This window comes from Rousettus aegyptiacus, unplaced genomic scaffold (assembly GCF_014176215.1).
Source record: "Rousettus aegyptiacus isolate mRouAeg1 unplaced genomic scaffold, mRouAeg1.p scaffold_m13_p_17, whole genome shotgun sequence".
NCBI classification, from domain to species: domain Eukaryota; kingdom Metazoa; phylum Chordata; class Mammalia; order Chiroptera; family Pteropodidae; genus Rousettus; species Rousettus aegyptiacus.
The window spans coordinates 8409504-8523424 of NW_023416292.1; the positions used below are offsets into that span (position 1 = coordinate 8409504).

The following is a 113921-nucleotide window of genomic DNA, read 5'->3' on the forward strand; positions in this document are numbered from 1 at the left end:
GTTGTCTATTTTTAAAATTGGGTTGTCTGGCTTTTTTATTATCGAGTTCTGAGAGTTTAAAAAAAAATAGAATTGAAACATGAGTATTTTATTAAAGATATGCACTGCAGTTTGTGACTTGTCTTTTAATTATCTTAGCAACGTCTTATGAAGAGCACACGATTTCGATTTTAAGCCTAACTTATCAATTTTTCATTTTATGGAGCATGCTTTGGTGTCATGTCTGACATTAGCTTGCGAAGGTGTTTTCTCTTATAATAAGTAAGACATTTTATAGATTTGGTTTTACATTTAGATTTATGATCCATTGTGAGTTAATTTTTATATATGCTAAAAGGTATGAATCCAAGTTTTTTTGCATATGTGTATCCAATTTGCTCCAGCACCATTTGTTGAAAAGATTAGTTTTGGCTCCACTGAATTACCTTTGCACCTTTGTAGACAATCAGTTATTCATTGGATTCATTTTCTAGGACTACCTAGCAAAGGACCACAAACTCGGTGGCTTAAAGCAACAGAAATTTATTCTCTCACAGTTCCGGAGGCCCAAAGTCTGAACTGACTGGATGTTTAGTTGCCTCCTCCTGCCCCCTGTTCTTGGAACTCCCTTTCGTTCATTTGCCCCTATTCGGAATTGGTTTCGTGGACGCGGGTGGGGCCGGGGCACGGACCAACAGGACGGCAGATAAAGAAGGGCAGCGACTCGGCACGGCACAGCTTCAGGGCGCATGGCGCTCCCTGGGCCGAGCAACGCGCCGGCCCTAAGAAGGGGCTTTCTCGTTTCTGGATCTCCGTTGCACCCTCACTCCGCTTGGGATGCTCTTCTGTACACCCTTTTGTCAAAACTCGACTCAAGTCCCAGTCCAGCGTGACCTCCATGAAACAGTCCCAGGCTCCTCGGGGCGAAAGTGTCTTCTTTGTCTGTACTCCCATGGTCTTATCGGAGCTGCCTTTGGACATGCTTAGCTAGCTGTGCCCAGGCCTGACTAGAGGGCGCGTTTCACGCGGACAGGACCATATCTTACTCATCTCTGTATCCCTGACTCTTGACATGGGGCCTGGCCTGGCAGAAGCTCAGCAGTTGTTTGAGGAGTAAGTGAACAAATGAACTGAGGTCCAGCAGAAGCTCCAAAGATCAGACATCCTCAGCCCTTCTGGGAAAGTCTTGGGTGGAGAATACGAGAGTTCTGTAAGGACTCGTGGTAGGCTGAGCAGGCAGAAGGGGAGTTTGGGACGTTAGTGTGCTTACATCAGCTGGGCAAAACCAGGGAAATGGTGAGACTCAGTTCAATGTCCAGCCTGTTGTGTTGGTATCATCATGTTGCTGGACATCGAAATCTGGTGGATGAGCGCCCAGTGTTTGTGAAAGAGGCCTCCCGGCGTGCACACCTGCACACACCCACGTGCACAGGGACCACTTAGGCAAACACAGGAATTATCGCACGTGGAGATATACACATGCGCACTTGGATGGCGGGGCACGTAGAGATGCATGTGAGGCATACACGATGCACTCGCATACCGGCTCAGCGACCTTTGGAGCCCAAAATACACGGCGAGCATGATAGCGAGTGTTAAAGGGCAGGGAGGTCGGAGTCCTGAACAAACCCGAGGCTCTCTCTTGATCGCCAAAGCCAAAGGCAGCTTGGAGAGGCTGGACACTGAACCCCTCGACCCCTTCCTCTTCCAGAAAGTAGTCTGGGACTGAGGGCAATAGATGAGCAGGATCCCTACGGCACGGGGCCCTGTGAGGACCCACAGTGACTGGATGCCCCATAGCCTGAACCAGCGAGCGCCCAGCTAGCTCGGACCCTTCTTGGCACAGCTCTGCACCCGAAGCCAGGGAGGCCTCGGGAAGGGGGTGACTTCATGCCAATCTCCCGCTCTGGGCCTCGCCCCTACAGTGGTCTGGCTGGTTCCAGCCTCCCGAGCAGGGTTTTTACCTCACCTGTATCTGGTTCCAGTTGCTATCCGTTATAGTCACATATATGCGTATATGTGTCCCCTGCCAGGAGCACCCCAAAGGCAGGCATCGTGCCTTCTACAATAAGACCAAGCCCCTCTGTGGGGGAGACGTGCCTCTCCTGGACTTCTCCAGAGGGAACAGGTGTTGCTTTCACCTCTACACGTGCACTGAGGGCCCCAAACGCGTAGTTTCTGAGTTGCGTTTCTGTCTGTGGGCCGTTTCTCTCCCTGCTCCAGCTCTTTTGGGAAGGCCTTTAACTGGGCGAGACCCTGGACTTCAGGTTTCAATCACTGGCAGGTTCAGAGGCTGGGAGGTGACCGCCCGCGCAATCCCAGCTGCGGCACCCCAGGGCCCAGCCTCTCGGGTTTCTTGGCACGTCTGAATCCCCAGGGAGTTGTTGAGAACCTGAGGTTTCCTCAATAATTTACATCCATGCTCCTCCCTTGACAGGATCACATGGCCCCAGACAAAGTGGCGAACACTATCCTGGTGCAACCCGATCTCCTGGGCCGGGGACAACTCGGCGGCGATTACCCTGTACTCTGGCCAGCACTCGGGAGATATGCACCCAGCCGGAGGCCAGCGACCTGATAGGACCATGTAAGTTCAGCTGTGGCCTTTCCACGTGCTGGCAGGTGAAGGGTAATTGAGGAAAAAAGAATGCTCTGGGAACTAGATTCGGAAAAGATGGGGGCTCTGTTTTGCCCAACCTCTTTAACCTGCGGGGCTGCTGAATGAGGTTATGCTGGCATGGTGCCCCGGTCCCCGCCCGCCTCTGTCATTGTCTAAGCTGGAGAGCCCGCCCATCACCCTTGAGCCTTGACCTTCCACCTGTGCTCCAGGCCCATCGCCTCCCCTTGTCCCGTGCCTCAGTTCCCCGACTCTTTCTTCTCTCTCTCCCGTACTCCATTCCCTCAACATACACAAATATTTGGGTCTTTGGAATCTGAAACCCCACCTTTGCCCATCCAGTCACCACCCTACTTCTCTCCTTACCCCATGAAGAAGCTACTGGACAGAGACTGAGGCGTTAAGCCCTTCCTCACCACCCACTGCCCACAGGCCACGTACCTCCTCTACCTGTGCTGCTGAAACAGAACCTCCCCCCCCCAGTGATTTATACACCCACAAAACGCCCTGGGCACCTGAACGTTCCACAGGCAAACTCTAAACCTGTTACCCATTCATCAAAAGATTTTTTAATACCTTCTCTGTGTCAGGCATTGAGTTACAAAGCGAATACAATGAAGATGGAGGAGCCATTGATTTGACCTGATTGCGAAGAGATATAATTGAAATAAGTGAGGACGTGAGGGAAACCTAAGGTGGGCTCTCCGCCTGCTGCCGGCCGAGCCCACCGCGGTCCTCCCAGGGCTGTGCCCTGCCGGCCCCTCCCCCCGGAACGCTCTGCTCCGGGCCCATTAGGCCGGCTGCTTTTCTTATCGTGCAGATCTCAGCTCAAGTGTCACCTCCTAGAGAGGCCTCCCTTGACCATGTTCTCATCACATGCTTGATCCCATGTCCCCTGCTTGATCTTCGTGGCACTCATCACAAATAAAATTACAGTCCTATTTCACTCATTGAGGTTGTTATTGTAAGGTTCCGCCGCTCAACAGAGTCTGACTCATGATTGACAGGTGTCCTTTATTGAAAGGCAAGTGGTCCCACGCGAAGTTCACTGGTCCAGAGGAGAGGGGCCAGAGAAGTTGCACCCGGCCGGGGTCGGGGCAGGGTTTTAAGGGTCCGTCCAGGAAGGGGAAGATTCAAAGAAGGCAAAAGCACAGCGTGGGGCTCTTTCGTTGGGGCAGCGGTTTGGCCCCATGAGTGTAGTCCTGGCACCCGCGGATTGGTCCATGGGCTTCGGGTGGCCAGCAGGCGGGAGCTAGGGGCGGGGACCTGACGTCCTTGGGGCCTTTTCCAGGAGCACTGGCTTTACAGTTATGTTCCAGAAAGGTGCGTGGACAATGAATTAGCAAATACTGAGCCGCTGGGGAAACTCGGGTGTAGGTGCCTAACAGCCTCTGGCCTCAGCATTTTCACCACCGCATCAATACCTAACCTGGTTTTATGTGTGTTTCTGTTTAAAGACACTCTATTTAATACATTTTGTTGATTCACTAATATTGAACTCAGACAACACTCATGCCTGAATGGGGTTTATCTAACGCGGGCTTTTCCCTGGAGGGCACTTCACAGCCTTCTTGCACTTCCTGGACAGACAGCGCTTCAGAAAAGAAAAAAGAAAAAAAAAAAAGTGCACCAAATCTGCCACAGAAAGGAGGCTGGTTCACAGTATCAGAGCTGAGACTAGCAGGTTCCGCCTCATCTGGGAACGTGCACACTGGGCCACTCAAAATTGTCACAACTCTGCACTTGTCCCCACGTGGCTCTGAAAGTGCTGCATGTATTGATCTCGAGGTTTCAAAGCAGTTCCAGCGAGGAGGTGAGTGCACAAATATCCACCTGCGAAGATCGGCTGTATTTCACTTAGCTGTGTGCCATTTCTCCCAACTAGAATATAAGGTCCAGGACACCTCGTCATTTCATTGACCGATGTATCTCCAGCACTTGGCACAGTGCCTCGTACATGGAAGTGCTCCGTGCATACTTGTTTGCACTGAGAGAAAACAGAAGGAAGAAAGGAAGGGAGGGAGATTGGACGAAAGAATAAAGTCCAGGTTCCCCTCCGCCTGACTACTGGTGGTGCTTGTGCAGGGACCTCTTATGCCAGAGACTCCAGAGCCACATGGCTCCTTGTCCCTTTCCATCCCTCCCAGAGGCTCCTTGGCTCCTTCCTCTGTTCAGAACTCACTTCCTCCGAAAGCTTCTCGGGCAGCGCCTGTCCTGCTCCGACACCCCGACACCCGTCTCTCCAGCCCCATCCGAACGGCTTGTCCCTCCACTGCCGGATCCGCTGCGCCTGCCCACGCAGGAAGTCAGGTGGCCTTGGGCTGTGGGGAGGGCTGCCGGTCCTCCCTTCACACATTCTCACCATTCCCTCCTTCCATCTAGGAGCTCTCCTGGGGCTGGTGGAGAACATGCCACCTTTTACATCGGTCCGCCTCCCACTCGGGGTCTGTCTGGTTCCCGGAGCATTGTTCTGCCCTGGGCTCCGGTCCCCAGCCTAATGGCTGACCAATAATTGATAGTCAGATTCCATTTTATTCTCCTCTGAGAGCCTCTGGGAGCTGAGAGCCGGGAGCTGTCTGACCTTTCATTTTAGCCATCTGGGGCATTTGCAACTTCTCCTGTTTAGGTTCAATTTTGGTCTCTCCCAGGTGGAGAGGGAAGTGAACTGGGCCGAGAGTCAGAAAGCCTGTCCTATAATATCAGACCTGCCAGCGACTCGGGTGTGTGGCCTGGGGGTCATTTACCCTCCCTGGCCTGGGTTTCCTCATTTATTTTAAAAAGAGGATAAGATCACTTATCTTCTTGTCTTTCTTGATAAGTGTATATAAAGTGCTGTGCGAACCCTTCAAAGCACGTATTATCAGCGTTATTTAATCCCTCATTCTCCTGTCGGTGGAATATGAGATTACAAGTGGCTTAACCCACGAGAACGTTCCTTGTCTCGGACATCAAGAAGCCTAGAGAGAATTCCACGGTTCGGCAACGTGACCACGTCCAGGCTCCAGGCTAGCTTCTCTGAAATGCTCCTCGCTCTCTCCTCACCAGAAGGCCGCAGCCGCTCCAAGCCTCAGCCTCTCTTAATAGTCAAAACAGGAAGGCGTGGGCAGTTGGGGAAGCTGGTTAGAAACAGGAACCAGCAATTACCCAGCTAAAGTACTTACTTAATGTCAGGTAGGAGGAGAGGCACTGGAGGAGTTGTGGGTGAGAGTGAGGGAAGAGGTGTCTTCATCTTTCTCTTTTTTTTAATCAAAAAAGAGGAAAATCTTTCCAGAAACCCCCGGTTGACTATCCCTCAGATTCTAATTGGCCAGGACTGGGTCACACCAAGAAGCTGACCACTGGCGTAGGATGAGATTCTAAATCAATCGTGGCTCATCCATGGGTCATGGGAAGGGAGAGGCCCCTCTGACACATGAGAAAAATCGGGGTTCTGCTGGCACGGCAGGCGGGGGGGAGGCCAACGTCACCCGTCGCCTGCCACGGTCTCCCAGGCCTCCTCCTCCCTCCTGCAGCCCCCGTCCTGCCCGACGCGGCCTCGTTCCAGCTCCGCACTCAGGTCCTGCCTCGCTCCTTCCTTCTGGCTCCTGCTATAACTCCCAAGACTTCTTGTCATTTTCTCCTTCCTTTCCTGGCATTCAAATTCTACTCTTTCCCTCTCTTTTTTTCTTTCTGACCCATAACGCCTTCATACAACACCCGTTGTCGTGATGGTCATGGCTGCCTGTACCCCTGCTTGTAGAAAGATGAGTCTTTCTCTTCGTGCACTGAATTTCTCAGAAGATCCAGAAAACTTTTCAGGGCCTTGTCTGTGACTCCAAGTCCACACTTGGCCTGATGGGTGCATTGTGCTGCGGGAATCAAGGCAGACGGCCTTTTTCAGTAATAATCCCTACTTTCACATAGAGCTTGAGCATCTAGCTCACCCCGCGTAGACCATGTAATCCAGCCTGACCCTTATGAGCACCCAGCAGTCAGACTAGGCAGGCGTAATAACCCCTTTTGTCAGATGAATCACACTAGGCCCTAGGAAATCAAGGAGCTTGCCCAAGGCCACAGAGCGCCTAGCAGCGGGATCTGGGGGGAGGACTCTTGGCTCTAGCCCCGAATCAAGTGCCTCTTCCACTGGACCACAACCAGAGACAACGCACAACCGGCCCGTTTGAACATCCAGTTTAAATCCAGACAAGCAGGAGTTTGCCAAGCTAAGTTCCAAACAACCAAGTCCACCGAGGGTGCCAAGAAGACGGTGTAGGAGCTGGGTCTCATGCAATGCCAGGCGTGGGGCAGCAAACAACGGGGATTATGTCCCATTACCATATAACTCCACTGGTTGAACGTTCCCCTCACAGACGCTGTTCCGTTTGCTCTCGCACAGACCCTGCGAGCTGGTCGTGGCCGGGCCGATTACGATCTGCAGACATGGACGCCGAGGAAATGTGACATCGCTGGTTAGAAAGACGCTGAGTCGGGACCTCTCCCTAAGATTCCTGTTTCCCAAGCCTGGGTTCCTCTCCCTCCCAGATTAATAGCCGTCAGAAACGCGCCCCTCTGCTCGCAGGGGCAGGGGTCTGGGCTGACCAACTTGTCAACCCGTTTCTCAGAACAATGAGGGAGGCGATTGGGGCATAGAAAGTGGTTTCGAGGAAATGTGGCTGAGGAAATGTGGCCAAGGGAAGAGAGCCTCGGGGCGGGAAGGACTTGGCAAGAGGCTCGGGGCCGCTGGCTGAGCCAACAACCCTGGCTGCGCCCAGGCCAGGCCATCAGCGGGCCGGAGCCCTGAGGGCCGGCGTGCAGGAGGGGGCCGGGGCGCAGGGTGGCCTGGGTTACCAGTGTTCTCCTGCCGGCAGCCAAGCTTTGTTCTGAATCCTTCTCGGGCTTCCTGGCTCCTTCTCTAGGAATCCTGTAGGGATGAATCTCTCCCCCGAGGCCCTTCACAGGGCCCCAGCTAATCTCCGTGTTGCCATCTGGGGTGTGTCGACAGGCTGTGGTAAGGGAGGCAGCACTTAGGCTCTTCCTCCTCTCCTTTGTCCCCTGCCCAGTCCACACAGTGAACACACTCGGTAAACAGCTGACCGCGGACCCTGGCGCCCTGGTCACTCCCGTGTTCCTGTGCTGGTCCCCTGGTGTGGCTGGGCAGCAGGTGGGGTAAGAGCATAGCTCGAAGAATGGACAAGTGCAGTCAGGGAGGAAAGGGAAAAGGAGGACAGAGGAAGCTAGAGAACAACGCGCCCTGCCCTCACGTTCCCTCTCTAAGGAGACGTCCCAGGGAAGCCTGGTGGCCCCTGGACCAGACTCTTAGGGTCCCTCACCACATTCCCTCGGCCCACCGTTTTCAGCTGCCGTCGCGGTGGACACCTCAGGTTCCCTGGGGACTCACACTCGAGTCTTTCTGCTTTTGGCCTTGGTGCTTCTCCAGGGACAGGGGAGCCTTTCCCATCCACTGCAGGTGCAGCCCAGAAGTTTGGGGACGTTAATGGCCTCAGGGGCAGCTCCTAACCATCGGGGGACAGGAGGTGGTGGGCGAGGGCACCGCCTCCTGCAGAGCTGAGTTCCCGCTGTCTACAGTCGAAGCCACAATAATGCCCCCTAGTCCTGGCTTTCTCTTATCCCCTTGCCTTTCATTTCCTTTTTCCTTTCCGCTCTCTCTTCTCTCTGAGTCATTCCAGCGATCACCTCCCAAATAAACCACCTGCACCCAAAGCTTTACTTTGCCTCAGGCTTTGCTTTAGAGGAAACCCAAACTAAGACACACCCCTCACCTGGACGAGCACATGGGCACCTCTGCCTGTCTGGGCAGCTGTAGCTCCTGGTCACATTGCCCACCTCCTAGGTGGGTTTGGTGTGGTTTCCCTGAAGGAAAAGAGGCTACAGCCTGGTGACACCTTTACATTCCTAGCAGTTCCCGTCTAAGCAATTGTACAGAATCCCCTGGAGAAAGAGTAAATCACAGCGGCTAAGAGGACAGACTCTGAGGCCAGACCGCCTGCATCGTTGGCTGACCTTGGGAAAGTCACTTAAACGCTGCGTCATTTCATGCATCTGTACAATAGTGATGATAACGGTATCTCATGGGGTTGCTGTGAAGGTTAGACGGGCTGGTGTGCGAAGGGCTGAGAGCATTGCCTGGCACACGGGAAATGCTACTGGTGTTTGCTCCTCTTCTCTCCTCCTCCGTGAGAGCTCTTTGTGCGACGCCTTGGGAGGAGGGACAGAGTGAGGACACCGAGGACCGCCAGGGTCCCTCCCATTCCTTATTTCCTCCTTGGTGGTCCTGGTGGCAGGGCTGACTTCGTAAGCATGTGACCTGCACTTGTGTTAACGCCATCCTCGTCTTGAAGGTCTTACAGATTTTTAACCAGGGAGGAGCTTTGCATTTTTACTTTGCACTGGGTCCCGCGACCTATGCAGCTGGTCCTGCCTGGTGGCTTGATGCTCAGGGAGAGGCCACTACAAGGGAAGAGAGCAAAACGAGCTCTGTCCTCTGGCCAGGCTGAGCTCATTGTTTCTTCCCTCCTCCGGGCACAGCAGAAAATGCAGGCACAGTGAGAGCCTTTATCAAGGTCCCTGTGACTGACAATGGCTCGAGGATGGCTACAGGCCTGATGGGCCAGCTGGTCCAACCCCCACCCAGAGATCGGTTCTCCTACCCAGCACCCCTGGCACAGGCTCACCCAGCCTCTCTGTGAATTCTTCTAATGACAAGAAAAAGCCCATTTCACTGTCGATTCCAATTGTAACCACCCCTCACTCGCGTGAAGTGTTTTAAGGTTCTCCAAACCCTTTCGCATGGATTATCTCGCTGAGTCCTCAGCAACCCCCCATGCAGCGAGCATTTTCTAAGGAGTAGAAATCGAGGGAAGTGCACCTGTCGGGTGGGCAGCCCTTGCTGCCCACTCAGCCTTTCCCCTCCCTCTTTCAGCAGCTGAAATCTCACTTCATCTAGGAAGTCTTTCAGCCTATCCAAAGAGAAGAAATAACTCCTAATTCTTTGCACTAAATTATTTCCCTCCTGGGCTGTAGGTAAAGTAATGCATTTTTCCAGATGTGCTTCACTTTGCATAATAGTCGTGAAAATGGCATGAGCTAAGCCACCTTTTAATGAACTGACTCTCGCGTTAACTACATTAGACTGCCATTAAAGATGATGGAATAAAGCAGGATCACAGAACCCTCCTCCCTTGTTGCCCAAGGAAAGAACACAGAAATGTAAAATCAAAACAAAAATGTACCAACCTCATATAGTCATTTGGAGGGCAGCCACCTGAGGGGACGGGTAGGGCAAGGAACTGCCGGTGGAGGCCCCCAAGACCTGGGACCTGAGCGGTCAGGAAGAGTTATCCTTGGCTTGCTGTCCTCGTGGCAGGATGCAGGGTTGAGAGGAAGAGCTGCGGCCTATGGGAAGAGCAGCCAGGTGCTCACCATGCAGACTTGGTGGTAAGCATGCACCGGCATCACGGAGATGCCTGGGGTTGAGCATGTGGCTGGAGCTCCATGCCAGGTGTCCCGGCTCCATCCAAAGTTCTTCTGCACTTTGCCATGATACTTCAATAACTATAAACAGTATTTGGTCCTAATCTGCCCACTTTGTTCTGGTACCTAAATTTCTAAGAATTGAGTACGCTGCACTTACAACTAGAAGATAAAACGTCAGTTCTCAATATATAAACCTCAAGAGTTTTCTGCAACTAGAAAGGAAAAAGTTTTTTAAACTCTTGTGGCTTCCTGAATCTTTAGGCTTTTATATTTAGGATCATATAAATTATACATAGAGAACTATGGGCTGATGGATGGCTTCCAACTATGAGCAGCTATATTTCCCTCTTTTGATAATTAGTTCAAGGTCTTCACCACAAGTGACATCATGTCTCAGGAGCAAAAATAGATCCCTATTAAGACTATGCAATGTCTTCCGTCTAGCAGGTCCTATTTCCTCCTTATGTTCTCCTCTCCTCGCCTTCCTAATTGGCTCTCCAACCTCAAAGCTTTTTCTTGCTGCTGTCTGGAGCCTTCGATAATTAGATACAGTCTGACCAGGTGAGGTTAGGAGCTCGGCTATGCTGATCGCATTTCAGTTTACCTTAGAAACCCAAAGGACCAGGGCTCTGGAAGATGGGATAGTGCGCGTTATAGCCTCCGTGATAGACCATTCTTAGGAACTGAATGGGTCGTTTGGACCTTAGGCACAGCGAGGTGTGGGAATAATTTACATCCTCTGTTGAACCCAATCAGGGGATACAACAGCCTCCTTTGCCGAGCATTTAGTACGATGCGCTTCACATACACAACCTCATTTAATACTGAAAAGAACTCTGAACATTTCCCATTTAACACCTGATCAGGGTGAGGTTGAGAGAACAAAAAACTTGGAACTCAAGTTCATGGGCTGAGTCCTGGGTTCTGCTGTTCTTCTGCTGGCTTCCACTTGGGCAAGTCCTGGAACCCAGCAGCTGCCGTGGCATTGGGTACTAGAGGCAGTTGTGGCCCTGAGCTTGTTACCTGCTGCAGTTCATACTTGGAATTCAGAAATGAAAGGGACTATTATAAGATTGAAATCACTATCCCCTTCAGTGTGAAACAAAAGCATTCTCTTTATCTTCTACTGTACAGGGTGAAAATAAAAAAAACAAAATACTTTTCCTTTTCATAGCCAAAAAGATAAAAAAAATATAGATTTCAGATTAGGCTAATAGTTCTCTGGAACAGCTGAGGGGAACACTTAAAAAAATAATCTCCTAGAGTTGGGAACATTATGTTTACTTTAAAATCAAGGAAAAGGAAATTACAGAAGCTTTTGGATCCATCACCCCTTTAAGAGGTATACTTAATCCTCTCGATTTAACTCTTATTTACTAAAAGTAGAAACCCAGACAGAAGCAAATGTTTTTAGGGAAAACATTTGAATGGAAATCTAGTCTCCACAGTTCTATTAAGTAGCCATTTCATGCTGCCAGCAATGGACCAAAATTGGACCCAAATGACATCTACCATCTCAAAACAAGGTGATTTTTAAGGTTCCCACTAGCTCTGAAATTCCAAGGGCCAATGAGTCATGCATCGATCAGTGCAAAAAAATAACATAGATATGCACAAACAAAACTTCCATTCTTTTAGATAAGTGTTCTTTTGATTAATCTGATTTATATGGACGAGTGATGGATCAACAGATCCTATCCTCTTAGAAGTATTTGGAAACTCAGAAAGTTTCCGACTACTGAAATTATGGGCGAACCTGTCAAAGTGCAAGGACTCTTCTAGACCTGTCCACTGTTCTTTAATTATTCAAATAGCTGAGGAATTTTTTACTGTGATAGCTGACCTTCACGGATGGCTCCCGATGAGCCTCGCCTCCCAGTATTCACGCCCCGTAGTAGACCCTCCCACACTGAACCTGGACTGTGATTCACTTTAACTAAAGGAACACTGTGCCAGTCCTGGGTCTAAGCCAAAGAAGTTTTGGTTGCTTCTACTTCTGTGCTTTTGGGGAGCCCTGAGCTGCCATTGCTCTCCGTCCCACACTGAATATACCAGAGATCAACATATCTAATGCAGGCCTGGATGCCTCGTTCCCAAAGCCATCCTTTGTTCTTATTGAAGATAAGACCCTTTTCGGGGAGTTTTTTCCATCAAAAATGAAACAAAGGAATGAAGATGAAGCAATTGATTTTTCTAGGGGCCATATCCCAGCCCCCCCCAACTTCTTAGTGACAACACTGAGACAGCTGCTATAGTCACAAGGATGGCCCAGGGTCTCCCTTGCCTGAGATACGTGAATAGTGAGAACTTCACCATCTCTAGGGTGAGTCACACAGCTCAGAGGTAGACGGGATGGAAGCCACAAGGGGAAACTCGAGAAGGAGCTGCGATATGGTCATGCTTTCTAGCGAAAACGTTATTCCGATTCCCTCCTTTGTAAAATGGGTTTCTTCATACCTAATTCAGAGTATCTTCTGATTATGCAAGAAGGCGTCTCATTTCCAGTGGCTAGCCAACCCTCCTCCCACGTTCCATTCGTTACCTGGATTATTGATGGTGTTTATGTTTTCCAAAGTTAAAATAAAGGTTATCCAAGTCCTGAGAGGTAAAAATTTATTGATTTATATCATATCAGCATGTTATGATATGGTCACACCTGCTCATACAGCTGACTTTTTCTTATGTCCAAAAGAGGAATTTTTTTTTCCCTTTAAAAATACATTTTTAAGCAGGAAGAAACACTTTTGAAACAAACATTTCCATATTAAGTGGAAATTAAGAACAATGGCTTTTTTGTTGTTGTTTCCCCCCAACTCATGAGAAATAGGGCTGGTCAGCAACAGATCTCTGAATGCTTCCAATGTGCTTTCAGGCCTCTGCCTCAGTTTGTTCTTTGTCTTCTACAGAAACCAGTTCTAGGAGGGGAAAATGACAGCCTCATCAAAGACGGTGGCCTCAACCCAGACAGAAAACAGAAGAGGTAGACTGAACTGTAACTATTTAACTTATCTGGTAGATGGTATAAGATATTTTGATACATTAAAAAATTTTCAGTGGATCAAACATATTCTACAAATATCAAAACATATTTTAGATGCTCCAAATGAAACCTTAGATATGCCTATATCGCAATTTACTTTGAAAAACGAAAGCATAGAGCCAACTTTAGAAATATGCATGCTTTCCGTGCACTTCAGGACAAACTGGTCTTCATCAAATTCTTCAAATCAAAAAGCACGCTCTGTAGGACTGGTGTGAATGCTTTCCCACCCTTTAAATCCCCTGCCAGGGTCAGAGGTAGGAATTTCCTGAGAGCACTGAGAAGATTAACTGTGAAACATTTATTCAACACTAACAGTTCAAACAAAAACAAAAACAAAAACAGAATAGGGTAGTGGTGTGCTGGAGACAGCTCCTACCAGCTCAAGAGAGTCAACTGTTTAAGTTTTAGAATTTTGCCTGTAGTTGTTCAACACTGTTATTGAAATTATATAAGCTTACAATTGGTACTGAGGCTAAAAGTGGTTCACTTTAATGAGTATAAATTTGTACAAGGTCAAGAAACAGTTTAATAGTAGATCATATATCAGACCGAATGACCAAAAATCTGAGAAATTTGTGGATTAAAATGTAATTCCATTTTTCAAATCATAGTTGAATTGCAGTCATAGGTTGACTACAAGAGTTCAACAAAATTCAAAACATCCTGAGAGAATCAACTGGCTATATGGAATTTACAATAAAGTATATTTTATTATTATTTGTTGTTATACATCTTTGCTATCAGCAAAATTTATAACAAACTTATGTACACCTATATACATGATTGGTTTTTTTTCCAGGAGAGAGATCAAACATTTACCAGTATATTCTAGTTGGGGAGAATAAGGGAGGGGGACGGGGAAATAGTTTAAAACAAAAAAACAATGTTTTTTCATTTGGGTTTTCGGTTTGCCTCCAGCTGCCATGGTGTGTTCTAAGTACACATCTACAGATGTTAATATCAAAATATCTCCAGTAAAACACAAACACCCCATTCCCACTACTAAGAATTAAAAGCACTTTACTTGAAAAAAATCAACTTTATTTTTTCTAGGTTAAAAAAAATAGAACCAGCTATTAATTTTTTGTTGAGAAAATGCTTCTTTTGGTGTTCACATCTCAATTCTGAAAAGATGATCTGGTTACCAAAATAATCCCAATGCTTTTTCATAAACCAGATCCACGTGTGACCAGCCCTTTACAAAAGTTACAGTTGCCACAGTCTTTACATTCATTCTTATCATACATTACAACGTGCAGATACATAAAGAAAGAGAAACAGGTCACCAAGCTGAAGTAAACATTATGGCATCAGGAAAACTAAAATCCATCTCTATAAAATAAATACAATTTTGTGATAACGGTAAAGAAAATAAAAGCACTTAACAATGGCAGTTCGATGTGTCACTGTTTCATTACCCAATCATAAGTCACTGTAAAATGCATAGACTCCTTACAGGTAAAGAATTTGTGCATCACAGCCATGTGTTCAACAGTTTTACACAATAAAAATAAAGCCATTCGAAATATGTGTTTGCACATACTTTGCAATGAGAATACACCTAAATTTTTTTTTTTGCTCTTTAAACTGTTTTAAAAAAAATATTAAAAGTCCTCAAATGGAAATTCTGCAGAAAAGCCCATATTTTATCTTTTGTACGGACACAGTCACCCTCCCCCAACGGTTCAACACCCTCAGCTAATTCCCAGGGTCTAGTTCCTAATTGTTGAGGATCAATGCAAAATGATTACAATAAAGCACCAACGAGTGACCGCTCCAGAGAACACCCAGCCCCTTGGTGATCTAGAAATGTCCAAGTTAGGTGGTTTTGGTCCCAAACACATTAGTCTCCACTCTCTCATAAAACGAACCAGTATACCTGCTGCCCAGTGCTGCTTCTGACTTTGCCTGTCATATGACCAGAAGCAAGGTTCACAGAACTACGTGGCAACACACAGGACCAAGCATTTTCGCCCATCCCGTGTGGACCACAGCTGGCACGCCTGAAACGGTAACGCTGGAGTGAAGCACTGCGTAATGAAGAAACTCGCTGACTCTTCCTACAGAGCAGTGCAAATAAAATTTCCTCAAATAAAAAAGAATTCGACAAGACCATCCATGATTAAAGACTATGTTCTCTGGATATGACTGGGTCCCACTAGTTCAGACGAGTCTTTAGGGAAGCGATTGTCAAAAAACATTACTAAGACAAATCCACAAGGAGTAATATGAGCAAAGAATGAAGACGCATTCTTAACATCGATCCAAATGATACTAACACTAGAATGGTGTTGAGGTTTACGTTTGGTGATTTACCATTTCATTTTCATAAAAACGCTTCAGAAAAATTGTAATATTGCTAACTCTTGATTATTTAGGGATTCCTTTTCTAGTCTACAGATTATTTAGGCTTTTGTTTCCTCTTTCTGAAGCTGTCTTTCCAAATCTTTCCTACTACTCATTAACACAGTGATGAATATATGGGCAAGAGAAACTAATACACAACTCAAATTGTTTTTGTTAATTAGTAAGTATCCCTAAAAGAAAAAAAAAAAACTGATGAGAATAACCATTCAGACTCTAAATACACTTAGACTTTTGGCTTATTATGACTTACTAGTGGAACAGTTATCCAGTAATCTCTAGTCCCTTTACTGTGGAAAATTAAGGGTTGGTTGTAATACTCAAATATGATAGATAACATGACAGATGTGAACTCACAGCTATCTTTTTTTTTAAATCTACTATTTAGATTTTCAGCTAGTTTGTTTGCCCACCCAAACACAATTTCCATTCTGTAATTTGTCTTTACCTTCTACTGGCATATAGGATTCTCCACAATATCTGTATATTTCAACACCAATAATAGTTTCTGAAGCTAAGGGTGGACTGCTGGGGTGGTCACTTCACTGCAGCTGCTACAGGCCAAGCAGATGCTCCATCACTGTGACTCGTGCTGAGACTCTATAAGCTACTGGTATGAAACTGGCACAGTGTTATTTTCTTTCCCCTTGACAAAATGTGTATTTGTTAAACCTCCTTTCATCTTCCTTTGCAAAGAAAGTACAAATCAGGATATTTTATTCAGTCTGTACAGTGAATATTGCTGCTTCCCTGACCGCCGTATAAGAACACTGATTCTCCCTTCACGTTCCCTAGTGCAAGCGGGAGAACTCCCGTTACTAATGAGGAAAGCACTAGCAATGCTCGCAAACAAGCATATTTTTTCTAACTAAAGAGAGAGAGAACAGGTTGATAAAGAATCAAAGAGGGACAGGGCAGATCAAACACATCTATTTACAACGCAGAGATCTATTTTCAGAAATTAACTTACACATCTATTGTTATTTGTCACTCTAGAGACTGTTGAAATGACTATGCTTGAAAAGTAAAGCATCTTACAGAACAGTTTGCTTGACGTGTACAGTATATTAAACAATATCACGTTCCTTTGGAGCACAGCGATGGCAATGGTGGCCCTAGACCACATCTACGTATGCATGTATGCATTCCTCTTTTTTCGACAGGAGAATGGGCCACTCCACCTGTGGCCTGGTTTAGCAATGAGGAAAAGGTCTAATAGCCAGGACTGTGCCTGCCATACTCGACAGTGAGCAACTTATCCCCCAGATGACTGACTAATCTCCCAAATAAACAATTTCAGTTCCTCTTGTAATCTAGTAGAATTTTCTGGGCCTCAAACGGAAGCATCCTTTAAGCTTCTATTGGCTTCCTATCATACCCATACCTCTAAATTGAGATTGGCTTCACCTACTCACTGTCACTGTAAAACACATTACGAAATGCTTAGCTTTCAAAAAAAACAGCATCTTATAACCACCATCACCAACATCAACACATTAACACTGTCTTCTGCGTTTTACCAGCAGTAGTATAATCAATGAGGTATTTCAGTTAACACATCACTCTTTCTCACACATTGCACTGAATTAACCTAGAGATGAAGCTGCTGTGGGCTTTTATTTGGTGTTGCTTTACCTTTCCCACATAAATGGGAGACAATTCATATCTTCTCAGTTTTTTTTTTTTTTTTTTGGTTTATTTAAAAACAGAAAACATCAGCTTTTACTTTTATTTTCCGGCCTACTTCTCAAAATTGTCATTTGTATGATTAACAACAACAGAGGAATCTACAATGCTCATGTCACAGAAAACTACCAAGGACTTACTAGGATCTTAATAGTCTTACAATCCCAAACCAAAAGACCATTCTCTGTCTCAACACCGGGAGTGCAGGTGATGGATGAGGCGGTGCCAGCACTTTTTGAGAAGAGTTTGGTTCTACTATGAGGTAAATTGCATGAACATAGTGATGAATACAAAAAAAAAAAAAAAAAAGTTTTCTAGACATAAACTTGACTTTATCCTCTTCAAAAGCAACTGGAAGAAACAGGAAAGCCCTGTGTGCTGGTCTCACGCCGGTCACACCACTCTGGCATGTGTTGTTCCTTAGAGTGACAGGTTCTGGGGCGCCACGTGAGAACTTGTCACCATTTTAAGCCAGTGTTTGGCTCTAGCTCTTATTTTTCTAATACACTAGCCCATTTTGCCTGCTATTGATCATTCACATGTTTTGCATTTTGTTTCAACCATCTCCAAATGCATTTGGCACTAATATGCCAAAATTAAAGAAAGCAAAGCTTCTGAGCTCGACAGAAGCCTCACTGCGGTGGTGTCCAGGTAAGGGCGGCACAGAGAAGCATGAGCACACAGCTAAACACGCAGACAAGACGGCCTCTCAAGAATCCCACTCACTGATTATGCTCACGTTTGTTTTCAGGCTACATTACAAATCTTTTGCTATATATGCATCTGATAAAAGTGCATTTTGTAAAAGACAATTATCAATCTACAATATGCCTTCCATACAAAAGGAGAAATCAAGTGACCCCCTCCCACAAGGGAAAGCACCAGCGCATGTAAACACAGTGTCGGCCTGAGCTAGCCAGCCTCCGTACGGAGCACGTTCTAGTACAGGACGTGTCCACCGGACACCTTCCCCTCCAGGGCACGCCTGACGCTGAACCTCACTGAGTTGCTGAGGACTAGAGTGTCACTTGCAAACAACAGAAAAACAGTTCTTCAGAAGGTAACAAACCAACGCCCTCGAGGTTCCTAGCGACACAGCTGAGTGGTGGAGGCGAGGGCTCTCTACAGCACTGCCCAGATGGAGACGACTAGCTAAGAGCACGAATACAACTTTCTGAGCTTGAACTAGGTAATCAAGTATATCTGGTGGCAAAAGAATTTCTCTCGGTCTTCTAGGAGGATTTTATGATTTCGTCTTCTCCAAATGTGATGTTTGCTAAAATGTGTGGTAGAGTGTATCTCTTTAAAACATGGAAAGTCCTTAAAACATAGTAGCAGGTCATTATATTACTCATCCTCATTTTAGCAGTTTTAAAATATCCCAAAGGGGGATAAACAATTAATCCATCCATGGAATTTCCTTTGCTTATTTTTATATTCTGATTTGCACATGTTGAATAATGCACACCCATGGAAGTCTGAACTCCTATGGTGACCTTGACAAGTCCAAGTCAATTCCTAAAACAGGCAATGGTAAAAATACTGAATGACGTTGTACCACATGTAACCTGACAAAAATGCAAAAGACTGTATGAGAAAGATCCACATATTGCTGAGGGTCATCTCCCTGGAAACGGCTTCGTTGCGGCCCTCAGGAGGTGGAAAAGCCCCTGAAAGAGAAGAGAGAAATATTACTTTGTTTAACTGAGGTAATAGGTGTCTTGGAGCAAAAGTTGAATATCAATTTAACTAGAGTTTTATTTATTTGTTTCTTTAAGAATCTTCTGTGACTTCCCATTGTTCCTGAAGAAAGATCTTATCAGAAATACCAGTTTCAACCTGCGGAGCCCTGCCCTGCCCCTAAGCTTTGGCTTCATTCCCTCTGCCTGGAGCTGCTGCTCCTCCATCTCATCTCCGCGATTGGCAGGTCTCTGAAGTCTTCCAAAAATCTGACTTCCTGCCTCAGTCAGTTACTCCCATTTCCATGTTTATTTCCTTCTTGGCAATTTCTACAATCTGTAATGATCCTGATCTCTCTCTCCTTTTTTCTACAGACTGTCTGGCTCCTGCTGGACTATAAACTGCATGAGAGCAGGCACTCGGGCTGCCTTGTTTTTCACAATATCCTTAGAGATTCCCACAGTGGCCAGGATACAAGATGTGTGAAACCGATATTAAATACTTTCCAAAATAGCATAACTTATACTAATTCTTCTATTTACAATTTAAATGTCTTTACAACGAAAAGTGGTTGTAAATCACTGATCATTTCAAAAGGCAAGATGGTTTATGAAATATATCTTAATAAAAAGGAGAAACACAAAGTAAACAGATTTGTGGAAAGGAGAACTCCACCCCTGCAGGCACTATTAGGGAAGGTCAGCTTGAAAACACTCCTCAGCATTTCAAACAGGCTTTGTCCCTGCTGATAATCTCTATCCTAAGCTGATTCATGAGGGGATTTGCTTCTCACAAGCAATTTACAGAGAACACTTTCAAGTTTCAGGGTCCATTCTGCAAATAGCTTTCTTAAAAAGAAGCTTCCATTATTGCTGCTACAATTAGGCCAAATATCGGTAAAGCAAGAGACTGAGTCTGAAAGAGAGATCTTGTTAGTCTCTGAATCGCCTCATGCCTTCTTACATATCCAACCTGTCTTGTCTTTAAGGAAAACTCGAGAGTAAGATCAAGGGCTGAACACACGGAGAGGGACACCTTGTTCAATCAGTCTTACTAGGAAGTCCAAAGACATACACAGCGTCTGGCTCTTGTCATATCAATATGTGCTACTCCATGGCCCCAGAGTCAGAAAGTTAAGATCAAGAAGGAATCTCGCTGAGGGCAAAGTGAAACAATCCTAAATTCAAAAACAAAAGCACTACAGGCAATTAACAGTATCTGCCTTTGCTCAGCATCAGGGCTTTGACAGGCTGATTTAACAGGAACTTTATGTTGTACCAAAAAATATCTAATGGAAAGAAAGCAGCACCTGCTGTTAATCTAAAATCCCATGGCTAACCTCAGACCTGGGACAACTTTCCCCTCACCTTGTCCCCTTACGGGAACCTCTATAAAACAGACCTACGGATAACTGCTCTTTGTGAAAGCACTCTGGTAGTCAGTGCCTCGAGTTCTACAGATGCTAACTTCCTTCCTTTCTTCCTCCCTCTTTCCTCCACCCCTGCTCTGTCTTTTTTACTGCCCAGTAGTTTTCATAGAATGTAGAGAATATTAAGTACAGAAAAGGGGCCATAGGGTAAATAGACTTTTTTCTCTGAAGGAAAAAAGTATAAGGTTGTATTCGTGAAAATTAAAAAGTGAACTACATGCAAAGAAAAGAATACGCATATTAAAAGGAAGTTAGAAATGATCTCAAATGACTGCTGGATGATGGTATTATTTAGACCATCAAATACAATGCCAAAATGAATGTTATTTTTCATTTTTTGAATGCTGTTTCATAAAACAGCCCATATAATTGTATATGCATGATCGTAGTCTTCCACAGACTGTGTACTCCCTTGAGTTAGATCCATTTGTACAACGTTTTACTCATCATTTGATCTTTGCACACTGGGTGATGAAGAGCGAGCCTAAATAAATTTAATATAAATTTGTCTTTATGAAAATTCTAAGCTGGACTCTTAAATATAGAAATAACTCTCTGGGGTATCTGAAGAATGAAAAAATGGTTATCTCCCCTCAAGCACACTTCGGAAACAATCAGTAACCTTGGGAAAGTATGTAAGAGGATACTGTGTACCTGTTTCATAAAAATGTGACAAGAGGTCCTCTTTTTCAATAAAACGTTGATAAAGCCAGTCAGAAAGGTCATCAGTCTCCAGGGGTACATCTTTAATTGGAAAGATCCTATTAAGAGAAGAAAAAAATGGCAAAAACTACTTTAATTCATAAGATGAAATCATTCAGAACCACAATTTAGCTTGGGTGATCGAAAAGCTAAAAAAAGTTATGGAATCTTCTTTTGCTTTTGTTTCTTCATCTTTAGCTTTTTAAAAAATTGTTGTTGATTATATAACCACATTCATTTATTCATTTATTCAAACATTTATTAGCCTGTTGTACATTAGGTCCAGTGTTAGATGCTGAAAACATACTGAGATTATCCTATACGTAGAAATAAGTATTGAGAAATAACTGTCTTCCCACAGTGTTTACGACAGATGAAGTTTTAAAAGGCAGCTACTTTTGGACATAATACAGTAGTCAAAAGCTAGGCCAAATAATGCATCTGAACAATGTTCTTTTGCTGGAAAAGTCTGTGAAATAGACAGAATCCCCCCAAATCAGTGCCCTTTGGCTAACGATAGCAGAGATATTGGTTTCATGAGCAAAGCAAACTCTTAGTGATTGGGAGTGGTTGTTGGAACATGATTCTGAAGATTCTGCAACCCTGTCCCGACTCAATAGTAAGTAGGCTGGGATGATTAGTGATAAACACCCACTGGAGGTGAGAACAGAAAAGGCCAGCATCAGTACTAGATATCTGTTGACCTCGAAAATGTTTTTTTTTATTTGTTTTCCAATTCTGCGGGTTAAAATTTTTTTCCTTTCCCAAAGGTATAAAGGAAGTACACAGTTTGAAGGTCTACAAAAGGTTTGTTTGTATGAAAAAGAGCAGTCCCTGTCCCTGTGCCCTTTGTATCTCCCCGGAGAATCGACTTTTAGCTCAGTTAGCTAATTATCTTGATATTTATCACCATGTTTCTTTGTTAGTTTTAGGGCTTATCTACTCACTTCTCACTATGGAAGATGAAGATTAAGCTCCTTCCTCTTCCTATTCCCACTACTCATGCACATCCTTCCCATCTTCCCAACGCAGCATATGGTAATTTTAATTAACACGATATTAGTCATTTACATTATAATCATGTAAATATATTGAAAACTAAGACATGTAGTATAAATCACGGCAACTTTGTCTTTCCTGCCAATTTTTGTTCTTCCTGGATTGACCATTGTTTTCTATGTACACATAACTGATTCCACCACGAGCTCTTGGCCAAGTGTCAAACAATTCTCTAGATGAAGTTTGTAAACTTTTTCTTAAAGGGCCAGATAGAAAATATTTAGACTTTGCAGGCTATGTGGTCTGTGGAGCAACTATTCAACTCCGCCTTGTGATACAAAAGCAGCCCCACACAATATATAAACAAAAGGGTATAGTTGTGTTTAAGTAAAATTTTATTTAAAAAGCTGGCAGCGGGCCAGATTGACCTGTGGTTTAGATCTTCTCCCAAGGCATTCGCAGGAATCAGACATTCTTTCAAGTTCATCTTCCTGAAGAAATTTTACCCAGATTCTGGACTTGCTGCCCGTCGTTTTCATCTTGCGAAGGCCCTTCGCCTTCATCCTGGTGACTGTCTGCACTCCTAAATGGTTCAATTGGCTTACATCTCATGTCTTCTTCTTTCCATATTTACTCCCCTTTTTGATGGAGCACATCCTCCAGCACTTCTTTGAGAAAGGGTACTTGAAATCTTGCATTTCTGCCAGTGCTTTCTTTCTGTTCTCACACCTGGTCGATAATTTAACTAGATACAGGATTCGGGGTTGGAATTCATTTTCCTCCATCTCTGTCTTTTTGTCCTCCTTTCTGAGAGATTTCTTATTGAATTTCTAAACTTTTTACTGAGCTTTTATTTCTTTTAACATAGTTTAATTTCTAAGAGCTCTCTGAATACTCCTTTTAATAGAGTGCTATAATTGTTTTATTGCAATATCTTATCTTTATGAGAATCATATCTATATGAAAATTATAGTGGAAAATTTAAAACATGCCCAAAAGTAGAGAAAAGCATTAAGTGAACCCCCATGTACTAATATTAGGATTTTTGGAAGCTGTATTTTGCCTGTATGGTCTCCGTTCTTCCGAGTTAGCTTCCTATATTTGTTTCAGTCTCCACCCTCCACAGCAGAGGCCTATCAGACGACCAGTTATCTGGTAATTCTTTGTTGCTCACTCACATTCACAGATGTGGGACTAGATAGTTGACTGAAAGCTCTCAGCATGCAAGTGGAGTTTGTGAGCTTCGCTGAGGATTACCTGGCTGGCTCATTTAAGTTGTTCTTTCTACCTGAACTCACCATTTCCCCAGAGAAAGATCTTCTAATGTTCTGCTTAGAGAGTAAAGGCCTGATTGCTAGCTTCCTGGTAACAGAGTGAGAGGCCAGGGCAGGGAGTCTCAGCACGCAGGGCACTCACATCACTTAACCACGTAACTTTCACTATGGGACCCCTGCCTCGACTGTGCCAGGCATTCCTGAGTCCACAGAGCCTTGTTTCCCTCTCCAGAGTAAGCCTCCAGGATAATCCCTGAGCCGTGGGCCGTAGGGTAGGAGTCCTGCAGATCGGAGTTCTCCTTAAACAGGTTTCAACCTGTCTTGCCAAGTTTAGCAACCCATTCGACCTCGTTCCTACAGGTACCAATGCTACTGGTTTTTTAGCCTTTTGGAAGTTCTATGGTGTAAATGAGATTGGCTCTGGGCTTTTCCCACAGCAGGCTTAGGGTTCTGTTACATTATTTGCTGCTCTCTGTTTTCAACTTCCCAAGTTTTGTTGTTTTGGGGCTGTGTTTTAACAGAAATCCTACTCTAGCATCTGCCCAGAATAGTTCGGACATTCTCTTGCCTTAGGAGACAGACAGGAGGGCAAACCAAATGCTCCCTCAAAAGCAATCTACTTCTATTACTGATTGTTTGGTCACCGCGGGATTAAAATATTAAAACAACTAATCCCCTAATATGGCAAAGTATCAAATGCACTGAATACCAGTCCTCTTAGAATCAAATAAAAGGAATTCTTCTGGGATGTAAATAAATAAACAACATAAATAAATCTTTTCAATACCAACAGCTATCCAAATGAAAAACTAGCTAGCTCCTAATTTTCAAGAAATAAAAATTCTCATTATCTGTAATCCAGAATGTGCTCTTAAATCCAGAGTATTCTACCAAACTCCATAGAATCAACTTTCAGAGCACCAGATAAATTGCACTTTCACAAAAAAATATATATATATAAAAAATGCTTAGCAGTTGACACCTCTATAAATTTGAGTTAAAACATTTGAATTTTCATGCCACCCTGTGAGCTAACAAACAACATGGCTAAACCCTCAATTCAATTCTGCTAACTACATGTAAGGAGATAATAATAAGCACAGAAGGTTTTGAGATAAACAGTTCCTGCTTTCAAAAACCTAATAATCTAACAGATGAATACCAAAAGTAAACAAATAATCCAAAACCAGAATATTGTAAATGTAGTATAAGGAGTTTAAATAATTTCTGCGTAAGTTTTAATGAAGGGGGGTATGTGTCTACTCATGGCACAGGATACACGAAAAAGGCATCACTTACATTGGCCTAAAAGAGTTAAGTAGAATTCAAAATTTAAAAAAAGTCTACAGCCACGTCACCCTGAACAAGCCTGATCCCATCTGATCTTAGAGCTAAGCAGGGTCGGGCCTGGTTAGTACTCGGATGGGAGACCACCTAGGAAGACCAGGTGCTGTATACCTAAAAAATAAGGGATTGTAAACTGACAAGGTCCCTGCAATCTGTGAGGTCAACCAAGGGTTGCCTCACCTAAAAAAATTTATTTTATTTTTTTAAATTAAGCAATAATATGCATACAGTTTGAAAAATAAGAGCTCTACTTTTTCTCTCCTCAAATCCCGGTTACCTCGAGAACTTCCTTCTGCTATTCACTTCCATATCGCTTATAAACATGCTAATACCACTATTCTGAATCATCCAGTTTAAAATGTATTCACCGACTTCCTCCTCAGGAAGACAAGCATGTGGCTCTTTGACACCTTGTCCTCTCTCCCTTTGGCCCTCCTCCTCCTCCTCCCTACGAGGTTAATAACTCCTCCTCAATGACAACCCTGTCTTAATTATGCTTACTACTCTATATTCGATTTGTTTTCTTATATGTCTGTTTCCTCTATCAGACTGTGCTGTACTCATCTTTGGATGCCCAAAGTGTAAATCAGTGCCTGCTTCTTTGTGGGAACTCAAGTTTGCCAAACTGAATTAAATTGAAAGTAATTTGACAGCGTAAAACTTTATGAGGTGCCATCTGTAGACAGCCATCAGTATCAGGGGCATAGTTAACTGACTTCACCAGGGTTAGTGTGACAAGAACATCTCAGAAATGCTGAAACTACTTGCCACCGAAAATAGATTTATGGCCAAGAACAGATACTGTCAAATTTAGCGTATCAGAATTTCTACCAGCATTCAATTCCCAGAATGGCTTTGAGCCACTGTCCTGAGTTAAGCTGATCAAGCCTCATCCTCACCATACTAAAATATATTATTCGTAGCTTCCGCCTGGATCCACTAGAGAAGTTTTAAAAAATTCCCAGTCAACTGAAAATAGATTTGGGCAACTCAGATATGAACTTAGTGGCTTTAATACAGGTATAAACCAAGGCTCCAAGGTAGCAAATCTAGGGTCATGTAAGAGAGAATTCTGAGTGGCTTTCAAATTTATGTGGAAAGAGACAACAAATACTCAGCACCCAGGTCACTGCTTCCCTTCGCAGTCAGGAATAACTGAGCCTGGTACCCTTTCCCCTTGAGCCCTGCTCCTTGTAATAGCCGGAGCTATAGCAAACCAGTTTGCCACTTGGTGGTATAAACAATGAGATGGCACCGATTAGATCTCAATTTTTTTTTTTATTATATTTTTATTGGTGTTATATCATTTGAGACACAGTAAGAATCTTAAATGCTTGTTGAATTAACTGACGTGAACTATCTGGTAAGGAAACATGACCCTGGTATATTTGCTTAACACACTGTTTTCCATGACTCTAATGATTTTCTTTAATTAAGACTTTATTTTTTTAGAGCAGTTTTAGGTTCACGGCACAGTAAGGGGAATGCACAAAGACTTTCCCATAACTCTCTAATGACTTAAAACTTTTTATTTTGAAGTAATTTCAGAGAAAAATCATAAAAACAGTACAAATAGTTCACATATATGCTTCACCTAGATTCCCCAAATATATTTCTCATATTTACTTTACCTTATTCTCTCTCATATATACATACTTTTCTGATTATATACGTATAATTTTTTTTCAAATTTTGAGAGTAAGTTACAGATATTGTGTCCCCTAAATACTTGTCTATATTTTTTAAATGCAAGGACAGTCTCTTATATCAGGGGTCCGCATCTCTGGGGCGGCACAGGAGGTGAGCAGTGAGCCAGTGAGCAAAGCTTCACCTGTATTCGCAGCCACTCCCCTGCGCTAGCATCGCCGCCTCAGCTGCATCTCAGATCATCAGGCATTAGAGTCTCATAGGAGCACCGCTCCCTGGTACCAAAAAGTTGGAGACCGCTGTCTTGTATAACCATAGTACAACAAGCAAAATTAGGAAATTAACACTGATATAATACTATTATCTGATTTAATCTACCTATTTTGTTCAAATTTTGTCAACTGTCCCACTGTTTATGTGAGAGAGAGGAGAGGAGAGGAGAGGAGAGGAGAGGAGAGGAGAGGAGAGGAGAAGAGAAGAGAAAAGAGGAGAAAAGAGGAAAAAAGGAAGGTACCATGTTTTAGGAAGAGGCAATAACAGTAAAATAAACAAGATAGGCTGAAGTAGAGAATAAAGGGAATAATTAATAAGCAAATATGCTCCACATAAGAGGTAATGAGGCCTTAGCTAGGCTATGGCATTCAGATCAAAAAAGGGAATAAACATAATATTGCAAAGGTGACTCTCATAGGAACTGACAGCTAAATTTGAGAGATCAGCTAAAATTAAAATGTGGAAGAATCAAAGGAACTCCAAAATTTTCATTCTGGGTGAGGGCAAATAATGTTAACATAAATCACAACTGAGAAGCCAGGAGAAACTAGTTTGTATAGTGGAAAATGCGTTCGGTTTAGAAATAATAGGTTTGTAGAAGCAACAGGGTATCCAGGTGGAGGAAGGGAAGGTAAATGAGGGGTTGGAACTTGGGAGAAAGAGTGAGAGCGAGAGGTCCATTTACAGAGGAGCCATTTCTATATGCTCCTCTACACTAAACTCAACCTCAAAGAAAGGGAGGCTGAGTTCTAGGTCAAGTTTCTCACTTGACCTAAAAGTGAAAAAAGGCAACTAAAAACAAGATCCTGGAGAAGGTCTATATTTATATAATCTGTCAACCTCTCAGAGATTGTGTGTGTTTGTGCGTGTGCGGGTCCGTGTGTGTGTGTGTGTATCCCTACACATACATATATGGATATATGTATATATGACCTGACATGGAATGAAAGGTTAGACAAAAAAATCTAACTAGCCCTTCCATTTCGCAGATTCAATTCAATGCTTAATGGTGAGCACCAGTGAGAGTCATGTTTAACCATTATTCAATTAAAATTCAAACTCTAAGAATTTTTTTAATTGGGAGACATAATATTTCCAACAAAGCTAAATTAAATTAGAAAACAAAAAGCATCTTTAAAATACCAATGGAAGTCACTGTGTTTGAGCCTGAAGAGACCTAAAAGTGAAAAAAGACATGGCGAACCCCAGAGGGCCAAGGAGGTAGGGAGAGAGCTCTTCATTTCTAAGTTCTCCAAATCGTAATAGGTCCAGATTCGTATATTGAAAATAACTTAGTAAATTAGATTTATGTTGTGGTCTTGGTTCCTTACTATATTAATAGTAAAAAATTTCTTTCATGTTTAACTTTTGATAAATATTAGAGACGAAGTTAAGCATATCTTCTAACTAGATGGAGATTGTATCTTATTTGAAATGATGATTCACCTTTTTCAAATCTTGGATTTCGTTACAGAAATACAGAATTCAATCCACAATATAGTTGACCTCCATTAACACCACTTATTTAATGCTTCCAGCATCCTGAATGGTGTCAAACTACAATCTCCTATTTTCTTAAAGGAAAGGGGGTGGGGGGTGGGGAGAGAAACACTGGTGTGGAAAAGAAAAAAGAGCTTGTGGGTGGTGAACATTGATAAACACAGCCATAGAGCTTCAGTTTGTTGCTTTTATTGTCCAATTAAACAGAATTTGGTGGTGTTGTCTATGTTATCTACATTTACTACATGAAATAACCATAAATCTGTAAAAATAAATAAATGATAAATAAATAAGTAAATAAATAAATAAATAAATAAATAAATAAATGAAAACAGCCAAGCAGAACTAAAAACTTGAAGATAAAATTTAATGCGTAACTTTCTATTTTCCAACTGGAAGCTCTAATGACTCTAGTGACTGAAATGTCCAGCCTTTTCCAGAAATAAGCCAGTACACAGAGGCAAACCAATGGAAAACAAGAGATGATAAGAAAAGTAGACAGAAATAAGAAGTGCATTATTAGACAGCAGAAGCTTGGGGGAATGAGCAATTTTTATAAGTAATCATAGGGAAAAGCCCTAGCATAAGAAAAACTGCAGATAGGACACTGTTTCCTTCTGCTAGGGATAATTTAAAAAGCCACTTTTAGTTCAAGAAGCAACCTTATGACCTCACTTCCAAATGAGTAATTTTGGGGCTGGGGCTGGGGGTCGTAAACCTCTAAACACGAATATTAAGTGTGTACTATAAGTGTGTGTCACTCGGGTATGAATCACTTTAGTTACAGTTACTAGGAAAAGGTGACCTGAAACTTGGTCCCCATTATGTTGAATAACTGCTTTTCACTGTATTAATTGTTTTCTACTTTATTCTAATTTTATACTAAAAATATATATATAGTATAGGAATTTAAGCCTCTTAAAGCTCACTTTTAAATTATGGATAAAACAAGATGGACCTAGAGGGTATTATGCTAAGTGAAATAAGTCAGAGAAAAACACCATACGTATAATTTAACCTATGTGTGTAACCTAAAATAAAACAAATGAATAAAAAGATAAATCAGAAACAGACTCAGTGATATCAAGAACAAACTGGAGGAAAGAGGAGATGGATGAAAAAGGCAAAGAGGAATAAGAGGTACGAACTTCCAGTTATAAAATAAATAAATCATGGGTATGTAAAGTACAGCATAGGGAAAATAGTCAATAATGTCGTAACTTTGTATGGTGACAGATGGTTACTAGACCTATTGTAGTAATCACATCATAAGGTATGCTAAAGTTAAATCACTATTGTATACCTGAAACAAATATACTATTTTATGTCAACTATACATTAATAGAAAATAAATTTTAAAAATTATGGATAAAACACTAGAATATGAAAATCTCTGAGACTACTTATATAATTTGAATATTTCAACATCCTTGATTTAAAGGGGCGAAGTCTATTTAGGGTCTATTAAATGATATACATTTTAAATGTAAACCTATTAAACTTTTGTTGTCTGAGGTGCTGCATACAAAATATCTAATAAAATTATAATGAATGCTTTTTTATACTGATTTTAAGATGCCTCCTGATTTCAGAGATGTTAATATGTAAAAATATATGTCTTAATTGATGAAATATAGTATATTATTCCTCACTTGTGTGTTTTTCAGAACTTAATTCTAGTGTCTAAGAAATGATACTATTTTCTCTCTATGGGATGGGCGACGAATATCACCTTTATACCTACCAACTATAAGAAATATAATTAGAAAATCCTCCTGAGTCCACTGGCATCACTGCAGATTTCTAAGAGAAGACTTTCGGAGGAGGAAACAGCCAAAATAAAGACCCTGAGGTAAGAACATACATGGCATGTTCAAAGACAGCAAGGCGGCCAGTAGAGCCAGGACTGCCTAAGGGGAAGTAGTAGGAGATGAGGTCACAGAGAAAGAGCAGGTCAAACAGGTCCTTAGACACCATCATAAGGCTCCTGGCTTTTTAGATGGGTAAAGCCACTATGGGTTTCTATACGTAAGATTGATATGATCTGACTTAGATTTTTAGAAGACCACTCTGGATACTATGTTGGAAATAAACACTAAGAGGGACAAAGGTAAAAATGAGGTGCCAGTTAGGAAGTTATGTAGTGATCTAGGAGCTGGATAGGGGTGACGGTGGCCAGGACGAAGCAAAAGGCAGTGGTCAGAACCAGGACATATATTTGAATACAGAGCCAAAGAACTTCCTGACCAAGTAGATGTGAGACGTGAGAGAAAGAGAGGCACCAAGGATGACTCCAAGGATTCTGATCTGAGTACCTGGAAGGATGGGAGTTGCTATTGGTAACTATGGAGAAGGCTATGAGGAGTGTACGTTTTTAGGAAAATCCACAGTTTAGTTTTAGAGATGACTATTACACATCCTAGTGAAGATGTTAAGCAGTCGGACACAAAATTTTGTTTAGTACATTCCTTTGAAGGTTGTACATTTTATTTAGCCATTCCTCTATTGATATTTAAGTTGCCTCTAATTTTTTACTCTTACAAAAAATGCTGCATTAATATCCCTGTCTTTCTATAGGATATGTAATCCCAAACAGAACTGTTATGTCATAGGGGACTTAAGATAGTGCCAAATTGTTCTTCAAATTGGGTACACCGATCTGTATCATTTTCTCTACAACCTCACCAATACTTGATATTTATGAACAAAAAATGGTATTGTCCTATTTTGCATTCACTCATCTTTTCATATATTTTGATTTCTATGATAAGAAGTCTTTTTACAGCCTTTGTCTACTTTCTGTTTCTTTTTTTTAGGCGAGGCAACCATTGGTTGACCTCACAGATTGCAAGAACTTGTCAGCTTACAATCCCTTATTTTTTAATTTTTTAATTTTATATTTTATATTTTTTATGTCTACAGCACCTGGTCTTCCTGGGTGGTCTCCCATCCAAGTACTAACCATGCCCGACCCTGCTTAGCTTCCAAGATCAGACAGGATTGGGCTTGTTCAGGGTAGCATGGCCATAGACTCTATTGGGTTTTAAAAATTATTATTGATCTGTAGAAACTCTTTATACATATACTCAGTATTAATTCTTGTTATGTGTATTTAAAACATTTTAACTTTGTTTATGATATCTCCAGTTTTTAATTTTGATGCAGTCAAATTTGTATTTTTCCTTCATAATTTATGACTTATGACTTTTGTCTTATAAGGAAAGCCTACCCTACTGGAGTTTCTGGTATTTTCTTCCAATATTTTAGAGTCTCATTATTGATGCTGAGATAAAAATCCATATGGAACTTATTTTGGGATATGACAGGGGGTAAAATTTCAATTTTATTTTACCTCATATGTAAAATCAGTGGTCCCGAACCGTTTCATTTACTGAATTGGTCATCCTTTCCCTACTGATATATGATGCCTACTCAATCATATAATTCCCAAGAAAATCTGAATTTTCTAATCTTTCTATGGATCAGGCCCTACTCATACTATACTGTTTAATTACACTAAGACTTGACATCTGGTAGGAAGGATTCCTATTTCATTCATCTTCAAAACTATCTTACCTATTAATTTATTATTACTCTCTCAAATGAATTTTAGAACCACTTTTTCAAGTTTCCAGGAAAACCATCCTGGATTCTGACTCTAAATCCTTTTGGAGATAATGTAATTGGAATTATGTTAAGTTTATAGATTGATATGGGAGAATTTACATCTTTATAATTTTGAGTCTTCTCCTCTATGAACACAGTATCTCTTTCCACTTATTCAAGGTCTTTTATGTTTTTCAATGCAGTTTTACACTTTTGTTCATAAAAGTCATACACTTTTTTTTGTTAAGTTTTACTGGTAGGTATTTTACAGTAATCTAGCTTCTGAGAATAGTATTTTTTCTAAATTACATTTTCTATTTATTGCTAGGATAAAGGGATACCATTGATTTTTCTGTAATGGTTTTATGTCAAGATTGCTGAACTCCATAAACAGATGGCAAACCCAGTTTATTGGGGTTTCTATGTAGACTATTGTGATGGTTAAATTTATGTTTTTTTTCAACTTGACTGGGGTAAGGGCTTCCCAGATAGTTAGTATTATGTTATTTCTGGGTGTGTCTTTGAAGGTGCCTCTGGAGGATTAGCATTCAAATCAGCAGACTGGGTAAAGAAGATCACCTTCATCAACGCAGGTGGCCATCATCCAATCAATTGAGGGCCTGAACAGAATAAAAAGGTGGAAGAAGGGCGAGCCCACTCTCTCGGCTAAAGCTAAGACATCCATTTTCTCCTGCCCCAGGACAATGGCGCTCCTGGCTCTTGGGCTTTCAGATTCAGATAGAGACTTAAATCATCACCCCTCTCCCCTTCCCCACCATTTTCAGACTTTGGGATTCAGATTAAATTATACTACTGGGTTTCTTGGTTATTCAGCAGATCACGAGACTTCTCCATTTTTCCTTATTTTTCTAATAACATTAAAGAAATTTAATCCTAACCCCTCATATCTAAAACGCCCCATTTTATGTGCTCGACAGCCACGTGTGACTAGTGGCTGCTATAACTGGACAGTACATGTTTAGACAGCATGAACTTTAGCATTCATACATTCAGCATTGTTCTAGGAACATAACTGTGAACAAGACACATGAGGTGAGGTATCTGCTCTAATGGAGGTTCCATTCTAGACAGGAAAGACGGACATCAGTGAGTAAATCACTAAGGTTTCCAACAGTGATTGAATTTTTAGATAAAAATGCTACCTTCATCCTAATCTTATGTTTTATAGCAGTGTATTTTAATATCAGGTTGTAGGATGATCATATTTATTTCATAAATATGACTCCTGAGGCTTAAATAGTGATCTACCATTTCAAACCGATCAGATTTACAAAAATCGAAGGTGACGACTTTGACATAGATGTAGGAAGAGGTGACCTCTTATATACTACTAATGAGACTGTAATCTGATGCAACCACTTTGAGAACTAGTTGACCATATCCAGTGAGGTGAAAACGCGCACACCCTATGATCTACCAGTTCACTGCAGGGCACACACATACTCTACTTTCTCATACGCTTAGCGAAACAGGTCTAAGAATGTTCATTCCAATACTGTTTATTATAGGAACAAAAAGACTGAGAAAACAATAAGAGAATGATTAGATAATATGTGACAATCACATAATAGGAAAAGAATGTTTAAATAGTGTTAATTGTTCAAACGAATAAAAGGACACCATAAATGTAAAAATAAAAAATCTAGAAAATAGAGTGGAAAAATACATATTGCAAAATGATACGCTATATATGGTTATACACATTTTTTAAAACACAAAACAATATTATGTATCATAAATGTATCTGTGTAATAAAAGTATAAGGACAGAAAAATTAAACACCAAATTAATGACGGCGACGGCTTCGAGGGTGGGAGGGAAGTGGAATGCACCTGGGCAGGGGAATAATGGGAATTTCGCTAGGAATGCTTTCTTTCTTTTATTAAAAAAAGTTCTGAGGCAAATATGTCAAGATGTTAACATCTGTCTATTCTTACTAGTGAGCAGATTTTCTTTAAAAATATTAAATATTCCTTTTCTGAATTAATTTTCCCATCAAAATGGAAAATTAGTACTTCCCTAAAGTCTCTAATTGAATGCCTTCTCCAAGGCAGTCAAAGGTCCAGTCAAATCAGACGTGAAAGCAGTACCTCTGCTTTGGGTAATTATGGTTAGATCTTTTTTCAAGAGTTTTGAAATGAAAATATAAGTTCCTTCTGCATATGACGATCAGCTTCTCTAACTCATTGTCCTAATTTGGAGCAAAGCAGACATTTATATTAAGCACAGGGTTTACTTTTGCTTTTATGCCTATAAACATTGTACCTCTGTGATTAAAATCTAATCATGTTTGATTTTCCTATTAACTCCTTAACAGCGCACACGGTGCCCATTACTTATTTATAGGAATAAGCTGCCTTCCAGGGTGACAAGAATTTAAAGGGAACAGGGCGAGGAAAAAGCTGTTTCCATTCAAATGTTTTCAGAGTTAAACCTTTAGTTTCTCTTTTAAAACAACTTTACTTTTGAAAATGAGCAATAATGTAGTTGTATGCAAACTAATCAAAAATATTTCCCTAGTTAAACAATATATAAAACTGAAAAGTAAGAAATAAGAAAAGACATCTTTTCTCTTAAAGTAATAAGTGGTTTACATCCACTCTATGTGGTGTTAATGTACTAATATTGGACTTAGCAAAAATCCATGTATGCTTTATCTTAGTAACAGTACTTTATATTTGTAAAGTTCTACAATACTTTATCAGTGTAATGTTTGGTGCTCAAACAATACATTCGCTGAAGCCTGGCAATCAAGGTCCTAGGATGGGCTGCCTGAGGAACTCTGTATACATGTGGCCTGGGGACTTAATCATGGTAACCACAGATTTTCTAAGGAATAAGCTCCAAACACTTGACTAAAACTTTGACTTGTTTTGAAAGATAAACACTACTTATTTATAAAATAAGATCTAGTAATAACTATGTCACAAAATTTTACTTTTCTCACATGTGGTATTTTAGGAAAGTATTTCACAGCATATAATAACATGGGTTCATCTCTTCCAGAAATCTTAAAAATCAACATAAGCCTAAAAAAGTAAGAAGTTAATTGACAATGTAGAAACGGCTCTTAGAAAAAACAAAAACGAACATTTAAAATAAACTATTGCATTCTTATGTTTTCCTAAGAGTGCAGAAATTTAAAATCCAGAACATTCTGGTAATCCAGATAATACTTTCTCTGTTTAAATAAAGAACAAATGTTGAAAGTACTTAATGTCACTGATACAGTGTGACTGGAGTCACTCTGTAGGGAAAACCCCTATCTTTCTCAGAGACCGCCATACATCTGTCACAGTATGTCCCAGCGAAGTACAGAAGAGGGAGCAGACTTTACTTGTAGCCTTGACAATAATTTCCAAGAACAGAATAGAAACATATTAAGGAAATAAAAAATGGCCCAACCACTGATTAATGTTAAATAAATTATGCCAGCGTTATTGTTTCCCGAGCGAATGGTAATGGCTAGGAAGTCGCAGAGTGGTAGAGTGCCCCTGTCCCCGAGGGGCACATTCTGTGGCTCTCAGCAGGCACCAAGATGTGTCACACAAAAAAGGACAGTTATTGACCTCCAGGAAAGTTATCTAAAATATGATCGATAGAAACTTATTACAAACTTAATATTTATGAATTGTTAAACTTCTCCTTAACCTGTTTGTATTTCAATTTGGAGTTTCTCTTAGGATTAGGTTTCATTAAATTACTACCACCTCCAAATTTGCTCTGAATTGATCTAAAATAGCTGCCTTTTAATTGGTACTAGTATTCCGGGATTCGTATTAACTCTTTTCATGTCCTTCTAACTGTATTATTTTTTTTTTAAATAGAGAAATTATGTGTCACACCCAAAGTGGGATCTGATAAATGCTGAGCAGAATGGGATAATTCCCTTCTGACTTTCACATATATGCTACTCTAGATTATACTGAAAAAACCAGCGAGAACATTAGCTTACCCCACTGCGCATAATCACTAAGTCATCACTCAAACTAATTTTTTTAAGAATGAGGGCTGCTTCATTATTTTTTTAAGTCAGCTGGGGTTAAAAAGAAAACAAATACTTTCTACACATGGAAAGCAAAATTAGCTGGCACCACAGGGGTTAATTGCAATGTTCTGGATAAATTATAGTCAATTGCAGGAAAAAAATACATTCATGAATGGTTTTTAAAGTCTGCCTGTAGGTGAAGATAGGTAAGGCAACATTAAGCAAAATTACTATTTTTCAGTGAACTTTATAGTTTCTAGATCACCTTTTCCTACTCCTCTGGGCACCTGTTCCCCACTCTAGGGAGTGAAGGCTAGTCAACTTTTCTTGCCAACCTCCCCACATTAACAGAGATAGAGATCTGATGCCAGTTATTTATATTATTTATATGTGTGTATATGATTTCTCATGTTGCACTTTAAACTCTTATTTTAATTGAAAACACACCACCCTTGTTTAAAAGTTTTAAAATATAACCAAACAACTGGAGTGGCTGAACAAAAACAAATCTTTCTGAGAACAGAAAAAAAAAAAAATTAAAAAGGTAAAGAATATCATTTTGTTTAAATTTATTTTAATTTCAATGAAATTATTCCTGCCAGGAAAAAATTCCAAGATACGCAATAAACAGATTATTTTGAAATTGAGAAAGCCGGGAAGTGAAAAAAAAAAAAAAAAAAAAGCCCAAATAAAAACCAATCTTTTTTTCTGTATCCCTAGGGGTGTCCTGGTGGCCTAGAACAATATGTGAGGGGAACTAGTCAACCTGCGGTTGACACAGACTTATTCCTGGGAGCTAAGGACATGGCCCAAATCCCTTCTCACAGGCTTCCTACAAACCTCAAAACTGTCTGATACTAAGACACCTCCATTCTCTTTTGGCTCTTTCATTTGCTCTCCCTTTCTCATCTGTGCACAGATCCTTCCTTTTTCCTAACACTGGTTAGACAATAAATGATCTCTATTAAATTACTAGGAAGAAAAGTATATTTCCTCAAATGTCCCAAGATTCATAGTGTGCATGTGAACGTGTGTGTAAATAAATAATCAAGTATAATTTTTACATTGTATTAATTAATTTTTAGGGTATGATTCTAAACTATAATTTAACCTCTGCTAATCTAACACATTAAAATTTTCTTTAGTATTTCTATGTCTGATAATAAAGTTTTTATAAAGAAATATATTTCTAAGAAGCCTCTATTTTATAATAGAAGTATTTTTTGGCATTGAACTAACCATTTCTCATCTTCTATCTACTATTTAGTTCTGATCTCTAAAACAGGGGTCCTTAATTTGTTTTTTAAATACTTAATCTGTTTTGAGACTAGAGTGAAAGCTATGAATCTCCTCTATAGGAAACTGCAAGCGTACACAAATTTTTGTACAGTAATTGAGTTAAAATTTTTTTCTCATTTCCATCTATGAGACCAGGGTTAAAAATCTCTGTTTCAAGTGAATTTAAGAGCCTTGCATTTGCTCTTGTTAAAATAATTTTGCTAAAAATGACCATTCCTTCATTTTCTAAGATCCCTTATTATTCCATTCATTTTTGGAGTATCTATAAACTAAAATTTCTTCTATTTACTGGTTAAAAAAGAAAAGCAAGGTCAAATATAACAGACCACCTATACAATTTAATGTTTTCTTCCTTATTTCAGTCCTTTTTGGGTATGCTATGCTAAGGTGATCTACATATATCTAATTCAAGCACAATCAAATGTGTCCAAAACATATATCCGACAGCCGCATATTCCTGACTTGGGCATTAGAATTCAGCTTCATTTTTAGATTAAAATTTAAAACCTTAATGAAACCTATATGTTTTACACCTATGAAAATAAAACTATTCCTGGAGAAATTCTTCCAGGGCCTTACACATTGCTTTGTACATATTAAGTGCTTACTAATTTAAGTAAAATGGACAACATTTATGAAATGGAATCAGAGTAGTCATTGAGAACTACATTCTTACCTTCTATATGATCTTCATAATTTAGCGATATAAGTCACGCAGCAGAATCAACTGTAATTTTACAGTCATCCCTCACATGTCAAAAACCCAAAATGTAATATCTGATTTATAAATTTAAAATTTAAGTTTCAAATTATTCCAACTCTGTGATTATATTTTTAAAACTCTGATGATTTACTTGTATGAAACCCACTATCTGTTTACTAACAAAAAGTATGTAATTTGAGTAGTTTCCCTCTTGAATTGAGGGTTTTGTGGCAGTTGTGATCTTCTTTGGGGCTAACTGCTCACTTTATAATTCAGTTGCTATGGGCTGAGATCTTTAACAAGGAAATAAAGTAAAGACAGATGGTTTAAAAGTGATCAAATCTATCCATGCCTCATCGGCACCATACTAGGGATATAATATCTATACATATTTACATAAAACTTTTTTAAAAATCTACATTAAAAAATCTCAAAATTCTAGCCCAGAATACTCAATAAATGTTTTTGTTGTTGTTTATGAAAATGACAAGCATATTAAAATATTAAAAATTTAAAAGTGTAAGTAATGGCTAATTTAGCAGTTTAATAATCAATTAGAAAATCTTACATGACTTAATACTTTAAAAACAAATTCTGTTTCTATTAATAAAAGTCTACTTAATCCGAATGAATATATATTTATCCTTGATGTTTGTCCTTTAAGTTAATTACTTGAGTAGAATTACTTCTACTCAAGAGTCTCAGGCAATCAGGCAACCATAGTGTTCCTAGAGTGTCATTTTAAGACTTTTATCACTCAGTCAAAATACTAGTTTGAATGACATTTTCATGTTTAAAATGCAGTATATGAATGATTTTTAGTTAATTATATGGGTTAAAAATTTAAAATTGAAACATTCACACTGTCCTGAGATGGTACTTTATGTTGGCAATATGCTTAGTATTAACAGAATTCTTACCTGTAATGTACATGTGTGATTGTTGGTTTCCTGTATGCAAGGATCCAGGTCTGAATATCTATGGGTTCAGCTCTGGGATATGCTATGGTTGTATCTATTATCCACTGGAGGCCTTTTGATTTGCTGTCTGAGAACAACAACAACAAAATGACTTAAAATTGGATGAATTTTTATATTATTTACAGCAAATAACATAGTACAGATTACTTGAGGAGTATAAAGCATACTGATATCCCTTCTGCTTTAAGAAAACAGGATGAACTTTGGTGTTACTGTTCTATATGATGCACTCAAGATTAAGCATTTCCTATTATGTTATAAAACAGATAAGTCTTAAACAAATTAACAAGTAACAGCACTATTATTTATTGGACTTGCATCATTCGAGTATTCAATACAATTATGCAGCATTGAGATCTAATTTATATTTTATCACTCATAAAAACTGCCCTATGAAAAGATCAGAAGCTAAAGTATCACATCACAAAAGTGTAAAAAGATACCTCAAAACCAACAAAAACATTCAGTAAATATAACACAATACAATATGAACACCAAGGTTTGTGATACCTGGGGGGCACTAATAAATACTGAAATAAAGCAATAAAATTGAGCATTATATTGATGCACATGATCATCACTTGCTGCTCATTTAAAACCAACCAGGAAAAGTCCTCCTATTTTAGCAAGAGTTACATACAAATAAGGCAATAAACTTGTCTGTCCTCGTAGGTACGACAGGTACTGTCGTTGTGAGAGGGGATGGGGACGTGCTGTCAACTTTGTACTTTGCACGCTGTTTGTACTGCCAGCATGGAGTACAGAGTTGAGCAAGAATTGAGAGGGGAATCACAGAGAATGGTGATAGCTAGACTAACATGTAATGAATGGTCTATCCTTCGTCTGATGTATTTAAGAGATTCCTAAAAAATAAAATATTTTCAAACATAAGTCCAAAACAAATATGCATTAAGAATCGATGATATTTTACTTTTGTCTGTCAAATAATTACAAACTGGTCTCATATTCTTTAAAAGTTTTAGACACATCTTGAAAGGAAACTAATACCCATAAAAGAAATAAGTAAAAAAAATAATTTGTTTTTAAATATTGTACTGCTAAAGGAACAGAGTTTATGAAATAAAACACACTTTGACAAGACAGAAGGATGGAGAGAGATATGATAAAGCCAGTAGAGTAAAATGTTAATTATAGAATCTAGCTGGTTAGTTCATAGATATTAACTGTAAAATTCTTTCAACTTTTATGTATGTTTAAAAATTTTATAATAAAATCATGAAAAAAAAAATCACCAGAGTTCAGTTTAATATCTATTACATCATTTAATAAACAAAGAAAAAAATTAACCTTTTTAAAGTTAATCAGATACAATTTAATTTTGATATGTGTATGGATCACATAGTAAAACAGACGCAAAGGCATGCTTTGAGTTTATGTGGAATAATACACTAAATAATGAATTTGAATGGTAATGAAAATAAAATATAAAATACCAAAACATAGAGAAAAAAATGGTAAAATGCAAGTAAAACTAGTTTTCAGGTATACACTTTCTAAAATTTCTTATGATTTCCCCTAACAGCTAGAATAAAAATTTTAACTAAGGTCAGATAAATAATAAACTACTTTGCTTTGGTTATAAACAGAAATTGTCTCGTTCCCAAGGAAAAAACCATTTTCTTCACCATTGTGTAATCAGTATGACAATTGCCCCTACCTTTGAGAGATCTATGACCTCAAGGGGACTGACTAGGTAAAACGATTTAAAAACAGCAGTTTTAATCAGTGCAACAAATCCTTTTGGAAGGCCTTTCCCTTCAAGCTTTGGCTTGGCTGACATTGCCACAGTATCTCTCTTGCAGGGAAGCTATTCTGAACTTTCCTTTTCTATTAAAAGACTCTTTCAATTTGTCTTTTTAATAGACGATGAAAGATAAGAGAGCTGACTGCCAAGCAGCTGCTTACAAACACAAATGAAAGGAAAACTCTGTAATCTCACAGACATTATTCCTATGTCTGGCCCGAATTGCCGTTTAAAATTACATATTCCTGGAGCTTATCACTTCTATTTTTATTTTATCTAAAGAATATTTAAAAAATAGCAAACTGCCACTAAGGAAACAGTGAGTTTTTCTTCTTTTTTCCCCTAGTGAGTTTCTTTCAGCTTTTCTCACCAAGCTCTCATCCTGTCTTAGATAAACTTGTTCATAACAGTCTTTATGCTGTTGGTCCAAATGTCACCTATAACTCTTCACAATTCGCCAGGCTATCTCAAAGATATGTAGTTGCATCTGAGTGTGTGTGACTTTTTCCTGGCCGTAAAAGGAATACATACTCATTATTTTAAAAAATTGAGGAAAGTATTAAGAAATGAGAAAAAAAATCATCCATGATGTTACAACTCAGAGAAGCAATCACTGCTAACATTTTGGTATCTTTCCTTTCTATTGCTTTATTGTTTATATATTTGAGCTCGGATTGTTTTCATCAGAGGCATATGTTCCTCTCACTCTATTACAGGGCATATGCATTTTTTCCAAGACAACAGAGCTCTACATAAACATAATTTGTAATGGCTGCATTATATTCTGTTGGATGGATATTTGATAATTGATGATTACTTAGCCATTCTCTCTTCCAGCTATTTCCAATTTTTTGCTATTAAAAATAATGCTGTGATAAACTTCTTTGCTAGTATTTCAGATTATTTTTTTGATAGCATTATTCTTAATATTTATTAAGGCTCTTAATAAATATTGCCAAACTGCATTAAATTCATTCTCTGTATTACAAAAAAAAACTTGGTAAATTTGATAAATGACAAAATATATATTATTACTCCTTAATTTGCATATCAATTAGTTTTACAAATCAGTCACTTCTCTTCCTATATCTTTTAATCTAGTTATTCTACTTCTAAGAATCTATACCACAGAAATATTTCCACAACTGTGTAAAGATATTTATTTATAGGACTATTTTCTGCCACAGTGGGAATGGCCAGGAGTAAGGATAGGCAAGGCAAGGGAAAGACATCATTTACTTTATGAATTTCTGTATAATTGGAATAAATTTTTGTAAGCATGGATTACTTTTATAAACGAAAACATTTACAAATTATGTTTTCATCTCCCTGAGTATTATTTCTATTATAAAGATAGAAAAGAACAGCGTCATCTTCTAAACTCCAGAAAGTTCTTTAATTCTTACAAAGGAGACAATGCTAAAAAACCACCATACCTAATTCTTTAGCATCTCCTCCTGCTGGACTTCCATTTTCCTGCTGTGCTACAAGTGCACTCAAAATAATTTTCGTTGCCCCAATCCTTGGCAGAGTGACATGCTTAAGAAATGGCAAGTTATTTTTCTCGGCAAATGCCTGACTTGTTTCTCGCCTCTTCCTGAGGAAACCCCCTTCTGGGAACAGAACAATCCATTTTCGATCTCTGCTCCTGTAATTATTTTCTAGGTGCTTCTTGAGAAGAAGAAGCTGTTGGTCACGATGAGATTTTCCCTAGAAGGCAGACACACATATAATACGTATAGGTACATTTAAAATTAAAATGCCATAAAATTAAATAAAAACAACAGCTTCTAAAGTAAAACTCAATCACAGACTGGAAGAATGATTTCCCCCACTTACTGCTCATCTTTACCAGAGTGGTAAAAAGTCATTAGCACTTATATAAATAAACCCTTCTTCCTAAGGAAAAAAAAAAATTGCTCCAATTGCCCCTGAAAGTTCATTCATTCATCAATTTAGTGACTCTATGCTGAGTGCCTACTACTTGCCAAGCACTGCCCTACACACTGGAGACAGAAGTAAGAGACCCTCACGGAGCTTACTGGAATGGGGAAAATAGTAAATAAGGAGTATAAATTCAACTGGTGATAAATGTTAGGGAGCAATGTTTAAGAGGATAGAGAGGGACAAGAGTCAGAGAAAGCAGCTCCAAGGAGGTGAAATTTGAGCAAAGAGCTGATAATGTGAGCAAACAAGCCATGTGAAGACAGGAGACAAAGTACTCCAGGTTGACAAGAGCAAAAAGGACCAAGGTCCGGGGCTGGGAACAAGCGTGGCATGTTCAGAGAACTGCACCACGGCCCACAGGGCTGAAGTATGAGGAGTGAGGATGACAGCACAGCAGAGCAAACTGCAGGGGAGGCGGAGAACGGATACGGGCCTCATCCGTGGTAGGCGGTTTGGGGTAGAAAGTCGTCGGATAGCTTTAAATAAGGAGTGTCATAATCTTGCTTATGTTTTTTTAAAAAAATCTCCTGACGAAAAGGCTACAGGAGACAAATCAGAAGAATATCGTAGTCTCCAGACACAGGAGTCTGATGAGATTCAACTATGGTTTACTGATGAGGGGTGAGTATATTCAGGAAAAAAACCCTGAAAGTCAAGGATCTGATGCACAGGATCTTAGTAGTGAGGGAAACAGAAGATGACTTGGAGACTGAAAAGAGGAATCCAGAAGAATTTGTAGGAAGGCCCAAAACCCACAACTAAATATTACAAAGCTTCTTCCGGTAGGATCAATTTGCCAATAATTTTCCAGCCAACACAATTATAGAAGCTCCCCAGAATAATTTGTATGCTTTCAGACTTTAAATTATACCAAATGCAAAACAAGTAACATGTTTTCTTAGCTAGTTTACTGAATTATGATTAAGCTTTATGTATTTAAGTTGCATAGTTCTACATGTAAAGTATTTTTAATATTCTTGGAAATATCTTGTCAAAGTTGTCTAGTAGCAAAGTTCCAAAAAATTTTCTTTACCATTCATACTTTTTTCTCTTCCCTCCCTCCATTTTATAGATTTTTATTATTGTCTATTGGGGTAAAATGTTGCTCTTTAGAAATAAATTTGCAAATCTCTTTGATATTCTGAAATAAAGTCTAAGAATGTAAAACTTTACACTGCAATAAAAAGGAAAATGTTTTAGAAGGCATTATTTTCTACTTTTATCTCCTCAAAGTACACCAAAAATTTAGTGTAATTTAGCCTTCTTCTTGATAATTGAGTATCATTTAGGGTCAACTGCTAATATGATGACAGTCTAAATTCAGTAATTTCCTTAGACTCCCATGATGCAAAGGGCTCAGCTACTTTTTCTCCTGAATTCTTCCTAGATTGCTAAACTTCTGCTGTCTCCCCCTCCAGCCATATTCTGAGATTTTGTAAGCTAGCCTCTTTGTTGTTCTGATCGCTTTATTTTATCTCCGCCTTGGGGCCAATCCCCACTGCCATTTATTCCTGAGGTTCCAGTGCCTATTCAATGTGTCTATTCAATTTCTCTGCTCAGTAGAACCAAGGGTGTTTACAGAAGAAACTACATAATTGCACAGCATGTGAAAAACAAAAATATGTTCCGTGCATAAAACTGTCTGGAGTAAAGTGTATATATTTGGTGACACCTATTTTCATAGAGCTTAGAATTTTTCTACAAACTTCCAGCTTATATCTGAATTTGCAGTTCTTAGGAAAAGCTTAATTAGATTCACTAGTTATTCATTAAGTACTTGTGCAAAGTACTGTTATATTGCATAACTAAATTAGCAGTAGAGAGATTATTAAATAAATAAGATTAATTAAATAAATCCTGGTTGAAGTTGCTAAACATGTAAATACCAGCTAAGTGTGGTCTTACCATACATAAAACAACCTGCATATCAAAATTCGGTTATTTGTTTTTCAGAGAATAATGTGTGTGATAATAATACCATATCAGAGAAATGCTATAAAACAGTCCTGACTTGATAAGTGGGTATGACTCTTTTTCCTACATCAAACTATTCTTAATGCTTGGGACCCATTCCCAATCCCCCTCCTAGTAAACCCATAATCATTCTTTAGATTTATGCCAAATATTATCTTCTTTTCTAAAATTTTTTCTGGATTCACAGGAATCTGATGTCCTACTTTTTCTACTATGAATTCTCAAAATATTTCCTCTTATTTATTTACTTAATAATCTCCTGACTGGTAATCTTATTTATTTAATAATCTCTCTACTGCTAATTTAGTTATGTAATATAACAGTGACTTGTAAATAAAAATAATAGTGATAATATAAATGATAGTGGTAATCATGACATAAATAATGACGAAGGTAGCGGGCACTGTTCTGAGTGCTTAACATATATTACTTAATTTAATCCCCACAACAACCCTATCAGTGGAGCACCTATTATTCTCATTTGAAAAATGAGGAAACTTGGAGAGTTGCAATAATTTGCCCAATTCACATATCTAAGAACACTGTAATGTTTAGATGGGAAGAAGAAGGTCAGGAGTAGAATATTTACATTATTAACATTTTAATGCTTATGCATATTCGAGTTTGGATTTAAATAAATGACTTAGAGAACAAAGAGTAGAGGAAGAGCTCCCTGAGATACCAGAACTGGCTCTACCTATTATAACTGGTTCTGTAATGCCGCATTTTACAATAAAGAATCAGTTTAATCAGGCTATCACTGTGAAAAAAAAATGCCTGTTACTTACCTGTCTTATAAAGAAGTCTCCATGAATTAGAGAAACAATTCCAAAGTTTGTGTACTTAAAAATATGATCCATCAACCACATCATTTGAGCAACCACCTAAAATATTTAAAAACAAGAAATAATTAAATGTTGAATAGAAGAAACTATACATAGCCAACCCACTAAGTTTTGAGAGTACCTGAATGTACCATGGAGTATGCAATAAATCAAGTAAACATTCCTACTTGTAAATATAAATTAATATTGCCCTAACTTATTAAGCAAGAGGTAAATTCCAGCTTTATGTTTCTCAATTACTTATATATAAAAGATAAATTCTTCAAGATTTCAAATTGTTTGGCAAAATCAGATCATGAAAAATGTTTAGTATTACTAATCTGAAAATTAAAAAAATATAGAAAATTACTCTAGACAGAAAAATGAACCTAAGACACATTAACTGAAACCTAGTCATAAAAGCAAATAAACCAAACTTTTTTCGTCCCCATGGTTGGTGGATTTCAGATTAACTAATATTCTGGTTAATACAGTTATCACCTATGGCAAACTGGAGTTACAGTAATAATGTTAGGCATATTTATATCAACCATTTTAATCATTCTTTGAGATTCAAAAACCAATTCAAGACACTAGGCCCTCAGAAAAATCACTATAAATGTAATTATCATTTCAGCAAGAATAAAAATGTTAATTGGGGATTCTCTTGCTACAAAGCCAAATAAACAAGTTTTTACAAAATTTTAACATCATGAATTGAGGTAACAGGCAGTAGATATTATTAGTAATACAAATATATCTAAATAGTAAAATAGTCTTTTAACAAATTCAATACTTAATGTAAGAAATAACTGAATTTATTCCACATTCCAGCAAGATTATATCTCTGCTTTTCAGATAAACAAGAAAAACAAATTCCTAAGCAATTAAACATATTTTCCTGGACTCCCACCTCATTTTCTAACCCCTGACCTACTGAATCAAAATCTCTAGGGCCTTAAACACAACCAAGCTTATTCTTGCCTTGCTGTTTTGGCCAAGATTGTTTCAATGAGAAATAAATCCCTTGTTTCAATACTCTGCCTTACTAAATTCTACTTCTCCTTCAAGGCTGAGTATATGTTCTCTTCCCTCCACAAAGTTTTCTACATTCATCAAGTACATACTGAACTCACCCACCACCAAATACTTCTCACTTTGCAATTAAGTACTGCTTGCTATACCCTCCCTCCACTTACCACTGGACTGTTAGCTCCAGGTCTCCCCATCTCTATTTCATCCAGAACCATTATATACAGGCAAAGTGTCTTACATGGTGGTGTTCTATACTTAATAGTCCCTGACCATGAACACAAAACAATAAACATCTATTAATTAGTTTCTTTACTAATATTAGGCCAAATATCAGCTCCATTAATTATATATACTTTCTATTTATTTATTTTTCTATGAATAGAACCTCTAAGGTGATATAATGCTAAAGATAACTTATTTTAAACCCACCCAGTTTACAGATATATTTTAGTTATCAATATAAGCGATGTAAATTAACAGTTCAAATGCAATCTTAGGGACACTGAATAAATTGAGCCGAATATCTTTCTTTTCAGTATGCTTTGTAATGAAATCCAAAATAATACTTACCTTAATTTCCTTTGGCTAAAGATCCCCCAACTCCTCGAATTCACTGGCCAATTTTACTCTTCAGTCTTAAACAGTACTGCTTTTCGTGTCTGTATTTCTCAAGCTGGCAATCCACTACTTCACCTCCAGATAGCCCCCAATTTAAACCACATTAATTTTGCTTTCATCCCAGTAATTTCTTTTAAAAAAAATAGCCTTTTGGAGATACAATTCCTATTATCGCAGTTATTTTTTTTAGGTCTCTAAATTCCTCTCCTGGAGTGACTTAGAATTATGTACATTTTTCTTTTTGAAAGTTTTCTAAATTTTCAGGAAAAGTATACATATTAAACTCTCCGTTCTAAACTATAGTAAGATACTTGAATCGATTGTGTATTAACCTTTCCTTTCTACTGTCTACCTTGGCCTTCGGGATGGCTTACCAGTCCTTTGTTCTGGAGGCACATCATCAGCGTGCACACGTCTCCCGTTGCCTGATGATTCACCAACATTACGGCTTCATCCTTTGAGACTGCTTCAATATCGTCTCCCCATTCCATCACTGTAAGGATAAACAAGCTGTCATTTTAAAGATGTTTACAGAAAAACTGGCATACATTAATGATACATCACCCAGCTAAAACTTCTGAAAGTTTAGAACTAACTCTATTTCCTATAAAAATCAGGACACTGATATAACATTAGGTAGGACCCAAAAATAACCATTAAAATATAAAATAGTCATACCTTTGATCTAGAAGTTTACTTCTTAAAATTTATGCTACAGAAATATTTGTCTAAGTAAGCAGATAATGCATAAAGGATGTTTAATGCAACTTAAATGTTCACCAACAGAGGAATGGAAATGAAAATCAAGATATAATGGAAGAGACACCCTTCAAAGAATGGAAGATATCTGCACGCTAACCCCAAAAGGAATTGTTATCAAGCAAACAAAGCAAATGTATAGTATGATTCCAAATCTTTTTGAAGAAGAAATTAAATTTTATGTTATTTAACATGTTGAAAAAAGTCTGGGGTAATTAATTCCAAAGTTTTAATACCGCTCACCATTGGGAAGTGATTCCCAGAGCCCTTCAGATTCCATTTTACAATAAAATATGTGAATATTACAAAAATATATGAAGTATTTTCATTTTAAAATAATAAAAATAAAAATGTTACATTTATTTAAAATCTCCAGATGAAAAGCCATTGCACCAAAATCGTACACTCTACAGAAAATAGTGGTTACTCCATGCAGTTATGCTTCATTTCATAGTGAATTTACCTCACAGGAAAAAAAAAAATTGAGCATCAGTTTTAAACACCAGGGTTCTACAAAGAATTTTCTAGGATTCTTCAAATGTCTGACATGAATCACCGGAGGCCGACTAGCCATTAATATTTACTTATCTCACTCACTGTCAGACGGTAAGACGTCGAACTGCCTGGATATCATGGTTCTGGATGAAATACAGATGGGAAGACCTGGAGCCCACCTGCTTTCAGCTCCCTCAGCCTCCCTTCCTCCTCGATCACTTTTCACTGCCACCTGGAGCCCACCTGCTTCACCTCCCCCAGCCTCCCTTCTTCCTCAATCACCTTTCACTGTCACCCCAATATACTGGAGTGCCTCATTATACAGCGGAGAATCCCTAAGGAATAAGAGGTAGAACAGAGGTAGGACCCTGGGCGAGCCACCAGTGGCACCAACTCTCCTGTCACAGCCCTTCCCAAGTTCCCACTTAGTGCAGCTGACAAGTTAACTACTGCTATATCATACATCGCTAGAAGAGTATAAATTGGTACAATAGTTTTAGAAGTTAATTTGGCAATAATATGTATCAAAATTAAGAACTGTGAAAATCTTTTTACCCAGTAATTCCACTTCTAGGAATTCATCTTACAGATATACTTACTTATGTGCAAAACGACACATATGCAAGGCTATTTATTGCAGCATTGTTGATAAGAGCAAAGATAAAAACAGCTAAAAAAGGGAGACTAGCTCAAATTCATAGAAATAGAATGGCAGTTGCCAGAAGGGGGAAATGGAAGTTGTTCAGTTTTATAGAGTCATGGTTTTGCAAGATGAAAAAGTTCTGGAGATTGTGAATACTGTTAATATACTTAACAGTACTGACCTATACACATAAAAATGTGTATAACTGTATGATGCTAAATTTAATGTAATGTGTATTTTATCAAAATTAAAAGTAGAGAGACTAAATCATACATATGTAATGGAATGTTATATAATCAGCATTTGTATACAAATATTGAATGATATACTGTAAATAATAAAGTATGGAATAGTATGTGAAGAATGCTACCAGTTGGATTTTGAAAAATGATGAGGAAAATATATTTACTAAAACTTAAAACTCCCCATATCATGCTTCTATTGACAACACTCTCTCTCTCTCTCTCTCTCTCATTAATTCATTCTTCACTAAATAAACCAGCATCAGGCTCTGTTAGGTGTTGTGGATATAAAATAAATAATAACAAAAGTATTATTCTAATAGCAGTTAAAATGTCCAAGAAAAGCCTATCTTGGTTCTATAAATATTGAGCTATTAAAAGGTCATGTGGAAAGTCTCCTGGTTCTACATCTATATAAATAGATGTTTCGTAACCAACTATTCCTGTAATGCAATCTCTGCTACATGAATGGGAAATAGTAAATACCTAGGCTTATACAGTGGGAAGTGTACATGTGAATATAGCTGCAGATAAAAATAAGTTTTTTAAATAGACTGTATCTACCTGTTTGTTTTAGTAAGTGTGTTGGTTTAAATCTCAAAATATAAATTGCAGTTAGAGCACCTAGTACTGGATTGAATAGTGCCCCACCCCCGCACCCCGGAATTTACATTCATTCAAAAATCTGTGAATGTGATCTTATTTGGAAAGTGTCTTTGCAAATGTAATCAAGTTAAGGTGAGGTCAAATTGGATGAGGCTGGGCCCTAAATCTAAATGCAACATGACTGGCGTCCCTAGAAGAGGGACATTTGGACAGAGAATGCCATGTGACATTGGAGGCAGAGGCTGGAGTGGTGTGTCTACAAGCTGAGGGTTGCAGACCACGACCAGAAGCGAGCAAGAGGCAAGGAAGGGTCGAGCCTTCCCTAGAGCCTTCGGAGAAGGCACAGCCCTGTCAACAGCTCGATTTGAGACTTCTCATCTCCAGAACTAGGAGATAATAAACTTCTGTTCTTTAAAGCCACCCAGTTTGTGGTACTTTGTTGTGGCAGCTCTCTAAAACTAATATGCCTCGCCCACCCCCTCAACTTTGCTCATTCTTTCTCTTTTCCATTCTATTCCCTCACAAATTAGTTTTTTTTCTTATCAAATATAGGAAAAGACCAACTGTACTGTACTTTAAACATCTAGAACACTTTAACAGACATCTAACATTACATATTGTAAGTGGTTCTCAATGTTCATTTCCATAATAATACTTTCAGGGTACGATCGTTAAGAGTTAATCCAATACATATTTTCTCTCTCAGCTATAACTTAGCCAAATCTTATTTTCAAACTAAATGTCAATTTAGTAAGACTTACATGGCATACTGAATCAAACAAGTAATGGTGGCTGTATCAAGTTTTTAATTGAGAAATTATCCTGATGTAGTAATAAAGTTATGTTGAATTTTGTAATAATCTTGATTTTATTCAACAATAAATTTAATTTCCAGTATCTGTGGTCTTGTTCTTTTCTCATACTTTTGTCATACTATCATATACTTCAAATACCACTGTTAGACAGTTATGTGACTAACAAAATCAAGATTAAAAAATGCTTGCAAGGAAAAATCATTTATTTTATGTATGAAGCAGCTTTGTTCCTCAGATCACAGCTATCCCAGAACCAGCAAGTATAATAATAGAGACAATATCTTAAGCAAGGAGTAGAATTATCTGCATGTTAAAGAACAGAAGCTATGGGTGCCTGCCAGTTCTTACACTGAACTCGATTAGAAGAATAAAAATATGTTAACAAACTGTCCTGTGAAAAGCATTCTCAAAAAAATAATTGGGTCAGGTCCACTCTTTCCAGAGGGAATGAAAGACAACTTAATAAAACTGCAGGAAAAGTTCTGTAGTTGTATCTGAATTCTTTAAATTCTTGTTAAAAAACAAAGCCAAAGCTTAATACCTACTTCTCTTCCCTCTTCCTCTCTCTTTAACATGTTAGAAACGTCCCCCCAAAAGTTACAGACTAGAATTGATCAGGACAGTTTACATCTCAAAAAGAAAAAAAAACAATAATTCATCACAACTTCCTTAAAAGCAGTCTTGCTAAAGCCATATATAAACCCAGAAAACAGAATTAATGTGGAGAAAAAAGGTTGCTTAATACATGATCATAATAAATTGCCTTTCAAGGTTCAAAAAAAATTATGCCTGCAAGTGATGCCACAAACTATTTTACTATCCTGTGCCTTGGTTTTCTCATTTATGAAACATTAATAATACCATTAATGCTACTCCAAACATATTGTGAAAATGAATAAGATATAATTGATAGAACCACAGAGATCCCGGGTAATTGGACTGCATGAGAGTTAAAATCACTTTCGAAATCACTATTAACTAAAAGAGTCATAACACGCCTACTGTGTCATGTAAGGTCAGGTATTCTAATATGAACAGAATTCCAAAGATTAAAGAGCCAAAACACACACATACACGAAAGAATCTCATGCAGTTTAAGAACCTCGGCTTTCGGCAGCCCACATTGGGGGAAGACTGCACTGAATTCGTCAAAGTTAGAGGTGAGCAGAGCAAATGGGACAAGATAAAAAGAATAAGAACATTAATTAAGGGTGGCCATGAGAAAGTAGCTTAAGGTACTAATTAATGGAGGGGAAACTGGCAAGGAAAGGAACCAAGTAAGGCGGTAATTAACTAAAAGCAAATGAAGGGCGGACTATTTTAATAGGGGCACCGATGCTACCCCATCTCCGCCCTTCCCCATTCTAGTCAAACTCCCAGACGTAGCGCCCAGACATTTTGAAAACTCCCCCTGGGTCAATCTGATGTATACTCGTAAATAAGAACCACTGGAATTGAAGCACTGATGAGTTTTGTTTTCTTTTTTAAAGCAAATATATTGAACACTCTGGAAATTGTGGTCAGTGCTCTGTTGGCACTTAAAATTTAAGAGGTTCGACTTGAGAAGGCAAGTCTCAAGAAGTAGCTTTGGAAAGGATTGCTTAACTAAAAGAATAACAGCATGTATTATTAAATAGATATATAATTAAATACTAATAAACTTAATAGACAACATTTATAGAATGCTTTACTATATGCCAGGCGTTTGTAAATAGTAACAGAAAATAATTTACATTATTTTATTATTTAATCTCCACAAAATCCCAAATGTACAGATACTATTGTTCCCAATCTAGAATTGATAAAAATGAGACATAAAATGAGACATAAGCAGAATTTTCAAAGTTATGTGGTTAGAAAGTGGGGGAACTGGGATTCAGAACCACGGATCAAGCTGTCACCGTTGGCACACTGCAGGTCAGAGAACCCTGGAGGCAGGAACTTGGACAAGCTGCTCACACGGCCCCTGAAGTTGTCAATGACCACGCCACAGGAAGTGGGGTGGGTGAGCCAAGTCCCAAAGTCCTCAACAAGGGCTGGGGGGCAGCAGCGATGAGGAGGGGTACAGAAGCGCACAGCCAAAGAACCGAGTGTTTTTTTCATGGGAGTTAAGTCTAAAGAAGCAATGAGTAAGAAAAAAATCAATACTGTCTTTGGGCCCTGGGTACAGGCATCTGAAACTTAATATGCTCAATACAGAAGCAGCTCTTTACCCTCCTCTTCTCCATCTCAACAAAAGACACTGTCACTCACGCAGTTGACTCAAGACAAAACCTAAGACCACCTCTGATGATTGCTCCCTTCCCTTAGATTCCCACATTCAATCCATCTCTGATGCCTGTGGATTCTACCCCCAAAACACATCCTGCATCTCCTACGCCTCTCCTTTTTGACTACCACTCTGGTCCGAGGAGCCAACAACTCTTTCTTGGACTTCTGCCGTGACCTCCTAACTAGTTTTCTTGCTCCCACTCCAGCCACCTGCTTAAAAGGAAGCTTCAGAATAGAGTTTCCAATTTCAGACTCCAATAAAATCAAAACCACCACCGACTGGAAAGCACGAACTAAGGAATAGCAGGAAACTCAGAGGTAATACCTGGTAATTAACTAACTGATGCTTTAAAAAACTGCACAAACAAAATAAAAGCACACTCATAGATACAGAGAACTGAGGGGAAGGCAGTTAGAAGGTGGGTAGAAGGGGTGAAGGGGTCAACGGTAATGGTAATGGATGGTTATGGTTACTAGACTTTCAGGGGTGAGCACTTTGTAGTCTATAAGATATTGAATTATAACGTTGTATATCTGAAACTTATATAATTAATTAACTGATTAATTAATTAAACAGATTGTTTTCAAAAGGTGAGCTATTGGTATCTTGGGAGAAGCAATTCTTCCTGCAGCCATTCTCACCACAAAACTTTTATTACTCTAGCCAATAGTCCCTGTTACAATCCAGAACACCCTATGCATTTCCAAACATCCCACTTCCATCCCATTTAAGAACCACTAAATTAGGGAGTTCAAAATAAGTTAGGTCAGTTGAAGCCTGTGGTTGAATCAGGGTGCGCTTAGATAACAAATGAGAATAGTACAGACGACATGAGGACTAAGCACACGTGTGATTATTGAAAACGGATCCATCCCTCTGATGCCCACCCTTTATCCACTTGGCCCCTGGATACAGCAGTCTGAAAGAGTCTCCTCTGTAAAAAAATCTGACAGCTCTAGAGAAAAGATCTGAAAATACTGGTATCTGAGGCTCTCCAGTGAAATCTTCCAACCAGATTACCCTACAATGAAGCTAGTGTGCACAATAAGCCTCAGTCACCAGCAGGACTACCAACCACCTTCTTGGTCCGCTACTCTTTAATAAGAACAATGAAATATGTATTATCAGATATCTGCCTCCCAAAAGAGCCCTTAAAGTGAAAGATGGAAAAGATAGAGGGGAAAAATGCAAACAGAAATAGAGAACCTTGAGGAAAGAGAGATAACACATGAAAAATAAAACTTCAAAAGAGACTATTAATATCGATATTGAAGTCAGAGATGATGATGTGATAACCATGAGGCAAGAACAAAATACAAAAAAAAAAAAAAAAGGAACATTCAGGGAGAAAAGGGACCTGCTGGAAATTAACACGATAGCAAAAATGAAAATCTTAAACAAAAGATTGGGAGATAAAGTTGCAAAAATCTTCAGAAAGAATAAGGACAAATATAAAGATAAAAAGACAAGATGAAAAACAGGTCGGAAAAGATTTGAACATTAGAGGACCATTCCAAAAAGTTCGACATTCTAATAACATAAGTTCTAGGGGAAGAAAAAAAAAAAAACAGAGAAAAAGAAATCAAAGGAATAAATAAAGAACTACTGAGGACACAAATTTCTAGAATGACAGGAAACATCCAGTAACCAATACGTGGATTAAAATGACCCACCCCAAGGCATTCGTACAGAAAACTTCACTATAATGGTGTCAAAGAGAAGATCTACAGACGTTCAGAAAGGAAAAAGGAAACATTCAAAAGACGAAGGAGCAGAAAAACTATTTTCAGTTGTGCAACGTCTTAAAAAACAGATCCCTTATTCTCAGGAAGATGGATAGTGTGCTTTGCCCAAATAAAGAAATAAATCAAGAAGGAAAAAAACTATGATATAAGAAATTGGGAAGGAAACCTAGAGAGAGGCAAAAAGAATTCCCAGGAATATAGGAAAGGGAGATCCAGGATGTTAGCTGAGAACTAGACTTAGTGGATAACCAGTCCAAGTCGGAGCAAGTTAAGATTTCCCAGAGAGACTTTCCAAAAAGATGAAATCGATAGAAGAGCAGCTGGGTGACTTGAGAAATCTAAAACTAACAAAGAGTTTGGGGTTGAATCAGTGATCATTTCATAAAGAGGTAAGTCAAAAAAAAAAATTAATTCATGCACAGCTTTGTTCATAAGCTGACCATCAGAACAGTATACTAAATTCAGAGATGAGACTTTAAATCAAAGGTACTTTAATTTGATTCCATTGGAAAAAATTCAAGCAATGAAATTAAGTAGTGTCTGCCTAAGGTTCCTAAAATGAATAATTGAAAGAAGGAACATCCTAACTTTTCCTAAAGATTACACCAAATTGCCAGAAAATAAGTGTGAAATGTAGGGATTTCTCTGCTTTGCTACTAGTACTCTAAATAGTTTTAGAATCAGGCCATTATATGTGATAGGGGTTTAGATTTTAATGAAGTTTAGACCTAGAAAGGAATTTAGAGGTATCTGAATCCAAGTCCCTCACCTTCACAGATATTTTAAATCAAATATAAGAAATGGAATTTTTAGGCTTCCTGACCGAGTTAGTTGCAAAGAAAAACAGAGCTGGCTAAGTATAATTAATTCACATCACTTCCTGCTCATTATCCCCCAAAGCACTTATTGATATTTTCATTCAGTTAACCAGCTTTATTCTCTTCATAGAGAAATAGGGCTCCACCACTGTGGGGGGACATAACTCATGAAATGCAGCTATGTGAGCTTAGCGAAAACAAAAAAAGCGAAAAAGTACAAGCTGAGAGAAGAGAGAGCATGGAAGGGAAGAAGAAAAAGACCGAAACAGAGAACGTTTTTAGCTGTATGAGCAATCTGGCCTGCCTTTTCCGTCGACAGAGGTGTGGCCTGGAGCAAGCCGGAGCCTGGAACTGTCCATCTGCCATTCCGCGTCCTAGCACTCTCACGTGCCCACCACCGCGCCAGCAGCTCACCGAGCCTGACGACTGTCGTTTTCTTAGAGGTATGTTTTCTTCCATGTAAAACTTAAGCAAACTTTTCAAATGATGTAATATGACCCCTGCTCTCAAAAAGTTTGCTCACTTATGAAGGATGAAAGACAAACTGGGGAGTAATTCATTACACAGGAAAAGATGTATCACAGGAGGTAGAGACAGAAAAATTCGCTGTGAACTAGGGACCAAAGGCATGGGGGAATATGGCCTGGTAGAGAACTTCCTGAACAAACAGTCCTGGGAAAAATGAGAAATAAGGTTATAACTCTGAATACAAGACCAGATTATAGGGGTACTTTTAAAAATCAGATACTAGAATTTAGGTTAGGAAATACAAAATTCCTTTTTTTTGTCACTAGGCAAGTGACAAAAGTGAGGAGAGTGGGTTTCTTATGTGGGTTTCCTTTGTTAAATGGGGGGTACTTTTCCTTTTTTGAGATGAGAATGTCTTTAGTATCATTATATCCTAGAAGTCTAGAGCAAAGATAAAAGGTGATAATAATTAGTGGGGTGAAATAAGAGAGATAGGATATCAGCTTTGGATATCTATAGATGAATGAGCGTGTGAAGAAATTGGAGAAGGGGGACAGAGAAAAGAGGAAGAGTCTCCAGACCACACTGAGACTGTGGCCATCAACCAAACCCACAGGCCACCAACCAAGCCCATGGCAAAGTGAGCAATGAAAAGAGTAAAAAACTGACCGAGGAAAGAGAACTGCTCAGAAAGTTACCGTGAATGTAGATATCCTAAACGGAGCTGAGCTGGACAAAGCTGGGGATGCCCCTTACAATGAAAGAGCAGAAAGCAGACACAAGCGTTCACATCCACCAAATGCCCAAGAGGTCCTAAGCAAAGGAATTCATAGTTGGAGCTAATACAGCCTCTCATTTGAGGTTTGATCGTACTCCTAAACTTTCAAATCTAGGATAGAAAAAAAAATAATAAAGTACTAAGAATATAATCAAATGAGAAACTAATTAACTGTATTACACTGTAGTAAATTTTCCTATTTTAAAGAATTTTGATTCACAGTCTCTCTATCGCAACAGCAGCACTATAAGGCGCACAAGCCAGGTATCAGTCTTATTTAAAGCTGAGGATCAGAGAAGATATTGTGCGAGGAAATACTATAAGTAAGCACTACAAATCTGACTGAAATCCTGGTCTGTTGACCCCTGAACCAAGCATACACAGCCCCTGTCTAATGAGATTACTAACCACTCAACTAAGAGGAAACTGTGCTATGTTTTAATGGCATGATTAAAATACTAAGGGCTTCAGAGTAGGAAATCTTCGAAGGCCAGCTCTGTCCCTTGCTGCCTCTATCACCCACCGAAGCTCTATCACCCAAATTACTTAACTGCCACCAGCCTTCATTTTCTCACTTATATACTGGGATCACTATTCCCTCCCTCTGAGGACTGTTTTCAGTATTTAATAAGAAGCCATGTGTAAGCACTTGCTAAAAGGCCTGGCATATCAAGGACTCGACCAAGGTAAGTTACTCTGCTCACTGGAGGCATTATCAGCTATCTATGGTTTGCACAGAACTTAGTCTCCTTGCTGCAGAATTAAGTAAAAAGGATTAGGAAAGGCTTTTATTTTCTTTTAACAGTAAGTCTTATTAGAAGATAAATAGTTCCGAAAGGAATAAGAGAAACCAATTCAGAAAGAAAACTATAAATCGAAGACCCTAAGGTCACAAGAAGCAAACATCATTTTGAGATTGGTATTAATAGGATGATGACTGTAAGAACATGGGACGGAAGAGAGAAGGACAAGACTACATAACTAAAAAACAACACAGGTGGTCTACGGCCATGCCACCCTGAACAAACCCAATTCCGTCTGATCTCAGAAGCAAAGCAGGGCTGGGCCTGGTTAGTACTTGGATGGGAGACTGCCTCAGAAGACCAGGAGCTGTAGGCGTTAAAAAAAAAAGGGCGGGGGGATTGTAAACTGACAAGGTCCTTGCAATCTGTGAGGTGAACCAAGGGTTGCCTCACCTAAAAAAATAAAATAAAATACATCGTAGGTGTAAGGTGTTTCTCACTGAGCACTGAGGTCAAACCTAGAGTCCATTGGGTCCATATATGGACTTCAAAGAGTTTTCTAAATTGTCAGCAAGTGCAAAGGTGCTGAGGTAAGCCCAAAATGTGCCCCCACCTCCACCCCGTATGATATCCATATCAAATCTCTGGAATCTGTGAATGTTACTTTATATGGTAAAAGAACAGATTAAATGAAGGATCTCGAGGAGCTCATTCTGAATTACCTGGCTGGGCCCCAAATCCATAAGTGTCATTATATGAGAGTAGACATAGAGGAGAGGAGAGGACAACGTGACCTGTGAGACAGAGCGGAGTGATGGCAGCCACAAGCCCAGGAATGCTGACAGCTCCCAGAAGCTGGAAGAGGCAGGACTCTCCCCCTAGCTCTGGGGAGTGCAGCCTGCTGATTTGAACTTATAGCCTCCAGAAATGTGAGAGAATACATTTCTGTTGTTTTAAACCCTTTTGTAGTAATTTGTTATGGTAGTCATAGGAAATTAATACAGGTGCCCTTTTCTGAGGGGAAGGCTCATAACTTTCATCAGATTCTAAAAAGAAGTATCTGTGAACCCCCAAAGGTAAAAAGAATTACCACTGTAGAAGATAAAGGAAAGGAACTAGAAATTGTTTTAAAAACCTGCAGAACAAGTCATTACTTGGATTAGGTCCCACAGTTAGTAAATCCCGAAATAAAATAAGAAGCTATCTTCTGACATCTAATCCAAAATTCACTGCATTATTTGGTGGAGTTCAACCCTGTGAATGCATTAATAGAAAATGATTCCCAATCAACTAAATAGCTTGCTAAAAATCTAGGTTCCCGGATCCATCCGGATGTACTGAATTAGAATCACCAGAGTAGAAGAATTTACATATATATATATATATATATAAAATCGTTTGATAATTCAGATGTGCAGAAAAATCTGGGAACCAGTACTATAAGGCAGCGGTCAGTAAATTTTTTCTGTAAAGAGTCAGACAGTAAAAATTTTAAGCCATGCCGGCCAAGAGGCAAAATTGAGGATATTATACAGGTATTTACATAAGAAATTTCTTTATCAACAAATTTCCACAAATTTTTTGACAAAATTCAAAATATAAAAATAATTGAATATAGTAGTCTCTCTCTTATCCATGGGGATACATTCCAAGACCCTCAGCGGATGCATAAAACCTCAAATAGTACCAAACCCTAAATATATTGTTTTTTCCTATACTTACATAGCTATGATAAAGCTTAATTTATAAATCAGGCACAATAAGAGATTAACAACAATAACTAATAATAAAATAAAACAATTGTAACAACGTACTGTTATAAAAATTATGTGAATGACTCTGGGGCCATGAGTACGTAAAATAAGGGTGATTCGGAAACAAGCACTGCGATACCACAGCAGTCAGTCTGATAACTGAGATGGCTACCAGGCGACCAGCTGGCAGGTGGTGCGCACAGTGTGGATACCCCGGAAACAGGGATGATGCGCATCCAGCAGGGACAGAGCGGGAGGGCGCAGGATTTCATCACGTTGGTCAGAATAGCATGCAATTTAAAACTTGTGAACTGGTTATTTCTGGAATTTTTCACTTAATATTTTCAGACTGCGGTTGGCAGCAGATAGCTGAAACCGCAGAAGGCGTAACTGTGGAACGTGAACCCGTGGGGAAGAGGGGACTACTGTACAACTTCTTGCGATACGGGTCTACCAGTGAGAAAGATGGAATTTTTCCTTGCGAGGAGTGAGGAGTAACGTTTCACTTTCTTGGGGTTCTAAGTTAGTGATTCCTGTTATCTGGTTGATTGCAAAGGTGATCTGCAAAGCCTGTAGAGCTGGAGAGGATTTACAAAACAAAGGGGCAGCAGGCTGGATTGGGCCCAAGGGCAGTAGTTTGCCCACCACTGCAGAAAGGTATCAAAGGAAGAAGAAAGAACCTCAACTCCCCCCTTAAGCAATTGACAAGTTAGTCAGTTACCCCTTTTCCATTTGCCTCAAGTATTTTTTTGCGGAATTGGAGAATAATCACTGCAGTGTTTACCAGGAGATAAACTTGTGGATCACAGTCATAACCTTACCCCCAAAGTTTGCCATGAAATACCTCGCTTTAATTATTATTTTTGCATCGTTCTAGTATTTCGATAGTCTTTGGAAACAAATTACATCATTCACTTATAGTATTCTGTTTGGAATAGCAGTTATTTCCATTTACAAAATATAGTAATTCTCGATCACTGAAAATGTCAAATCCTAGAAAACGTAGCATTCCTACACCTGATGTTAAATGAACGATGGCAGTGAGCTGCACTTTTATTTCTAAACGGGAAAGGATTTTAAAGACAGGAGCAGCAAAGGTAAAACAGTGAAAAACAGGAAGTGGAATTCTGAATGTTTTCTGTTGTAAAGCAGTGAGTCCTAACCCTTTCCAGTATGAACGGCCTTTTAAATGTCCAAATATGTAGTAGGTATCTATGCTAGAAATGGTTCTTTTAGCATTGAGTGGAAATAGCCATAACAAAAAAGCGACTATAAAGTCTATAATGCTTTTAAGGGATTTCTTATTAATCAACACAGCAGCTACATAAATTTGAAAACTTTTAACACATATTTACAAGGCATCATTTATTCACCTATAGATGGTACTGAATATGTGTATAGATTCTTGACCCTCTGAGAGAACTCTGAAGCCCAAAGAAAATCTCAGCCCCCTTGTTAAGAGCCACAGTTACAGAGTAGATGGCAAAGAGGTTCAGAAAGAAGGAAAGAGTGGAAACTGAAGGAGTGGGGAAGGATGCCAAGGGTTAGGTAAGTAGGTAGACATTTCCAAAGAAACTGAACAAGAGATCTTAGGGAGAGGAAGAATATCAATGAGAAAATGCAGAGGGGCTGCGGGGGAGCAGCCTTACTAAGTAAGGGTTTAGTATAGAACCAAAACCTGGAGGCGCGGCCTGTATCTGCCGCCAGAGCCAATATTTACATGCTTGCCAGGTATCCTGCCGTGATAAACGTTCTCTCTCATTCGATCTTCACTAAGAATGGTTTCCTAAATACATAGCCCTGTAAGTAAGTGACCCTAGTTTCTTCAATTACAACTTTAAAGTGGGTCAAAATCTTGACTTTCCCACCTTAAAAATAAAAATATGTAAAATGCCTTCTCTTGACCCAATTTCTTTCTTGCAACTATCACCCTTTACTCCTTCAGAGCCAAATTTCTGGAAAGTCATATGGTTCATGCTTGTATTTTATCTCCTCCCATTCATCATTCATTTCCAACCTATTCCAATGCAGCATTCACTTCAATCACCTCAATGAAGCTGTTCTTGCCAAAGGCAATAAAAAAATGAATCAGCTCTCATCTTGCAAAATATAAACTCTCAGCAGCATTTACGAGGCCCCTGCCTTAAGCACTGTTGATATCTGACACCATACCCTTAGGGCAAACATTCCTCCTGCTTCTCTAGCTCCTCCTTTTTGGACTTGGCCATCCTCCTCACTCCACCCTCCAAATGGTGGCATTCCTTGAATTTGATCCTGGGCCTCTAATCACTCAGTACTAACAATCTCTAGCTGATCTCCTCCACCTCCATTGCTTTAAATACCATTGATAATTTCTCAATTTACCTTTCTAGCTCAGGCTTCTCTTCTGATTTCCAGACTGTACATCCATATATTAACTTCAGAGCTCCACCCAGATATTTCTCACCCATCCTATGCTAAATTTTCCTCTTTCCCCTCAGTATTGCTCCTTTTCTGAGCCTCCCTAAACCACCCAGCAGCTCTCACCAGAAACCTCATGGTCATCTGTTGCCTGCCCTTCTACTGCACCCTCTATGTCCAATTCCTCAGCGAGTCCTGACGAGCTCCCTTCTATAAAACTCTTCAATTACTTTACTTCTTTCCATCTCCACTGCCATCACCCCTAGACCAAGCAACTATCCTCTCACCTCGATGAGGTGAGAATCTTCTAGAGAGCATCCCTTGCATACTCGCACTTCTCTCTGCTCCATTTCCACAAAGCTGGCCGAATACAGAATTACAAATATAAATCTGATTTCGCCATTCCCTTACTTAACATCCTTGAACAGATTCAAAATCCTTAATATGCACTACAACGCCTCAATGGATTTGCCTCATCGACTCCGGGCCGCAACCACCCCTACTCCTCTTGTCCTCATTCACTCAGTGCTGCAGCCAATCTGGCCTTCCCTTCATTGCTCACACAGGACAGGCCCTTTTCATCCTCTGCATGTGCTGCCCCTCCCCCGGCATCACCTGGCCAACTCCTACTTATTTATTCCTTAGGTGTCTGTCTCAGGTGTCTGTCGGTCTCAACACCAATTTCTCAAGGACACCATTCTTCTCTGTCGCCACTCGTCCCTAGATTAAGCCCTCTGTTCCATACTCTCGTAGCCCCAATACTCGTTCTTTGTAGCCCTTCTCACAACTGTGAGCACATGGTTACCACGTGAGTCCTCTTGTCTCCCACACAAAACAGTCAACTGCAGAAGCCCACCACCAGCACAGAGCCTGACAGAGCGGGCGCTCCAATATTCATTATTGGGATAGGTGGCTCAATCAATTGAACATAAATTGCTTTGAAGCATTTCATAATTTTTAAACATAAAATTTAGTTAATATTTTAGTTAGACTGGCTTAAATGACCATAAGTTATTATTTATTAATTAAAACAAAAACTGAATGGGGCTATACGATTAGCTAAGCTTGAATACCCTCAAAGAGTAACAAACACCATGCTATTCACTTTACATTAAAGCTCCAAAAGAAATAAGTATCATAACCGTCATTTTACAGATGATGAGACTGAGTCTCAGAAAATTTAAGTAACTAGCTCACATTTATACAATTTGCAAGTGGTGGTGGCAGGACTCAAACTCATACTAACTTAAAAGTCAAATTTTTTTAATACATCATGCAATCTCTGATATCATACCTTTTTTTTTTATCTATTCTCTGTTAAAAATACAACGTCTTTGTGTAAGTATCTGAGGCTTAAAATAACTTTCAAAAATTACTGCAGTTTTAAATGACTGCCCAATTCAGTCTCTCATACACAAAAAACCATTCTATTCCACTCATAAAAATCAGCCTGCAACTCTTATTCAAAATGACACCCTTGTTCCTTCTCTATGTAATCTATACTTTATTCTACAAAATAAATTTAACTTCCAGTTAATTTTATTCTCTGCTAGGACATCAATTAATTTTAAAACCTAGAACCATAACATTAGGGAAAAATGTGCATATTGATTTCTATTTTTCAGAAAACTTTCTGCAGATCCATTTTGGACACACAGTTCATAGTAAACTCGACTATTCCCTAAACCATCCATCAAAATAAAAACTAACTATGCTAAAAATCCTTTTGGTATGAATTAATCTAAATCACACTCTCTAGCACAGTATCTTACAAATCAAGTAACTGCAAACTGGCAGCAGGCAGTCAATAAATATTTGACTGAGCTATCGCACAAGATATTTCTACAACTAATGTCCTGTTTTCTTGAGAAAGCAAACAGTAAATAAGTATTTTATTCTTATTAACAGTATTTCTAGGACAATTAGTGAAACGGATAACTAGTAAGCATTTCCTCAGCAAAGGCAGAAAGAGGTCATTTAACCCAATTATGAAAATCAATTATTGAAAAACACTATTTGTGCCTAACCACAATGCCGTACACATAAAACTAATATAAAATAATATTGAAAATGAACTGTGATTGGAAAAAAAGCCCACTATTCACAATATACTTTTTAAAATTCAAGACAGTATTAAATAGGATTTCTAATTTGTGGACTTATTATTATTGAAGTCATAATACACAGAAAGGACCATAACTTTTTAAATAATTAAGATATAACAAAATGTACTTAACACTCAAAACTTATTACAAAACTACAGTAATAAAGACAGTGTGGTACTAGCATAAAGACATACACATCAATGGAAAAGAATTCATATCTGATTTTCAACAGTAATGCCAAGATCGTTGAATGTGGAAAGGTTTTTCTTCACCAAACAATGCTAAGACAACTGGATATCTTCTGCATGCAAAAAAAAAATGAAGTTTGGACCCCTACCTTACAGCATATAGAAAAATTAACTTAAAATGGATCAAAGACCTAAATGTAAAAGCTAAACGCTTAAAAGAAAACACAGATATAAATCTTCGTGACTTTGGATTAGGCAATGGTTTCTCAGATGTGACATCAAAAGCACAAGCAACCAATGAAAAAATAGGGGACGGTATGCAGAATACAGAATCTCGTACAATAAAAAGACAAATAACCTAATTTAAAAATGGGCAAAGGATTTGAATAGATAGTTCTCCAAAGATATATAAATGGCTAATAAACACATAAAAAGATGCTTAACATCATCAGTCATTAGGAAAATGCAAATCTAAACCACAATTAGCTACCACTTCACATCCACTAGGATGGCCAAATTAAAAACATCACCACCACCACCCAGAAACTCACAAGCATTAGTAAGGATGTTACCAATTGGAACTCTTCTACACTGCCAGTGGGAATTTACCATGGGACAGTTGCTATGGAAAACAGTTTTGCAGTTCCTCAAAAAGTTAAACATAGAATTCTCATATGTATGATCTGACAACATGTATTCATATAGAAACTTGACTGTGAATGTTCACAGCAGCACTATTCACAAAAGCTAAAATGTGGAAACAAACCAAATGTTCATCAACTGACGAATGTATAAACAAAGTGTGGTCTATCCATACATTGGAATATTATTCAGCCATACAAAGGAATGAACTACTGACACATGTTACAATATGGACAAACTTTGAAAACATGCTATGTGAAAGAAGTCAGAAACAAAAGACCACATATAATGCGATTCCATTTATACAAAATGTCCAGAATAGGCAAATCCATACAGACAGAGCACAGACCGCCAGGGGTTGAAGGGAGGAAGAGATGGAGAGTGACTGCTTATCGGTTTAGGGTGTCTTTTGGGGGTGCTGAAATGTTCTGAAACTAGTCAGTGGGATGGTTGTAGAATCTTGTGACTCATACTAAAACCACTGAATTGTACATTTTAATATGGCAAATTTTATGGTATATGAATTATACCTCTATTTAAATAATATAAATTCTTAACACTAAAGCTATTCTGATCATAGTTTTGTGATTCTTTTGGTGATTCGGAAACTTCTTGTGTTTAAATGTCCAGATTTTTTCCCCTCAAAGTCTCAAAAAATGAAAACTTCTAATTAATAGCATATTCAAAATGTGTCCTACATATATGATTCATAATGTTTCTTAAAGTTTAACAAGTTAAAAATGTTAGGAAAGGTGATTTGCTAGCAAAACTGGAAAAATACTCAACCTTAAAAAAAAGTATAACCTCATAACTAATACTCAGGCATGTTTTTTACATTATTTTTAAATTATTTGTACTATAATTTAAAGAAACAAATCAACTTGACTTGCTCTGTTTTCATATTGAAAAATATGAAAAGCAGAGAAATAACTAATTTTTAATAACCTAGATTTTACATGATTTTGTTCATAAGATGAAATGAGACATTCTACTAATTAATGAGTGCACAAACAGCAGGAAACATTTCAGCAGGTTAGTAAAAGGTATGTGAAACTTGAAAAACCTTGTGACCACAGTTCTTACTAATGGCACTTCATTTTTCACTTCTCATCACATGCCTCTGCTACATGAAATCAGCATTGAGGTCACTAACAAACTTTCCGTTTTTAATGGTAGAACTCATTAGTGTATAGGCATTAAGGCTTAAATGCAAAACTATCCTATGCCAACAGAAACAGACTAGTAATTGTTATTTGAGGGTTTTTTAAAAATGAACATCACCTAAGCCTCTGGGGTCCAGGCAGGTAATGTCAATGAGCAAAGAGCACCCAGCGTAACACCAGGAAGAAGTGGGATCTTGAGTGAACTGGACAGCACAGGCCCCACATAATGGAGGCAGCCATCACTTACCCCCAGCAAACTGCTGCAGATAGAAATGAGGGCCCGGCCTGGCCAGATTTCTAATATCTTAAGAGCTGGAAATCTGGGTTTTATTTTTCATATTTTGTGAAACCTCCTTAATTTTGAAATGTTGGCAACTAATTTTTAAAAAGGTTAGGATAGTGCACATGAGCTGGTGAATATGGCCACTAGTTTGTAAACTCTGAAACTCCTGAAACTAGTTATAATAAACTATAAATATACTGTAACATATTTAATATATAATTATTCTATACATAACAACTATATATTCTATATGTGCTAAAATATATATAATATGTGATAAATATATTTATCAAAGTTTGAGGGGCACTAGCCATCCTTCAAGTTTTCAAGGTGGTCCACAGACTAGGCCCTAGAGGGTAGTAACATTACATTTCATTCACATTCCTTACTGAAGTATCAAAGATCACTCACTTCTTCCGTTGATTTTGGTGACATTTTCTTACCGGAACCAAGTGAAAATAGAGTAGATATCTTAACTATACTCCACTGATAAGTAGTCCAAGAATCAAAACAGTTTGAGAACCATTGGGAGGGAAAAAAAATTAGGGAGGCTATTTCTTGCTTTTGGGCAGACCTTAAAGAAAATTAACTAGGAGGTAAAACTGGTCACCATTTTATAATAATTGACTAGAACAGTAGAATGGGACACAGCTGTCAAATTATAATTACATAGTTAAATAAAAATCTTGTGTTACACTTTCTAGTATGAACATGGTAGAGTTAGTTATAGACACGAATTTTCCCGGAAAATATACATAGCAACAAGGAGAAAGAGAAAAACCTCACAAAACTCTTTTTTTCAGCAAACTTAGGAGAAAACCAAAAATATGAAAGTCTAAAATACATGAGATCAGACCTGAGGTCAAACTAGGCTGCTATCAGACAGAATCTATGTTGGGAGTGGAGAGCAGAGACTGAGATGTAAGATGAGGCATGTGATGAGGAGGGCCCAGTGGCAGATTCCAGAAAGCAATGGCAAGAATGCACTTCCTTAGAGAATGGGGTCTATGTTGGCAGGTTGGCACTGTGTCCCTCCAGTCACAGCTTCAAAAGGGTGGAAAGCCCAGAATCGGTGACAAAAAGTCTCCGAGATTTGATCTGGTTTGGAGAAGCAGAGGACTTGTGGTAAAACAGAGAAACACACCCAGGGGCCATATGTGAAAAAGACTCTCAGAGGCAGAAATCTGAAATCTGCCCCGGCCCCACCCACACATCCTACAAATAACTGACAGAGGAAAATTCAATTCGTTAAATTACAGGAAATAAAAAGGTAACTGCTACAGCATTGACTTAGAGATACTATAAGAAAAATGGTAGAAACGAGCAGCATAAAGTACCAAGTGAAAAAGAGTACTCATTAGAAAAACATTACAACAAAAAACATAAAAATTCTAACTAAATATTCCTGCATGAATCTAAGAAAATCAGTGAAGTCATCACCACCATGAAGAAGATCACGAAGCATGAATATAAGAACTTGAGGGAGAAATATGTAGAAAACAGGTATAGGGAAAGCATGAACTGGCAGAATTCAAGAAAGAAATAGAATAAACAAAACCATAAGAGAAATGAAAAAGAAACTGAAAGGAGAACAAACAGAAGAAACACTGCAGAAGACATAGTAAGAGACACTAAAAACAGAAACAAATGAAAAATGTTTAAAAAGATTAAAGAGAAAATAATAAAAAAAATATGCAAAGGGATAGCCAACATATATACATTTAGAGTCATCAAAAAATAAAACCAAAACGATCAAAAAAATATTTATAGATACAATTAAAGAAAATTTTCCTGAAATAAAAATAGATTTGAATCTACATTATTCGAAGGGCACAAGTATGCCAGTATATCCTACACCGACATATCCTAGTAAAGTTACTAAATATTAGAGAGAAAGAAAATCTTTTAGGTAGACAGGCAAAAAAAAGATCAAATCATAAATAATGGGGGGGGGGATTCAAGCTGGCTTCACACATCTCCACAGCAATATTTAATGCCTGAAAATATCTGTACAATATCTATAAGAAAGAAAGAGTAAGCCCTGGATTTTATTACCTGCTAAGTTGTTCTTCAAGTATAAAGCAATGAAAATAAGTTCTGAAAATGTTGTAAGTATGATATCCCCATGTTGTTCCCATGATTCCTTACTGAGAAACTACTAGAGGATGACCTTGAGTCAACCAAAGGATGACTGGGAAAAACTTCAGCAAAAGTGCTTGGATGAGCACTAAATAATAGATTTTAACTGAAGACTTAAGACTAAAGCAAGAGAGAAGGGTGATAAAACAGAACATAAATATTATAGGCCGTAACAAAATATAAATGCAAATAACAAAAACTGGAGAAGGAAGAAAGTGAGCAGAAAGTATAAATAAGGTTTCTGATTACCCTGATGTAATAGCGGGGAGAAAATGGATAGCCTTAAAGCTTACAAAGCAAGTAGCAGAAGTATAAGCACACATAATAGTACAAATGCAAATATTATTGTGAAAAAATACTATTTGACTATTGACTAAAACTGAGTGACAGAGAGGAGAAAGGGGAAAGAGAAGACTTTAAAGGAATTTTACCTTTGTTCATAGAAAGACAACTAATAATTTCTACAAATAGAGAACTAAGAATATCAGCTAAAGTAACTAAGAAGACAAAATACGAGCTTTGCTGAATATCAGAATAAAAAAGCAAAGAAAAACAGACTACGCAGTGAAAAACTTAAAATTCATATACGTTTATATGTAATATATATTTATTTATACATATTTAGATATATTTATATATTATATATGAACAGAAAATTAAAAATAAAATACAATGCCAGAGGACAGACAAAACATATCTGACATATCAATAAACATAAATAGATTTAACTCATATTAAAAGAAAGATTTTTCAAATTGACTCATAAAGCAGAACCTAACTCCTAACTAATTGATTAGTAGAGACATCTAAGCTCATTTAAAAAGTTCAAAAACAAAAAGATGGACAAAGGTATACCAGGCCAATGTAAACAAAAAGAAAGTAGGAATTGTTTCGCCCAGCTTTCTGACTTCAGAATCTGAGGTCTTAAGATCTATAAATACTGCTACATGTTCTTCTGTAATAGTGCACGTGGGGATGTGTGCATGAATAAATATATTTTATATATTTCCAGAAGAAAAGCTATCTAAAATAAATTACTGAATTATATATGATTTTTAAAATAAGACCAGATATCGAATAGGCAGTGTCACCAGCCTGCTGAGTTTAAAGCATTTAGTGATATTTACCCTTTAAAGATATATTTTCCATATAAAAATCAAAACACTATACTGAGAACTCCTTAGCTAGATGTCAAGATCAGTCGTTGGCCTAGTATCATATAATAACTCCTCATTCTCATGACAATCTACTGTCAACCACTCAAAATCTAAAATTCCAGTTGAACTGTTGTTCTCTGTAAGAGAAGAGACGTAAGGAAGTATTTTTTTTTTAATGAAATTTACAGTACATTAAGAATACTTCCATTGAAGCAACAATGTTGTTTAGCTTCTTGCAGAAATCCATAACTATGATACTGCTTTCAGGTGTCAGCGCTGTAGTTTTGGAAAGAGATTTCATGCCTTGGAAACAAAAGTGCATGTGGATAGTAAAAATCACGAGAAACTCTAGGAATATTATATAAAGATCAATAATGGCTCTTTAAATACAAAAATAACCCTGTGATGACATCAATCCAGTTAATGCTTAAAGGGAAGCAACTGTGAAACCTCTGTGTTTCAACATCAATATGAGTAATGAAAATAGAGGGGATAATAATAGTACCGACCAGAGAAGACTGTTATGAGCATGAAATATCAATAAATATTAGCTAATATTATCATCACAAAAACATAAATTTCAAACTGACACATTATTTACATCTTTTAAATCTATTATAATTATTGATGATAGAGGTAGTCCCACAGAAAGCTATTTTCCTAATGGAAAACAAAAAAAAAGAAATTTAAAGCATCTTCTTCCCTTTATTCCCTGTTCCCTCTCTGCTACCACCTACCATGGTGGGAGATTAGGAACCCCTTAAGAGCATTATACTAGGATGTTTTGGTTGTTGGTGCACTGGCTTCCCCTCCAAGGCTGCTGGGAACTACTTAAAATCAGAGATTATATCCTGTGCATCTCAGCACATCCAAGGCACCTGTTCTCACATGATATAAGCTCAATAAAGGTGTGTTAAATTAACAAATGTGATACTGTGGGATTTGTATTTGTGTGTGTGTGTGAAAAGATGACCCAGTTCAAGGTTTATATTTTGTGGATTGCAATGACCTTGATATCAGACTTCTCAGGGAGGTAGGCAGCTAAGGCACTTCAGCTGGGACCAAGAACAAAAAATCATTCAAAAAATACTTAGATGCTACGGAGTACTCTGTGATTACCAGGCAATGAACTGGGCTCTAATGTTATAGAGACCATATCTCTATCTGTAAAGAGCTCACAGCCTGGTGGGCACAAAACAGATAAGAATCTCACCCCCCACCAAAGAGTAGATATGCAAAAATTAAACCAAGATATCTGACTCCCAGACTTGTAAACTGCAGTGTTCTTTCCATTAGAACAATCAATGCCTTTCAAATGTTGACAGGGCTCACAGTAAAGAATACATTCTGTAGCACTCCCCAGTACGGATACACACATTTCTGATCTTTTCTATTTAACTGCATTCTATTTTACTATTTTAAAATGTTCATCTTGACACATAAATTGGTTTATGACTCAAAGGTGGAAAAATACTGCTATAGAATATTTTTTAAAATTTCTCTAGAATTTCAAGGTCAGATATAATTCCTCATTTTTCTTCTCACACAACAAATTTGTACCCCAGTAAAAAAAATAAATAAATTACCAAATAATCAAATAACCCCAAAGACTAACGGAGCCATGACAGCTGTTATTTGAGGAGTGGGGGGAAGCTAAACCTAATCTCCGTCAGCTCTCCAAAGCCACCCAATCTAAGGGAAACAGCATTTGCTAAACAAAAACAGTTCGGAGGCAAGTTCCCTGGCACCTCAGCTCTCTTTCAACTAGACTTTGTGCTTCTACTTACAATGAATATTTTTTAAATGATTTTGTGTAAGAGACTTTAAAGTGTTTGGATGGGGAACAATGAACTTATTAATATAAGTAAATGAGAATAAAAATAAACTATTTTAAATAAATATATTTTATTTTTTAAAATCTCTCTCTGAAATTAGCCAATCTTCACTTAAATTGGGGGGAAGGGAGTGTACTGATTTATCTCAGATCTGAATAAAAGCATACATACGTGGATCATTAATTAAACTAGTACCTCTTTTGGTATGCCCCTGAAATATTAGAAAAAAGGAAGTGTGTGACTTCTCCTCAGCATTAGATGTTTCTACAGCACTTTCTACTAAAGAAAGTGGTACCAACTATCACCACAACCTAGTCGCAAGCTAGAAACTGAACAAACCCCAAAGAACAAGAGTTCTTTCAAGAAATGTGTCCCCAACAAGACATAAAGTCAGAAACCAGCGGAAGACCAGAAAACTTTCCATTTTCTGTGTCTACAGGCAGTAAGTACTCCAGCTCTGAGAATGCAAATTAAGGGTAAGAATGTTCACTCAAGTTCATGGGCTTACTAGCCTCACTGTTCCCCATCCGGGAAGCATGTCTGAGTTTAACGTACTCATTTTTGTGACATTTGCCTCAAATTAAAAGACAATTTTATAAAACTTGAATAGATCTTCCTTTCTTCCCTAGAAGAAATCTGTTTAGAACAATGTTTAGAAAAATATTCTTTTTATAAATATAAAATGCGTTTTTCCTAAGAAAAAGGAGAAAGCCATACTTATTATTTATCAGCTCTGTGCAACAGAACTTTCTTTGATGATGGAAGTGTTTTATCTACATCTGCACTATCTAAAACAGTAACCACTATTCACCTAATATGGAGCACTTGAAATGTGGTTGGTGTGATTGTGAAACTGATTTTTTAATTTTTTCGTATTAATTAGTTTAAATTTAAATAGCCACATAGGCTAGAAACTACCATATGCCGCAGTGAAGGATAGATAGATAATCAACAAAAGTCCTCAGCAGCACAGCTGTGTAATTGACTTGTCTTAGACGGAATGCCACATTTTGAAAAAATGATATTCTATACCAATATTCATCTTTCGGTTTCCTAATATTTAATTAATTAACATTTAAGGTTTCCCCAGAAATGGTTTTTTAATAATTGGCAATTTCTATTCTAAAACATGAACAGACTGGATCTGCTGAGCCGAATTCCTTTGACAACGTTCAATTTTCCATCTGTGAAACTTAAGCATAAGGAGAGGGGGGGAAAATGTGAGCCCATCCTCCTCTTGATACAAAGGGAAGAAATGAAATACATAGATCCATAGGAGGTTAATATAACCTCCTAGATGCTTTTATGGGTACATCTGCTCATCAACTCCAGCTTATGTTTGTTTCTTTAGACCCAATTGCGGCTTTTAACAAAAGTCATTCCTACGTTTGTTTGAGCTCTTAACTGTGTTTTGTTATGATCAGACCATGACGACCCCCTAAAAGTATTCTGCCTTTAGGAAAATCATAAAAAATAAACACACTAAAATATTCTATCCTTGAATAAGATGAACTGATCATATGGTGAAAATGCAGTAGCCTAAAAAGAGCAGATGCTTCAGAGGGACTAAAATATGCAGATCACGCCAAGACCACTTTCCAAGCAGGTGGCAAAAGAAATGGTACAGTTCTATAGTCAACAAGGAAGAGACGCCTCAAGAAAATGTGCTTAAAAATACATTGCAGCCTTGCTGTGGCCATAGGACAACTAACTTCAAGCAGCACTTAAATTGTTCTCCTTACGATCTCAAGGTCAATGCTAAATTAATTTTTCAGCTTCTCACCTTATATGTAAATATACCACACACACACACACACACACACACACACACAAGGACAAACATTTCAGTAATTTCATCATGTTTAAGTAGAATGACCACCTAGAACTCGTACCTAAAAATACTATAAGCTCATTTAAAACAAGCAAACTGAAGTATATTGAACAAAGAACAAAGCTACCGGTACCACAAAGGATATTTAGGACAACTCAAACTGTACAAGGCAAAGCAATTCTAAAACAGCAGTGTAATTCAGGTAAGAATTCAGCACCATAGATGAGAATTTCTTTTTTTTCTCTACTATCACTACTGCTACCACAAAAGTCCTAAAAAAGGACTAGAAGCTCACTCACTATATTCAAAAAGCACTGGGATAGCAACAAGACACATGACAAAGGAGCAATGTGTACACTACCCAGGGCCTTCAGACCTTGCAGAACAATAAATGGCATTGCCAGAAGGAGAAGACTTCATCTGAGTGCACCTTGACCTAGCAAGTCTGTCAGACCCCATAAAAACTAGGTGTTGCCAATTCTTTTCTGTGGTTGTACAGATAAAATCTGCAGATATAGCCTGGTTAAGAAAGAGGGAGACAGAGAATTTAAAAAGGGGAACTACCATCCTGAGAGTTCCCTCCTCACCCTTCCAAGGTATGAACTACAGACTCCGCTGACTGCTGCATCTACAGTGTGATCGCTAAGGAGCCTATCAGTTACAAAATTCTAGGATAAAAGCCTCAACGTCTAAGAGAAGTGATAGAAACCTCAATGCTTTTTTCATCGTCCTAATTCTTAGAGGAAAAAAAGTCAAATAAGTATACAATACAGAATTTTCATAGCAGGGGCACAAGTTCTCAAAGCACACAGGGCTTCAAAACAGAAAATGAACACTACTTCTCATTTAGTTCTCTAAAAGTCCACTTCAGAATAGTACTACTTCTATTTCTCAAAATGCAATTTAAACTCAGAAATAAAAATGTACTTAAACTCAGGAGATAAATTAGTTTCACATGGACAAAACTTAATTGTCATATTTAATATTCTAATACAGGTTTATGAGATAAAGTAGATGCTAGTAAGCAAAAGAAACGTACACACCAGAAGAGAAAGCATTTTTTGCTTGGCATAAAATGTTAACAGCACGATACTACATTAAAAGAAAAAAAAAGTATTATTTTAGCACAAATAGAGTTCGGTTCTTTTTCTAAATTACCAATGTTTGTGGACCAAATATCTTATTTATGTAAGCCCTCAAGCCCTGTATAACCCACTCCCATTCTTCTAAGAGAGCTTTTGCAGTCCAGTTCTATTAAATGTCAATTACATTAAAACATTTTTTAAGGAATTTATCAATAAATGTAGTTATACTAATGAAATTATCATCCTTAAGTGGGATTCTAGAGAAAAACTCAATGGAACTGTTTTCTAGTTATTTTTTCTAGTCAAAGCATAAAAGCAACATCAACCCAAAGTGAAATATATAATTAATCATGGCTCCTGATTCAAGCATAACATTACAAATGTGTTCCTATGCATTAAACAAAAGTGTTCTCACTCTTACCTGTATATCCAGCATACCATCCCCAGGAAGCCACCATTCCTAAAAGCCATTTATACATGATTCCTTCAATATACCAGAAGCTCTTGCTGTCCAGCAAACGAAGGGGCTGAAGTATAATTACATAGCAGATGTAGGATGGAATTGCAACCAGGTTGTTGGCGACCATAAAGGCAAATCTCATCAGGGCTTTCACCAAGGTCCAGCCCAGCCACGGAGCTTCTTCCAAAGTCACAGCCATTCTCACATTGGAGTCCGTCTGGTCTTTCTAAGGTGAAAGGAAAATTCATTTAAAAAGGAAAATGGATTAAACACATCTAAATAATCACCAACATAGAAATCATCTCCAGCACAAAAATAAAAAAGAAAATCGAGGGTCTAAGCCTTCCCGGTGTAGTACCTCGGTCATCTCGCCGGGAAATTCCAGAGGGGGACAGAGAGCGAGGGAGGAGGAGCCGCACAAGGTCAAGGGAGCTGTTCACAGAGGCACAGGGTATGTCATAATATATTTAGCAAATGATAATGCTAACTAATCGGTGGCCGTCCTCGCACCGCGTCTCACTGCAGTTTTCTGTTGGACTTTAAGGAAGAAAAACAGACCCACTTGCTTTAGACACCCTCAGTTTCTCCAAACTGACGACTCGAGGGACAGGAAGCCTGAAACATGGACCTCTGGGTCAGATCTCCTAGATACAGGGAACCTGGTACCCTGTCCACCACCATTCCTGCACGTTGATTCATTCCCTCCGAAGGTCTCTCGCATTAGCAAGAAGAGTAGTTCCACTCGAAATTTTCATTTGAGGCAAAGGGGGTTTTTGTTTCCCCTTATTTAAGGGGAAAAAAAAAAGAGAGAGAGAGAGAGTGGCCTAGAAAAAGGGCAGGAAGGTGAGAGGAAGAGAGTGGGGGCAAAAGGGAGGAAGAGCGGGAGTAGGGGGAGGGGAGCAAAAGCCCGAAAGAGGTGAAGGCAAAGGGGCCGGGGATGGAGGGAATAAAGTCTTCGACCAGAGGCCCGGCGAGCGGGGCATGATGAAAGAAGCGAGGAAGCAGAGGCGACGACAGCGCTCAGGGGGCGGATGGAGCCCGCAGCGGTTTCCGCGGGTGTGGACCGGGTCGGGACGGCGGTCTCGGCCCACGCGCCGGGCTCACCTCGGCGGGCGCGGACGGCAGGCGCTGGAGCGCGGGGGCGAGCGGGGCGGGCGGCCGGTGGCCCGGGGCGCGGAGCTGCGCGGCGGCGGCGGCGGCGGCGGGTGTCCCCGGCCGAGGGGTCGCGGTCATGGACGCGGCGGCGGCCGAGGCGCGGCGCGAGCGGGCGCCCTACTCCCCTCGCGGCTGCCTGCGGACAGAGGAACGGCGGGGACTCAGAGGCCGGACCTGTCACCGGGGCGGGTCCCGGGGAGGCGGGCGGACGCCCCGCGCCCCCGCCTCCTCCTCGGGGCCTACCGCGCCCTGGTCCCTCATGCCGCCGCCGCCTCCCCCGGCTGCACAACGACGACTCCCCTTCCGCGCCCCCCAGCGCCTCCCCGGGCCCGGCTCCGCGGGCGCAGCCGCGGGGCCTGCGCCCGCCGAGCCGGGGGTTACCTCGGGCTGGCCCGGCCCCGGCCCGGGCTACGGGAGCCGGAGGAGGCGGAAGAATGCATGGCCGGCGGCGCGGCCGGCGGAAGAAGGCGGCGGCGAGGCCCGCTCCGGCTGCGGCGCGGCCCGCGCCCGTCCCCGGCGGCGCGGAGACTCGGTCCCCAGGGCCCGGCCGCGTTCGCCGGGGCTGGCGGGGAGGGGCGGCGGGGAGGAAGCGGCGGGAGTCGGGACTGCGGCGGAGCCGCCCCCAGAGCGCCCTCTAATGAAGGCGCAGCCGCCGCCGCCCGCGCCCCGGGGCTGCCTCGCCCCCAGGCCAGGACCTCGCTGAGGACGGGACGGAGGAAAAGGGCCGCTCAGAAAGGTCCAGGAATGAGCACCAGTCCTTACATCGCACGAGGAGCGCTTTGGTCCAAATCGAGAGAGAGCCCCCTTTCAGTCAAAACAGCCGTTTTTCATTGTTACGGTTCTTGCTCGTCTGACAAGCTGATCTCTACCCAAACTAGGAAGCTGTCTCCTTGAAGACTGAATGTCCTCTTTTCTTTCCTAATGAAACCCAAAGGCTCTCAAGGCTTTTCTCCTGAACCTCTCCAGAGTATTAAGGTCTAGAGTTTAAAATCAATTCATTTTAAGTGCCAGAATTCTAGTTTCTGGAAAGCAACCAAAACATTAATGACAGCTGTAATTTCCCATCCATTCCCACCCTCACCCACCTCGGGGGCGGGGGTGGGGGGTGGGGGGAAACCCTATGAGAATGAGTGGTCCACACAGGGACACCGAAATTTAGTTAGTCAAGGAGGGAGAAGCACTTAGATAGTGCCTGCCGCTGAGAAAGTGATCCAAAAATGGTGGGTGGCCACAGCTACCCCTGGACAGGCTTAGTCGCTCCTGGGACATTAGCTGCATTCTACTTCAAGGCCAGGCCATCAGAAGGAAAATAGAGAAATAGCCCAATGACTTGCCCACCTGAATGTTCTCAAATGGCTTGCCTACATTTCAGTTTTAAAAACACTCATAATAGCTTGTTATGTCCCTTAATCACATTTGTAAATGGGAGTAGGGATAGTTTTTACATGTTCCTAGTGACCTGCCATAGTTAAATCAAACTGCCACTTAGTCTGCCTACTTTGAAAATGTTTGTCACTGTGTTTGCTTTGGACTCTCAACTGTTTCTCTTCCTCTTTAACTTTGGTCCAGAGGTGAAGGAAAGAAAAGTCACTTTCTGCCATATGAAAGAATACTTCCTATTCCCATTCCCTTTGGTGATGATGAAATACATGAAAGCACAGAGCCTGCCTGAAATAATTTATTAAACTCCTCTCTATTTAATATTAATTAGTTTTTACTGATATATGTTATTTATCTATTTCACTAACACTATATTCTGACTGCATAGGGCTTAAAAAGGCACAGGCCCTATCAGAGAACTTTCCATATAAGTCTGACTGATGTATACCAATAGAAAAGTTAGATATGTCCTTTCTATTCCCTGTATTCCCTCTGAGAATTTTGGTGCCAAGGTAATAGCATCTTTAAACAAATCTCGTGAGAGAAATAATATACATACTGTGTAGATTATTGTTCAAAATATGTCACTTTAAATGAGATGGATGAGGCACATGTTACTTCTGAGAATCAAGAGTAACCCCTCCTAGGAATTCCATTTGGTCCATCCCATTCAGCATTCCCCACATGCTGGTAAACACTGGCTGACACCCGGAGAGAGATAACCTACGATGTGATGTACACCTGGTTCCTGGATTAAGAGCATCTGCCAGAGCGCTGGGTACACCAGTGCTCTGAGTGTACCTTGCTGAGATGTAATTAGTAGCAGCCAACCTGGCCCAAAAATGAGCCAGAGATTGGGTAGGACCTTGCACAGTGGGTCTTGAACTTAAGTGTGTAAAAATATCATTGGCGTGTCTGCTGAAAAGATAGATTCTTGGGCATCATACCAGAAAATTTTAATACTCTAGGCCCAAGAGGGGCCTGGGAACTTACTTTTTAAAAAGTATCATAGGTGATTCTGATGCAGGTAGTATGCAGATCCTGCTTTAAGAAACCCTAACCTGGAGATATCCTGAGAATCACATCCTTTTCTAGACTCTTAATCATTTTAAATTATATTTGTTCATATTCTCACCTGTATTTATTTACTGGGACTGCCATAACAAAACACCACGAACTGGGTAACTTAAACAACAGAAATTTATTTTCTCATAGTTCTGGAGGCTAGAAGTCTGAGATCAAGGTGTTGACAAGGTTGATTTCTTCTGAGGCCTTTCTCCTTGGCTTATAGATGGCCACCTTCTCCCTATGTCTTCATATGGTCATCTCTGTGTGCGCATGTGTATGGTGCCTGACACTCTGTGTTCTAATCCCTCCTTATAAGGGCACCAGTCACATTGGATTAGGGTCCACCCTAATGACCCTGTATTACTTAATTACCCCTTAAAGGCCCTATTTCTAAAGGCAATCGCATTCTGAGCTCCCGAGGGTTAGGGCTTCAATAGATGACTGTTAGGGGGATACGGCACATAAAGACATAATATCATCCTTCTGCCTTGTACACAGCAGAATTCTGCCATTTAAAGTAGCTCCTTGTGGAAGGGATGTGGAAGCCATAATTTTCATTATTTTAGCTTTTTTACTCTTGACTGGCTCCAAACTAAGATTTTTCTTGAAGCTAAGCAAACAGAGCAATACACTGTGTTCCAAGCGTAGATATGCCTCCCCACCCCCATCCCAGGGTGAATGAGGGGGCTTATCTTTTTAACTTTCTTGACCATTGGAGCACATTCAGTTTCAAGATAATTCAGTACCTACAATGGATAAAAAACTGCATTCTGGCTGACTTCTTTAGGGAACACTGTCACACAATGCTTATATTTCTTTTATTTCAGAATTCATTTTATATATATATATGTAAAATATAAAATATATATATATTTTGTACTCTTTCACCTTATATATACCGCCTTCTTCTAGCCTATACTTTTTTTACCCTCAACCCACTTAGGCAGCCTCCTGAGATTTTTCTATACTTTATTTCCACAACACCACAGGCAGACAGGTATATAAATGCTTTGAATGACTGTAACAGGAAGTTTGGGAAGGCCAGTTCTTCAGGGTAAGACAGATCTGTAGAAAGCAAGGACCTTCTTCAATGCCTAATCAGCTTCTAGTCCCCTTTCTTGCTACCTTAGAGCCATGCTTATCAAAATACCAACATTAATTAAGTCAGGAATTTCAGAGCCTTCATATACGCCCCAGTAGGAGGACAAAGGAAAACAGATTCTCCCCACCCCCCTCAACTCCCCATAGCTGCTGGGGTAATAGCTCCAGTTTCAAAGGCTCACATTTGAACCACAAGAGGACGGTCCTTTGAAAGAATTATGACTTCTTATTTCCAGAAGTCTCCAGACATTTTAAAACAATCTAACCACGATGCCTTAGAAGGTTTAATTCCACCCATCTGGTTCATATACACCAACAAATTAGGTTACAACCAGGGAAGGTCTCCCTTGGGCAGAAGAACTCCCCTGGGCCTTCTCTTTTTCCTATTGGCAATTATAAAAACATTTCACCTACCTGTGCTGGGTTCTGCACTAAAGCTCCAATGAACTATTTCCTCTCTAGGGGACAACCCCATCAGCAGTGTTGTAAATGTGCAATGACTTTGCACAGGCCTCCCACGTCACTACGAACAGTTGCAACCTAGAAATTAGCACCCCAAGAAAGCCATGCATTCTGTTAACAGGTTTAAATTCAAAGAAAAAGGGAAATATATATATAAAAATGTATATATTTTTCTTCTATGTTAGTACCAGTAATCATTTTATATTAAATGTATTAGGGCTTATAAACTTAATATTTTTTAGACAAGTCGGGTCAGATCTTTATGGCTTGACTGAAGCTTTATTTAAACCACTTCAGCAACTTTTCATGAGCAAGGTTGTTGCTAAGCACTATTGAGTAAACAACTCTCTCTTCTCCTCTGTGCCCCTCTCCTCTTCAACTCATTTCCCTTTTCCCTTCTTAATACTAAAATGATCTCTAGTTCCTAACGGGTACTACAGACCCCACCTAAGACCTGCACTCTTCCAAAAGACAACACTCTAAGCTAAAATCTTTTTCACCTCTCCAACATTGCATTTCCTTGGCTCAGTCCTGTCTCTCCTGCCTGGGATAAACTAATCCATGCTGAGGTGCTGCTTATGGCAAAAAATTATGTTCTCTCTTCCTAAAGTATGAACATTTTATGAAGAACCTCCTAAAACCCTCAAAGCCTTACTGGATTTCTAGCGGTAGAGGCTCAGGTACTGTGGTGGATGAGTATTCTTGTAAGGTTTTTTGGAGAAGCCTATTTCAGCAACTTTCTCCAATGACAGAACCTACGAAGGCATGTATTACCCTACGAATAAGACAAAATCAGATTTAGAATTGCATTTTTCTAATATAAGAACTGAAATAATGACATATTATTGCTGAGTATGCTACAATAATAATAGCTGACATTCATGGATCACTTTCAACTTCTAGGCCCTGTTCTCAGTGCTTTACATGCATTAACTCATTCCATCTCCACAAAGACCTTTCAAGAACCATATTGTTACCCATATCTTACAGACTGGGAGATTAAACTATCTGCCTTAGGTCACTAAGATAGCAAGTGGCAGGGCCAGGACTTGGTTCCCAGTGCTCAGGCTCCAAGCCCAAACCACTGATCACACACTACAGTGCCCCTCTAGGAGAGACTGGTAGAAAAGCTATTCTCCACCAGAGGATGCTATTCTTTTCCATTCTCACCTCTTATCACTCTCCCCTCACCCCTCCCGTGTGCCCCCCTTTACCGCCCTACCACTCTCCGCTACTGTACTAGCCACGTAAACACACATCTCAAAACGATGCGCTGTGCAGCTTCACGCATACAAGCTCGTGGTTTTTCTTGTTCAAGCTTTTCCCTTCTCTGTGTCTATTCGATCATATCCATCCCTCTCGATCCAGCTAAGATATCAAAGGATCCATATCCCCACTCCCGCCCCCACTTCAGAATTCACCGTCTTCCTCCAAATGTAGGCTTCTGTCACATCATTGTAACAAGCCTGGATGTTTTAGAGTTCAGGTTCTCTACCAAAATCAGGGGTTCCACATATCTGTCTTCCTCATTTTTGTTTTCCCAGTGTGTAACTTAGTTCTTTATACGTAGTAGGAAACAAATGTTTGTTTAATTGGTTCAGACTAAATAATTTCTTTTTATTTTTTTAAGTCGACAGTAGGATACCTTGAATGGTGATATCATCATCAACAACAACAACATCCAAACTATATCTAGGAGAAATAATGTTGCTGATACTTCATTATAAAACATATTTCAATCTTTTAAAAATGATTATTTCGATAAAATTCAATCGCTATAAGTACCTCAGTGGAATCACTAATTATACAAAATACTATTACCTCTTTTATTACTAAAATATCTTCCTTCTTTTATTCTTAAGCTATTACCTAACTCCAAAACCATTCTAGATAATGTGGTCATAGTATTTTTCTTAAAGTACCATTTTTGACATTTCATTTTCCTCTTCAAGTTTTGACATCAGTTTTCCATGTACTAACAAATCAAGTCTGAATGTCTCTGTCTGATTCGCTTCAGGGCCTTCAATACCTGATTTCTCACTCTTATGCTAGAGTTTATCAACCAACGGGCCATGCACACTGCTGTGTCTCAATTAAATTAACGTGGCAGCAGAATGCTTGGCTTCATTCACCTCACACTATTATTACTATTTTTGGTGAGTGCCATGAAGTTAAAGGTAGGGAAACATTGTCAAATTCTACTTTAATTATCATCGACTTCCCAACCAGCCTCCTCTACTTTTAATTGAGCCCATTCCATAGCTTCATTTCGGCTGTTTCCCTAACCTTGAATGTCATCTTTTTTTTTTTTTTCTGACCAACTTTCAACAGCCAGGGACAGCCTTTCTTAGGCAGGCCTCCAGCATCTCTTCTCTGAATAATTACTGCATTTATAGAGCGCACCAAACAATTTCAAATTAAAGTTCGACTTCATTCTTTACTTTCATAGATTCCTTCTGCATGCTTGTTGCAGTAAATAGCCACAATTAACTGCCCAACTATGAACCCACAGTTCAAGGAGTTCTCAGCATCTAAACTGGACAGATTTGAGAAGTTCCGGATGCACGGTTTCACGGTACTCTACTCAGGTGCAAACAAGTTCCTCATTTTTATCTGCTTGTCCATCAGTAGCTCGCTCCTTTCCATTTTCCTGTCCTTCCAAGCTTATCGTCTGTTTTAAAGCCAAATCCACTTCCTTCACCCTCTCTAGCTCCTCAGAAAAGCTAGGTCTTCTTAAGTCCTAGATTCTCCTTAACTTCTGGACAAAATGGTTCTTCTCACAGTTACATGAGTTCAAGCTTGGCAATCTCTTTGGACTCTGTCCACAGAATTCCCAGCATCGACTTCTTTATGGAAAACAGTCCCCTAATGAGCCGCTTTGAAAAAGCTTCTTCTCCCTTTCCTCTGGTCTCACCTCCATCCTCAGGAGACTCTCATGAATCTCACATCTCAGACTTTCTTTCACATCTCCAAGTCCTGCCAGAAGCTCCTGACTTATTCTGGAACCTTTTATCTCATAATATCCTATGTCTAGGTTTTCCCAAAAATTAAAATAAAAAAAAATCCACTGGAGTTCCTTTGTCTTGGTGTTGGGGTAGAGGAATTTAGTGATATTTGATAAGGGAGAATTCTCCAGGAGAAAAGGAACACAGGATAATTCTACTTATGAACAAAGGAAATAAGGTGCGGAGAAGTGACATGGTTGTTCATCATAGATTATATCAGGAATGGAGCTGGTATGGTCTAAAGGTGACCAACTCCTTCTCATTTGCGCAAGACTTTCATCATTTTAGCACTCAAAGTCCCACATCCCAGGAAATTTCTCAAGTGGTTGGTGACTCTATGTGGTCTCCTGACTCCCTAGTCAGTCTCTTAGCCAGGTTACAGAGGTCTGGCTTCTCTGTTGACGTTTTCTGTTCCCTGATGATCTGATACATCAGAGGTTAACAAGCCATTCAGGGCTGATAGTGTGTTTAATGTTTCCTATAAAGCATATTGCTTGTCCTTACCTGGGTTGAATTTCCCCTCTTTACCAAGCCTTCGGCAGTGCAGCTTGGCTCTTTCCATGGCTCTCATGAGCTTAAATCATAAGAGGTTCGAACAAAAAGTTTCACTCTGCTCCTATTCCAACTGTGTTTAAAGTTAATTTGTCATCTTGGGAGTTGAGACTGGTGGCTGAGACTCTTGTAATGAAAACCATGCCTCCTCGCATTTCTCCAGCACCTAGCAGTCAACATAGTTTCAGTCTCCCTCTCTCTCGCGTGCTCTCTCTCTCTCTCTCTCTCTCTCTCTCTCTCTCTCTCTCACACACACACACACACACACATACACACACACATATACATAGCCCTTGTTAGATGCTAACAGTAACCCCTTGAAGTAGGCAGGTATTTATTGGTTGAAAGAAATAAGAAGGGCAAGGAAAGAATTTCTTTAAAAGTGGTTTTCTCTTGAAATAGCCAGGTACATTTCTCTTGAAACATTTTATAAAATATACCTTCAAATTCTTTGTTTCTCTTAAATTTTGGCTTCAAAGCATGAACTGAAATAGAAATCTAACTTGTTTGGAATCAGATGCTGGCAACCACACGGCCGTGAGAAACTCCAGAGTATAGCCATACTCTGGGGGGATCCTGAACCAGCTCCTCTCTTCCAACACAGCCACAGGCAGGCCCTGGAATGAGGGTCCCACCCTCTGTCACCCCAAAGGCTGTCAAGCCCTCCTCTCTATGCCCCCTCACCCAGAATAGTATTTCTATAAGGAAACACAAACTTATAAACATTCTCTTGAAATGTAACCTGATTGTAAATTGGGAACTGTCAGTAAAAAACACCCCAGCCCTTGGTTTCCTATTGTATAGTCTCCTAGACACAAGTTTCTGTTTTAAGTGCTATGAAACAAACAAAGCTATGGGCAAAAGAGTGATGCTAGAATGCAGTCTTTTAAAATATGGGATTTCTAATGTTTAGAGCCATTCAAGTTATACGAATTATATAGTTTAAGTTCTTATATGAGGTTTTAGTAAAATTTCAGTAATTCCATGTTACGCTGAATTGAATGACATTCTTCCAAAAAGGTACCTGCTCTGATTCAATGTTTCTTAAACATCTCAGATTCTTCTCAATGTCAGACTTTAGTGTATATAAAAATCTACTGAAGAGCTTGTTAAAAATACAGATTCCTGGGACCCACCCCAGAGATCCTGATTCAGTGGGTCTCAGGTGGGGCCCAAGGATCTTCACCATTAAAAAGCATCTTCGGGTGATCTGAGGCAGAGGCTTTGAAGATCTCTACAGCTTGCTATTTAATGTGTGACCAGCCAACATTGGTGTCACCTAGGATGGATTAGAAATGCACATTCTCAGGCTCTACCCCAGATCTCCTGAATCAGTATCTGCATTTTAATAAGATCCCCAGGTGATTTGTGTGCACATAAGTTTTGATAAGTAGGGCACAATAATACAACAAACAACATCATGTCCACTCAAAACTTGAAACCAAGTGAGAGAGCTTTAATGGATAACCTAAGCTTTCTTCCATTAGGGCTCTTAATGTGTACTCAGCAAATATTCATTAGATGGATATATTTTCACGGAAGAAAGACAATGAATCTCGTTGTGCAAACTAACTGGCATTGACAAAATGCTGAATAAACCAGAGGTCAAATGAGAGTTAGAGTATGTAAATAAGACTGTTTTACATATTAACCAACAAGTATGTATTTATATGGTGTTTGCTATGTTTTGCTTCTTCCTTTTTATTTCGGGGAAAGAAAGCTAATGTAGAGGAGGCTTTTTGAAGATAATGAAATGCTTCTGTGTTATGTGGGCATTTGATGTTTGTGATTGGAGTTCAAAGAAGTGGGAAGTACACAGACTAAAAGAGTCAGTGTAGCTTCCACGGATGAGGGAGGAGAGCTGGATGGCAAAGTGTAGGTAAGGCATTCATTATGTGAGTGACAGGACGCCTTCCCAAGTAGGAGAGAGCCAAGGGAGTAAAACTTTAAATGAGTTTGATTTGTCTGGGAGACGGAAATGAATGGCTCGACGGTCCCATTGTGGCAAAAGTTTAAGGTGAGTGAGGGTGGAAAAACAAGGTTATGTAGGATGAAACCCAACTGGAGGTAATTAGAAAGTCAGAAGTAGAACTTGGTATAGCATGTATTTGAAAGATGCTGATTATTTTCCCCAATATCCATTCATTCATTCATTCTTTTCTTTTTCTTTTTTTTTTTTAACGCCTATACCACCCGGTTTTTCTAGGTGGTCTCCCATCTAACTACTAACCAGGCCCGATCCTGCTTAGCTTCTGAGATCAGATGGAATGAGGCTTGTTCAGGGAGGCATGGCTGTAGACTCATTCTTTCTTATAAGAGGATTAAAAAAAAAAAATGTTGGCTCATAGCTGACCAAAACATAGACTGTATTTCTCAGCCTCCTTTGCAGGGAGGTGTGATCCTACGACTCCATTTTGGCCAATGAGATATAAATAAAAAGTGTCAGCTGCAACCTCTCTAAAGTATCTTTAAAAAAACAGGGCACCTCTTTCACTTTCCTGTTAACTAAATAGGGATGAGGATAATTGCAGCTCAAGTAGCCTTTTTGGACCAGAAGTTGGACGTTATAAGCTTGGGTGAGCAAACAGTGACACAGGATGAGTCTGTGTCCCTGATCAGAGCATCCTAACTCTGGACTGCTTTCCCCTGGGCTGTTTAAAATGAGAAAGATGTCATTTTATGTCTTGCTTAAGTCACTATCATGTACTTTGGACTTTTCTGTTATCCAAACCTAATTCTAACTAATAAAACATGTAATCAGAAGTCAAAAATGCAAGGGTTTTTACATCAAGCACCAACCTGGTGCCATCTCTTATAAACCCAATAACCCTAATAGATAATTTAATCTCTCTAAACCCTTCTCTTCTCGCATGGAAAATAGGTAGAACATTCCTCAAGAGTAGTCGTGAGGGGGACATGAAGTATACAAAGTATTTCTCGTGGTGCTGGTGCCCAGCACTCGCTTAGTAAATGTACTCTATACATGGGGCATGTCAACAGAGCAATGCGGGACACAGCGATGGCTGTGGAACTTCAGAGGGTATCTGCATCTAGAAGATTAGCATGGCAGTAGTGTACATGAAGGTTGGGAAGGTGAATAGATTAGAAGCAGGGAAATGCTTCAAGAATCTCAAATCCAGCCTATGGCATCAGCAGTGGAACTGAAGTGGATATTTGTTGAGCTCCTTTTGTGTCCCAAGTACATTCTAGGAGTTAAAGCCACAATAATTAACAAAAACACAAGCCTGTGATGCTCATGGAATTTACAGCCTGGTATGGGAATCAAGTATTAAACTACTAATAAGTAATTATATGACAATGGTCAGTGCTATGGGAGCTGGTGTCAGAGGACCCTAACATAGTGAAGTAGGAGTAAACTGAAGGATGAACCTGAATTAACTCAGCCAAAGAGGACAGAAGGTACATTTCCATAAAATGAAAGACAAGTGCCCTGAGGTGGGAAGGAGCACGGTGAAGTCCTGTGATTAAGATAAAGCCAGTGTACCTGCAGTCGAGCACCCAAGGAGGAGCATAGAAGAAGGCAAGAGAGGTCCTAGAGCCTCACAGATCATTATCGAGGGTTTATTCCAAGGATAATTGGAGCGTATCAGAAATAGAGCTGGTGTGGTTTTATAGTGACCAACGCATCTTGGCTTTGATGAGGGCAGCTTTGGAGCAGAGTTTAGGGTGACCAACCATACCAGTTTGCCAGAGACTAAAGGATGTGGTGTTGTCAGTGACAAAATGGAACAGTCCTGGGCAAATCGAGGGATTGGTCACCGTAGTACTTTTACATGATCTTATTTCTTCTAAAGACCACACCTCGGCTACTGTGTGGAAAACTAAGTGTAGGACGACGGGAATGGAATTGAGAAGACCAGTTAGGTTGTTGACGTGTCCAGGCAAGAAAAGAGAGTAGCGTGGGATTGGGCAGTGGCACAGGAGCTGCGAAGAGGGTGGCCTTAGGAGACATTTAGGAGGTAAAATTGGCAGGACATGGTGAGAGGTTAGAAATGCTAGTTCCAAGACCACATGGATTGACTCAAGTGTAAAAGTGAAATCTAGACTTTGAATTCCACATAGAACGACTCTAATTATATTCTTTTAAGCACTGAAACACTACAGTAGACCCAAGAGGATATTATCTTGGCCAAAGTATACACTATGTGGCCTAGGCCTTAGTTCAATAATCAAAAGTTGTAAAGAAAAAATTATGGCGAGGGTTATTTAAATCACCTCAAATCAATGTGTTCCACAAGAAGAACTATCTTGTTTTATAACCGGACAATCACACCTAACCTCAAGTACACTTGTTATAAATAAAGTCGGGAACTCTTTCACCTGGATGTGCTCTGAAGTATTTTTTTCTCCTACTAGCAAACTAGCAAATGTTCCGATAGTTACCACGAGCTACTTATCTAAGTTTTTTATTGGTATGAGAACTGGGCTTCTGATAGTATTTCCAAATAATCATTTGCTTCTCTCTTATTTCTTAACTCGTGTATCTCAATTGAAGATAGTTAAGAAACTTATTATTTACTTAAGACTGTCATCGTAGTTTTATGATGATTTTAACATTCTTTGCAAGACAGTCCACCTCTTTAGTAGGAACACCAAATAGTATATATAACTTCTTAATTGTCACACTCTTTTTTGCACCATAAAACTAATTGGTGGCTTTAGAAATAAGAGGTTAGGATTGTGAGCCAAGCGAACAATGATGAAACAAGCTTGATGTTATAGAATCAAAACTTACACTTAAACACTGTTCTGCTTTTTCCCCCCTCCGTTTAAATTTAATCTAAAATCTCTGATAAGCCTGCAGAACTTCTTCTTTAGTGTTTTTTGCAACTTAATCATTAGCATAGCTTAATATTATTCAATACACTCCATAGGAACCCAATTATTTTACTTTGCAATATTTACCAATTTTAACTTAAATTAATTTCATTATAAAAACATTAGAAATAATGTTAATGAAATAATTCTGAAAATCTTATGACAGTGACCAGGGTAAGTTTAGATGATTTGGGTATAAAATGTGTGTATGTCAGGGGCAGGCAAGTTTCTCTCTACCTTTTAAAAGTAGTAATAAACACTGCCTCCATTCCGGAGGATAACTGATTTAGTCACAAAAGCTAAAAAGCTACCCCAATGTCTAGGAGCTCCAAGGAAGCAGATTTGATAATAAATGAATTGATAAATAAAATGTGATATATCCAGACACTGGGATACCATTTAGCACTTAAAAAAAAAATTCCAATCTATTCCCCAACTTGGATGAAACTCGAAAACATCATGCTGGGTGATATCTTTACTTGCCAGCAACCCACTCTGTGTCACCTTGGACCTTGTCACCACCCAGAACTGCCTCGGTTACGAAACTTTAAGCTCCACATTCCAGCTTCTGAAAACAACCTGCTGTTCTTCCGGCTCCCACTTCCTCACTCCTGTTACCTTGAAACTCCCTACTCTCCCTTTTTCTCCCACTCCGTCTCTCTCCACTGGGCTCTCTCACCTTACTTACTTCACTTTAATCGCTCTCATTATTCCCCTCAATTTGCCCTTTTCACAATCTTTGTATTCCACCTGCCCCACAAAACCAGAGATAGGCCTTGAATCAATTTTTTGTCACACTCATATTGGGGCTGTTAAACTCAGTTGAAAAAAATCTCACAGCTCTGTGCAGAAAGATGACACAATACAACTGGCTTCCAGACTCAACCAGGCCCTCTGAGCCACTTGGAAATCCTTTTATAGACCTCTGATTGGTTTTCCAACCCATTTGTTTCATTTCAAATACAATATCTTCTTTACTTTAAACTTCTGATCTGCATTCTCTCCCTTCAACCTCAATAAAACACCTTGTCTCCCTGCTCCCCAACTGGAAATTATCTGCAGCCACTATTTACATGTTTTTGATCATCTAGAGACATTTTAATTAATGCTTTTTAGACACATTAAGTAAAAGAGTTACTAGGAATTTCCGCATTTTGCATTGTTATTCAAAACCCATCAAACTTCTAAGTAGTGAAGAGCACCTATTGAGCAACTACTATTTCTGAGGAAAAAGGGAAAAGACAGACTTGAAGGATATAGATACATATATGTTTGTATATATACGTATACAGTCATATATATGTAAAACAGCTTTATTGAGATGTACTTCACATACTGTACAATTCATCCACTTAAAGTGTACAATTCGACAGTATTGAGCATATTCAGAGTTATGTAGCTATCATCGAAATCAACTTTAGAACATTTTAATCACTACGACGAGAAACTCCGTATTAGCAGTCATACTCCCGTTTGCCCCCAAATTTCCCAGCCATAGAAAACTGATATTCTGTTTTTTGTCTCTCCTATATGAAATGCCTATTCTAGACATTTCGTATAAATGGAATCGCATAATAGGTGGCCTTTTGTGTTTGGCTTTTATCACTCAGCATAATGTTTTTAAGGTTCATTCATGTTATAGAATGAATTGAAACTTCTTTTCTTTTTTCTTTATTTTTTTTTTAAGATGAGGCAATCCTTGGTTGACCTCACAGATTGCAAGCACTTTGTCAACTTACAATCCCTTATTATTATTATTTTTTAATGCCTACAGCACCTGGTCTTCGTAGGTGGTCTCCCATCCAAGTACTAACCAGGCCTGACCCTGCTTATCTTCTGAGATTAGATGGGATCGAGCTTGTTCAGGGTCGCATGGCTATAGACAAAACTTCCTCTCTTTTTATTGCCAAATAATATTCCATTATCTGGACACACCACATTTTACAGGTTCAAGTGGATGGATGTGTGAGTTGTTTCCACTTTGGGCTATTATTAATAATGCTGCTATGAACACTCATGTACAAGTTTTGGTGTGGGCATGTTTTCCATTCTGTTTTCTTTCTTCTTTAAAATCAATTAATTAATTAATTAATTTCTTACAGTGACATTGGTTAACGAAATCCAGTAAGTTTCAGCTGTACACTTTAACAGTAAGGCATATATATGTTTACACTGTGTATTCACCTCCCATAGTTAGATTTCTTCTTGTCACCACATATTTGACCCCCTTTACTCTGTCTACCTCCCCCCTCTTCCCACCCCCTACCCTCTGGTAACCACTAGTCTATAGTTCATGTCCATGAGTCTCTGTTTGTTTGTCCTATTCCTTTGTTGCCTTTAGGTTTATATCCCACATATAAGTGATACCATGTGACTTTCAACTTTTTCTGTCTGACTTATTTCGCTTAGCATGATTATCTCGAGATCCATCCATGTTGTCACAAATGGCAGTATTTCATCTCTTCTTATGGCTGAGTAATATTCCATTGTATGTATGTACCACAGCTTCTTTAGCCAATCATCTATCATGGGACACTTCGGTTGCTTCCATGTCCTGGCCACTGTGAATAATGCTGCTATGAACATTGGTGTGCAAATCTCTTTTCAGATACGGGTTTTCAAGTCTTTGGGGTAAATACCCAGTAGAGAGACTGCTGGATCATATGGCTATCCAGTTGTCTCAGACTATTTTTTTCTCCATTGGATGGTCTTGACGCCCTTGTCAGAATCAGTTGAACCATAATAAATGTGATGATGTATTTCCAGACTTTCAATTCTATTGATCTGTATGACTCTACTTATGCTAATTTCATGCTGTCTTGATCACTGTAGCTTTGTAGTAAGTTTTGAAATTGGGAACTGTAAATCCTTCATTTTTGTTCTTCTATTTCAAGATCGTTTGGGCTATTCTGGGTCCCTTAAAGTTCCATATAAATTTTAGGATACGCTTGTTGATTTCTGCAAAGAAGTCAGCTGGGATTTTGATAAGGATTTAATTACATCCAATGGCGTCCTGAAGAGTATTGCTATCTTAACAATATTGCCTTTTTATTTGTTTAAGTCTTCTTTAATGTCTTTCAACAATATTTTATGGTTTTCAGAGTATGGGTTTTACATTCTTTTATTAAATTTATTCCTAAGTACTTTATTCTTTTTCAGGCTATTATAAATAGAATTGGTTTCCTAATTTCACTTCCAGATTTTTGTATATTAATTTTTGTATATTAATTTTTGTATATTAATCTTATATTCTGTGACCTTGCAGAACTCATTTATTGGTTGTAATAGTTTAAGTGGATTCTTTAGGATTTTTAATATATAAGATCACGTCACCTGGCACCTGAAGGTTCGTTCATAAGGATGACAGCTGAAGTGGTTGTTCTTCAATCTGTTCAAAATAGTGATACATTTTTTGTTGAAAGTTTTCATTTTTCTAGTTAGAAAAGATGAGTCTATTACAAAATTAATTACTAATTATTTTTACATTACATTTCAACTATATGTGGCTGAAAAATATAGTTTTGATTTTTACCTCAAGGGTTGCACCTATTGATCTATATGAAAACATTAGATCATGATTCCAAGATACTATTAATACTGATCTCTTTTTTCAGAAGGCAACATGGTTAATGGAAAGATCTCCTCAGCCTTTGGAATCTAAAGGCTGGTTTCCAGTCCAGCTTTGTCTATATCAGCAGTGAGACTCATGCATGCCTACCACAACTTCACAAGGTTATTGTTGAGAGTCCCATGAACTACTTATTTGGGCTTTATTCATGGGATGGCTGTTTCCTCTGCAGAAGATTGAGCCTCAGAGGGGTGGCAGTATGTTGGACCAGAGGAGGCTGGACCAGCTAAATAGTAGTAGCTGTTCCCTTAGGAAATGCTTGCCTTTTTAAAATCGAGTCACTTCCTTGGTTTCGTCATGGATCATTCCTTTTCCCAATTTAAAACTATTATGACATTCAACCTCATTGAAGAAACTCTCCCAACTAAGGGTGGATCTATCTTTGGTGAAGGTATAGCCAGACCTCACCTAGCCTGGTATCTGCAGACTGAAGAGGTTCTATAGGGTGGATGGGAAAATCACTGTAATAATCAGGAAGATCACACAGGCTGTGGCCTTATCTTAGTTGCAGAGCCAAGGCTTTGTTGCTAGGATGGAGAATTGGCAGGGGGAATTCCACGCCTAATCATAATTATCACAAAGCTCATTGTTTTAGCTGCACCACTGCTTCCTTCCTTAATATGCAGTTAAGGACTGACTTTATAAGAAACAACATGTCTGTTTTATGACAGCCAAAGTTTATAATCCTAACATGGTTTCCCAGCTGGGTTCAGTAACATGGTGGCAAGAGTGTGACTCTAGAATCAGTTTGTCCTTGAATTCAAACCCTGGCTCCATCTCTTAATAGCATGTGACCTTGTCCATTTATGTAACTTCTCTGTGTCCCTGCCACATCCTCATCTGTAAAGAGTGTATAGTAATTCATAGAAACTATTGCGAGAATTGCATAAATATATATAGAGTTCTTACCACATGATAAGTACATGATACATTTTAGCTCCTAGAAGTTGTACAGTAGTAGTAGTATTCTTCTTCAAGGCATTTAGTTGATTAAGTTAAGAAAATTTATCTGAAGTTCACTTCAGTGGTTTTTAAACTTTAGTATGCATTGCAATCACCAAGAATAATTTTTTTTTAAATGAAAATTTAAATTTTTTTTTAAATGAAAATTCAGTGGCAGAGCCATGAATCTGCATCTTTCACAAGAATTCTACTCCAGTATTCAGGTAATCCATGGGTGCTTTATAAAACCAACTTTTATTCTGATGTAATTTCAATTTACAGAAAAGTCACAAAAATAGTACAAAGAACTCTCACGTATGCTTTATCGAGATTCATCAGTTTTTGAGAGTTCACTATATTTTCTTCATCAATCCCTATTTATCTCTATTTGCCTCTATCTATAAAATTTTTTTCTAAATCATTTGAGAGTAAGTTGCATATGATGCCTCTCTACTCCTTAAAACATTAGTGTGTATTTCCTAAAAAATAAGGCTATTCTCTTCACATAACCACTGTTCAGTTATCAAACTCAGGAAACTTAACATTGATAAGATACTTTTATCTAATATATAATCCGTGTTTCAATTTTATCAATCGCCTCATTAATGTCTTTTATAGCAACCTTTTTTCCCCATACAGAATTCAAGCCAGGGAACACCTGTCGCACCTAGCATGACATTCCTTTCATCTGCTTTAATCTGGACCAGTGCTCCAGCCTATTTTTGTTTTTTTTTATGACATTGACATTTTTTTAAAGAATACAAATCAATTATTTCATATAGAATGTCCCTTATTGTAAGTTTAGGTAATGTTTTCTAGTGACTAGATTTAAGTTACATTTTTGGCTAGAATCCTACATAATTAATGTGTCCTTTCCAGAACAGCCCCTCTGGAGACATGTAAGATGGATTTGCTTCTTATTGGTGAGACAGACTACATTTTGAAAAATACTTCACTACTTAGAAAAAATTTAACTAGGCATTTTCTGCTCCATAAGACCTCAGAACCTCAAGTGGTCAAAAAGGAAACAAGACTTTTACTATTCTGAATTTTCTGATTGTTCGTTTGTTAAGGGTCTTATATGTTTATTGCCTACGTGCTTCGTTAGATCACATATTAACCACAGCTGCTATTACATTCCAAACCAGAACATACCATGTTTAACTTCACAATTCCCTACCTCCACCCCCTATTTAATTCTTAGTAACTCTGGATCATGACTTTTATTTTGTGGTTAAGACAGGGAATCTATGTGATGTATCATATAACATAATTAGACCCATCTGTGCTGTCGATGGTAGTTTTGAGGTTGACAATTTAATTTCTTGAATCACACATTTTACAAGGATATGTTTCCTCTTCAATGGTGTGCTTAGCAGTACTCACTTATTCTTACTTTACCTCCAAAACATACTTATCTGCGAACAATAATTGATGTATTGCCTTATTACTAATATTTCCATGTAAAATCTCTAGCCTGCTGTCTCAGTATAGCTACTTCATTGTTGACTATATAATTCTCCTGGCATTCATTCATTTATTCATTCATTCAATCTACAAATAATTCCAAGACTAAGAAAGAATACGATCTCAGTCTTAAAGAAGCTGACATGTATTGAGTACCAGCTTTATGTCAATCACTATTACATTTATTACCTTATAAAAACCAGAGAGGAATATCTTTGATACCACCATTTTACAGACAAGGAAACAGAGTTAAATAACTTGCATAACACCAAACCACTAACAAGGGATAAAACTGGGATTTAATCCTAGGTCTAATTACCTCTAAATATACTCTTTATGGGTACCGCCTATAAAATTGCAGTGGTAAATACAGTGTGAATGAAATTAAGTTCACAAGTTGCAGAATGCCACAATTAGGTATGCCTCTCAAAATTGAAAGTGAAACAAGGTCAAATGAAAGCATTACCTTACAAAATGGCCCTTCAGGGACCTTTGGGAGAAAACCAGAAGTTTCATAATAGATTCTTTTGAAAACTTTGGAAATAAAGTTGAAGTCTTTGTGTTCTCTGCCCCTGACCCACTCGCCCTCCTTCCTTTCCCATTGGTTACTATTATTTTAATACTTTGCAGAACTAATGTCATTAAAATTATAAATAAATGCCTAAAATAAGATGCTATATATAATATTGTGCAACTTGGTATTGTCACTATGTCTTCAAGATCTAGCATTTCCAATAAACATCTGTTATTAAACAGATACAAATTTTTTAATCATTTATTTTAATGATCACATAGTACAGATATATCAAGTGTTATAAATTTCCACAATTTACCTGTTATGTATTCTCATAATGGAAAATATTTGGGTTTATAAAGGATCCTTAGGGAAGCTAAGATTGATTGAGAAGTGCCTTAAACTTCTGAGATGAGCAGTATGTATGAAGCTCTAAAAGCAAAGGAGGATGAAGGTGACTGGAGTCGGTGTTTGATGTTAGGAAGACTTTTTGGCTTGAGCCTGACGGTCTCAAAATCAGACACTATTTATTTCAACAATAACTGTGTGTTAGGGAAAAAAGAAACATGCCAAAGCGGATGCTAAATTAAAGACATTCTGTGTATTCTCACCTGTACACATTATCCTTATTATTTATTTAATTAACAAACCTTAGTTTTTAGAGTAGATTTATGTTCACAGCAAAATTGAGCAGAAGTACAGCATTCCCATACAACCCCTCCCCTTTCATATGCACAGCCTCCCCGTCATCAACATCCTGTACCAGAGTGGGATATTTGTTACAATCGATGAATCTCCACTGACACATCATCACCCAAAGTCCATAGCTTACATTGGAGTTCACTCTTGGCATTGTGTAGTCTATGGGTTTCATCAAATGTATAATGACATGTATCTACCACTGTACCTTTATACAGAATAGTTTCGCTGCCCTAAAAATCCTCTGTGCTCAGCCTATTTATCCCTCCCTCTTCCCAGCCCTGGAAACCACTGGTGTTTATACTGTTTCCAGAGTTCTACCTTTTCCAGCACGTCAAGAACGTCATATAATTGGAATCATACAGTATGTAGACTTTTTCAGATTGGCTTTTTCAACCTGGTAATTGCATTTAAGTTTTCTCCATATCTTTTCACGGCTTGATAGCTTATTTCCTTTTAGGGCTGAATAGTGTTGCATTGTCATGATGTGCAACAGTTTATTGGTTCACTCATTAACAGACATCGTGGTTGCTTCCAAGTTTGGGCAACTATGAATAAGTTGCTATAAACGTCTGTGTGTAGAGTTTTATATGGACATAACTTCCTAACTCCTTTGAGTAAATACCAATGAACATGATTGTACGGTAAGAGTGTGTTTAGTTTTGTAAGAAACTGCCAAATTGTCTTCTAAAGTGGCTCTCCCATTTTACATTCTCGCCAGCAATGAATGACAATTCCTGTTGAGTTGGTTTAATTTCTTCTTCAAATGTTTGGTAAAATTCCCCAGTGAACTCATCTGGTCCTGGTGCTTTCTGTTTTGGAATGTTATTAATGATTGATTCAATTTCTTTCACAGTTATTAGGCCTATTCAGACTGTCTATTTCTTCTTGTGTGAGTTTTGGGAGATTGTCTTTAAAGACATTGATCCTTTTCATCAAGATTACCAAATTTATGAGCACAAAGTTATTGGTAGTCTTACTTTATTATCCTTTTAATGTCACTGGGCTTTATTAAGAAGACCAGGATGCTGCGGCCCCTTCTCCTCCCCACAGGAAGCATGAGGGCATTTCCCAGTATTCACTGTGACAGTCTGGTACCGTCTCTAGTGGTAAAATTCACAAAAGCGTGGGAACCCCCACTAAGACCCTGTCCCGCTCATCTCATACTGAGCCTCCAACAATTCAATTATAGTTCGGATTTTCCTACCTCAGTACTGGATCCTCTGAGGGTTTCTGCTCATAGGTTTCTGCCCTGGCAAATTATGAGCCTCTGTATTCACTTGTTTGCCTCTCTGATTTGGGGGCCAGTGGTTTTCCCTATGAGGTTCTCACTTGTGGTAACAGAGGGTTCAAGGGCAGGTGGGTGGAAGGTTGGAGAAAACAACTGCAGATGTGAATCAAGTATCACGGTTTTAATCAAGGGTATAACTGTTATTGAACAAAGAGTTTGCAAGTCACAGGTTGTGCTGTGTTTGAATAATGGGTTATGCATTAAAATAATAATGGCAAAGAAAAAGTACCTAGATTATTTAAAGGGGAAAAGCAATCAAAGTAGAATCAATGAGGATTAGAAAGAAGGAATCCAATGGAATTCTTCCAAGTTGGTTTCAGAATTTCAAAAGCATAGATATTTCAAAAAGAGGGCAGAAAGAGGAAGGTATGTGGAGTCGTTAACAAGGATTGGCGGGCATGATGACATTAACGACGAGCTAGACAAAAACAGAATAATAAGGACCTCACAATAACATTAATATAATAACCAATATTCACTCAGTATTGACTGTATGACAAGCATAATGCTAAATATCATAGAGTAGCATATTTATCTTCATAGCAACGTTATAAAGTAGGAACTATTTCCTACCATTTATAGATGATGAAACTGAGGCTTTGTGACTTTAAATAACTTGGTCATGCAAAGGTCAAGGTCATATAAATTCAGGTCTGTCTGACTCTAGAGTTAGAGAATGTATTTCTACCAAATTCACAGCATCGGTATAGTTACTATTTAATACCGATCACTGATGTGTCAGGCACTTTATATACTTACCTTCATTTCTCACTTCAATCCTCTGAAGTAGATTTGAATAATGTCTAGGTAATAACATCTCATGAAATATTAATAGTAGCCTTATATCACCTTGTGAGGTAGCTATTACAAACATTTATAGGATATTACCTCATTAATTATTAACAATATCTTCATGGAGAGTTACATTCAAAAGTATAAAAAGCTGATATTGAATTCCCTCAAAAGCAAAGCACCTTTAGCATCTCTGTTTCCCCTCCTCCTCCTCCTCCTCCTCCTCCTCCTCCTCCTCCTCCTCCTGTGAAAATGGTCAGTGGGAAAGGTGGATAGAGAATGGATGTAGAAGCCAGACAGGCTGATAGACTTGGAATCAGATCTCCACACAGTTGGGAAAAAAGCAACTGAACATTTCTTACGAGAGATCCAGGTGATGCTCTAATTCTTTTGTAACCTGCCTTTTCGTTTGCTGTGGATGTGGCAGCTTGTTTGTGGGGGATTGGGGTGAAATCTCAGGCCTCTAATGCGTATTAGAGAGGTTAAAAGAGAAAGCACAGAAAGAGGTAGTGTTTGTGAATTAATGTAATTCTAAGAAAGATCTGAACATTGTTCTTTGCAAACAACAAAAACGAAAACCCAGAAAACTAAGACAGCAACTTCCCAAAGGAAATATGAGTTCCTAGAATTATGGAAAATGGCATGGAAGACTTTGTTTATTTGAAGAGAAAAAGACATACTTCTAATGTTACACAACTTCATTGCTCAAGGGATTGTTTGAAGTTCTAATTTGAAAATTATCCAAACTTGTTGCTTTTTCTCTTATCATTGCTTTCTTCGGACAACTTCATTATCCATTTGCAGAATTACCAATGAGTAGGCAAGGAAAGGGAGAGGAAAATGAATTCATGTCCTCATAGAAATTTTGATGAAATATTTAATAAAAGAATGAGGAAGAGGATTAAATCACCAGTTAGAATTAGTTTTCTAGGTTAGTAGGGTGATTCAAACACCCATGGTTAGAACACTTGAAGCCAGGATGGAGATGGTGTTGGTTCATTAGGATGGCTTGTTTGACACCAGTATCAGATAGTCACCTTAGTTTATAGAATGCCTTTTCCCTGATGGTTTATAATATAAAGATAAGAGAACATGCCACCATACTCATGGGTAACTGGGACACAGCAGAATAAGGAGATGAATATAGCCATCCAGGGAAGTCAAATTGAAAAGCTCCCTCTTCCACCTCCTCCCTTATACCATACAATCTCCCTTAAAACCTCACCCAAACTCTACGCCAGGGCAATTCTGAATGAAAAGGAATCTGTCCTTAGAGTGAAGACACAGTACTTGTCAGGCATCTTGGTTACTGAAATAGCAGCAGTGATAATATTGACAACAAAGACACTCTCTATTAAGTGTACTAATGGTGGCAATTCATGGAAATAGTCTAGGAGATCCTTAGCATGTTCATCCAACCTTTAGGAGCACAGTTCACAGTCAAGTAGTCCTGATCTCCAGTTCTGATAGAATGAGTATCTGGCCAACTTGAATTGTAGGGGTGACTTCAGGGTTCAATTCTTTTGACTTTATGGATCTAGAAAACCCCTAATTTCATCATTTTACCTTGGCGGGTTCCATGATGCTCCCATGTGCAGCCTTGCTGATGTCATGAAGAGCTAGAAGGTCCACTTGGCCCCATGTTCCATCCAGAGGATCAAGAGAACTGTTTGGTAGCCTTTACCCCATGCCGGTCCTGGCCTCATTCCCTCCATCTATACAGTTCCCAGAGCATCACCGCTGGGTTCACAGCCTTCGCCTACACCCAGTCCTAGCTGCTCTTCCTCACGTCCAGTTCTAGAGCCCATCTAAATGGAGGCAGGGGGTTATTTGGGCTGTTATAACAGATAACATAGACTGAGTGGCTTATAAACAGCAGAAATGTAGTTCTCACAGTTCTGGAATCTGAAAAGTCCAAATCAAATGGCCAGCAGACTTAGTGTCTGGTAAGAGCCCACTTCCTGGTTTACAGACTGCCATCTTGTCCTGGTGTCCTCACATGACAGAAGCGGCAAGGGAGATCTCTGGGGTCTTCACTCTTATAACCTAATCACTTCCCAAAGGTCCTGCCTCCTAATACCATCACGTAGGGGGTTAAGATATCAACATATGAATTTGGGGAGAACACAAATATTTAGTATATACAGAGTTCAGTATTTACAGCCCTAGTCTTTCTTTACCGCCTCATCTCCTGGGGCTGAGAAGAAAGTCTGCTCTCTAAGACCTGAAGTCTGGCTCTGTGGTGACGGCTGCTGGGTGCCTATGTGACCCGCCTGTTGCCTGGTTTCTTAGGTTTCAGGGCAGACCTGGGACTCGATGTTCCTGAAGAATGCATGGAAGGTGATTATACTGACCTTCAAGGAATACCTTTCCTCTGCCAGGCCCCCACCACCCCTAGTCCTGAATTTTGACCACTTACCCACCCCGGATCTCAGTGCTGAGGCTGAAAACAAAAGCTCAGCACCACTGTTGGAACTCCTTGCTTCATGACCAGAGACGTGGTTCTTCAGACTTTGGATTTTGGCTACAAGCTCAATTTCCTCTTGCTATGCTCCCTGCCTACCTCCAACCCACCTCCCACTGCCATGTTTTCTAAAATCTTGATTAAGGTAACTGGGCCTCGTGGGCCTTGGGCCTGCTCTGCCCAGCTGGGCGTCTGTCCAAAGCACTGCACTGCAGCAAGGAAAGACCCAGAGGCAGATTTCCCATAAAGCTTCCTTGGCGTGCTTGAACTTCAGAGTCCCTGAGAACACTGGGAGGTGTAGAGTCAAGCAAGGCTGTTATCAAGAAGAATTTTGGCTGGTAAATTGTCTACAGTGATCTCAAAAGAAAGGGATATGAATCTCCAAGTCACTAGTATTTTGTTGTGACTTCTTTACTCATTCTAAATGAACATTTACTTCCATGCCTAATTTTTTAATTCATATTATTTTTCTAAAAGAGGGACCCCCAAATTTTATAAGCTTTGTGCCCCACAAAACCTGGCTCTGCCCTGAAGAAGACCCATGCCCAAGCTCCACCTTCAGAAACTGTGATTTCATTGATCCAGGGCAATAGATCCCAGCTGAGGTTGATGTCTCTCCCTAGTGGATATTTCGTCATGCCTGGAGTCATTTTCGGTTATCACAACTGAGGGTTGGGGGAGGTTTGCTGTTAGCCTCTAATGGCTAAAGGCCAGCGATGCTGCTAAACATCTAATAACACACATGATAGTCTTTAACAACAAAAATCAGTGTCACAGGTAAAAAGCACTGATCTAGGAGGGAGCTCTGAGCGTCAGCATTTTTCAAAATCTTCCCAGTTAATTCGAACATATAAACAGGATTGAGAACATCAGTTCTATAGCTAATAATAATAGCTAACCTTTATGATTTACTATGTGTCAGTCACTGTTCTAAATGAATCAGCTCATTTAGTCTTTACAATAAGCTTATAAGTACCATAATTGTTCCCATTTTATAGATGAGGAAACTGAGATACAAAAATATTAAGAAATGTATCCTGGGATTCAACCCCAGACAGCTGGGCTCCAAAGACTAAGCTATTAACTATTATTGCCTACCTGAACCTCCTTGACTGACTTACTTCCCCCAACTAGAGATCTCTATGGGAGAAGGGAGGGAAGGTCCCTGGCTGCTCCCATAGCCACAATCCTCTATCTGCCCCCATTGCTCAGAAATGAAAGTGAGAAAAGGACTCAAAGTTAAGTACAGCCGAGATGGAGGGATAAGAACAGAAGCATTTTGAACTGCGTGCCTGATGATAGCCCTCGAGTTGGGGTTAGGGGTACTCACTGCAGTTCCTCAGGTATGTCTATGCCTAGTTCAATTTGCTGGATGCAATTTCTTAAAATGAAAGTTTTATCCAGAAGTGGTAGACTCATGTTTGGGTAAGAGTTAAAAAAAAAAAAAAAAAAAAGTACCTTGGACATCGGACTGTAAATAAGTAACGGTAATTGTTGCTACCACCGCCATCTCCAGAGCAGTAATGGGCTGTGGGGCAGTGCAGCTTCTGCAGATGGCTGTCTTTAACCGAGAGCCATGCCAAGCAGCTGTCTGAAATGCTGACCGCCAGACTGGGGAAAGTACAGCCGAATGGGAGGAATGCGGACAAGTTCTGTGGCAAAATAGTAGAAATATATAACCTGACGTGACTCTTTTCACTGTTACAAAATGCATGAGCAGAAAGCGCCAGCACATTTGGACTTACTGGTTCAATTTCGCAAAACCCAGATGAAGAGGGCAGTTTCTGCCTTCAGAGCAGGGGGTGCGGTAAGGATAAGACAAAGATGCAAGGGTTTCTGTAACAAAATGGGCCACAGAAAGAGGTGCAACAAAGGGCTATAGCAAACTTGGAAGAGAACCCCAGTCCCATATGAGAGTCAGAGCTACAGCCAACTCCTTGGTTTCAGCGCAGTAAGACCATAAGCAGAGAATCCAGTTGCCCCATACCTGGACTTCTGATTTACAGAAACTGCGAGGTAATAAATTGTCGTTTTGAACTGCTAAGTTAGTGACAACTCTTTCCGACACAATAGAAAATGAATACAATGAATTACGTTGGTCGATTTTGAAATGCTGAACCAACCTTACATTCCTAGGATAAACCCTATTTGGTCATATTGCATTATCCTTTTATATATTTTTAGGTTTGGTTTGCTAAAATCTTGGTAAGAATTGTTTATATACTTTCACAGGGGACATAACTTGAGATGATAAAGTGAGAAGAAATTTGAAGGAGAAAGAAATGAGTGTAAGGTGAGAAAGGAAGATATTACAGATGAGAAAACAATATGAGTCAAGGTGAAAAAATGTCCGAATAGGTTTCAGGAATAAGCCAGAGTTTAATTTGGCTGGATAATCACATATAGGAAGTCAAGCGGTGGCGAACGTGGCTGGGGAACTAGGGTGCAGAATGCACACTTCATTTGGGAGACGAATTAAAGAGCCATTGCGAGTTGTTAGGGGCATAACCAATGAGCAAGCCAGATGCATGATGTAGTTTGAAATGCACCAAGCAGAGCCCCAAGAGAGCAGAGAAGCCCTTGCAATTGTCTGGTGAGAGGTCTAGAGGCTGAATCTGGCCATGGTAAGGGAGACGGGAGGAAGCAAGAGATGCAAGAGGAGATCTAGCCCTGAGCACTCCACCTGGATGTCAGATGGGCTCTGCTCCGTCTGTAGACGCCTAAAGAACATCAGCAGAACTAATTCCATCACGTGGTGATTGGAACCAAACAGTGAAGGCAGATCTGAGAACTACCAGGTCCAGCTCCCTGTGTTCCTGCTGGATCCAGGCCTGGCTGGTTGTTCCAGAGAGCACATGGTTATTAATGGTGGCCCTGCAGACCCAACCTAGAAGGACACAAAGAAACTGGTTTCAGTTGGCTGTCTGTTTTGGGATGGGAAGTGGTTCCGCTAAAAATAGCAGTCCCTCCTTATCCGTGGGAGTCTTATCCAAGACCTCCAGTGGGTGCCTGAGATGGCAGATAGTACTGAACCCTATATATACTATGTTTTTTCCTATACATGCATACCTCTGATAAAGTTTAACTTATAGATTAGGCACAGCAAGAGATTAAAAATTACTAATAATAAAACAGAACAATTATAACAATATATTGTAATAAAGGTTAAATGATTGTGGCATTATTACGTAAAATAAAGGTTACTTGAACACAAGTGCTGCGAAATGTCAATCTGATAACTGAGAGGGCTACTAGATGACTAATGGGCAGGTGGCCTCTACAGCATGGATGTGCTGGACAAAGGGATGATTCACATCACAGGCTGGACAGAGCAGGATCGTCACTCTACTCATACACTTTAAAACCTATGCATTGTTTATTTCTGGAATTTCCGCTTTATAATTTTGGACCGTGCTGACCTCAGGTAACTGAAACTGTGGAAAACAAGTGGAGATAAGGGGTGACTACTATAGGTGAAACACGGGAGGGGGTACAGGGCGGGAGGTGTCAGGGAGCACAACTCTGCTAGTTCAGTAAGGGCTTGAAGCGTCTCTCTGAAGCCTGTGGTCCCAATGTAGGGTCAGAGCAGAGGCTGAGAGGAGGGACCTCCCTGGAGAAAGCCATCACCGGGCTTGAAGCTTATCCTGCCTCGACATTGAGGGGAAGAGATCAGGCTTGGGGGAAGGCAACATGTTCGACATTACTCCTGATCCTTGGCTGCATGCAAGCTCCCTAGAGGAGACTCCATATTTATTAGTACCTTGAGCAGTCACCCCACAATGTCCTCCCAGGTATTGCCCTCTAAATGCATTCTTTCTCCAAGAGGATGGCTTTGCCTTCACAGCAGAGTCAGGCTTCCGTAATGAAATACTCACATTAGTCAGGAGGAGGTAAGTACATCAATGATCTGACCATCTCCTTAGGGGCACAGACATCCCTAGGAAAGGATAAAATAATGGGCTGGGATGGACTGATGAGGAGAGGTAAGAACACATCTGAGATGCTGAGCCAAAGAAGGGGTGATCGGGGTGGGGTATGAGGGCATTGAGGTAACACTGACAATAAGATGCGACTCTAATTCACAGGTTTGCTCAGGGCTCACTCTGTAGCTCAGGTAACAGTCCATTGCATTCTCTCCTGAGGTGGTTTTGAATTGTGTCCACTAATTCTTTGACCCGCCTTCCTTCAGTTGGTGAATGGAGCTTGAGTCTCCTCCCTTTAATTATGGGCTGGACGGAATGGCAGAGGTAACTGTGTGTCAGTCATTAACGACATCGTGGCTTCCATCCCGGTCACTCTGGGATCACTTGTTCCGAGGGAAGCCAGGCACCACATCGTGAGGAAAGGTCCATGTGGAATGGTACTGAGACGGGTTGACAGCTGTGTAAGTTGAGCCATCTTAGCAATGGCACTTCTGCCTACAGTCTGAGCGGGCCTGATCTTGTAAGCTAAGCAGGGTCGGGCCTAGCTAGCAATTGGATGGGAAAACTGGATCTTCCAAGCCCAGACAAGCCTTAAAATGATTGCAGTCTCATCAATAACTGACTACAACCCCATGAGACCCTGAGCAGAACCATCCTATTAGACTGCTCTTGAATTCTTGACCTGAAGAAACAGGTAATATATGTTTGTTGTTTAAAGTCACTAAATTTTGTGGTAATTTGTTAAACAAAAATAGATAACTATTACACCTTCCAATGGGTCTTAATCAGTTATTTTTAGTCCATATAATTCAGTAACTCTTTGCATGCAATGGCCTAGCAAACAAAAATTATCAAGTAAGGCCAATCACTGTATTTTATAGGCAGGCAAATGAGGCTCTACCTGGAATAGGGCTACAGTGCTTTGCTGCATTTAATTTTGTTTGCTTGAAGAAATGCTTTTGAACCATGGTACAGAAGTTTGTGTGCGGAAGTACACAAATGTGTGCAAAGCACGGCCTCTGAACAGCAGCTTTTTGCCTTGCTTATACATGGAGAATTTCGGAGAGCGTAACTGAGCAGGATATAAAGTTGGAAATGGGACATGCTGCTATTCGGGCAGTAAATCCATGGAAAAGTCATTTCCTTTAGCATGGAGGCGTCTCAAACTGAGAGATAAATTGCAAAACTGATTTAAAACAAAAAACAAAAAACACCCTTTGCCTTGCCAGAGAGTGGCACATCATAAACTCTCCATCCGTTCTGAACCACGAAGGGTGGCTCTGGGTTAACTAGTCTTGACACCCACACTTGAAAAATGGGTGAACAACTGAGTTTAATAGAAACAAAACAAAACAAAAAAAGAAAACTAGAGGCACTGTCTTAGCAATTCTAGGCTCAGAATTCTGGGGTGACCTTGAATCAATTTGTTCCTGGACCGAACAGGGTACGCTCAGTCGGGTAAGCCAGTTGGTCAGTGGGGTAGTCAGTGGACATATCCAAAAGGTCCCTGTGGGCAGCTCTCTATCAGCATTATTAGGGGCTTCTTGACTCTGAGACCATGACATATTGAAGCTAAGAGTGATTGACAACTGGGACTGCTCTTCCCAATTGCAGGTACCTCCTCTTACTGCTCCATCCATCTCTGCCAGCTGGGAATGTGTGATTCCATCACTTCAGCTCTTCTCTTGGAGTAGGGGTTGGGAGCTTTAGATTCAGGGACCTCTACTTCTTCAGGAAGTTTCCATTTTTCCCCATCGAAAATGATCCTTCCACCTTCTGAATGCTCTTTCTGGTACATCTGTACCTTCGTTATAGCATCATGATGTCATATCACACTTTGCATTGTCATGTTATGATCCTTTGCAGTGGACACTGGTGTGCCACCCAGATCTCCAGCTGCAGGGACAAGGCACGAATTCCCCCCATTTCTGGGGATGTTGCCTGCTGAAAGCTCATAGTGAGTCCCTTCCACGAATTTCCCTCCACAGGAGGTAGCTGTTTTGTCCAAGTTTACTTTCCTTCCCAGGGAGGAAGCCTGTACCCAATGACATTCAACAGAGAGTTCAAAGGCACATCTCCCTCGCCTCAATTCGGGACGTCCCTGAAGGGCCATCTCAGCTTCAGAGCCCCCCATGGGATCAGCTGAGATGTTTGTTGCATTACAGTTCAACTCCCCGCTCTTCCCAATCCTGGTTTTCTCATCCACACAGGTATTGTTCTTAAGAACACTCCCCAGTACACTTCTTGCCCCCAAAGCTCCATCTTGGACCCAAGGGGTCTGAATTACAACACCCCCATGACATTGGAAGCTGATCGAGGTCTAGCTGTCAATTATTTGAATCCACCTTCCCCTCCTCTCCTGCTCCATCACCCTGGTACTCAGCACAGTGCTGAACAAAGCAAACTCTCAACAGAATTCTGGTGAATGGGGAAGGGATGAGGACTTGGACAAAGACTAGATGAGGATTATCCATCCTTTTCCCTTGATGTCCAAAGGAAACACTGAATATCTTCATACTAAAATAGAATACGCAAAATATTTACAGAATTTACAGAGAAAACAAAATATAGACAGTCTAGGGAATTACTTGCATAATGTGTTTCCTGGAGAAATTCACTTTTTAAAACCTGGAGAGTATTTATTTTTAAAATGAGAATGTGTAGCCCAGGCTCACTTTAATCTATTCTGCTTCAGGTGAGCAGGTGTCACGGGAGTCGAGAGAGGCATCATTTAACTGTGTTTTGTCTCAGTCACCCTGGTAAAATTTACACTGTTGATGAAGAAAGTCAACAGCTCATTCCAGTGACTCTGCAGGCATTCTAGAAATATCTGCTTGACTAAAATCTTTCCTTGTTTAGCTCAGTGGAAGTTTTGGCTGATTATCAGCGGCGGTGCCCGTAGCCTAATTGGCACTGTATTTCTGCTCCGATGGGTCCCAGTCAACGTTCCCAGCAAGAGGCTGTGTCCCGGGTCCCCAGATAGATTGGCATTTTGCTCTTCTAATGGCTTTCTGCCCTGCTAGTGTCATAGCTGCCCTTCCGGACCCCCAGGAGGATGCAGAGGACGCATCCTTGCTTGAATGAGATTATAGATTACAGGCATACCTCAGAGATACTGTGGGTTTTGTTCCAGATTACCACAATGATGAATGTTTTGGTTTCCCAGTGAATATAAAAGCTATATTTACACTATACTGCAGTATTAAGTGTGTAATAATAGCATTGTGTCTTTAAAACTGGACATATACACCTTCATTTAAAAATACTCTTTTCTGAGCCTTCAGCAAGTCCTAACTTTTTGGCTGGTGGAGGGTCTTACCTTCAATTTGTAAAAAAATGCAGCATCTGTGAAGTGCAATAAAGCAAAGCATGATAAAATGAGGTAGGCCTGTGCACAGATCCGGGAGGTTAAGGTTTTTAGTCGGACTGGTTGTTAATATTTATTTTTGTACCCCCAGGTTCAGCACAGGGTCTAGTTCAAAAATAGGTGAATGAATGATGAACATCAACTAAAAAAAGACTACTGCTCCCTGGGACAGTGGAGCCCAAAGGGGGCTGCTCTGCCAAGCGCGATGCGTTTCCTCACTCTCTGCAGACAAGAGGCATCGGCCTTAATTCTTCGCTCAGAGAACATGACCTTTATAGATGTCCTTCTTTATTGTACTTTTTCTCCTCTTTGCTAACAGCAAAACCATGCTTCAGTGGGGCAGAAAATTCTTACCCTGAATCACTTTATTATGTTCAAACCCCACCTTGGCACTGTCTCCTGGTTACGCAGGGCTCTCTCATTACGTGTGGACTGTGCCCCCAACTCTGCGGCTAGGTTCCCATCAAAGACAGCCCGGGAAATCTGGTATCTTCCTCCTCAGTCCGGGCACTCTTAGCCTGACTCAGCTGACATATGCCACTCAGTTCTCCCGTTTCTAACCAAAGTTTCTAGGTTGGCAACCCCCACTCCCCACTCCAGCCCCAGGGGATCTCATTCTGTGTTCAGTTATGTTAATATATTAATCAGACTTCTGTTTTGCATATTCAGGAGACTTTCATTTTTTGAATTTAAAATAGCTTTGCATATCTCTGCTCGGATTTATTGATTTTAATTTTATTTCTTTTATTTCAAGCTCATGAGGCCCTCCTCACGGTTTGCCTCATTGTTCATTTGTTGTTTCCTCTGGGCCCCCCAGAACTGTAGGTGACAGTGGCCTTCCTTTTGAGTGCTCAGTACTGTTGACTGGTCATGGGCACAGACTAGGCTACAAGGTCGGCACCCCTAGTGAGCCAATTCTTTTCTTTTCTTTCCTTTTATTATTTTCCCAGGTTTGTTGAGATATAATCGGCATATAACATTCCGTAAGTAAGGCATATAATGTGATGATTCGAAACATGTAAATATTGTGAAGTGATCATCACCATAAAATCAGTTAACACATCCATCACCTCACATAATCATCGTTTTGTTGTTGTCGTGGTTGTGGTAAGAACACTTGAGATTTACTCTATTAGCAAGTATACAATACAGTGTCGTTAACTATAGTCACCACGTTGTATGTTAGGTCCCCAGAACTTATTCACCTTATGGTTGGAACTTTGTTCCCTTTGACCAACATCTATTTCCTCCAGCCCCTGGCAACTATCATGCTGTTCTCTGTTTCTATGAGTTTGGCTTTTTTAGATTCCACATATAAGTGAGAACATACAGCATTTGTCTTTCTTCGTCTGATACATTTCATTTAGCATAATGCCCTTTAGTTTCATCCATAATGTTGCAAATGGCAGGATTTCCTTCTTTTCTATGGCTGAATAATATTTCATTATATATGCCATATCATCTTTATTAACTCATCCATGGATGAACACTTAGGTTGTTTCCATGTCTTGGCTGCTATAAATAATCCTTCCGTGAACATGGGAGTACAAATATCTGAGACAGTGATTTCATCTCCTTCAAATATATATTCAGAAATGAAATTGCTGGATCATGTGGTACTTCTGTTTTTTTTAATTTTTTAAAGGATCCCCATGCTCTTTTCTGTGTTGGCTGTTTCAGGTTATATCCCCACCAGCAGTGCACATGGATTCCCTTTCCCCAATATCCTCACCAGCCTAGTGTTCTTGTCTTAGTAAGCCACTTCTGATCCACCTTCTCCCCGTGCCCTGCCCTTGCTCTGCAGTTACTGGCTCACTCTGCAATGGAGTACAGAGTGCCCGCTAAGGGTCCAGCTCAGAGCCACCTTCTTGGGAGACAGGAAACGCACATATTGGTGGTCCCCACCTTCAAGGACTACAGTGAAGGAGTCAGGGAAGTGTGATGTGGTCAGTGCGATGGTGGAAATACCTATTTAAGAAAATGCAGGAGGAACCCCAAAGTCAGGGAGAGGAAAGTGATCTAGAGAGTTTTCCTAAGGGAGAAGATGCCTGTTGGGTCTTAAAGGATTAGTAGGTAACGGCCTGATGAAGGTGAGAGGCGCAACTATGCATTAATGACTCACCCAACAGGTGTACTGAGGACATGCCATGCACCAGGCAAAGTTCTAGGTGCTGGGGAGACAGCAGTGAACAGAACAGAAAGTTCCCCTTCATGAAGTTTTACTTCTAGTGGGAAGAAACAGATAATCAAAATGAATAAGTAAAATGCATAGTATGTTAGAAGGTGATAGGTGCTATGTATGGGAAAATAAATCAGTGTGTATGTGTGGAAGAGGATGATTTTTGAAATATGGTGATTTTAAGTATGGGAGCCAGGGACTGTTACCCGGTCTCCAAATGAGGTCACATTCTGAGTACTGGGGGATCAGGCTTCAAGACATGAACTGGGCCAGGTGGAGAGGTGGAGGGCCACAGTTCAACTCATAATACTCCCCAAACCACTGAACTTTAGGGTTCACAACCAAGTTACCTGTCAGCTGGTGCTGGCTGAGTCAGTGGGGCCACAGGCACAAGACAGCCTATGCTAAGCGTGAGTCACTCACAAATCAGAAGCCACTTACCCAGGACTTTCACATGACGGAGTCTACCTGATTCACAGAGAAGTTAACTATTTTGATTTTTTTTAAAAGGACCCAAAAGATCTAGATTGCATAAGACTTGGATCCCAGGATCAGCCACCTCTCTAACTCTGAGTAACTCTGAAAAGTCTTGTGGTTTCATTTCATGAATAATCAAGGCTCAAGCCAGATACTAAAGCAGTAAGTGAGAAACGACAGGAAGAACAAGAGAGAAAGGATAAATTAGGAAGGATGTGAACCCAAGAAGGAAGGAAGGAGAGGGTTGAGAAAAGAGGAGAGAAAAATAAGGCCAGAGTGCTACACACTGCCTCCAGCCACCTCATAAAGTAACACATGCAAATGTGTTTTGAAAGGTTAAAAGGGTTACACGATTATAAAGTGTTATGTTTTAAGGTAGAAATACTAAGGCATTGCACCCTTTGGAGACTGGGACTGCCAGGTTTTCTGGGAGACTGCTTCTTAGTCTTTCCTTCATTTAATTTTTCTAGCCACAAATAAATATAACTCTTCCGTGAGTCTACAACATACACCTTGCTTTGAAGAGGCTGAATTTTTTGTTTTTTTGTTTTGTTTTGTTTTTTGATTAGCAAGCATGAAAAATTTCCAAGTAACACTGACCTCCACGCTAACCTAACTGGGAGTGTCAGGTTGGAACGCTCCATTTTCTCCTGAAGTTCTGGCAAACTCTTATTGTAGAAGCAAGGCAAGAAAGTTGGAATAAATTGTCTCTGGCTCTCATATCTCATATCTCCTGCCTTGGTCTAAGACCCCTGCAAATAACAAATCAGCTGTGTTCCAGAACCTTCCAACCAATGATTCTCAAAAGCTACTCAAGTTTCATCTCACGGGCATTCAACTGACCCAAGAAAGCAAGTCTTCCTTGTAGTCCTTTGGGACAAACTAAGTGTATTGAGGACTTGCCATATCTTTACAAATCCATATCCTCTTGTTTTTATGTACATTTAAGACTTACTAATAGCTTACTAAGTAAATTATTAAGTGTTAATCTAATTTGAAATTCAGAAACCAAAATCAATGAGCTACCAAATTTTACTAAGGATTCTAGTTTAATATTTTACCAAGAAGTCCTGCTTCCAGGGAAATTTCTGATGGAGGCTTGCCCACACCTGACATTCTCTGGACTAGAATTTCGTCATTAGTCTACCATCGGTGTCGCCGTGTGTAGGTCAGGGTTTTCAATTGCCGCCACTTTTGTTTTTAATAGTAATTTACTATTAACTTACGTTTATCACTAACAAGTTAGTTATGACTTGTTTGCTTAACATTAAGTGACTAGTGTTGTATATTTGCTACCTTTAATTTTTCAGTAATTATACCTGAAGATAATGATGCACTGCAAATTGAACATGAATCATTTATGCCCTAATTGCTAAAGCACGTGGATACTTAATCCCCCAAAATATACTTTACAATGGCCCCTTAGTCATATCCCTGAGTTATTTTTCCATTGGTATATGAGAAAGGATGGGGTTGATTGGCTATGGGCTTTTGTCCGGTTTAACGTGGGCTCGAGTAGAAAAAATAAAAGGTTGAAAACCACTGTTTTAGACTTTAGGAATAAACAACTGAAGGTATTCTACATTTTGAAAATAGCTTGTAAATGGCATTTGCAAAGTCATTTCCCTTGGTAGACGCCTGGAAAATAATTATCCACACTTACCTTTTTCCAACCCCTACTCAGCTGCAGCCCACTGTGTTTGCAGCAGAAAGTAATGGAGTCCGACCGATCAGGTGGCAGGGCAGTGACTAGGAACGGGAGTGGAGCGGGGCTCTTCCGAGCAAAAGGTTCAGGGCAGCTGTAAATATGAGTGGCAGAGTCACAAACAACACCAAGCTCTGCAAACAGTGGCCACAGTTCCCAGCAATCGGCTTCTGTCCAGGGTTGTGATAACTGCTCTTTGTACATCAGCAAATAGCCAGTGCTCAGGAAAGCCCAAAGTGACTCTGGGAGACTGGTCACTCTGGGGTTTCTTTGGGCAACTGAGTATTCAGGAGCCCCTCACAGCTGGGCCTGGGCAGACTTGAGGTACAACTGTGGTCTCAAATACACCCTCCCCTGTGGAACCCACTGAATTTTTTTTTTTTTTTTTTTTTTTTGCATCTCTGTTATAGCACTGTGCTCTGTCTCGCTTTACTGTAGTTTATAAAAGTCTAATTTCCTCGCAGACTCTGTTTCCTGGGAGCAGGACCAGGTTTTATCCATCACTAGGGGGCAGCTTGGCAGAGTGCCGGCGGCAGAACTGGAGGGATCAGAGAGAACTGGAGTGAGTCTTGGCTCACCAATGATTGACTAAATAAATAACTTTTGAACAAGTTTATTCTCTTAGCCTTGACTACTTCATAAGATCGCTATGACAATGGAAGGAATCTATTAAGACTCTCTGTTCTAATTGAAAACAGAACTTAAGCTTACCCCCTCCCCCTCCAAAAGAAGTATTGGTATACATAAGTATTGTTGGTTTACTTTATGACTTAACTCAGGGACTAAAACAGTTTAAGACCTTTCTTCTTCTCTGTCTCTCTCTCATAAATGGATGGATAGATGTATAGGTAGGAGGGTAGATAGGATAGATGGATAGATAGATAGATATAGATAGGGATATATATGCATATACATACACACATACATACATATATATACATATACGTATACATATATTATAGCTCAATCTCCTCTCTCCTTCTCTCTCTCTCTCTCTCTCACACACACACACACACACACTCAACTCTGCTTTTTTCTGTGATCGCTCTCATTTTCTCCTACTATGATTGAGCTTTCTCCAAACAAGTGGTGGCAATGGTTGTAAATAGTTTGTTTTATTTAATTTCCATCTAGTATCCCAGAGAGAAAGAGGACCTCTCTTTATCAGTGCTGGTATACACAAGCCCTAGGAAGTTTCCGGTTGGCCACATGTGGGTTGCAGGACCACTGGGATGGGAGAAGGGTTTTGTGACTGGCAGTCCCACCAGAATCTTCGGTAGATTGGGGAGAGGAAATTCTCGAGGAAAGGGTATTAGCAAGTGCTGCTACCAAAAATAAGTACTCGGGGTGGAAGGGGAGCTAAATTTCAATGGACAAAATAGCAACTGTCCATGTCAATTGCTGGGATGTTATACGTTAGGTAATAGGGCCCAGGCCTGAAATAGAGATTAAACTGAGCTGCGCATTTCCTCCTTTTTCTGGCAGCTCCCAGTTCCTGATCTTGGAGCTTTCTCACCCCCCTCCTTAAACATCCTTGTCTCAGTCACACTCAAAGTCACTTCTGAGATTGCTGGGGAACTGCAGACAAAGGGCGCTGAAAGGACCCTGCCTTGCTTGAATCCCTCAACTAAGAGGAGGAAAAATGTGCTTTTGTTCTGGAATAGAAGGAAGGTTCACAGGGAAATCGGGAAGGAAAGGAAAGCACGCACTGAGAGGCCATTATAAGGCCTATTGTCTTAATGCTTGAGGAATCACGAGCTGGGGCACAGCAAGTCCCATCAGAATTAGTGGCTGGGTTCTGAGAGGCTGGGTTTCTGTTCTCTTTCCCCTCCCCTCTCTTTCCTGCTCTTTCTTTTCTCTGCTGTTTCCACAGCATCAGAGCACTCAGCTCTGCTCCCTCCCTGCCCAGAGGCTCAGCACAGGGAGTGCTACAGTCCAGAGCTGAGGTGTTCAAGCAGGAAGCAGAGATTGATTTAAGTCAGGCCTGAGGGTTGTTTCAATCCAGTAACCTGCTCCTTAAGGCTTTTCTTTGAGTCCGTGGCAGAGAAGACACCTGTGGAGGAGGAACTGTTGACAGACCAGAGCTCCTGCACATGGCGATGGATTCAGTGCCCGTAGGAGCCATTTCTCCCAGGATTGAGAGAAGTCAGCAAACACCTGCACAAGGATTTGTGCTAAGTCTTTGTTTGTTTTTTCCATTGAAAGCATGTTCCAACAAAACTGGAGGTGCAGAAAGAAGGAAGTAATATATGGTTTCCCAAGCTCTTGGCCATAGCTGGGAGCCCACTGGTATAGGAGGCCGGATACAGGAGAAAGTCACCGATGAGAGTTTAAAGACCCCGTTCCGTGTGGTTGTGATATACAGGAAAGAGAACGGGATGCTGTATGAGATCTGAATTTAAAGCCTGACTCAATTACTTGGTCACTGTGTGACCTTGAACAAGTGACTTAGCTCCTCTGTGCCTCAGTTTCCTCATGGGAAAAAATGAAGACAATAACACATCACAGGGCCGACGTCAGGATGAAAAGAGCAAATACTGTCAATGTGCCATTCCCTTTCTCTGGGTCCGCTCCCTTCATAGACAGGAAAGCAGGTGCAGAGTTGCCTCCTTGTCTCCAAGTAATAAACTCACATGACATTTTACAAAAATGGATAATCAAAAGAGAGAATCGGCCAGCACAAATGAAAACGACCAAAGAAATGCAAAGTGA

At 39.7% G+C, this 113921-nt stretch overlaps 1 protein-coding gene and 5 pseudogenes across 2 annotated transcripts; 2 read left to right on the forward strand and 4 right to left on the reverse strand.

The window, feature by feature from the left end:
• Positions 1-12666: 12666 nt before the first annotated feature.
• LPGAT1 (lysophosphatidylglycerol acyltransferase 1) lies at positions 12667-75815 on the reverse strand. Of its 2 annotated transcripts, XM_016166496.2 has the most exons (9): positions 75736-75815; positions 75304-75490; positions 74161-74425; positions 47148-47266; positions 45085-45180; positions 41812-42085; positions 38551-38677; positions 20926-21032; positions 12667-18832 (listed from the first exon to the last, which is right to left on the reverse strand). In XM_016166496.2, the coding sequence occupies exons 2-9, from the start codon at positions 75430-75432 to the stop codon at positions 18681-18683; spliced, it is 1269 nt and encodes a 422-aa protein (XP_016021982.2). In that variant the 5' UTR covers positions 75433-75490; positions 75736-75815; the 3' UTR covers positions 12667-18680. The 2 variants fall into 2 exon arrangements, with proteins under 2 accessions (XP_016021982.2, XP_016021981.1); XM_016166495.2 differs by lacking the exon at positions 75736-75815 and having other exon boundaries at positions 74558-75327.
• On the forward strand, positions 24588-24705 carry LOC118612988 (annotated as a pseudogene).
• Positions 30927-31045, reverse strand: LOC118613212 (annotated as a pseudogene).
• Positions 57415-57533, forward strand: LOC118613027 (annotated as a pseudogene).
• Positions 75816-85103: 9288 nt separating the features above from the next.
• On the reverse strand, positions 85104-85222 carry LOC118613160 (annotated as a pseudogene).
• A 4304-nt stretch (positions 85223-89526) lies between these two features.
• LOC118613022 lies at positions 89527-89645 on the reverse strand (annotated as a pseudogene).
• Positions 89646-113921: the final 24276 nt, after the last annotated feature.

Coding starts and splice junctions, on each gene's coding strand:
- LPGAT1 (XM_016166496.2), bottom strand. CDS start 75,432: ATGACCGCGACCCCTCGGCCGGGGACACCCGCCGCCGCCGCCGCCGCC. Junction 21,033..38,550: donor ATCACACATGTACATTACAG/GTAAGAATTCTG, acceptor TTCTCTTAATAG/GATCTTTCCAATTAAAGATG. Junction 18,833..20,925: donor GTCACATTTTTATGAAACAG/GTACACAGTATC, acceptor CTTCTCTTTCAG/GGGCTTTTCCACCTCCTGAG.